Source organism: Gymnodraco acuticeps, unplaced genomic scaffold, assembly GCF_902827175.1.
Source record: "Gymnodraco acuticeps unplaced genomic scaffold, fGymAcu1.1, whole genome shotgun sequence".
NCBI lineage: Eukaryota > Metazoa > Chordata > Actinopteri > Perciformes > Bathydraconidae > Gymnodraco > Gymnodraco acuticeps.
Window position 1 is genome coordinate 1,879,406 of NW_022990016.1, and position 143,202 is coordinate 2,022,607.

General features: G+C 41.8%; 9 protein-coding genes and 2 non-coding genes across 25 annotated transcripts in view; 6 read left to right on the plus strand and 5 right to left on the minus strand.

The window, feature by feature from the left end:
* Window positions 1-2,718: 2,718 nt before the first annotated feature.
* cep97 (centrosomal protein 97) lies at window positions 2,719-9,009 on the minus strand. The gene is made up of 11 exons (XM_034213672.1): window positions 8,884-9,009; window positions 7,966-8,108; window positions 7,666-7,824; window positions 6,393-6,494; window positions 6,161-6,274; window positions 5,901-6,067; window positions 5,621-5,785; window positions 5,271-5,449; window positions 4,151-4,793; window positions 3,935-4,010; window positions 2,719-3,782 (listed from the first exon to the last, which is right to left on the minus strand). Exons 1-11 carry the CDS (start codon window positions 8,918-8,920, stop codon window positions 3,303-3,305), a joined length of 2,265 nt encoding a protein of 754 aa, XP_034069563.1. The 5' UTR covers window positions 8,921-9,009; the 3' UTR covers window positions 2,719-3,302.
* A 330-nt stretch (window positions 9,010-9,339) lies between these two features.
* On the plus strand, window positions 9,340-13,528 carry rpl24 (ribosomal protein L24). The gene is made up of 6 exons (XM_034213827.1): window positions 9,340-9,534; window positions 9,661-9,736; window positions 11,391-11,501; window positions 12,285-12,421; window positions 13,145-13,208; window positions 13,403-13,528. Exons 1-6 carry the CDS (start codon window positions 9,530-9,532, stop codon window positions 13,481-13,483), a joined length of 474 nt encoding a protein of 157 aa, XP_034069718.1. The 5' UTR covers window positions 9,340-9,529; the 3' UTR covers window positions 13,484-13,528.
* On the plus strand, window positions 10,224-10,404 carry LOC117544626. The gene has a single exon (XR_004568711.1). It is a non-coding gene; the product is annotated as a small nucleolar RNA SNORA23 (small nucleolar RNA).
* On the plus strand, window positions 11,746-11,926 carry LOC117544627. The gene has a single exon (XR_004568712.1). It is a non-coding gene; the product is annotated as a small nucleolar RNA SNORA23 (small nucleolar RNA).
* A 7,307-nt stretch (window positions 13,529-20,835) lies between the features above and the next one.
* dcaf6 (ddb1 and cul4 associated factor 6) lies at window positions 20,836-69,195 on the plus strand. Of its 9 annotated transcripts, none has more exons than XM_034213700.1 (21): window positions 20,836-20,879; window positions 37,530-37,591; window positions 41,786-41,878; window positions 42,400-42,585; window positions 46,813-46,926; window positions 47,913-48,048; window positions 48,499-48,710; window positions 50,320-50,413; window positions 51,383-51,502; window positions 52,066-52,362; window positions 52,619-52,825; window positions 55,564-55,623; window positions 57,050-57,290; window positions 58,034-58,143; window positions 59,113-59,431; window positions 61,013-61,054; window positions 64,814-64,952; window positions 65,888-66,044; window positions 66,578-66,666; window positions 68,493-68,598; window positions 68,711-69,195. In XM_034213700.1, exons 4-21 carry the CDS (start codon window positions 42,454-42,456, stop codon window positions 68,767-68,769), a joined length of 2,634 nt encoding a protein of 877 aa, XP_034069591.1. In that variant the 5' UTR covers window positions 20,836-20,879; window positions 37,530-37,591; window positions 41,786-41,878; window positions 42,400-42,453; the 3' UTR covers window positions 68,770-69,195. The 9 variants fall into 9 exon arrangements, with proteins under 9 accessions (XP_034069591.1, XP_034069583.1, XP_034069585.1 ...); XM_034213692.1 differs by lacking the exon at window positions 20,836-20,879 and adding an exon at window positions 31,540-31,962; XM_034213694.1 differs by lacking the exon at window positions 20,836-20,879 and adding an exon at window positions 31,540-31,962 and having other exon boundaries at window positions 52,240-52,362.
* mpc2b (mitochondrial pyruvate carrier 2b) lies at window positions 21,302-27,937 on the minus strand. The gene is made up of 5 exons (XM_034213701.1): window positions 27,563-27,937; window positions 24,949-24,989; window positions 24,568-24,652; window positions 23,983-24,094; window positions 21,302-22,391 (listed from the first exon to the last, which is right to left on the minus strand). Exons 1-5 carry the CDS (start codon window positions 27,654-27,656, stop codon window positions 22,310-22,312), a joined length of 414 nt encoding a protein of 137 aa, XP_034069592.1. The 5' UTR covers window positions 27,657-27,937; the 3' UTR covers window positions 21,302-22,309.
* A 1,528-nt stretch (window positions 69,196-70,723) lies between the features above and the next one.
* gpr161 (G protein-coupled receptor 161) lies at window positions 70,724-79,174 on the minus strand. Its single transcript, XM_034213762.1, has 6 exons — window positions 78,940-79,174; window positions 77,316-77,703; window positions 75,199-75,920; window positions 74,823-74,930; window positions 73,922-74,047; window positions 70,724-72,307 (listed from the first exon to the last, which is right to left on the minus strand). The coding sequence occupies exons 2-6, from the start codon at window positions 77,657-77,659 to the stop codon at window positions 72,030-72,032; spliced, it is 1,578 nt and encodes a 525-aa protein (XP_034069653.1). The 5' UTR covers window positions 77,660-77,703; window positions 78,940-79,174; the 3' UTR covers window positions 70,724-72,029.
* A 798-nt stretch (window positions 79,175-79,972) lies between these two features.
* Window positions 79,973-85,179, minus strand: otc (ornithine carbamoyltransferase). Its single transcript, XM_034213764.1, has 10 exons — window positions 85,097-85,179; window positions 84,829-84,967; window positions 84,631-84,712; window positions 83,492-83,579; window positions 82,633-82,786; window positions 82,139-82,261; window positions 81,889-81,942; window positions 81,657-81,806; window positions 80,831-80,968; window positions 79,973-80,705 (listed from the first exon to the last, which is right to left on the minus strand). The coding sequence occupies exons 1-10, from the start codon at window positions 85,177-85,179 to the stop codon at window positions 80,646-80,648; spliced, it is 1,071 nt and encodes a 356-aa protein (XP_034069655.1). The 3' UTR covers window positions 79,973-80,645.
* A 29,983-nt stretch (window positions 85,180-115,162) lies between these two features.
* LOC117544564 (uncharacterized protein KIAA2012) lies at window positions 115,163-128,783 on the plus strand. The gene is made up of 20 exons (XM_034213722.1): window positions 115,163-115,288; window positions 115,537-115,668; window positions 116,287-116,427; window positions 116,855-117,077; window positions 117,316-117,443; window positions 117,559-117,748; window positions 119,720-119,887; window positions 120,302-120,409; window positions 120,775-120,849; window positions 122,811-122,878; window positions 123,072-123,152; window positions 123,215-123,375; window positions 123,682-123,804; window positions 123,900-124,089; window positions 124,336-124,480; window positions 124,804-125,165; window positions 126,619-126,824; window positions 126,921-127,093; window positions 128,020-128,239; window positions 128,397-128,783. Exons 1-20 carry the CDS (start codon window positions 115,175-115,177, stop codon window positions 128,566-128,568), a joined length of 3,180 nt encoding a protein of 1,059 aa, XP_034069613.1. The 5' UTR covers window positions 115,163-115,174; the 3' UTR covers window positions 128,569-128,783.
* A 505-nt stretch (window positions 128,784-129,288) lies between these two features.
* On the plus strand, window positions 129,289-137,986 carry si:ch211-67e16.4. 7 transcript variants are annotated; one of them, XM_034213815.1, is made up of 11 exons: window positions 129,289-129,335; window positions 129,454-129,560; window positions 130,909-131,369; window positions 131,453-131,605; window positions 132,006-132,220; window positions 132,850-132,972; window positions 133,762-133,834; window positions 134,877-135,082; window positions 135,540-135,629; window positions 136,104-136,182; window positions 136,708-137,986. In XM_034213815.1, exons 3-11 carry the CDS (start codon window positions 130,937-130,939, stop codon window positions 136,938-136,940), a joined length of 1,605 nt encoding a protein of 534 aa, XP_034069706.1. In that variant the 5' UTR covers window positions 129,289-129,335; window positions 129,454-129,560; window positions 130,909-130,936; the 3' UTR covers window positions 136,941-137,986. The 7 variants fall into 7 exon arrangements, with proteins under 7 accessions (XP_034069706.1, XP_034069704.1, XP_034069703.1 ...); XM_034213813.1 differs by having other exon boundaries at window positions 129,290-129,335; window positions 130,883-131,369; XM_034213812.1 differs by having other exon boundaries at window positions 129,306-129,560; window positions 130,883-131,369.
* Window positions 137,987-138,919: 933 nt separating this feature from the next.
* The window catches only part of fer1l6 (fer-1 like family member 6), a 46,876-nt gene continuing 42,593 nt past the window's right edge, over window positions 138,920-143,202 (minus strand). Inside the window, 7 exon segments of the mRNA XM_034213723.1 lie at window positions 138,920-139,292; window positions 140,409-140,509; window positions 140,919-141,076; window positions 141,827-141,947; window positions 142,047-142,167; window positions 142,602-142,700; window positions 142,806-142,894. Coding sequence (XP_034069614.1) covers window positions 139,112-139,292; window positions 140,409-140,509; window positions 140,919-141,076; window positions 141,827-141,947; window positions 142,047-142,167; window positions 142,602-142,700; window positions 142,806-142,894 — 870 coding nt within the window. The 3' untranslated portion in view covers window positions 138,920-139,111.

The window sequence follows — 143,202 nt, forward strand, 5'->3', positions numbered from 1 at the left end:
AACACAACACATCTAGGTATGTAAATTGTAAAGCATTAAAACATGGTTTTACTAACAGTTTTCAGTATGTTGTTACTTCGGCATTATTATTATTATTATTTTGAAACGTGTATTACTATTAAATCACGGTCAAATAGGTTAATTTTGACATAGTCGTTTCCACCACAGTATTTACATGGAGAAGATAAGCCCCGCCCCCTCTCCAGCACGTTCTGTTTGAATGACAGGAGTAAACAGCTGACAGCCGCTGTGAAACTCCAGCGGTTAGAGCGATGAGAATGTCCGTTCGGCACCTCATGACGCATCTACTGAGTACCGGGCGGCTGTATATATATATATGGATGTATAATAAGAACGGCGGGAGAGTGTTGAGTACTGGCACGGTGCATGAGTACCGGAGTACCGCCAGCATGCCGGTACTGAGCAAGAAGTGCCGGTGTTGCAGTATAACGTGAGTCATGACAACTGGTGACATTCTATTATTTTCGTCATAGGAATCCGGGGCGTGTACATTGAGGACCCATTGTTGACTTACCATGTCGATCGCCTCGTTTGTCGTTTACGTTCATCTTTTGCTATATCTGCCTTCCTAAGATCACTTTGATGCACATTCAGTACTCGTATGTGAGGTTGTGGGTGAGAGGTGGATATCGTGACGCTTACAGGGAGGTATCGAACATTACAAAGTAGGTGCCTGTTCAAAATATTGCAAACTTGAATAAATCATTTAAATTATATATTTGTGTCCGACTTTCATTTGTACATCGTTATTAATGTGATCTATAGTAGCTTTGATAGCTGTCCATACCTTCAGACAGCCTAAAAGTAAAACACAAGTCGTTTATTCACAGCCCGAACGCTCATCGACATGACTGGATCACTCATGACAAGTTGTGATCAGCTCCGATTAAATTGTGATATAAATGCTGTAGCTATTCTCCAGGGAGCCCGTTTTTTTAATGAAATACCTGTATCCCTCTCATCACAACAAGACTCTACACTGTGCAGGAAAAACAATTACATACATGAAAATAACCTTGATGCATGGGAATGAATCACACAAACTATCTTCCGTGGCTATACTGATGTCACAGTAACGGTCAACCACAGAAACGTAAGTCTAGCGGGACACAAGTTGAATACATATAAAACATTTGTACATCGTTCTTAATGTGATGTATAGTAGCTTTGATAGCTGTCCATACCTTCAGACAGCCTCAAAGTAAAACACAAGTTGTTTATTCACAGCCCGAAAGCAGCATGTAATTGTTTTTCCTGCACAGTGTAGAGTCTTGTTGTGATGAGAGGGATACAGGTATTTCATTAAAAAAACGTGCTCCCTGGAGAATAGCTACAGCATTTATATCACAATTTATTCGGAGCTGATCACAACCTGTCATGAGTGATCCAGTCATGTCGATGAGCGTTCGGGCTGTGAATAAACGACTTGTGTTTTACTTTTAGGCTGTCTGAAGGTATGGACAGCTATCAAAGCTACTATAGATCACATTAATAACGATGTACAAATGAAAGTCGGACACAAATATATAATTTAAATGATTTATTCAAGTTTGCAATATTTTGAACAGGCATCCACACAGTCACCTACTTTGTAATGTTCGATACCTCCCTGTAAGCGTCACGATATCCACCTCTCACCCACAACCTCACATACGAGTACTGAATGTGCATCAAAGTGATCTTAGGAAGGCAGATATAGCAAAAGATGAACGTAAACGACAAACGAGGCGATCGACATGGTAAGTCAACAATGGGTCCTCAATGTACACGCCCCCGATTCCTATGACGAAAATAATAGAATGTCGCCAGTTGTCATGACTCACGTTATACTGCAACACCGGTACTCCATGGGTCAGAACCAGAAGTGCCGGTACTGCGTACCGGTGAGTACCGGCCCAATTCCAGCACTGCTTGCTACAAATGTAAATATGAAAAGGTTCAACAACGCACGCACACATAATCTCGGCTCGCGCAGCACGCCGCTCACAGGCATAGATTGCGCAATAATGTATTGCGCGCCTTGGAGGTGCAGTGCAGGCATATTGTCATTCAAGAGATTCGTAGTTCTTTTGGAAAACATGCTTTTCTTTTGGCCTATTTACCTCGTTAACGTAAATAATACTCATTACATTGACACATGCATTATTTTTGATTAAAATAATGGTTGTTAGTAATGTATTAGCGACCCCCGCAGATGTATGTATTCACTGCGTCCGTGGGAGCTCAGACCATAGACAGGCTCAGACCCCTTGGTAGTGTACTCAATACAACGTGGAGCCAGTTTATCACCATTGGCCATTTTATACTTTACACTTCAGAGATAAATATTGCTATTTTAACTTCACTACGTTAGATAAGAGCTTCTGGTTTTTCAAGTTAGGATTTGAAATGCAAAAAATATGATCAGATTATAAATATGATCCATAGTTTGATTAAACTACCAAAAGCATGGGATGTATTGTGAATTGATTAATTAAGGGTCCACCTTTTACAGTTTTATAGCTACATTGAGATAAATTATTTGAATACTTCAAACACACATTCAATCAGGCTATACAAACACCTACCAAAATAATCCAAAAATTATAATGTGCTGTGACAAAAAAAGGTTGTTGTCCATGAATGAGTGTCAATATACCTTCTTTACAGAAATAAAGGTTGTCATTTCAACATAATATTATAACCAAAGAACAAATATTGGAAAATAATTATTGCAGCTTTATTACATTTTTTTTAAAGACGCTACAACATTCTGAGGTGATCTTAAGTGATAAAAACTGTTAACCCTGGATGTGATAATAAATAGTATGCTTGTTGTTTATGGGTAGTATATAGCTTTGTGCACTACATTCCACAATTCCTAAGCCGAGCACAGAGTGGATATTTAGAAAGGAAACAGGATATGCTGTGCCTGATATTTAAGTCAGAAGAGGTAGAAACCTACTGTGTTTCATCCTAAAATGATTGCTTTGAAGCTACTAATATGCTCCTAACCTACATCACAATAGTTGCCTTTACACAGGGAGGAAAATGTTAAATATCATAACAAAGTGAAGTATAAAAACAAGTGAGTTACATTCACAGTAAGTTGTTGTTTTCAAGCCTATCCTCGGATCAGTCTTGATGAACAAAGGAAACTAAGTGCACCGTTATATGAGATTTGGGTCAGTTATCAAGATAAGTGCAGGGACAAAGTCTCAAGAGGGAGCAATGCATCTCGAGTTTGCAATCAGTGCCAAATGAGTCAGTAGTAGTGTACAGTGTTTGTTAGGTGAAGACCCTCAGACAGTTTCCTTCAGACATTTTACTACTGATTTGTTGTCTGCAGCCTCCTGGGGGGGGGACTGTGCTGTTTTGCTGGGTGATGCTGGTGAGGAGGGCTGTGGGGTTTCTGTTCTATCACTGATGCCCTCCTCAGCCTCCTCCTCCCTCTGCTGCACCGACGAGAGGTACTGCTCCAGCAGGCTGCAGTCTGCGCTGTCCACACCACCGCTACAAACAGAGCTCAGTGCTCGCACCGTCTTCAGAGAGACTGCTGTCCCGCTGCTCAGGAAGCTGTCCTCCTGCGCTGCCAGCTGATCACTCGTTGACTGGAAGCCGGAGTCTGGGAACGAGGCCCCTGTGCTGGGTGGGATGGCCGTGCTGGATGCAACAGGCGGGACACACAGTCCAGGAGCTGAGATGTGAGCGGGGGTGATGGCCTGACTGATGCTGGACAGCTGCTGCTCCACAGACTGCTTCCACTGCTGCATGGACTGGAGCTAAAGGGGAAACACAGGGACAGTGTTAAACTAACTAAACATGTACTAAGTTCAATCATTTATTTGAAACATGATAAAACTACATTAAATCATTAACATAGCCGTTTAAGCAAGACCGGTAGCAAAATTTAAAATGACTTTAAACCACTGACTTGTTTCCACAGGAACTTGACAGCTTCCTCCTGAACCAGCCTTTGTAAGCGCTCTTCTTCATACTGCTGCTGCACTCTGCAAACAAATAACATTGTTACCTTTAAGTAGCCTTCAAGAAGTGAATATGTATTTATATATAATAAACACAATCATGGGCAGTACTTGTTAAACCATCTCCTGCCATAAGATAATAACAATGCTGGTCAGTCGCTTACCCGTCTAACTTTCCAGACAGGGAGACGATGTGGTCTTGCATCCTGCGCAGGCGGATTTCATTACGCACCTCCCTGGCCATGGGGTGATAACAGCGAGTGTGCTGTCCCCTCCACCATGACTGGATTTTAACTGCTGCTTCCGTCACATTTGATTTATTGGCACAAATACCGACTTCTTCCTGCTCTGTGTTTTCTTTTGTCTCTGCTCTACCAAAGTCAAAGGATGTTTCCAGATTATTTTGTGGTGTGCTTACTCTGACCCCCAGTGATCCACATGTAGTGGCTGCACCAGATATAAGTTCCCCTTCAAGGCCGCTCTCTTGCACATCCACTGGGGGGGCCTGATGTGTCTTGTTTGTGTTGTGCTTTTTGGGCTGTGCTGGCCACTTTGGAGCAAGGGAGTCCAGTTCAAATGTCTGTGTCTCGTCCTCGCTGTCAGAGTGGGTTGTTTGTGGCTCCACATCAGATGTGAATGGGAGAAAGGTGGACTCAGAGGAAAGCATGCTGCTGTTGAGTTTCTCCTCATCTGTCTGCACATCCTCTAAGTAGATGTGCTCCTCTTTGGGCCTTGGGCTGCGAACTACAGGCAATGATTGGTGTGAAGAATCACAGCTCATCCAGGTGTTAAACTGCACCACTGGCTCTGTTCAAAAGAAGACGTACCATCAGTTAAAACTCATGCAGAAAGTTTTACATCACAATTATTTGTAAAGAAGAACGATAAAAAAAAAAGAAGCAAGCTTCAGACATTCATCAAACCAATGGACGGACAAATACCGCATTTCCATTGCATGATTTGACATGTGTCTATTTTTTAGTTGTCCATTAGCAAACGTTGTAGATAGCACCTGGTGCTTTTTTAAGTACAACCATGGTGCACTCTCACTAGCACCTCACTGAAAGTCCTACAAAAAACAGCCGTTTTCAAATAGCCACGCTACCTTCAAAAACTCGAAAACAGATTTAGCTGGTTAAAGGATTAATGTCAGTTTTATGTGGCGTTGCTATGACAATCAGCTGAGAATCATGTCTACACTAAGGGTGTTCTCTCCACTGTGGAAAAGGGAGTAAAGTCTAGTCCTAAAACGCTGTAAAAACACTGCGACATAAGCCCTCTCACCTGTCTCCAAGACTGATGGCGCAGCAGCTGGTGCCGGTGCATCGATCTGTTTCACCTCTCTGGCTCCCCCCTGTGGGACGGGATGTGAAGGACTGTGCCTCTCCACGTCTAGCTGAGTTGGACGAGGAAGGCTAGAGCAGCCTCCTCGGGTCTCCTCCATCAGCTGCCTTTGGTGAAACCTGAGAGGCAGAGGAAATGTTAAAGCAAACATGAGGTCATTGTAAGTAAATAGGTTCTATTAACAATGATGTATGGCAGGGTTTTTGTGACCCTAAAGTAAGGATTTTCTTCTCTGTGCAGTTTTTGTAGCTTTATATCGTGAAGCAGTAATGCCCTTTATAGATTTATACCTCTGCTTACTGAGGATCTTCTCCAGTTTGGCGTCTTCTGCCGTCTCCAGTGCCGGTGATGATGTCAGAGGGCAAACAGTGGCCAGGTATTGAACCAGCTGAACATGCTGACCTGGTCGATATGAACGTCCTTTTCCCTGACTGTAGAGCCACTCTGCTTTGAGACTGTAATCATGACATGTATACACCATAAGTAAGAGATTCAAATGTCAGTATACAGTACCCCTGTGTTCATCTTGTCTTCAACAGGCATATTGTAACAACAAAGGATTGTACACACCCTTCTTTCTGTGACACCACATAGCCATCCAGGACCTTCAGGCTCAGACACCAACTCATAACATATGGCCGATAATCAAAACCCGGCAATGATGGGGTTGCCATGACACAAGGGTTGCTCATAATGGAAAGCTGCTCCAGTTCATGGAGAGGTGCAAGGTACGATGCCTATGGAAAAATCAAAGAAAAGTCGGTAAGGGATAATTCGCTTCTATATCATTTAAAAGGAGATTAGTGCTGAACATGTAAGAGAACAATTACTTCGTTAAGATCCCTTATCTCATTTTCTGCCAGCGAAAGAATGGATAATTGGGCAGGTAGATGAACGGGCACAGTCCGTAGTGTTGTAATGCTGTTTCCATGGAGTAATAGTGTCTGCAAAATGGACAGGAAATGTATCAAAGAATACATTTGTTTTCAGAAAAGAATAGCACTGATCTGTGATTTAGTTTGTTTAATGCTCACTTTTAAACTCAGAGACCCCAGCGCTCACCTTTAATGCCACCAGTTTAGTCACATCACCAATGGTAGATATGTTATTGTCAGACAGATCCAGATGTTGAAGAGAAACACAGTTGTTGAGTTGCTCAATGACCTGTGTAAAAGGGTGTACAGTCAGTTCAAATATGTAATAACTAGGGATGCACCGAATATTCGGCCACCGAAAATTATCGGCCGAAAATGGTTAAAAAGGCCCTTTCGGCCGAAGCACCGAAAAAATATCACCGAATGTCAGAACAGGCTTACGTTGGTAACCTAACGTTGTGATGACGTAATAAAGACGCGGCGACCATGCTCGCGGCTGGCTCACAGGGGGGGGAACATTGACCTTTGTCATCGAGATTGCCCTGAGCCTTTAACAAATCGTATTAAATAATCTGATGACAGACTGTAAACAGAATAGCTGAAATTTTAACAAAATAAATAACTCAGTTTCCTCTAATCATTAACCCATGTTTGTATCATGTAGTTAACTCCGTGTGTTGCTGCTAGCATACATAACACCTGACGTGGAAACGTTACTCGTGATGGAGCTACAGAGCTGCTAGAAAGACAGTCGAACCCGGTACATTCCTCCGTCTGCATGCGGTGCACTTTTGCTAAATGTTTAGACAAATTGCTCGTGCTTACATGCTAAACTCTTATTGCACTTATGGTAACAAGTATTCTCCACATCGAGACGGGTAAAGTTTAACCACACCTCGGAGCGCGTTCTCTCCGCCATCTCCGCAGTGTGCTCCGCTGCATGTAGCAGCTGCGTGTGTGTAAACTGCCCCGCCCCCTCGCACACAGACGGGGGAGAGAGATCTCGTCTGATCGAAAATACATCATAGACGCATTTGTTGTCTTTGCATATTAGAAACGAGTTGGCGACACTAAGACTGCGATATAATGTTTTTTAGCAATAATACATGACATATATAAATGTACTGTATGCATTCAAAAGTGCTGAATAAATGTTTTATGGACCCATAATAGTGATTATTATTTAAGTTAAGTTTTGCCATAATCATGTCTATTTCCATAATCAGAACAACATTGGTAAAAAATGTATACATTATATATATATATATTAATCATTTTCGGCCTTTCGGCATTCGGTTTTCGGCCAACTGTTTCCTATTTTCGGTATCGGTTTCGGCCAAGAATTTCCCATTCGGTGCACCCCTAGTAATAACCCATAAGCTGAAACTAATTGTTCGATCTATGAAATGACATTATTGTGAATACATTAGATGCAGTATCTATCACTCGGTCTCACTCACCTTAATATTGTTCCCAGACAGGTTTAGCCATTTAAGGTTTGGCATGTCTCTTAGCCCCTCGATATATCCAATACTGTTATTTGGAAGATTGAGGACTGTCAACTCTGTTAGCCGAGACACACCCATCATTCTCACCAGGCGATTACTGGCTACAGATAGCTAAAGGGGAAAATAAAAATATGTTACAAAAGGCATTCTATCAAAAACATTTACTTATATTTATCCACCGAGTCATCAGTAAGTTCACTTTAAGCTTGTAAATGAAGATAGTAAAACCAAGCAAAGGGTTTTAAAGTGTACCTGCTGAAGGCCAGGACTCTTTTCCAGATAGTCCAGTTTCATTATTTGGTTACGGTCCAGGATGAGAGTGTGAGTGTCCTCGGAGCAGATTAAATCAGGATCCAGCTTTTGCATACCGCGTGCTGAAAGATCCACCACAGGTCCTTGTAGGAGCAAATAAGGTGGAGATTAGACATACTGAGACACCACAACAACTTTTATTTTGCTAATCCCTTTTGGCTACAAAACACACAGCATTACATTCAGATTAGACTCCACTTTCCTTCTTCGGAGTGCAGGTACTTGAGCATCCAAATGCTGTGGAGATGCATGTTAGCTAAGATAACTTGTGTTTAGTTTCTATTTTATTTTGTTGTTAATTCATGTGCAATGCCTTGTTTAGAAGCTAACAAAACAGCTTCCCAAATTGGGAGAAACAAAGTAAATCTCATCAAATCTAATATACAGTATGTACAGTAAACAATTGCAGCAGTTACAGCAGGTAGTTCAAGTAAAAGTATAAACTATATAGTGCAGAATGTAAGTACGAGCAATACAAACAGTAGACATTTTAGAATGACAAGTATGGCAAAGATAAGTCATTATTTCGTCTTTCACTATTTAGCTAACGTTACCTAGACAACTTGCAGAACATTAGCACAACACAGTGAGTTAGCCTGATATTATTGCTTTGTTAATCTTTCCTACAAGATTATATGTAAATCTGTCAATAGAGGATTGACACATGCTGTTTTGATCAGCAGCATCAGATACAACGTTAGTAACGTTAGCTTACTGCAGTGCAGGAATCTGTGGAGATACATGCTAGCTAAGCTAACGTTGGGTTGCTAATAATAAACCTTCTCACAAGGGCTAGCGTTACACACAAAAAATAACCATCGCTTTTTGTCTGGCGAAACCAATAACATAGCCACTTACCAGCATTTGTGTCGATTTGTAAATCTGATACCCCCATCCTGTCGCATCAGGCAACACCGAATGTTATCTAAAAACTATACCAGCTACTACAGTCTGGTGTGAAAGACAAGAGGCGTCTGTCGCTTGTCAAACGGTTCAAACCAAGGAGGTTAGGGGAATTGTAGTCCAGACAAGACACATCGCTCGTTTGGAGTGTGGGCTCTGTCGCTTGAGAAGACTACACACATCGTCATTTCCTACCGCCAACAAGGTAGTATCGAACACAGAAAAAATAATAACTATTATGACCAAAAACGCCCACGAATTGATGGTGGATATTTAATTGAATGTACATTTAATATTTTTCTAAAATAGAATAAATTAATCAAACGAGAAATCTCAACCGCTAGGCAACCGTCAGATTGTGACGTAATCCCTGCGTAAACCGTGTGATGATTAGCTAACGTATTCATTTTATTTATTTTTTAAGTAGAAAGCAAATCATTATCAACATGTGTATATAATGTATTCATTATGAACGACACGTCAACTGACTAAAATAAATATTTACCGTTTATTAGTTCATAAATACCAATTCTCATTCTTTCCAATTCCGTTTCCGTCGCCGTCATCTTTCTTTCCGGTTTTGTGCCCTCTCGTAGCCATCATGAAGTGAGTGTACAGAATACTATCAAATGCCATCTCAACGTTTAAATAAACGTTATAACGCTTTTATATACATTATGCCTTACGGTGTACCCTTTTCTTTTAGTGATGCCTTGTATTTCTTGTTTTCAGGGTCGAGTTGTGCAGTTTCAGCGGGTATAAAATATATCCTGGCCATGGCCGCCGATACGCCAGGATAGATGGAAAGGTACGTTAACCATTCAACACGAAACCGGTTTCTAGCTGCCTTGCCATAGATACGGTGTGAAGTAAAATTCGTCGCATTCGAACTTTTATTTTTGCTGTCTTTGTCGCCCAATATGAGAGTTTATAACCTAGCAACACTGCCTGGAGTATAGTAGGCCCAGTCGGCTACATTGAGTGCTATGAAACATGCTAGCTTTAGCTGCTAGCGTTAACTGATGGCGCTACAGCATAGTAACATAACAATGTACTAATTCTGTTAATGTGCCGCTTTTTTGTCGGTCTGAGGCGGCTGTGTTGTTATTGTGTTCATTCAGAACAGTTGTAGAGCTTGGAAATGTTGATAACATAAGACAGTGTCATACATTTCCTTGCTATCCAACCTGTCACTACTTGCATGTTGTATGCAACACAGGGATTTTAATTTGGCTTTACAAAACCATATTGATTGATCTGATGAGCAGTCTCATTTACTCGTCAGTTTGGCTGAGGGTGAACGGTGTGCACGGTGTCGATCTGTGTCATGTGCTGTTGCCTGACTGCGTTTTGCAGGCTGGGCAGCAGTGCTCACTCCACACCTGCAGCCATAGAGCAACAGGAGGTCATAGTACTGGTCCTTGACGTCTTAAATGACATTTCTCCATTGGCCAGCCTCCAAATTCTCCTACACGCTACATCATTCTCAACTCAGACTGTATTATGTGCCGTCTGATTCAATGGCACATTGGGTCTCTACAACGTGCTTAGACGTATGTTAAATGCAATTCCAACCTTTTAAAATTCTAGTCTAAACATGCAAGTGTTGGACACTTTCTCATTGCCTTGAGGATCTGAAGCAACTCCTAACTACCTTAGCCATCAAAAAGAAATACAAACTATCTGCAAAGAGGTAGACTGCAGTTTATGATCAGAAAGTTTTGTGGTTTGTGCCCAATATGCAAGTTTATAACCTAGCAACAGTGCCTGGAGTAGGCCCAGTCAGCTACATTGAGTGCTATGAAACATGCTAACATAACAATGTACTAATTCTATTAATGTGCTGCTTTTTTGTAGGTCTGACACTGCTGTGTTGTGTTCATTCAGAACAGTTGTAGAGCTTGGAAATGTTAACTTAAAACAGTGTCATATATTGCCTTGCTATCCAACCTGTCACTATGGTATCAGTATGTTAAGTGAATTGCAGCACTATGTACTATACACCCAGGAAATTATTATATCATGTTCTCAAAGCATCTTTCATACAAGAAATGCACTTCTTAGTGCTTGACAAAAAGGAAATGGCATGCACAGCATGCTTCATATGAATATAATATACAATTGACCTTTAAACTGTATGAGAGTGCCAACATTAAATAATATTTATGATCAGAAATCCTTTATTAGTGGGGAATTCTTATACATACATAATTGCTATAAATGAGTTGATGTGCTCTCAAAGCAGCCTCCACTAAAATGACTGGCATGTGTGCTACTTTCTACCAACAATCCTTTCACAATGTCAAATGTTGTAGATGTTAATGTTTGATCTGTGATTAGTGCTTTGAAAGGATGATCCATGTCTGAAATCTCACTTCATTGCACATTCTAAAGTAAACCTGTCTATAGGGATTTATAAACTGGTGGTCTAAAAATGTTACTTTTGTTCCTGTTCTCGTTAGGTGTTTCAGTTTCTGAATGGCAAATGTGAGGCTGCGTTCCTGGCCAAGAGGAATCCCAGACAGATCAACTGGACTGTGCTGTACAGACGCAAGCACAAGAAGGGCCAGTCTGTAAGTAACAGGCTTCACTGTTTCCAGTACCTGGTGGGATTTAAAGCTCTAATGCTGCACTGTTGGATGAACAAGTTATAGTCTGGTGCAGATATTTGGCTGGTTACTTATTCTTTTATCAGTTTCAAAAGGCACTACTTGCATGTCCTCATGTTGTGTAACACATAGGGATTTTAATTTGGCTTTACAAAACCATATTGATTGATCTGATGATCAGTCTCATTTACTCGTCAGTTTGGCTGAGGGTGAACGGTGTGCACGGTGTCGATCTGTGTCATGTGCTGTTGCCTGACTGCGTTTTGCAGGCTGGGCAGCAGTGCTCACTCCACACCTGCAGCCATAGAGCAACAGGAGGTCATAGTACTGGTCCTTGACGTCTTAAATGACATTTCTCCATTGGCCAGCCTCCAAATTCTCCTACACGCTACATCATTCTCAACTCAGACTGTATTATGTGCCGTCTGATTCAATGACACATTGGGTCTCTACAACGTGCTTAGACGTATGTTAAATGACGCTACTTTGAAAAATAGTGAATTCCAACATTTAAAAGTATAGTCTAGACATGCAAGTGTTGGTAACTTTCTGCAAAGTCTGCAGTTTATGATCAGAACGTTTCGTGGTTCAGTTCACAGCTTTTGCCTCCATCGGGTAGCAGGTTTACTGATTCAACGCAGCATGTTTTATGTAAACTACTCGTTATGTAGGGTCCTTTTTAGGTGGTTCAGTGAACAGAAGTAGGGCATGTTGGTAATGTTGGTTTTTGTCATAATGTGTTAACAGGAAGAGATCGCAAAGAAGCGTACCCGTCGTGCAGTGAAGTTCCAGAGGGCCATCACTGGGGCCTCCCTGGCCGAGATCATGGCCAAGAGGAACCAGAAGCCAGAGGTCCGCAAGGCCCAGAGGGAGCAGGCCATCAGGTGAGGACACAAACATGCTTTTATCTAAGATGAATGCAGTTTCTTGGTTGCTCTTGAATCAGGCTGAATAACTTAAACATGAAGGGTTCATCACTTTAGCAGGACAGATATCACAAAGTTATAATTGTGGAATTTGAGTCAACTTTTGTCGGCCATCTCGTGGTAATCTGTCCCTGCTAGCCCTGCAAACAGCTGTCATTTTGCAACCTTTTAAAGGACACTTTATGCTAAGAACCTCACATTATATAAATTCTGAAGAGGTCAGTTAAACTCTGTAGGTTGTAGCATTTAAATTGATTAATGTCATCAATCTTTCAAGTGGATGAGGGAAAAAAAGAATTGCTCTTAGAATGTGTTTTTATTTTTTAAGAAACAATATTGGCTCTTTGTTTTGTTTTGTTGGTTATTTCTGTAGCATTACTTAAAGCACATTTTGTTTTAGCTTGAAACGCTCTTCTGGAATCACTTGTCAATTAAGTACAATGGTGTCTAGGAAATTACCAGCATCAAAACCTGACAACAAAAACATCTCTGCCTTATTTTGGAACTATTGACAGAACTTGTTTGTTTTCGACAATGCGTTGTTATTGCTGTGATTGGATTTCTCTAGTTGGATCTATTTTCAGCAATCTTGTCAAATATTAAGATTACATGATGACAGAAGATGGTATGCAAATATTCTCCTTGTTCAGTTTGGCTGATTGTTTCTCTTGTTTCTATCAGGGCTGCCAAGGAGGTGAAGAAGGCAAAGGCAGCAACAAAGAAGCCTGCTGCCGCCAGTGCAAAGGTAAGATCTGAAGCCATACAGATAGAGCTGTTTTTAGTTGTATCCCTTCATCAATAAATGTTGGATGCTATGTTTCAAAGTTATGAATCACAGAGTTAAGATATTGTTTGCCTGCTCCCTAGTATTCACTTGATTATTGAGCAACCTTATGTTTTATGAGGATTTGTAACTATTTTCTGTATTTCTTTCTGTAGTCGGCTGCCAAGACTGCACAGAAGCCCAAGGTCGCCAAGACGATGAAGATCAACGCACCCCGTGTCGGTGGAAAACGCTAAACCCGTTTAATTTGCGTTGTGAATAAAACATTTTTGTTTAACCAACATATTTGTGATTTTTCTTTTATCAAAAATCCTGGCTTTACCTATGAGACAATTGTGAAATTAAAAGTTGTAATGTTAAACACCAAAGTATGTACAGGACAGATCTCAGAACAGAATTTTCCTTTCTTGCTAAACGTAGTCTTGGGGAAGAAAATCATGACATGTATAGGGACAAAGGGGTTATGAGGTCATCAAGCTCCACCGAACCTTAATCTGCCTATTTTAATCCAATAATGATCCCTCTGCTGTATGCCGGTATCAAACCACTGAATTCAACTGATGCTTAAGAGTCCCCAAGCGACTACAATTTTACATATACTGTAATTGGGAAGACCAGAAAATTCTTAAAGCAATAAGTTTGTCATTTAGCGAAGATTTAGATCAGGGGTGGGGAACCTTTTTTTTCTCAAGGGCCATTTCAATTTTTACAATATCCTCAGAGGGCCGTACAAATTATTGACCTCTGCTTAAAAAAACTAAAATCACAGCCCATTCATTTCATTCTGTGCAAAGAAAAAGCAACCTCTTAATCCAGATATCTCACCATGACTCATGCATGCACGGTGTGGCGTGACCACCAAAACAGAAAGATGCATACAAGATGTGTGCAAATGTATTTAGTTTCCTATCCATGTGGACATGATTTAAGTGAGGGGGGGGGGGGGGGGGCCCTAACCTCCTCTAGGGGGGTCCGGGAGACATGCTCCCCCGGGAAGATTTGTTTTTAAATGTTGACGTTAAAAGCATCAATCTGGTGCACTTTGAGAGCAACATGAAGAGATCTATGGATACATCTCTCAACACCCATATGAAACAGAACTGGAAGCAGATTTATTTTTCCTTATGAATATTTGGCAAATTACTCTCCTTTCAAACTTTATTCTTCTTTATTAATAACAACTTTTTTTTACTGTCATAGTATTTTATACCTGTTTACTTTATTCTCTTATTTTTTGATAACTATAATGATCATATAAAGATGTGCCTCTACCTCACTGGTTGTAGAAAAAGCTTCTTATATTCGTTAGCATAGCTAGCTAACCAGATGCTAATAACAACAAAGTTATTGACTGTATGGTCAGAATGACAGATGATCAGATCGCCACTGGGCTTTCAACTAAAGACACTGACACGCAGAAACTGCGGCATGTGTACGGCTCCTTATCGGTACTGCAATTTCTGAAGTGCCGGAGTGGCGTTCTGGTGCTCTCCGTCAGAACTGCACCCCTGTCAGACGAGACGGGTCGAGACATATACCACGTTAGGCTCGTGTTGTGTTCAAGGACCCTGACCATGGCCAGGAAAAACAGGTACTCACTTGTTTAATTTTTTGCGGACTAGATTTCTTACATTTTTTTCTTTTTTGCGTGTGTTTATAAATTACCTCGAGGGCCGTACCAAATTGTCTCGCGGGCCGTATGCGGCCCGGAGGTTCCCCACCCCTGATTTAGATGTATGCGGTACTTTAGCTGCTGGGAATAATCTACATCAGGGGTGGGGAACCTCCGGCCCCCGGGCCGCATACGGCCCACGAGACCTTCGCTACGGCCCTCGAGGTAATTTATAAACACACGCAAAAAAGAAAAAAAATTAAAGAAATCGAGACCGCAAAAAAATTAAACAAGCGAGTGCCTGTTTTTCCTGGCCAAGGTCAGGGTCCTTGAACACATCATGAGCCTAACGTGTCATCACCATCACGTGGTATATGTCTCGTCTGACAGGGGTGCAGTTCTGAAGGAGAGCACCAGAACCAAGCCCCCAGGAAGTGCGCCGGACTCAGATGAAAATATTCGTGCTGGCCAAACGGCGGTACTACACTTCCGTTTGGTTGCCAGGCCCGGAAACACTTTTTCCCATTGATTTACATGGGGAAAGAGTGGTCTGTAACTCGTTGGATAATTTTTAACTAAATAAACTACCCAGTATGAACACTTGTATAGCCCTTATTAAAAACATCCGTTCCTCAAGTTGTAAAACATTTGCTAATAACGTTATTCTGAGAGTTATTTCCCTCTGCATTATGAACGCGCATCTAATCCACGGGACCGCGCCGCCCGGCACGTTCATGTTACGTGTCCCGACCAATCAGAGCACACTGTGCTCATAGGAAGGGTGGGGCTGGAGCTATTGGAGCTCCAACGAGCCGTTAAAGGCAGAGAGTGAAATTCAGTGAATACACGTAGTTTACAGAGATGCTGTATGAGGAACCAATGTGAGTTGCGTTTATCTTTACCCATGGATGCACAATGGGAACGGATCCATATCGTCTTACTGCCATCCCACGGAGCTGTAATAATGGATATATTGCACATGTTTGCTGTAATTCATTGTCATACTACATGGGCTGTATGATTAAATCTTGTACCGTAAATGTTGTATTAAATAGAGTTAATATTACCGACATTATTAACGTCCCTGTAGCTTCGTATTGCACTGGGAAGCGTATTGCACTGTATATAAATATATATATATATATATATATACAGTGCAGTAATAATTTCATGCTAAATGAGGCTCTTGTGGTGACCACCTATTAATACACTGGGACATAATTCATACATGGAACTACAGTTGGGGCTATTGTTTCCACACGGACATATATGTGTTGTTATCTATATATGTTGTGTGCCCTCCTGGCTCTTTCTCTTGTCGTCCCGGGCTGCGACCCAACAACATCTACATTTCTGCTGCTCATTAAAGCAAGCTTTGTACCTCCATTGCACCGCCTCCGACTCCCTATCTCTCGGCACTACATTGGTGACCCTGACAGCGTCTTGGGAAGTTTCCGAGACGGACCCGAACACGGCAAAGGAAACTCAGGTTTCTTTCTCGAAATGCCGGGGATTTTTTGGAGTCGACCGTGGCTGCTACAGGCACGCGGACGGAGGCTCGGTGCGCGCCTCGCCGAATGGCTGGGGATGTTGCTCGCCATTCCCGCATCTGCCTTCCGACTACAGAGGGGACGATGCACGACCTGCTGGGTAGGGATGAACCCGATTGCTGCCTCGTGGGGTTTCTTCGGGGCGTGCGGCTGCACGTCCCAGCTGCGCTAGCTAACGACAACTAGCAGCTAACCACGTTGGCTAACTACGGCTAGCTACCGATGGCTGCCAGCTAACGGCAACAGCTAACGGCTATCTACCCTTTTGAGTTTTTGTTTTTTTTCTGGTGCCGGAGAGGAGGTTCGACCAGCCGGTTGACCTCATGTGGACACTCACATTTTTCACCACCTCCACGGCGGTTCCAGACGCCACTCACGTTTTCATCGACGCCTGGGTGGTGCACTCCTGGACCCCGTCTCGCCTCGACGGTTTTGGACGTCGCCCATGCTGCCATCGGCCCGTGGGTGGCGCGCTCCGGAGCCTGTCTGGCCTCTCCTGCCTTCCGGGGATATCCAGATGCCACTCACGTTCATCGGCGCCTGGGTGGCGCACTCCTGGACCCCCTCTCGACTCGACAGTTCCGGACGTCGCCCATGCTCCATCGGCCCATGGGTGGCGCGCTCCGGGACCCTGTCTGGCCTCTCCTGCTTCCCGGGGATGCCTCGACATCTGCTGAGGACTTCATGCCCGCCGCCGCGGCACGTCTGCCTGCGGCCGGGTTGCTCTCCTGCTTCCCGGGGATGCCTCGACGCCTGCCGAGGACTTCGTGCCCGCCGCCGTTGCACGTCTGCCTGCGGCCGGGTTGCGCTCCTTCCTCCCGGGGGGACTGCTCCTCTCTTCCGGGGATACCTCGACGCCTGCCGAGGGCTTCGTGCCCACCGCTGTTGTGCGTCTGCCTGCGGCCGGGTTGCGCTCTTTCCTGCTGGGTTCTCCGCGACACCTACTGCGGCCCCCGGTGTGGGTGCCCTCGCCCTCGTTAGGGCCCCTGCCCTCTCCTGCGGCCCCCTTTCGTGGCCCGTTCCATGGCCCGGTCCTCACCTGCGGCCCCACCCTCCTCGGCCCCTGTGGTGCTTCCTCCACGGACGCGAGGATTTTTTTGCCATGTTTGAATTCTGGGGGGGGCTTGTGTGGTGACCACCTATTAATACACTGGGACATAATTCATACATGGAACTACAGTTGGGGCTATTGTTTCCACACGGACATATATGTGTTGTTATCTATATATGTTGTGTGCCCTCCTGGCTCTTTCTCTTGTCGTCCCGGGCTGCGACCCAACAACATCTACATTTCTGCTGCTCATTAAAGCAAGCTTTGTACCTCCATTGCACCGCCTCCGACTCCCTATCTCTCGGCACTACACTCTATTGGATATCACTAGATCATTACTAGCTAGCCGCTAGCTGCTAACTGCCGCCTCGTTCATATCAAATCCATGATAACAACATCCATTACCATGCTGTCATGAACGCGCGGAGCTGTTACGTGTACGCAAATTGACGTGCTTGATGTGAACGAGCATTTTGGTTAAAGTGGCGCGTGCTCTATGAGTGCACATACGGGTACTTCTCAGGCATGCCGGGTAATCTGTGACGTTTCACTCTCTCAAAAGTTGGGCCATTTTATCATCATGCGCTAATGAGCAGCTCTCATAGGAATGAATGAGGCCCCGCCTCCCACGCTGTATCCAGTTCTTATTGTACATCCATGACCAGAACGCGGCTCTGTATGGAGTCAGATTTGGGTCAATATTCTAGCACGTAAAACAAGCTACTCACGAGCGGAAAATGTGCTTTTACACGCGCATAAAAAGACCCTCGCGCGCAGATTAAACCCCCGCGAGCGGCTCTGCGCCCGCGAGCGGCTCTGCGCTCGCTCGCGAGAGAGACAGCCCTCTTGCTTGCTCGCGGGTGTGTCAGCCTCGCGGAGTCTGTCTACGCGCGCTTGAAAAGTTTCTGGCACTTTGGGGCGGAGCCACTGGACTTTGATTGACAGCTGCCAGGAAACCCGGGGTTGCCAGGTTTGATAAATGCCTGAACTACCAAGAGCCGAGCAGTGACGGCAGCAAAATCTAGGTGCGTACAGCAAACAGTAGCTAGCAGTTTTCGACGGACACAGCCCACTGAAAAATATATTGTTTTATATCAAATTAATGTATATTACATTCCATTACATTGCATTTAGCTGACGCTTGTATCCAAAGCGACTTACAATAAGTACATTCGACCAGGAAGACACAACCTTGAAGAAAACAGAATCATATATATATATATATATATTAGCTGTACACTTTACGAATATAATAGTTTTTTATGGACAACTTTACCATTCAATCTCGTCCAACTGATTTTGCTGCCGTCACTGCTCGGCTCTTGGCAGTTCAGGCATTTATCAAACCTGGCAACCCCGGGTTTCCTGCCAGCTGTCAATCAAAGATGAGCAGCAGAGGGCGACAACGTTTCATATTATCTGACATTAGCTGTAAACTGCTCTGAAAGCACTGGGGCTGTAATAAAGGTTAATGGTTTACACTAGAAATAATCTCATGATCCGTAGCTAGAGACGCACATGTGTTTAAAGCCTTTCGCCTGAACAGTTACACCAGTGGCGATGTATATTTTTAGGGCTTCAAATGTTTAGATCAAAATCTGTTTCGAAAAATCACAATCGGGGCACATCTACAAAATGCATGTTTTTGTTTTAAGTCAACCAAAAAGATAAAAGTGACATTTAAGATTTGCCTATACTTTTAACAAAACATAGTTTATGGAGGTTTTCTATCAATTGTAAGTGGGTTTGTGAGATTTAAAAATGGTGGCCACGAGATAATCAAATGATTCATCTTAATGGCTACAATTCTAGACAAACTATTCACAAGCACCTTGCAACTGATACATTTGTTGCTAGTCCCTGTTTTTTAAAATTATTTAAACACGATATAGGCTACTATAGATTAGAATATTTTAGTTTGACTGACATTTTAAAACTACCACTATCCACTTGCCTTCAGAAACTGCGATGGCTCTTAGTTTTTCTTTTAAAGACAAACAATTGATAATCATGAAAGTAAGCAGATTTATCAATAATTAAAAGATTCATAGCTGCATCTCTAATGAAGACATGTTTTACTAGACACCCCAGGTGAATAGGGTAAACTTAAAGACATCAGCTAGACATTTCTCCAGTTAATTACTTACAATAAGGCAATTGTTTGTTGTATTACAAGTTTTCTGAAATAACATGTTTAAATATGCAAATGATCCATTATCTCATTAAATATGCGCCTATTTTAACACATTTCAGGAACCGAAATCTGAACTTTGGATAAAGCCAGGTTCAAAATTCTCATTTCATTTTGTAGTCATATTAGTATCTAAGGCTTTTACAGAAGGGATATTGGATATCTCTTTTTATCACTCCATAAATCAGAAAATACCATCAACAGCCCTAAAATATCAATTTTCGCCATGTTTTTAGGTATAAAATGTTATATAATTCAGGCTATGAACGATATATGAACAAACCCTTCTGTACAAGCCTTCATAATATTGATAGGAATATAACTGGAAGGTTTGGTGTATGTACGTGCTACTGAAGTTGACATTTCGAACTCAGAGTAGGAGAAAAAACTCATTTTGAGAAAACGACCTTTAAAGATTGCTGTGAGGCGCTAGCTAAACCCTCCTGTTCTTTGGATGACAGTTTGCGCATCGACGCACTCCGTGAAGGTATTTCATGTTTGGGGTCATTTGTTTTTTGTATAACCTTGCTTCGTGCAAGTGACAATTGTTGTCGTCTTCTCTGTGAACGTTTTTTTCGCCGTTCTTTTGCCATTTTGAGATTCAATTTCTAGCGGAAAGCTAACCAGGAAGTGTTTTAGCACACCACGTGACGCATCTGAACGAATCACGTTGTCAGAAATTGACACCAGCCAATGAGATTTCGTTTCTTGGTTTAAGACCCCTTTGTACTTTCACGATTGTTTGCTGATACAAAGGAAATGACCATATTTGGATCTGATGAGATTGTGCAGGAGAGACACAGCTTTCCAACGATACCTCTGATTACATGGGGCAAACAGCGGTCGCGGTACTTTATGTTACGTTAGAAATTAGAATGCTAACTTTTGGTGAATTTAGGAGATATCTACAGACGCAAATAGACAAACTATTCTTTCACACAGTGACGTCACGAGCTACCCACAATGCAACGCGCGCCATATATATATAAATACGCCATTTTCCTGGAGGTGCTAATATAAACAGCTAGCTAACGTGGCCAGGCAGAGCGCACTAGGTTTTTTTTCTGAATTAACGACCGAAGAAATCGCTGCATGTCTTCAGATTACATCTCTGGATTTGAGGGGTGTGCTCTAGTTCGTTACCAGCGTAAACTAGAGCTGTGTGGGTTGTCCGATTGCCCTTCGGTCGATTTTGGCAGCATCTACGTCTATCTTCTGGAAACACCAGGTGAATACCTCACTTGTCACAATAATATTATCATGCCAATGCATATATGTGGTATTTTAGAGTTGACTATATTGATTAAGGCAATATATTCAGCTTGCACCTTGCGTGAAATGGCGGATACCGGAAGTACGGTGTCGCCCTCGGCCCAAAACCTGTATGTGTGTGTAAAAGAATAGTAAAAATAAACACTTAAATGTGTGTTTTGTGCGTTTTCCTTCCAAAAGCCTGAAAGAAAACATGTTATGGAATCAAAATAGCACAAAATTGACCAGTGCATGAAAAACGATGCTTTTGCCTGTCGTGTCTCGCCTTACCTGTAAATTAAATTAACTTCCATGTGCTAGGTTGACCTTTAGATCAACTAATCTTTAAAGCTCTTCCCACTTTGGCTTCAGTCACAATATGTACAAGATGTGAATACGGCAGGTGTTAAAGAGGCTTTATTAGAAGGAAACAGTATGACCGACCGTCAAAGTGCCATTTGTTCAAACAGTCAGCAGATACAGACATATTTTAAAATGATGACACCAGTTATTGCTCAAATATTCAGGGGATTACAATTTATAATTTTAACTATAGTAGAAACGTGTCAAATAAAACACTATAGTTAAAAACTATATATATATAACACCTTGTTCTGATAATAAAGAGCCGTTAGCATTTCAGTGGTGCTATTCGACTCTGTAACAATCAATAAAAAGTTGCACAGGTTTAATATGTGGCATTGGTTCAAGCAGTCCTGTAAATAATCAGAAAATAACAGCAATCTCTCTATACAGCTAGAGATATTTGTTTTCATAAAGTGATTAATAAATAATGATTTGCTCACACAGATTAAAAGCCATTAAAATGGAAGGAATCATTACATGGTAATCAAAATTGACCTAATAATCACTGAGGTACAGATGCAACAACTGCAATCGAATTATAAATAAGTAAATGGAGAGGTTACTGTGATTAATCTTTAATTTTATTTGGAGAACACATCCCTTTAAACTACATTCAACACAAACCCTAAGAGTTACATTTTTGGGGAAATGAATGCATGCGGTACTGATTGCTACTCGTAAAAAAATGATGTTAAAAATTAAAAAACTTCTCAAGTAGTGCACGAGACATAAAGCATGAACTTAAATTCAAGAATGTACAATCATAAGTTGTTTAACAAGTGGGTAACTTGTGCGTTAATGACCACATTTCTTGAGTGTGTGTTGACTACAGTTAAAAAAAAAATGTCTGTCTCTTGTTTGTTTTTTTACAACCTGAGGAAATTTGAAACTTGAGGAAAAGTGGACATTTCCAACAGGGAGGACAGACGTCATGTGGTATAAGGAGGGTTATGGCAGGGTGTTAACACGGGACGATGTGGAGATGATGGAGGGGAGTGAAGTCCCCTGAAGGAAGCGCAGCGTGGCATCAGGATGAAGCTCTCAGAACTCCAGAGCCTCCAGGGCCTCTTGCGCCTTTTCCTCCTCTGCCTTCTTATCCTCTGCCTTCTTATCCTGGTTGAACCTATGAGGAAACAAATGACAAAGTAGAAGTTGTGAGAAAATAAAGTGCGTTTGTTTGTTAACCAGCTAAAAACTAAGCGAGAGAACCATTTAAAACCGTTTCTCTCAGCATTCTGTTTCCATAGCAACTCACAGTGCCTGTAACCGTGTTAGTGTGACAGTTAAACATCACAGACTTTGGGCTCATAGGTCACATGGTTGCTAGAGTTTAGCCACAGACAATGGTGGATTGTGTCATTACAGTCAGCTACAATATCATTACAAGTAATAATAAAAGCTTTTTGGGGTTCTCCCTTTCCTGTAGTTTGTTTTAGGGCTGCTCGATTATGGCAAAAATCATAATCACGATTATTTTTGGTCAATAATTGATATCACGATTATTCATTGACTTTGAAAAGATCCTTTTATTGAACTTTAAAACAAATAATAATTTGAACAGTATCTTTTTAACTTTTGATTACCCTGAACGTAAAATTCAACTGAAAAACCAATGCAAAAATAAATAAAATAAATGATACATTTAAATAAATAATATCAAAATAATAAATAACAATAAACAAGATCAACAAATAATTTGGAGCGCACTTCCACAAGCTACTAAACATATATAAATATGATAAATAAATACAAATCAGACTAAAATAAATTAGATCAAATATGTTGTAGTGCACTGTCACAACCTAGCAAAGCAAAAATAATCTTTCAATTTCGATGATGTTGTTTTCGTAAATGTGGCAGGCCAAAATCGTATTTGCGATTAAATTACGATTAATTGCACAGCCCTAGTTTGTTTATAGGTTTCTGTGCATGTCAATGGTCTGCAAAGGCTACAATCCCTGTGTTCCTCCACAGGGAGTTTCTCTCTGCCTGAGACACCTCCATTGGACTCCTTTGTTTACTTTAGTAAAATAGTGAAATCACTATGTAACACTTGCGCTTCTATTGGCTAGCGCTCCAACACATTATAGGCTAAGGAGAGGGACGTCTCTAAGCGGTTGACCAATCACAACAGAGCCGGCCAGCTAACCAATCAGAGCAGACTGGGCTCTGGTTTCAGACAGAGGGTGAAAAAAGGTACTGCAGCACAGGCAGTATGAGAAAAATAAAGAGCTTTTTGAACATTAAAGCATGGAGACATGTCCCAGTAGAGGTGCAAAATACAAATATGAACCTAAAAATTAGCATATCTCCTCTTTAGGATTAATATTATAGTATTTATTTTATATTCAATGTTTTATCTTTGGCTTGTGCATTGCTCTCCAGGACTTTTAATTTGGTTTGAGGTAATGATTTCATAGCCAGCATTCAACATGATTTCTACTCTTTATGGAAAATGTTTCTTCTCATTCCCCCTCAGGAGTTCAGTTAATTGTTGACGTAGAAACAAAGCACACATGACAGCTAGTGTATGTTATACCTTTACTACTGAATCAGCTGCAGTGCACCGAAACATGAACTTGTGGCCATGTTTTATAATCAGCAATAGGCAAGGAATTGATTGACCACTAGTGCTACTGTGCGCTTATCACGTATTGATCATTAGATTGGTATTACCCGAGATAAGGTCACTTTAAATTAAGCACAACACAAACCTCCAGATCCGGTAGAGCTGGGAGGATCCTGCGGCACCGAGGAAGAAGTTGACACAAAACAGGTTCCAGTTCTTCGGGGTGATCACCAGCGAGTATCTGGACCAGATCAGGCCTGGTGGAGGGACAGGGGAGTGAAGGTTATGCACACCACTGATGGAAACAGTCTGTGTGTTGGCAAAACAGTGACAGATAAGAGTTTAAAGAGACACATTGCAACAGCAGAAGCATCACACAACCTTTAGCACAGATTGATCACATTCTCTGAACACTGAACTGATCATTTTGATAAATGACAGAATTCACAGCTCGTATTCGAAAAACCTATTTATATGATTGACTTTAAATTAACGTACACATTACCAGGACCATGATGTCTGTAAGGTATATACTTTACTTAGAATATAAAAACAGGACAGATTAAATTCATTTGAATCTTGAAATGCTGATTTCATGCTGCTACCTTTTCCCTGGATCACACTATCTCTTTTTTAAACAATGGATGTTGCACACTGAGACACTGCACACGAAGAGGCTTAATGGTTATGTCTCCATGTGTAGTTCATAATAAAAGCGATGTATTGTTACCTGTGGCTGTCAGCACACCAGACTGGGAGAGACTGAGTTTGTCTGCTGGCCGTCTCATATCAGCCATACCAGCTCCAACCAGACCCTGCAGAGGAAAGAGAACATGTTGTATGTATTCACTGTATGTTAACATATTATTTGATAAGACTATATATTACACAACGATGGTGTGTTTGGTGCTTGACCCCAATTGAGTTGGGATATAAATAGCAGCACAGGAGAGCAGAAACACACATGTCTGCAGCACAAACGTATGAGGATTTCCTTCTGAACGGTTTACTTTATACGATCATCTTCAGGCCCCTGAAAGTATTCAAGTACCAGAACATAACGCATAGTTTGAACTAATGCACAAATATAACTTGTGATTAATGCACTTACCCATTTAAACATTGGAGCCCAGAAAAAGACCGTCTTTGGACCTGAAATACAAACAAAGCAAGATGGAAACGTGACATTTGGGCCACAGTGGATGTTGAATTATTTGGTGGGATTTCACAGTTAAACTTTCTCCTGGAGTTTGGGGTCAAGCCAGAGTGTCAGATACACGATGGCATTGTTTTTGGAACCACCTGAACTAGGTGTATTTTGCTTTACAACAATAAGCAATTCCAAACAAACCTGATATTCAACACAGCAAGAAACCTAATGCAATATTGGCTTTAGGACAGCAACATATTGCAATAAAACAACACATCATATCAGGTGGATACCATACCAGGACATATTAATAAACAATATGGAAGGTCATGTATGTAATAAAACAGAAACCTGCAGGTCCGCTGCAACTCTGACTACTTTTAAATCCAGGCTGAAGACTTTTCTTTTTGTCGCTGCTTTTAATTGAACTATTCATATCTTAGACTGCACTGTAACTTTTATCCATGTATTTTTTCTTTTAATGTTTATTTTATTAGCTTTTCTTTTTAATGACTGATTTTAAATGCCATTTTCTTAATCTCTTTCATTTTTTGTAAAGCACTTTGAATTGCCTTGTGTTGAAAAGTGCTATATAAATAAACTTGCCTTGCCTTGCCTAATAAGCGTTGATGTACAAATAATATAGTAAGAGTTAAGGGACACTTCCTCCTTAGTGTAGTTATCCTCCTACCAGGTTTCCAAACTTGTGATATCACTACTTCTAATATTAGGTTTTTTTTTATTTTTTTAAACTAACCATCTGTGTGAGACTCGCATAAAGTAAATGAACTTATGAAAGGTCAAATTCACAGGACCATAAAGAGCTGCAGGTCTGGACTCTGCCATGATCTGCCCTCATATTCATGCTGCAGGCTAAACACAAAGTTGGACAACTTGTGTCTGTAAATCATCACAGAGGGGGGAGGGGGAGGAGGGGTTCGGTCACCGCCCCTTCATACCTGCTCTGAAAACTGTCCTTGACAACGAGTTCTGCAGCAGCCTCACAGACCCAACAGAGAGCAGTCTGTCCCTGTGACGCACAGACTGATTTCTTAATCTCTGTAGTTAAGGTCAGGTTTTAACAGATCTGAATGTGTGTGCAAGTACAACACGTTCAATGTGTTATATATTCCTATCCAAACATAATGAAGTCTAATGCAACGAATCCCACTTCCATGAAGGTTGTAGTGTTTAGTTCAGGCTGATATAGGGCAGAGTGACTGTGGTGCGGTTTAATTGTTTTGCATTATACTGAGAGGTGTTTTACTGTGTTAAGTTTGACCTAGTTGACAAGCTTCAAGGATTATTACAGGGTTTCTGTATTATAACTCTTTTAACTGTTCCTTCAATGTGCAATGTTATATAATGAAACTAACACGCAGTATCATGATTAGATGTAGAACAATAAGTGTATTAAGCCAGTGATTTATTTGGTAAACATTTTTACAATACAAAGAAATCTAATCAAGCAATAATCATTTCATTCAGCTTTTTAAATGTGAATATTAGCTGCTTTTCTCTCTGGTAGTTCGTGTGTTATGTGACCGAAGAAAGCCTGTGCACACATTGATACTATATCATTTTATAATATGCTAATATGTGACTTTACACACCACTGTGATTCCTTGTATTTTGTACATTTTATTTGGTTTTTGTATTCAATCGCTTTTGTATCGTTTAGTCTATTTTAGTTTTGTGAACCAGGGTTAGGGTTATTGATTTGCTTGATCTATTAATGCATACTCTGCTGCTGCGAAACCACTTGTTCCCTCTAGGGCTCAATAAAGGCTCTACTCTTATCTTAATAATTGGAAGCTGCAGCACAGTTATAGTTAATGATATCTTTAGTATGAACATAAGATAAGATTCAACTGTTTAATAATTACTTCATCATCATGAGACGAGACTATAAACAGTGATTGTCAATGTGTTGGGTCATCTACTTTAGTTATTCTGATGACAATAACATGCAAGTGGCTCAAATGTAAGTAGATTTTTGTATATTTTTTAAGCATTTAAAATGGTTTATTTCTTCCTGTTTTTGGTGGCTCACTACAATCAACCATACCATTTAAATAAAGATAACTCAAAACAACGTTTAAATTAAATACAAATAAATAAAATATGGGGTTAAATTAAGAAATGTCGCCTCTTGAACACGGAATTGAGCTAGTTATATTTTAAATGTACAAAAGTAGAAACACTGTTATCATAACGTTTAAAATAAGTTATATGTGTACACTGCATCTGTTGTTTGGCACAATATATAATCCTAAAAGACCTTCCAACATGTATTAGCACCCTTACATAAGATCCATTATACTGTGTTGTGGTACCTCCGAAATACACAACTTAATACCACAATAAACTTCATACTTTTCCTGTCATAAACCCAGCTGTTGTTCACAGACTGAGCTGCTCTCCCATCAAAACAATGACCTCAATACAGTCTAACATCAGGTACAAGCAGAGCTGATGTTAGATGAAGGATTATGGAGATGCGTACATACAATCACATATCCCCACACAGACCCAGTCCTCTAACCAAATAGCCGGATAATAAACTCTACATTACCTGCTGGGTGGTTGTACAGGTGTCTCAGGTTTGGGGGCAGAATGTGCTCGATCTTGTCCAAAATCCGGTGATAGGAAGCTCTCAGTGCAGCCATGACAGTATTGGGAAACTGACAGAAGCTAGCTCGCTAAAGAGGTGAGGAAGCTAAGGATCTTTCTAAAAGCCACAGACTTTTTCAAATAAAAGTATTCCTTTGTTTACTTGGAGGATGGTGTCCAGTAAATTGATAGCAGGAAGCTTGAAGGATATGAATGGATGATGCTGTCCTACTGTCGACCTTCCCTCGGAAACACTGTGAGCATGTTAGCGCCGCTAGCTTCTGTCTGACCGACGAGGTGACTTTCTGCACCGTGCAACCTACCAACCTCGTGAGGGGCGGGGCTACATGTTTCCTCTATCTTCATTGGTCGGTCCGGTCAGAACCCCGGTATGATTGGTTTAGAAAGGATGGCTACTTTTCCTGCACGGCGTAGCTCGACTGGGTGGATGTGAATCAACACGTTAATAATAATAATAATAATAATATATTAATTTTATATAGCGCTTTTCTGGACCCAAAGACGCTTTAAACAAGTAATTAAGTAGACAAATAAAATAGTGTAGTCGGTTCAGGTTTGCAAAAGCCCTCAACAACACATAACATTCATTCTCAAAGTTATAGTCACAGACCCCACTGCGATGAATAGTTTTTTTTATTAATAATAGTTTACAATTTCTTTTTTACTTTAACATTTCTAGAATATCATATTATCTAACAAAACACTTACCCTATGTAGAGTATTCGCATTTGGTCTCTTTGGTCCTTCTGCAGACACCGTACCGGATGTAGGAGTAGTGTGGTGATAACTACCAGAGAGGCTTCTCAATACTCAAATTTCCCCTCCTCGACTCCTCGGTCCTCGGTCCTCGGTCCTCCGGTAGTGACCCGGAAATGAATTTCAGCGCGCCATTTTGAAGGACGTCTCATTTCTCTAAATGCACACCGAGGAACGAGCATCGATGAGCTATAACCGAGGATACACTGATGGTTCCTCCACGGCTCCTCCGCGGATGCATTTCCGGGAACGGTGGAGGCGTGACGCACGGCCGGACTTATCTCAGCCAATGACAGCTCTGCATGCATCCTCTGGATATTATTTTAGAAACTGCTTTCATCGCGTTGCGATGTTTACAGTGAGAACAGCTGTGAGGTCCATGCAGAAAGCAGAGCAGTGTACAATATCACTCAGTATAACAGGCCTACATTACTCTCTTTATTTGCTGTAGTACAAAGAGTTGATATTTTTGTAAGACCATTTAGTGCGTCACATAATAAAATACACAACGGCTGTAGCCTGATTATGCTTTAGGAGCTGTAAGTGTGTGTTGTAGGCAGTGTGTATGTGTGTGTGTGTGTGTGTGTGTGTGGTACAGTATGTAGGTGTGTGTTGTACAGTGCGTAGATGCGGCGGACAGACGGGTCTCAGTTGGTTTGGTGTCCTCTGCTTACTTTTAATTTAATTTAATTTCAAATCTTTATTTATACCTCTCTTAAAGAGCACCTTCGGGGGAGAGCATTGCAAAACTGGCCCCGGTAATGGTACAAATCTCAACCTGTCGTTCAATGGACAGCTTCCCCCCCCCATCTATGTATATACTCGCATTTTAGACTCTGTTACTAACTGTATATCTGTAGACTTGGTATGTCTTAAATGTCTGGTTAGGATGTATTAGAACGAAATCTAAAATGAAAATTGTAAATAAGCAATCTGTATGTAAAAAACCACCTGTATGTAAATTGTAAATAAGCCATCTGTATGTCAAATATGTCTTAAATGACATGATGAATTGGAAATGGGGGACCCTGATGTAAACAAGACGAAAGTCTTTCTCTGGTCTGCATCCCCTTAACAATTGTATGTTTTGAGCTGTACTGTACTGTACCCAATATACAAGCTGTTAATAAACTTTTCAATCAATCAATCAATCATACAGATAAATCCCATTGAGATCATTGATCTCTTTTTCAAGGGAGACCTGCTCAAGTAGTTCCACATGAAACATAAAAACATAAATAGAACAACAAAAGGACATCATACAGCATCATTTACATAATTATCCACATAAACAGGTACCAATAGCTTCCGATTGAGTAGCATCCAACCGAGCTTTAAAAACATTTAGTGGCACCAGATTGTTCAGTTTCCATTTAATTTGCAGACTATTCCAAGACAGAGGAGCTGCGCATCGAAAAGCTGTCTTCCCTAAGACAGTCCTAGCAGTTGGCACATTTAATAAAACTACAGCATGCGATCTCAGGCAGTAGCCACTTACAATGTTCCGTGAGATCAGGGAGCAGATATAAGATGGAAGTTTCCCAAACATGGCTTTGTATGTTAGGGAAACTTCCATCTTATATCTGCTCCCTGATCTCACTGAAAATTGTAAGTGGCTTATTATTATTACAAGTTAATACTTGTAAATACAACTTTTGGCCCGTAATTTCAATTCCCCATTTCAGCGACCAAAGAGAGGGTGGGATATATCCAGTCTCTGATTGTGTTACGTTATTATGAGAGTGCTGAGCTCTCATACTTTAAATTGTATATATTTATATAAATATATTTGTGTGTGTGTCCGCATCTGTGCCTGTTATTGTCTCATTATACGGTATAGATGAGAGTAACACCTACGTCACTTCCAGGCAAAAATTACGGCCCCGCCCACTTTTGGGGGAAAACAACTGAATGGCGGTCAATACAAATTCTGAAGTTTTTGCCAATCCGATCAAATTTTTTGGAAAACCGTGGATTTTTGGATCTTCAAAGAGCCCGATTACGATGGCCAGTCAGGCAAACAATTACATTCGATCATTGGTAATGACAATCGGTCTTGATATATGGTTAAATTAAAATCAGTAGGCGAGGCTGTAATTTCTCCAGCTGTTACTCTCATGAGCGAGGCGGAACATAATAGTTTTATCATGCCAAAAAGCTGCTGTGTCGTTTATTGCACCTCAAACATTAAAAATAATCAAGAGTTCAGTGTTTCTGTACTTCCTCTAAGAAGAAAGGACAGTAACAGAAGAGCTCTGTGGCTTCAGGCTTGATCGCCGTTCAAATGACAGCGTTGTTTCCCCCAAAAGTGGGCGGGGCCGTAAAGTGACGTCGATGTTACTCTCATCTATGAAAATCGATAGCCTACTGCTATATGTAACCATATATCGAGCCCGATCGTCGATTTCTAATGGCTTAATGCAATTGTTTGCCTGTCTGGCCATTGGAATCGGGCTCTTTGATGATCCAAAAATCTCCGGTTTTCTTAAATTTCTGATCGGATTGGCAAAAACTTCAGAATTTGTATTGACCGCCGTTCAACTGACAGCGTTGTTTCCCCCCAAAAGTGGGCGGAGCCGTTATTTTTGCCCGGAAGTGACGCATTTGTTACTCTCATCTATACTATGTGCATGCCTTTTTTTTAATTATCTAATAGTGTGTTCTTTCATCTCTATCTATACTGCTGTGACAATGTAAATTAAGGAATTCTGATTATTCTAAAAGGCTACAAAAATGGGATTAAAGTAAAGGGTCTGTCATAGTCATAATACAATTTATAAAAACTAGTAGTGTAACAAATATAAATACAGATAGTGTAAACAAAAGTGAAGTGATGCTTTCATCAATAAAGAACTAAAACATAGTTTTTGCATTTTGTTTTGCATAACATGTGTGCACTATACACCTTTGTGTCAATACACCTGATTAGGTCTTTTGTACTTTTACTTAAGGCTGACATTTTGACCCAGGACTTTTTACTTCTTGGACTGTCCTATCCTTTTAATGCTTTTCAATAATAAGGCTAATGATTTGTGTTATTTTTTTCTTCAAAAATGCTTCATGCTTTAACACTTTCTGAGCTTTTCCTGATTACACTCCGCCCTCGTCAGCTTTCCTGCTTTCTAAAACGAGCGCTCCCACTCTCTCGGTCAAACCCTGCAGTTTATCGCGATGTTTGGACACAGCTGACCGCTGCCTGCTAGAAGAAATCAAACCACCAGGCTAGGCTAGCAGGACAGACAGTTAGCGGCGCAGAGAGCAGCGGGCAGCGGATGTAAACTCAGGGGGAACCGCGGAGACAACACAACGACCGGGGCTAGACCTCCAGTGATGCGGACGTTGAGTGTCGTCTCACCGCAAGCTAACGTTAGCTTTGTCCCGACACACAGGGACTGATATCTGTGGCAAAGACGACAGATAACACGGCGACATCAACAGGAACGGGTTAGCTTAGTTTCAATGTTATTGTTAATTAAACCCCACATATTATGGTCACGATGTCCTACTCTGGAAACCTGGTTTGGGATGTAAATAAACGTTTAATTGGATACAACGAGCCCAACATCATCAGGAGCAACTATTTAGGTAAGAAACAAAAACACTTTGATGCTAACGTAGAAGAGACGACAAGAAAAACATGTGTTTATTTTTAACATTGTGTGAGGCAGGTATAGCTCCACTAAATCACACGCACTGACAGCTAGACCCAACATGACTATGATTATATGTAATAACATAAAAGCTGCTAAATTACTGCTTCTGCAATGTGTAAACACAGCAGGGCATTTAATTGATCCATGTTGAAGCGGAGATGTGCGAGTCTACAGCTAAAGCACTGGAAAGACGGGGGTACATATTCTCTACAATCCTCAATGGTCCTTAGGTAATATGTATATAAACATCCCATTTCTCTTCTCTGTATTCTATTGTTCTGTAGCGTTGACGCATTTTCCATAGCTGGTGTACAGCAAAGTCGATCTGCAACGACGTATCGATTGACAGATAAATAATGGCGAAGTATTTTTAAACAAATAATACATATGTTTTAATGATATAACATTATGTTCAAACCCCTTTAAATAATGTCATGCGTTCCTCTGTTGTTTGTTTAGCATTACAAACTGAATGGGTACTCACACCTGGGTGTTTACATTTTCACCTTTTTTTCTGACATTTTATGGACGATTAATCGAGAAAATAATCGGTCGATTAATCGAGAAAATAATCGGTCGATTAATCGAGAAAATAATCGGACGATTAATCGAAAATGTAAATACTCAGTAGTTGCAGCCCTAAATGTAGTCTGAATGCGATCTAATGTCAAGGTTGTAGTGAAAGGACTATAAATATAGGATTACATTTGATATTTAATCCTTTGTCACCTCTCTTTTTATGAGCTACAGCAAAACCTAAAAAATATCCCTTTATTCAGATAGTCCATTGTTTTGCACAATTGCACGGATTCCATGGATGATGAACATCAGAGTAGTTCTGACTTATCAATAAATTGGTTGACAGAAACATTATCATCCACTATTTTGATTCTTTAATTCTTATTTATGTAACTCATTATTGTAATTTGTATACATTTATTCATTTTTCTTATTATATTAAACTACATTTCTCTGGGTTTTGGACTGACAAAATAACATTTGAAGGCATCACTTTGGACTTGCTTGCTTTTAAAAAAAATGTTTCTGACATTTTGAGTTGGATATGATCAAATCGGCACGCAACATATATGTACCCTTGAAGCGGATACGTGATAGTCTAAAGCAGTAGAGACATAGGATTACACATTATGCTCTAATCCTTAATAGTGCAGCTTTTCATGAAGTATTAGCTACATCAAAATGATATTATCTCCTCATTCAGACACTCCATTGTTTTGCTCATGAATGCAGTTGTATTCTTTTTAATTTATGAGAAATTGCTCTCAGGCTTTTGTAAATATTCATTACATTACATGTCATTTGTTAGACGCTTTTATCCAAAGCGACTTACATACATTCAGTACTGTGGCCAATCCCCACAGGAGCAATTTGGGGTGAAGTGTCTCAGGGACACAACGACATGCTGACTTCAGCGGGACTCGAACATGCTACCCCCTGATTCAAAGTTCAGTGCACTACCCACTGAGCCACAGCCTCCCATATTCACTTCTCAAGTCTGAAGTATTGTCTTCTTTTTTTGTGTGAACAAAGAACATTGATATTGAGTAATTGATTAAAAAAAATTGTCGATTATTTTCATTGCTGTTATAATTTAATGACAATTAGATTATTCGAAGCAAGTAAAGTAATATGGAGTAAAGATAATGTAATATTATACAGAATATCAGGCCACTATATCAAAACACTACTGACTGTTTACTTGTTTATTAAAATAGAATATTTCCACATTGAATAGACGAAGGCGGTTGCGTCTCTTGACAAGCGTAATAGATCAACTATAAATAGTACTGGATCGACTCCATACCTATTTATTAAAAAAAATATTGATATATCTTGTTACGACACTGCAGTGTTTATAAGTGTCTCAAGTGGGCCTGTCACAGTAATTACATTATCGACTTATCGTACAATATATGGACTCAACCTCGATCGTCATTCTGACCTCCTTTCTGCGTTGCATTGATTATATAAATCCCCAACACTTTAGTTACCAAGTGTCCTCTCATTATCGTGCTATTGCACAGACCTGCTACATGTCTGTAAACAGAGCCCTACACTCCAAGTTATTTATTTTGTTCAGTTGTGTAGTTTTTTTATTAATGTTATTTTCTTCATATTTAGGAATGACTTTTTTCCAATTACAATGTCTGAATATTTTGAAGAATTATAAATTATATGCTTTTTGAAAAAGTGTACTTGCATTATTATGTTACTATTAAATCAGTGGAATACAATGGTCTTAAAGGGACCCTCTTGTACTTTGTGGGGTTTTACCTTTTCCTGTTGTGTCTTCGTTAGGTTTGTGTGCATATAAATGGACTTCTGTAACAAAGTGACATCACTATGTAAAGCTCGCGCACCAATCACAACAGAGCCGGCCAGCTAACCAATCAGAGCAGACTGGGCTCTGGTTTCAGACAGAGGGTGAAAAGAGGTGCTGCAGCACAGGCAGTATGAGAAAAATAAAGAGCTTTTTGAACATTAAAGCACGGAGACATGTCACAGAAGAGCACAAAACATAAATATGAACCCAAATATTCATTCATGTTTTGAACTTAACAAAGTAAAAACGATTAAACTCAATAGTCTGAGTTTACTTGCAGTGATAGGCCTCATTAGTGAGCTTTTTCGGATGTCTATCTGTGTGTTGGTTGGTTGTGAGAGAACAACCTGAGAATACAACATGACCACGGTGTACACGGAGGACAAATCCACTGGCACAGCGAGACGGAGAGGTTCATTGTCTGCAATGTGGCATGTCAAAGAGTCGGCACCTGACAGGGGTTGACTGTAGACTTATAAGCCTGTAGAGGTGGGGCAGGTGCCACTGAGGTTTAGTCAGGGCTGCATTTAGCTTGAAGGAGATATGGTTCGAGCTGTTGTGTTATGGGTAGAGGAAACATGCTGTGATGTATGGTGTGGAGCTCTTGTAGGGTATATTTAGCTTCCTATAGGGGGGATGGGGGCAGCGAATAGAGGTGTACGTCGAATTCCAAGGACACTTCTGGGAGGTCATAGGAAATCGTCCAGAGCTTTCTCTGATCTTAAAGGAATATTAAGAAGTTTAGAAGTGGGGATGTATGAAGTAATTATCCAGTTAGTGTATTACTGACCGTGTATTGGGGTCTGTTCACCCCCAGTTTGGAAACCACAAAGACTTTGGGCATGGAGGCGAAGCAATGTACTGCGATGGGTCTAAGGCAGTAGCATCATCTATTTAACCACCCATTTAAACACCCTCCTGAAAAGTCAACATCAGTTTAAGTGTATTCCATAGAATATGTCCTCTGCTTTACCGTCAGATATCCTGGGAACGTATCTGTCCATGCTCTTGTCAAAGCCACCAGACTTCATTGAGAAAAACATAAATGATGACCTTGCAGAACACACAAGTTGTTGGTTTCACCGCTGCCATGATCTATTCGTTTGTTTGATTTTGTATCATGTTGTTGTCTTTTAACGGTCAGTTTGACTTTACAAAAGTAACACAATAACTCGGACTAACTAACCGATTGAAGCAGCGGTAAACCAGCAACTTCAATGTTCTGCAGATCGAAATGACTGTCTTTGTCAGTGGAGTCTGGTGGCTTTAAAGAGAGCAAAGATACTAGCTTCAGCTCCCCGGAAAGGTCTGTTTGAAATATGTTTCTTTTGATATGTGTCAGCTTTTGTTCTTATTCTCATGTCTGATGCTTTAAACTGTGGGCGTGCCAGCCACCATGTTCTCTCTGTTCCCATGTCTAACAGGCCAAACACCATCGTCACTTTGAGGTACAATTAGTGCTGAAAAAACATGTCATCGTGTCCATTAGCTCTTGTTCAAATGAATGCTGTAGCCTGTAGTGTCTCCTTTACACAAATGCAGGCTTGTCTAATTCCTTCAGCCATAATGAAACCTGTCGGTGCAAGTCAAAGCTCCCGACCGGATATTCAGCTGCTGTCGTATGTTTAAAAATGGGAAAACAACGTTCCCACTTTGTATGAAGGTAGCTATTATGTGCACGACATCTCAGGCTGGCTGTTTCCCTTACATAACATTTACAATTAACACTTGAAATAATGAATGCACGCAAACTCATATTTTTGTACCTCTTTATTTGAGGTACAATTAAACTGTTCTTTTTCAAAATGCACCAAACACTGACAGAGAGGAAGATCCTTTGATGATGAATCAATATGAGACGCAACTAAATCAGCAGCAGATGTCGGTCACAACAGCAACTTTAAAATGCTACTTACAAATGAATTGAACAAAGAGGCAGGTGTGTTCTTTATTTAAATCAATTCATCTTTTTTTCATCCACAAGTAGTTTTCATTTTTAGCCGCTAAGAGCCACTCCTCCGTGGTCCCATTGTGCATTGCATTGTGGGAGAATAGTGTCAACAGCCCACTCAAATATGAATTTTTATTTATTTTGCACACTGCCTGTTTTCAGTACACTGAATTATGTCTCTTTTAGAACAACAAACAATGACACACAACCTGTAGAGTTATTGCATAACGTAGATGTTGTACACGACTCGTGAAACTTGAATACGCAAAGGATGAAAATGAAAGGAAAGACGTGAAAGAAATATGACTCGACACACGGTACATCGTCTCATCATGAAGCTGCTTTTTAGAAACTCAAAGTGTACATTGTTTTCCTGCTGCTAACTCCAAGCAGATCTGACTTTCTTCTTCTGCTTAGGCCTACAGCTGTCAACTGTTCAAACTGTGATCACCAGTTCAATACATTTGACAAATTCGACTTGGTTTATATACTTATTTGAACATGTATGTATTTATTTATTTTTTTGTAAAAAATGTTCCCACTTTTTTCTTTCTTATAGGATATGTACATTTCCTTCAATCGGTTAACCCTTTTTTTGGGGGTCGAATATTGGAATAATATACATTTGCTTTCAAATTCCCATCCCTAGTATGTACATAGATTAACAAATGAATTGGTATTTACCTTTAAGTGCAAGAAGGATCATTTATTAAGGCGTTTGAGGAAATAACAATTTAGAGGAATTACAATTAACAATAAGTAAAAGTAATCTATATATTACACATATATATATATGCATATATTACAACGATCATGTGAACAAATATATATATATATTGAAAAAAATTATAAAAATTATTTTTAAATATATATATTTTTAATATAAATAAATATATATTATTATTATTATTTAAATGACCCCCCCGTCCCACTATCTGCGCCCCTGGTATGTTCACATGATCTGCAAGAGCTGCTATGCATAATCAATTCATTGCTAAAGTACTTATTAATGCAAAAAAACCACTTAATTTCCTTAAAATACAGAGATATCCTGGTTCATTGTAAACTAAGTACTTTACATATATTGTGCAATATAATAGAATTGAGTTGACATGATTGGATGAATCTAGCATAGGGCTGTCTTTGAATATGAGAAGAAATAAAGAAACATGTCATTTTACATTGTTTTTTTCTCTGTCCACAGGTAGAAAAGAATTTGTCCAGAGACTTAAGCTTGAAGGGACACTGAATGTTCACGATGGCTGTGTAAGTACCCCACATTTTCATATGTTTTTAATTTTCATTGCTTTCATCCTTAATGACTTGTTTCCATTAAACTCATCAGCACGTCTGTGGACAACACAGGATTTAAAGCTTTTGTCTTTGGGCTGCACAATTCATTACAATTTGGTCAAAATCTTAAAACACAGAAGTGAGATATCTAAATCGCAGGAAGCGCAATATTTGGTAAAAAGCAAAATACCTGAAAACATCTGAATGGACTATGTTGTAGAGAAGTAGGATAAAGAAAAATTACAATTATCTCTAATATCGCAAATCATATGCCAATTGCTAAATTAGTCAAATCTAGATATTTCTCCAGAATCCTGCAGCCGTATTTTCAACGATTCTTTGTGGAGAAACTCAGTTTAACACATCAGTTTTTAAAATGGTAGGGTTGTTGACTTAGAGCAGGGGTGTCAAACTCATGGCCCCGGGGCCTTATCCGGCCCGCGACTTCATTTTATGTGGCCCGCAAGAATATAATACGTTTATTATACGGTTACATGCCACTTTACAGAAGCACGTTGCCCAAAAACTACATGTCCCACAATGCATTTCCTTTTGTGACATGCACACCGAAGAGACTTGCAATTATTTGCCCTAGACTTATTCTTTCAAACGTAGTTAATTACGAAGTTATTACCCTATCCAATAATAACCCAATGCAGAGGCAATAATATAATATAATATAATATAATACATTATTTTATATATATTATGTATTTATATATGTATATTTATATAGTTACAACCGGCCCTTTGAGTGCAACCATAATGCTAATGTGGCCCGCGATGAAATTGAGTTTGACACCCCTGACTCAGAGTTTCTTTGGTGAGGAGAGCCCTACACATTACAACACTTTTCCACGTTAAGTTTGTGAAGTGTCTGACAGAGAGCGGCTGAGAAACCTGAAACCTCAGAAATCACACATGGTGTCGCAGTATCAGCCTCAACGTCTCCAAAACACCACAACCACAGGAGAGCTCCTTTAATACCTGCCTTCTGTTAACAACAACCACCACAGTGAAAAGGATATGAGGAACAGTTTCATTGCATGTTATAAATAAATGAGTGTATTCTACTTGTGTATTGGCAAGCTGAAATATACTATACCGGAAATGTTCCGCCCCTTTGCAACCCTAGTAACCATTAGCCAATCACCAACCAAGGTAACTCAAAGAAAAAAAAACATGCGCTGTTGTCCCAAGAAAAAAAGTGCAGAAGGAAACATCCATGTAAACTCAGTGTGCTGCTCTGTGATGCTAAGCCAGATACTTGGCATCTCATCTTGGGTGCAAGGTCATCAATGTTTGGGCTCAGGCTCTGAGCTGAGGAGATCCTCAGGATTGAATGAAGGTGTGCGTGCAATATACCGGCGGGCCAGATCTAATTGTTATTAGAAATGATCCTGCGGGCCGAAATTAAATCCACCACGGGCCTGATTTGGCCCCCGGGCCTTGAGTTTGACACATGTGACCTAAAGTAACAGACAGAGAATCAGCACTTTGGAAACAGGGCTGAAACAGAGGGGATTATGGGATGCTGCAATGATCTGTTTGGTGTTTGGAGCCAAACACTTCAGAGACATGTTTTGTATATATCTGAGACCTATAATATATTGATGAAAAACAGTATAATAGGGGACCTTTAAATATTGTATTTTCAAACTTTCAATTTCTTATACAAAGAACACCAGCCAGATAGATAACAGGAACCTCTCGTACAAATAAATGCCCACACATTTCTTTCGGCTGTCGTGACACTAGCCATGTTCAGCTGTCATACATTTTCTGTTGTGCTCACGATAAACTGCTCTCTGATAAACTGCCTCCGCTCAGTAAGTGGACGCTCTGAGTGTTTACCGGATATACCAGGCTTTCTTTGGACGCCTCCAACATGTCAGCTGTGGGCTGAAGGGCAAGAGAGAGCTGCACCAAACATTACAAAATCAGTGAAAACAAGGAAGTATTAGTTGCAAAATAAAACCTGCCTGCGATGTGCGGTTAATTTACAGCTGACTCAGGTGAAGAATATACATTTTAGGGTAGTTAGAATATAACAGATGTGTCTGAATATGGTAAGGACTTCTGTTTTTTATACATTGTACCTTACGTTTGTGGAAGGCATCAGTCAGTCTCTGTGAGGGGGATTTGTGGTTCTTTTGAATGAAACTTAACATGTTCACATCATTTTGGAGCATTATTATCTGTGTACAAACATTTATATTTAGATACTTTTGACCCATTCCTCGATATTGTGTAGATTGCAATTTTGGTGTTTTGACAAGATATGAGACACAATGAGAATTTTGCTGAATAATCGACACTTGATATTGAAAATATTGTTTAATTAGACAGCTTCTTTATTGGGAAACCATTGAGGCGCTATATCACAGGAAAGGCATGTTCAGGTGTTTTTTAAATGTCCTGCCAATATTCCCCTTGCGTCTCACTTGTCTCGCACTCTCTGTTTTAAAGGGGCCCTATTAGACTCATTTTCAGGTTCTTACGGGCTTCTACCATTTACATCAGAATCAGAATCCCTTTATTAGTCCCACAGAGGGGAAATGAACATTGTTACAGCAGAAAAGAGCCAAAGACAGCTTAATGTTACCTAATCATGCATAAAAATAAATAAATAAATGTACTAAAGATTAAAAAAAAAAAATTATAATAAAATAAGTTACACATTTGACATGCTCAAATATCTATTTAACACACTCTACAGCACATGTGTCAAACCCAAATCAGGCCCGTGGTAGATTTAATTTCAGCCCGCAGGATAATTTCTAATTACTATTAGATCTGGCCCGCCGGTATATTGCACGCACACCTTCACTCCATCCTGAGGGTTTCCTCCGCTCAGAGCCTGAGCCCAAACATTGATGAACTTGCACCCGAGATGAGATGCCAAGTATCTGGCTTGAACTATATCACAGAGCAGCAAACTGAGTTTAATGGATGTTTCCTTTTTGCACTTGTGTAAAAAAATAATGTAATCATAACAAATGACTCCGTAAAAGCTGCAGATAGAGCCATAAGAAATGAATGCAACTGATTATTTAATGTTTAATGTTGTTTTTATAGGCAATATATTAAGCTTCGTTAGTTCCAGGTTTAATATGTGCACTAAGTTCATTTCAATAAGTTCTGCAATAAACATTGAACCAGTCCGGCCCTCGACTAGTACCCATTTTTTTATTTTGGCCCAGTGTGTATTTGAGTTTGACCCCCCTGGTCTACAGGAAAGGGAAGAGCATAAAAGGGCCGTTTAACTATAACGAGGCACCTATGATGACACAAGACACTCAGACATGTGTTAAAACAAAGCTCAATGATACCTTTCATCAAATGAGACACACAAGACAGATTCAACTCCGCCCTTTACTCCCAATCTAAAATCCTTTCACTTCAGAGGATCAGAATCGATCGAAACGTGTTTTTAAAATGTATTGCAAGAGCGAGCCCTGGGTTCAGATTGCAGGGTGTGGCGGAGGAGGGGTGTCATTTCACTGATTGCAGCAGAGTGATTCTGGAAATGAAGAGCAACACAGTGCTGATGAAACTCTTGAGCAGGTGGTGATGAAATATTGATCCACAGCGGGACGGCAAGCCGTGGCCTCAATGCTGTTAAACTCTCCTTTAAATTCATGGATGGATAAGGATTAGGTCAAATGTGCGACCGTGATTTCATTTAGTTGAATGTTAATGAACTTGTAAATCAATGTAATTTAGTCACAAAGAAATTAGACCCTCTACTCATCATTTGGAGTTTTTCCTTCCTTCATAATCATCTTATGACGTTCTTACATTCCCTAAATCCTTTATTTGTCATGCAACGGGGACATTTACATTATTACAACAGCAGATAGTGCGGGTAAAGTGCAGATTCTTTTAATAAATTGCTAAGTATGCGCACGTTATTAATAACACAATAAGTACAAAAACTAAAAAGAATAGCACATAAGTACTCCATGGTGAAAAGTATCAGTATATTTGTTTTTAAGAAAAGTGACCATGTTGAAGTAAGAGCTAGCTGGTGCTGTAAATACAAATACACCAATACAATTGTTTCATTTCCTGTCTGTAGAATGTTTCTTTATAAACACATCCTTTCGGCGCTAATTTAAAATGCAAAGTAGATATCTCATTGGGAGTTCTTGTGTCTCTCTGCAGGTCAACACTATATCCTGGAGCGACACGGGTGAATATCTCTTGTCGGGGTCAGACGACACCTTTTTGGTTATCTCCAACCCGTACAACAAGAAGGTGAGTCGTGATCAATACAATGCAGATACGATAAGATAAGATAAGATAAGATAAGATAGTACTTTATTGATCCCAATTTGGGAAATGTTTGTGTTGCAGCAGCGTAAGAAGACAAGGCAATGTACAATACAAATTCAAAGACTAAAAATAATCAAGAAAGTAGAAAATATACATGTTGAATTTAACAAGGTATTATATATACAAATACAAATATATACATACATATATGGCAGAAGGAATATTAATATTAAAAGACAAGAAATAAACAAGAAAGTAGAAAATATACATGTTGAATTAACAAGATATAAAGCAAGGTATTATATATACATAAGTATGTGACAGATGGAATATTAAATATCAAACTGAATATATAAAAGTACAGTGTGATTTTATTCCAAGAGAAACTTTGGAGCAGAAACCACATTTCTGTTCAAGTTATTTGCACCCAAAATGTGTTTTACTTTCTCGCGTTCATCAGAAGATTAAGCAGTAAACCAGCCTCCTCTGTTGGTCTTCCTCAGGTCAAGAAGTCCATACGCTCCGGCCACCGGGCGAATATCTTCAGCGCGAAGTTCATGCCCCACACCAACGACCAGGAGATCATCTCCTGCTCTGGAGACGGCGTCATCTACTACACCAACACGGAGAAGAGTCCCGAGCACAACAGACAGTGTCAGTTCACCTGCCACTACGGGACAGCTTATGAGGTACTATTACTACTATTTAGTGTTAATTAAACCGGCCCCGTCCATAAAAAACAATACTGTCAATAAAGGAAGAATGACGGATGCCAGATTTAGCTATTAGCTTATTTCAATTTGCAATCTCTTGGCAGGTACAAACTTAAAAATCAACAACAAATAAAGCCATACATAGTCTAGGATCATCCCATTTAAATACCAGCAAATGTACAAGTAGCCTACTATTAAAAGTCATTAAAAAATCTTCTAAGTCTGGTTGCTCGATAACAATTTTACAACATGGGACAAAGAGTAGAAGTCTGCACATTTTATTTCAGCTTAACGGCTATTCAAATGTGTTGTTGATGAAAGCAAATGCAAAGGCTGTCCTCTTTAGTGGAGGACTCAGCAATATATTTAAGCAATAGCTCACGACAGGCCGTGGTATATGCTCATTATATCACAGCTAAGGGGCGTGGTTCGGCCCGACGCGAACCAAGTGTGGCAATATGAAAGAAAAATACACACTCTAATTTAAATAGTTTTTATTAGTAAATAATGATGTTCAAAATAAAATAGTCCCTCCGTTGCCTTCTGCACGAAACATAGTGCGAGGTGGTTGCTATGCAACAACACAAACAGCTAGCGAACATATTAGACAGAGAGCGTTGATCCATTATTTGGCTCTTTATTTACATTCATTTGTATGTTGCCGTTTAATATGCACCCACTGAAAAACTGTCCAGCACCAGTAGCATGGCTTACGAGCAGAGATGGGGTCGTTACTAAAAAAAAAGTAATATATTACATATTACATATTACTTTAAAAAAAAAAGGAATATATTACACTACTTCGTTACTCTCTACATAAAGTAACTCGTTACTTTACTCGTTACTTTACTCGTTACTTTACTCGTTACTTTACTCGCAGGGCCGGCCCGCCCCTCCCTACAGGCAGATCACGCAGACTGCGGCGCACCTACAGTGTACGCGCCACAGTTTTGCCTCTGCGAGACTCCACTTGCACCCCCAATTACTATTGCATTAAGGAAGACATAACACAAGTCTTTCTTTTGATATGCTCTAAAATAGGCTACCAGCCACACAACAAGCTAACAGTCTGTGAAACGTCAAGACACTAATTAATTAAACCAGTTCAAGACGCATTATTCTTATCATTCTTTATGAGCGCATAACGGTAAGGTATCTAATTACTTATGTATTTAGTATTCCATAACTTAGTATCAGAGATGGTCAAACTAAAGTGGTAGAGACACGGCAGAATTCCTACAATGAAGCGGGGCATTGAACTGTTCACCCGTGAGAGGGCGATCAACAAAAGAGAGCGAGCGGCCATGTTTATGCAGCACTGCACGTGGAGATGTGGTCTCGCAAATCGCGCAGATTACATAGGCCTACATGTATATAAACCTGCGGCGGAAACCCCTCTTGTCTGTCAGTGAGTGTGATTATTTTATAGAAGTAACGCGTGTCGGGGCAATGTTAGTAACTGTAGTGTGATTACTAATGTGATTATAAAAGTAACGCGTTACACTACTCCGTTACCGCCAAAAGTAATATTATTACACCCAACTCTGCTTACGAGGTTACTTGTATAGGTTGAGGTTGTTCTGGCTGTTGCTTGGCGTGGTGAGAATATTGCTCCACTTTCTCCGGTCCCCGAGATTTGGCTGCCAGTAGCTCTGGAGAGAGCTTTCGCACCTGTGGCCACTGACGGAGCGTCCACACAGCAGCGTGCGTTGACGCTTGGAGGTGGGCGTATCTGAAGCTTGGGGATTTTTTGCGAGCAACACGACCAACAACCAATCACATGAATCTCCCGCCCCCGACATACAAAGCAATAGCAATGTTAAAACGAAGTAAACTGGATATAAAATCCCCAAACAGGCGAAAAGCTACCAGTTTCACCCACTGTCTCTGCCACCTCCCTCCATGCCTCGCTCCTCCGGTTTGTATCCCGGTAGATGAACAGAGACTGATCATACAGCACCGGGTGATTCACTACCGCTACAATGAATTTCCCCTCAATTTTTTTGAATATGAGGAAATGACCTGCGTAGTCTCTCCCAGCATACACGCGGTTTGATTGGCTATGCGATTGTACTGGCAGATTTGAATAAACGGGATTTCATTGGCTGACGCCTCCGTCGAGGCGTCAAAAGTTGAACATTGCTCAACTTTTGACGCAAGCTACGCCAGCAACGCCAGCAACGCTCCACGTCGCTTCCCAAAATGCATTTCGGCTAAAAGTGACGTCACCCCATTCAAAGTGAATGGGCAGAAGCGTTGGAAGCTTCAACGCACGCCGCTGCGGCCCGTCCACACAGCAGCTTTTGGCGATTTGTCCACCGCTTCCAGCGCGTCTCCGCCCATTGACTTTGAATGGGGATGACGTCACTTTCCCTCGCTTGTCGCCGAACTGCATTGTGGGGGGGCGAGGCGAAGATTTCCAGGATGTTCAGGATTCCAAAGTTGAACAATGTTCAACTTTTGAGGCTGAGCTGGAAGCGACAGCCAATCAGATCCGTTTATGCAAATCTGACAGTTCAAGCGCTAGCCAATCAAACCGCGTGCAAGCTGGGAGAACCAGACCCGCAGTTCATTTCTATATTCCACAAAAATGGAGGAGAACTTAGTTATTGCGGTAGCAAATCACCCGGTTCTTTATGACCAGTCCCTATTTACTTACTGGGATACAAACCGGAGGAACCAGGCATGGGGGGAGGTGGCAGAGGCAGTGGGTGAAACTGGTAGGTTTTCGCTTGTTTGGGGATTTTATATCCAGTTTACTTCGTTGCTAGTTTACTTCGTTGCTAGTTTACTTCGTTGCTAGCAAGCATAGACAGTATCATTAGCCAGCATGGAATGTAGCATAAAATAGCACCATAAACATTAATCTCATAAATGTTCAAAATGTTAAAAAAATAAATGTTCATCATAGCCCTTCCTATTTGACAATAGTGTAGATTAGAAGAACCGGGTTTTTTTGCTTTGTATGTCGGGGCCGGGATATTCATGTGATTGGTTGTTGGTCGCGAAATCCCCAAGCTGTCAGACACGCCCAGCTCCAGGATTTTCAAGATTTGGTCAAAGCTGCTGTGTGGACACACCGTAAAACGGTCATCATCTCTCTGCTTTGTTTCAAGACCCGCATCAGAAAGCTTTTGAATGATGGTACTTTTCCAGTTGGTCTACCTGCTCTTCACGTAGCTCTGCATGTCGTCGTTTATGTGCTTTTTTTTTCTGGAGATAGGCACTGCTCAATCCACTCCTCCATAGTAAGAAGACCACCCCGGAGTCGAAGTTAATCTTAAATGTTTCCATCTTATGCTTTGTAAGTTTGTTTCGTAACGGAAGAAATGTAAATATATTTATAAAACTGACAAGTCAAATCAAGCAATCTGATTGGTCGATAGTGTTTTTGCGGACCTCTTTGATTACAGATTTGAAAACATCGTTGCTTGCTTTAAAAGTAGCACAATTCATGATGTCAAACCTTGGAAAGTATCTAGATATCCCTGCCCTAATGCCAAAGGAACTGCACACTGAATATGTTTTGCCGTTTGATGTCTATGTCTGGACCGCTGCGTAAAAAGGAGGGTTTCTGCCCCGTTACTTCTCCGCTGCTTTCTTGTTCCAGTTTGAAAGCATTTGCTTTTCAGCCCAACGGTATACTGTTTTTCTCAGACGCGGAGGGATACTGACTTGTTGTGAAAAGTAACTTACAATTCTACCCGTGGTATACGCTCAGTATATCACGGCTAAGAACCAATCAGATTGCTTGATTTGACTTGTCCGTTTTATAATAATAATTTATATATAGAAATTAGCGATATGAGACAATGTGTGGTCTTAGATTTCGCGATATGGAAGTGTTGTCTTTTGCTAGTTATAAGGGCTGCTTTACGGTACGAACCTTTTTCTGAATTTACCAGACAAGTAGATTTTTGTGCTTTTACCCACTTAGTATAAATCCTCATTACTGCTGATTATTTACCAAAACGTTCCGTGTGTTAATATTTTGTTATAACTTCAGAAGTCAACCCTGCAATATCGTTGTCAATGTATTGGGTCAAACATATTGTGATTTTTGATCCAAACCGCCGAGCCTTTCCTCAGACTGTGCTCATTCGCTCTTAGTGGAGCTGTTCAAATCTGTGCAAACGGAGCACAAACATCTTTCTCTCGTGGTTTCCGTCTCCTAACCTCAGCTTCCTCTCTTCTCTCTGTCAGATTATGACGGTACCAAATGACCCCTACACGTTCCTGTCGTGTGGGGAGGACGGCACGGTGCGATGGTTTGACCTCCGCACCAAGACCAGCTGTACAAAAGAAGACTGCAAAGATGTACGATGACAACTGTGATGATTTTCTCCTTTCAGCCTGTGATCTATTATACATGTACTCTGAGGGTGGGGGTCTTCGTGGTGGTGAGGGGGGCAGTCGTGGTGATTTCTATCATGTTGAAAAACTGGCACTTTATGGGTGAAAATGCCCCGTCTTTCGAGGGTTGCTGTCCCTGACCTGTATATCTTAAATAATTAAAAGTATATTGGAGTGTTTAACGCATTTTCAATAAATAGGTGTTATTTAAGATGTAATTGGCTTTCTTCTCCTTTGGCTGATGAAGTTAGGAACAATTAAGTATTGATGATCTCCACATTCTTTTGATATAAGAGTTTATTTTCGGCGCAGCTCTCTTTAAAAAAAAATTCCGTATCTGAAGCATGTCCAATGTCTGTGTGTGTCTTCTCGTATTTCGTGTTTGGGATTCGTGCTCGTGACCTTAAGACTGTCAGAAGTTTTACCAGACTCAGTTACACCCCCCTCTTAATTACCCTACAACATGTTAATGTAACAAGTGGACATCTACTGTCATTGAAATTATTCTTTAAATAATTGATCACTTAGATGGAACTCTTACATTTGGTAAAGTATGAGGAAACACTTTGCCGCTGACTTGTTCTATTAGATTCCGTTTGTGAAAAAACTGGCATACTATGTCCGACAATTTCCCTTTTTCCCCACGAGTTACTGACGCTGGTGTAATGAATTTTTTTCATTATTGTTTTAAATAAAATGTATTAAAAAATATCCAATCTTTATACAACCACAATGAAAAAACAACAATGACTTTTTCCCCCTTTTTTGTAAGATGATAATTTCAAACTATGACGACAGACATGTGAAGCTTCATTTTAAAATAGTGTAAAAAGTCATTTGGTACAGAATAGGAAATACTGACTCTTAAAATACCTCTTGCTGCTGACTTTGTCAATCGCTCATTGACCATCATGTACTACCCTTCCTCATTGTTTTTGCTCTGACTTCAGGACATTCTGATAAACTGTCGCCGGGCAGCGACCTCTATATCCATCTCTCCTCTGGTGCCGTACTACCTGGCCGTCGGCTGCTCCGACAGCTCGGTGCGGATCTACGACAGACGCATGCTGGGAACCAGAGCCACAGGTACGCCGGCACACATCTGTCTTTATATTCATGTTGATGTAGTAGATTCACATGACTTGATTTTTACCAAGAGCATTCAAAAGTGACAATGGAACCACAAACTAGAACTATTTGTGTCACGATGGAGAAAGTGGACTGATTTCGTAAACCTCATAGGCCATATTTTATTTTTACAAACGTATGATTTAACTGTGACGTCCTGATCACTCCCTAATGTTCGTACTTTTTACTGTTTTAATTTTATCTTTGTGTAAAAAAAGAAAAAGGCATTTCGGACAGACAAACTTAAGATGTACAATTACTACGTCTTGAAAAAACACCGTGTAATTGTTTGCTGCCAAATGTCAATAAAAAATATATTACAAAAAATAAAATAACGATAGTTTCAAAATTTGGGTTTTTGGCAAGTTTGATTATCTGAGGTTAACAGGGATTTTCTTTCGTCCTCAGGTAACTACATGGGCCGGGGGACGACGGGGATGTGTGTGAGGTTCGTCCCCGCTCACCTGTCCAACAAGTCGTGCCGCGTGACGTCTCTCTGCTACAGCGCGGACGGCCAGGAGGTGCTGGTCAGCTACTCCTCCGATTACATCTACCTGTTCGACCCCAAAGACGACCAGGCCCGAGAGCTGAAGGGCCCATCTGAGGAGAGGAGGGAGGAGGTGAGCCATGGAGTCAGGCTCCTCATATTACACCAGTCTCTGCTGTACATGTACATACAGTACAGAGACTTATACCATAATCAACATGGAGATGCAAACTCAAAACAGCGAGCTTCCTGCAAGTACATTTCAATAACCCTTACCATTTTAAGCACTACATTCTAATAAGATTTTCTTTCGTTCGGTGGAAACAAACTTTTGTCCTGGTATCAATGGAGAGCTCCTTCCACCATTTTGAAACCAGTTTAACAAACGGGCATCTTTTTTGTTGGGGGATTTCTGGTTTTAGTAACGATAGTGGCGCAGGACAGTGATATGTCTTTGGGTCAGTATATTCAGCACTTTCAATTCATTTAAATGTATTGGATGGGTTGCAACAAATAAAAAAGATATGCTCCAAAGCAGCATGTTTAAATAAAAAATAAATAAAACTGTTATGGAGCTTGATAAATAGAATGATATTTTTCATTATTGATTTATCTGTTGTTTATTTTGTTTCAGCTATAAATCATTTGGTCTATTGGTGTCACAAAGTACATACCAGTTTCTCTCTCGTTGTGTTGCTCAAAAACTCAAAGATATTCATTTAAGTTTTATACAAAACAGAGAAAAAGCAGGAAATCTTCCTATTTTTCTCTGCTTTATATATATCATCTTTATTGGGCAGTTTAAAGCATTTAGTTGCAAGACTGTAGGCTTTTCCTTTTTTTGTTGACACTGTTTTCTAATAGTCTGGCACCCACGGTTTGCATCTAATTATTCCTTTTAGTTGTAGATGTACCAAAGGAAATAAACAGAAACAGAAAGTGTGGCCATCAAAGCCGTCCAGGTAAACAGTGAAAGTGTGTTAACCCCAACACACCAAGAGATGATAACTGATGCACTGAGAGGAGAGGAAAACACTGTGATGTAGGAAGAAAAGGCTAAATGGATTATTGATTAGAACTGTTTTCTTCTTCAGTGTTTTTCTTAAATGTATCTGGGTCATCTTGTCTGTTTGGGTGAGCATTTTGAAAAAGTGTTTACTGGTGGTGGCGTGTGTCTGAATGTGCTGGATCATGGTGCCAGTGTTTCAAAGCCTCGTGCTGAGTTCAGCTGTGTCGGGATGCAACCGCCACACACATTCCTTTCCAAATACAGCCACCGACGTAGGCAGTGTTCCTCTATCCTCCAAAATAGTTCAGGCTGAGTGGGCCAAGCAGAGGCTCATTACCTCCCCCCCCTCCTCTCTCTTTCTCTTTCCTTCACCTGTAGCCTGGTTTCTTAAGGGCCCTCTGCTCTCTGATTTATCCCACTATCTCTGCCCTGCTCTGCTCCTTTCACCGCCTCTAGCCCATAACCAGACCTGATGACATTTCCTAAAGTAAAGCAGTTGATAGTCCCTGCACTAAGACCCCCCTTTTCTATTTCTGGCTCTCGGCCTGTTGCCCTGCAAAGAGCGCCAGGCGACTGGAAAATGGAGGCAACCTCTGCCAGGAGGGGGCACTTTAAAAAAGGACGCTGACAGAGACGAGCAGTGTTTTGCTTTGGCAGCGGAGCTATTTTTGACCATGCCTTGACTGACAAACTGCTAATCTTTCTGTGTGTGTGTGTGTGTGTGTGTCCACAGCTGAGACAGCCTCCAGTGAAGCGCCTCCGCCTGCGGGGGGACTGGTCTGACACTGGACCCCGCGCTCGCCCTGAGAGCGAGAGGGAGAGAGACGGTAAGACGGACACAGCAACTGACACAGAGCTCAGGTTACAGATCCGGCCTCTGAGACTTTCCCAACGCCCCTCCTCACTTAGATATTCACATTTTCTTGCAAGGTTGCAAATTTGGAGCGTAAACGTTTTTTTCATTCACATTTATTCAGCTGTGCCTAACTGCAGCATTTCAGCTTACACATGAAAGCAGTTGCTCGTGATACCCCCACCAATATTTAGGTGGCTCCTTTAAACACATCCATGTCTGTGTTCCACTGCGATGCTGATGTCACAATGACTATATATCACAAAACATAGCCCTCTTCTACTTGGAAGAAACCCAAACAAACCTGGAAGACACCAAAGACAGCTCAGAACAAATAAAATATGTTTGATGAATGGATTGTTGTTTTTCAAAGGGTTTTTAAATGGATTCTTTAATTTAAAAAAATACCAAAACAGAAGAAAAATACGATTTTCTTACTAAGATTATCAGGGTGTCCGCGGGGTCTTAAAAAGTATTAAAAGTTGATCAATCAATTTAGCGAAAATTAAGGCCATTTTCCAAGGTATTACATTTTGTAGCTTGTTTTCAATAAATATATGAATGGTCCAAAGAGGTTGTATTCTACAGTCTGCCTGAATGTTCATTGCGTAGGTGTGTAGTGTGATTCTGTGTAGTTTATTCATGGCAGGTCTTACATTTGACTTCAGGGTTCCTGCATATACCCTGATTTGGCACAAACACCTTACTTTCACTATTTCCCCTAATTAATCACTTGTTGAAATGTTTTAATTTCCAAAGCATGAGGCTCGTCAACTAATCATTATGTGCCAAAATTAAATGTCCCCTTTCTTTTCCAAGGCCTATAAGAAACACCAGTCCCTATGAACTATGTCAATCAAATATGATGGCACATATCCGCCTCTGTCATGTTTGTTTTAATACGTCCAGCAGCTGTTAACCTTTTTATCCTTCACTATCACAGGGGAGCAGAGCCCGAACGTGTCTCTGATGCAGAGGATGTCGGACATGTTGTCTCGGTGGTTTGAGGAGGCCAGCGAGGCTCAGAGCAGCCGAGGAACTCGACCGCAGACACGTCCCAGAGGTGAGACGAGAGTCCACACACAGCCAATCAGACACATCAGGAGTCCTGGAATTACCCCTGTGTGGATGTCTGTTTATGTTGGGTTTTGTTTATTTAAAGGGAAATATATTGCTTTCTTTATGCAGTCTGCAAACAAACTCCGAGTTTTCAAACAAATGCAATATATATTTTGCAGATTAAATGAAGGTAATTTGGCTGTTGGCATCTTTTCAACATACTTTAATGTGATAAATATTGTATAATCTATTTCTAGGTGTTAGTTTACAAGCAAGAGAAAAAAGTTTTAAATTATAATGTTGGCTAACACTGGTGCCTTTACTGTATAGTAATAATTCATCAAAGTGCATTGTTACTGAATAAATAATACCCAGTCAGTTGAGTTTTCCATTTTTTTAGATAAAGACTCAAATTCAGTTACCTTATTTCCATATATGTGTCAGCAACACAAATGCTGGTGATAGATATTCATAATTGACCATGTAGTCGGGTTTTAAAATGTGAGATTTTAATCAAAACATCATAAAAAATTCATAAATGAATCCTGATCATTCCTCTTGTTTCAGTGGCCGCTGTGCGTCCAGGGGGGGCGTCGAGTGTTCCTGCTCTGCCTGCTCCGGCGGCCAATCAGGAGGCCAGCGCTCCAGAGAGGCCTGCAGAGCCAACCCCCCTGGAGGAGCCAGCCGGACCTGCAGCCGCCGCCACAGCCATCCCTAAATCCACCTCCTCTTCATCCTCAGGGTCATCATCAACAGTCACAGCACCTCCTCCGTCCACCTCCTCTTCAGTGGAGAGCTCAGTCCCTTCCTCCTCTTCCTCGCCCGACACCACCGGGACCCCCACGCCCACCCCCGCTCTCTCAGGTAAGAGAGCAGCTACACACCTTCTGCTACACAAAAATTCACATTTGTCTCTTCAGCTCAGTTCATCCTCAGACCATCGCCCCTGTGAGTAGCTGTGTGTGTTTGTTGGAGCGACTCCAGTCAAGCAGCCCCCCCACCTTTACTTCCACATCCTGTTTTCCTTTTCCTTGTTTATTTTCTGTTTCCCTGACATCCTCCCCCTCCTCCTTAAATCATGCATTCCCTCTCCCTCTCTCTTCCTCTGCCTCTTCGTCAGAGTACGGTCCTCGTCGGCTGCCCATAAGTTTAGTGTGTAGGCGTTTGCAGAGGTTACTCCGGCTGGCCGACCCCCCAGGAATGGGTCCGCGAGCCGCCCGTGCTTCTTCTCCATCTGCCTCTTCCTCCTCTCCTTCCACCTCAGCCCCTGAGAGACAGTCACAAAGGGCTGCTTCATCTTCTGCTGCTGAGATGCAACCCCTCACAGGTTACCCTCCCCTCTGTGTAGGACAGGCAGTCATGTTTGTTTGTAGAGGTTACAGGAAGACCCCGCCTTGCTAGAACTGACCACTAATCTCACATTGATCCTCTTTCCATTCCCCCAAAATAATGCACCTTGTACTTATTAACCCCGAGTCGCCCTCTGCTGTTTGTTCAGCCCCTCACTCACTAATGCCGTCACTCCATCGCTCCTCTCTCGTTGCTTGAGTTTTCACCCGAGTGGCACCAGCTTCTGCTTTTGGCATCCTCATAGCTCATGTGGTTGTTCACACGTGTTTTAATGATGCATACTGATCGCACTCAAGCTTGGGATTCACATTCAGATTCAGATTCAACTTTATTGTCATTACATAGTACATGTACCAGTGACGAAATGTAAGTTTAGGCATCTGACCAGAAGTGCAAAATAGCAGTGCAGGAGTCTACATAATGAGAATAATTATACATGGAATTTTGTATTAATAGAATAATTATAAATATAAAGCCCTATATATAAAATATATAAATATAAAGCCCTTTTCTATCTACTGTTCCTGGTTAAATGATGGCGTTATGTTATTTACATGACAAATATGTTTCCTGTGGCTTAAAGGTGGGGTAGGTAATTCACTTCAGAAACACTTTTGTTATATTCCATGGAATGCTCTTAACATCCCGATATCAATGAATACATGAAATGCTTTGACAAAAAATACATAACAAAATGTCATCTCTGGAAGCCGTGGCGCTGTAAAAAGCACGACCAATCATCTGAGCCGGCCCGGCTAAAGTAACTGGATGGCCTACCTGCCTGTCAGCCTTCAATCTGTGCACACACTTATCTCGTGCCCTCATTGGTCATGTGCGCGTTCGTGTGTGTTGGAGGAGGGGCTCTGTGAGGAAGTCTGAAGGAGGAGGCAGATTTTTGTCGGCTGCTTATTTTCAAATTCTAGCGCACTCGAGCTGGTTTCTCCATTCTTACCTACCCCACCTTTAACTTAGAGTCTCAACAGAAGCAGCCACACAACTCTTCTGGTGCAAAGATAACTTATTTTGGAAGTAAGTTGAAGACTTTCTAATGTCTGACAGTGCACAAGCATATAAGGACAATATATGACTTTACTATTATCAGATGCTGTGTGTAGAGCATGTTTTGCTGGATACTCATTTATGAATCCATGCAGTCCAAATAATATTGTGGTTGAAAGATAAAGGAGAGAAAGACAGAGAAAGGTCTTGTTGAAAGTCATAACAAATACTTTTAGCTTACACTGTCAACTTTGAAATGTAAAAGTAGCACATTTACATTTGAACAGAATGGTTTATTGAATAGATTTTGTTAAACTAAAGATAATAATGCATTTATTATAGTGCTCTTTATGCGAACAAGTGCATTTAATATCTCTGAGCCTTTATGTTAAAGGGAAGATATTTAATCAAGAGACATGTTAGAGGGTTTGTCCTGGTTAGACTTCCTTTTCTTTTCCCTTCACTATATCTGTAAAGCGTCTTTGAGCACCTGTAAAAGCGCTAACAAATTAAATCTATTATTATTATTTAAGGGACTCTTTAAGGGATTTAAAACTGCAGTCACATTCACCAACAAGCTGCATGTATGACATTTGAAATGTGTTATATCTTATATGACACCAAAAAGTCATTCTAAATTTTAAAGGGCAATTGCTTGCATTGGTAGTGTTACTATAGAGAGGCGAAGTCCCTCCCCTTCCGGGGGACCTCCATGGGACCTTATTTCAGAAAAAGTATGTAATGAAGTCAATGGCAAACGGGATTGAAAGAATTACACATATGATGTTTGTCAATTCAAAAGATAATTTTGCAAGTCAAAACATATAAAAAATGTGTCGTAAAACTGTGAAGTAACACATTTTTGTGTGAAACCGCTCAATGAACTAGATGTCCCATCTCGCACCACACACCAAGATGGCCGTCACGTTGGCACATCTCACTCCTTTCTTTCAAAAATCACTCCAAGTCTAGGCACGTTGAGAGCTGCACATGCACACAAGGGGAGTTAGTCGGTTCCGTGAGAGCCAGCATGCGGGACCGGGATTCTGGGATTTGTAGTCTTTCTAGTTGCGTATTTTTCATAGTCTTATATTTCAACAGTTTTACAACAAACTGACTTTTTTGACATGGAAATGCTTTTTTAAGATTGAGAAACATCATATGTGTAATTCGTGGCACAATTCAAACGGGATCGAAAGATAATCTTTCTCTCTCCATTGACTTCAATACATAATTTTTCCGAAATAAGGTCCCATGGGTCGGAAGTAGATGGGCGGGACTTCGCCTCTCTATTAGGCTATACTTAATGAAAATGCAGGCTTTTGATTGGCTGTCACTTCTCTAACTAAATTCATAACAAATAAAAACACATTGGACAGATAAGGATTGTTTTGAGGTTTCAAAAGGCAAACAAAATGTAATTATAATGTTTGTGAGCTTGATGCGTATGAAACCATTGCAGGAAATAACGTTTTTTTAAGCACTACATGTAGTAAGCATGTTTGAACTTGTCATGTTTTACTAATCTCTGAGACTCATTTTGCTCATAGAGTGGATGTGAAATGATCAGATGAACCTTTGGCTGATTTTACAGCTTGGCCTTGCACCGTTTTTACTTCTTTAACATGACTGACGTTTTTAACCCTCCTGCGTGACGACTGTGTGAAGTCCTCAGCCTCTGTGTCCGATGTTTAGTGGGTTTCATTTGTGTTCCAGATTCCCCCTCGTCTGTGGTAAACAAACAGCTGGGATCCATGACTCTTGACGAACAGCAGGGTGCGTCCTCCCCCCCCCCGCCCCTGCCTCTCGCTTTGTCTTCCTCACCCGCTCCTCATACACACAAACACTTTCTCTCAACCCTCTGCAGTCTGTCCTCTCTGTGTCTTCATGCTTCTAGTTTCTCTGTCCACATCTTTACCTTCCCATTGTTCCCATTTCAAGTCTCAAGGCTTTTATTGTCATGTGTGCATAGTAGGGCTGCTCAATTAATCGTATTTTTAAAATTATTATTATTATCTGCCCAGACACATGTTGACACGTCTCTATCTGACCAGAGTAACTGTGACTTGGACTGAAGGATATAATATAGCAACACAAATAGTCATTAAAGTCTCAGTAAATTAATAATGATAATCTCTTTTTTGTTGTTTAATCAAGCAATATCATTTTGTATCAATATTGAATTATTAACATTGATCAGGTACGCATTGTGCAGGTGGAGTAACACACTTCTTTACGTATGCGTTAGGGGTTAATTCACCCAAATGTCCAACTAAAATTCATATATGAAACACATGTTATCCCATGTTTTAAATAAATCTGTTTATTGATTTTTATTTTCATTAAACAAGGCTGAATAAAAAACTGTACTTATAAAACTGCAGCAAACAATTACATAATAAACTAGTTTTCAATGTATGATAAAAAGTGTTAGGGGCATATTTTTAAGAAAGTGCCGCATGCCAATGTAATACCTCTGATTTCTTTCATTAGTATTTCACCAACGCTCAACAAAATAACTATTTACAGTTTTACAATATTATTATTATCAAAATGTGTGTGTGTGTGTTGTGTGTAAACAACTGGCATGTGATGCGTTTATTAATTTGAAGATTGATTTTCTTTTGATGAACTAAGTGGATAATTGACTAATCATTGCATCTAGTTTGTTATACTAGTCCTACTTTCTACTTGAGGCTTAAAGTTGACATGTTGTAAACCTCATCATGTATCATGCTCTCGTTGTTCCTCTTGATAACAAACAAATGTTGCTGTGATGGATTTTAAAGGGAACTGCTTAAAAATCAGTTATAATAATAATGATGATTTTAATTAGAGCGCTTTTACAGCTGCTCAAAGCGCCTTACAATTACATATTACACATATTACACATGTAAATGTCAATACTGTGGACATTACCCACAGGAGCAAATGCGGGTAGAGTGTCTTGCCCGAGGACACAACGGCCTGACGCAGCGGGTTTCGAACCAGTTGTCCTCCTTATCACCTTAAAAATCCAGCGGCTGTGTCCCGATGTGTTTGTGGCGTGTTGCTGAAAGTCACCACAGTGTGTCCACTTTTTAGTCCGCTGCATGTTTGTGTTTGGAAATGATGCAGCGGTGTATGTTTTCAGTGTGCCTTTAAACACAAATGAATGCTGTGAAAAACCTTGTTGCTTGTATCGCCTGTGTTTCTCTCTCAGGAGCAACAGAAGCTGCAGGTTCGCCTCCTGATCAACCTGTTTCTGCACCGGTTAACGCTCCCACTACCTCCACCACCTCCACAACCTCCTCCTCCATCACCTCCTCCTCCATCACCTCCTCTTCCACCTCCACCCTGAGCAGCACAAGTCGGCCCAGCGCAGCAGAGCCCGTCCTCAGCCTGCACTACAGCTCCGAGGGAACCACCACCAGCACCATTAAGCTGGACTTCACTGATGAGTGGTGAGGGGTCGCATCGTTTCTTATTCTCCCCTTTAACACATTTATTGTGTGCTTTATTTGACGATACGATACGATAATACTTTAATGGTCAGATCAAGTCTGAAATTTGACTAGCATCACAGCAGCTCCATGTGTAACAACACATGAACAACAAGCATTTAACGGCACAACAGCCTTCTCCATCGCTGCCCCCACCCTCTGGAACTCCCTTCCACAACACATCAGAGACTGCACCGACCCCCCCTCTTTCAAAACACACCTCTTCAGACTGGCTTTTAATTTGTGGATTATGTTGTGTTACCGTTTTAATATTTTTAATTCTATTTGATCTCGTTTTGTCACCACTGTAAAGCATCTTTGAAATGAAATGTATTATTATTAATCACTGAGAGAAAACCTGTTCAAAGACCCTTTAGCGTGCATTAGATCTGGGATCAGCTCTGTGTTTACCGTGAGGATTGACTGGTGCACAAAGGATGCTTCAGTCTGACTTTATTGAATTGTCATGGAAGTTTATTCATTTTAGCACTAAATTATCATTTCTGAACAAATGTTTATGTTGTTACCGTAGTAGCTCCTTCTTCCTGAAACATATCATAATGGGCCCTCTAGAGCCAGAGTGGTCAAACTGCAGGAATGAGTTGATATCTGATGTTCTCTTATTGCCACTTCCTACTGAGGAAGAAGTAAGAAAACACCGTGGCTTGAGATCCTCTTTGTAACTGTTTGTATCTCCCTCACAGGAGCAGTAGCACATCGAGCTCTATGGGCAGCGGGGGTCCCAAAAGATCTGAATCTGTTCCTGCAGTGAACCGAGAGGGTCTGTCCACGGAGAGCTCAGCCTCAGAGCAAAGTGAGTCCTTATATTCATGTATAAATATTACAAGCATTCAACAACTTGTATTCAAAGTCCTACTTGCAGTTGCCCTTTAAATGTTGCACATCTCTTTTAAAAAGTGTCACTTTCCCTTTCAAAATGTTTGATACTGCACACAGTCATTTCCAATCCAACTTTATCTATAGCCCATTTAAAAACAACAGAGTTGACCAAAGTGCTGTACATTAATACATATATATAAAAGCAGCATATATAGCGACTGTGGCTGCGAGGAAATGCGGTCGTCGTTCAACCAGAAGGTTGTGGGTTCGATCCCAGCCCGTGCAGCCAACATGTCGATGTATCCTTGGGCAAGATACTTAACCCTGAGTTGCTCCTGATGGCATGGCCAACGGTGTGAATGTTAGGTCCTAGAGTAACATACACTGCTCTGTATGAATGGGTGAACGACATGTAGCATGTAAAGCGCTTTGAGGGGTCGTAAAGACTGGATAAAGCGCTATATAAGTACAGTCCATTTACCATTTACATTTAGGCAAAAAGAAACTAATGTAAAAGCACGAGACAATAAAACCATACTTATAGCCACAGACTGAAAACCCTCGAACATGATGTAAAAACATTTAAAAACACAAAGAAATAGAAAACCCCAATTTAGAAAACACAGACGTCTTTGTCATATTCTTAATGTAAACATTTATTTGTATCTAAGAATATTTAGAAAGTCGTTTTTTTCAATACTTCTATATTTACTCCTAGATTACAATGTAATTCATATGCATTTGTTTGCATGTAGAGTAAAGGCTCTACAACTGCATTTTGTGGCGAAACCCTGTGTTTAAAAATGCAATTCATCTAAAGGTATATTTGTATACTCTATGATACACTCCAGCTAAATCCTTGTAGGTGTAGCTGTTACGTGCCGTGTTGTGTTTGTGTGTGTCTGTGTACTTGGCATTAAACTTCATTCTGGTTGTATTTCAGCTCCCTCTCTGTCCTCGGGGCAGCAGAGTGTCGCGGCCGCCTCCTCCTCTGAGCCTCCGAGCGGGGCCTCCTGCTCCGGGGCCCAGGCTGCTGCTGCTGGATCCTCTCAGGGGGAAACCGTGGCTCCTTCAGGGGCGGAGAGGAGTCCGCCTGTGGGCACGGAGGACAGGACGGGGGGCTGCAGGAGAGCGGAGCCCCGAGGGGAGGAGGGGGGCGAGGAGGGCCAGAGTCAGGCGGCACGGCCGCACCAGGACTCTGACGACAGCGACGACGACCCCATCCTCATCCCGTCCACCAGGTTCAGGGGTCAGGGCCAGAGGTACGCCGCAACAATCTGTCTATAGAGTGGTGCAGGGATGAGGTTTTTCTGTAGGCTGACTCGGAAGTTTGCATATCCTTTCGCCTACTTGTCTATCATCCTTTTTTTATAACTAATGCTGTTGATATATTGTGATTTTAAGGGTGTCTATTACCATCTGGCCAACAGCTGGAAATTAGCAATGTTGGCTAAAGCTGCCTCATTTACTGTTTTTTGTGACAGTTGATCAATGGGGACGGTCCACGACACTATAAACAAATAAACTATCGCCCGACAAAAAGACAATGGGATTTTTCCTTTGGATAATGTAATTCTGCAGGGAGCAATAGAATAGAATATAATCTATCTGTATTGTCATCATACAAAGTACAACGATATTTCTTTGGCAACTCTCACTGCAGTAAAAAATAGACACAATAAATAAATAAGAGTAAAGGTAAAAGCAGAGGTGGTAGCGATGACAGTGCAACGAGATCAATGTCAATGTGCATATTTACACTTAGTCTAAATGTATATTAGTAAAAGATGATTATGATGCATTTTATTTATATAGCGCTTTTCATAACTCAAAGACGCTTTACAGTATGAGGGAGGGTAGACAAACAAGGACTGGCAAACAAGTAAGTAAAAAATAAAAAGGCAGTCAAGAGGAAGTTGATTGAGAGGGGGGGGGGCTTATGGGTAGACAGAGTTGAAAAGATGTGTTTAGAGGCGGGACTGAAAGACTGTGAGGGACTCAGAGTCACGGAGATCTTGGGGGAGGGAATTCCAGAGCCTAGGAGCTGCCACTGAGAAGGCTCTGTCCCCAAAGCTGCAGAGTGGATGTGGGAATGGATAGGAGTCCGGCTGCGGTGGATCTGAGGGACTGTGGGGGTTGATAAGGAGTGAGAAGGTGTGTGAGATAAGGGGGGGCCAGATGGTGGAGCGCTTTGTAAGTGAGGGCCAGAATTTTGTAGTTGATGCGATGGGAGACAGGAAGCCAGTGGAGGTCTTTGAGGACTGGGGTGATGTGATAAGTATTGAAAGAGCCATAAGTATTTCTAAAATAGTAGTTGTTGCAGTCTTTGAGAGGTGGAGTTGTGATAATCTCAATATATTAACAGCACTTTATAATAATTGAAGCATAAATGCAATCAACCAGAAGTCAAATTTAACCATAAAAGAACTACATCACGGTCGCATGACGACTCGTCACCGTGGCTAAGCTAACGGTGGCTAATGGTCAGCATGATGACGTTTAGTAGTCTTATTGTCACTTGTTCGCAACCTTTTTACAACACATGGCTTCAGACAATCATTCGCGTGTTATTTCATGTGTTTTTATTCCGAGAACAAAACGGAAAAATCTTGTAAAATCGTATTTCAAGAATCTAACCAAAAACTCATTCGGACTGTTCAAGACGGCTAAAAAGACGTGCTAAAATGCTAACTTATACCCGGGTTTTAAGACTCATTCCTGCACCACTCTATTCACTGACAACAAGAAAATGTACTTTTGAATTCACGTTATTAACTCATTGCTTTTGTTTAATTTAGAAGGTGGGTATTCTGATTATTTTGTGATGCCTTCTACTAATATAGATTAAATTCCAGAGGATCTGCAGTAGGAGATAGGATGATCAGGTAAAGTGTTTGCACTAAAAGCATCTAACCTGTCAGGTGTGTCACATGCAGCAGAGCTTAAAATCTCAACAGCACAACATGATGAAGATAAAGGGGATTTGTCTTGGTTTGGTCCTTTCACTCACGAAAAACTAACACACAGAGTGATGTGCATGTGAGTACTGACACACCAACCCAGTCTCACGGCATTTCGTGTTCACCAACATGATTTTTAATCTATTGATTCGTGTTCACCAACACGATTTGCCCCTTTTTTTCGTGTTGCACAGCACGATTTTAAAAGCAATGTATTTCTACTGCCTGCAGCACGTCTTTTTCTCCGGTCGGGTCGAGGAAGACCGGAAGCTGTGTGGTTCATAAAAACATGTTCTTATTCAATATCAAGCCACAGTTATTGCTTTTATTTGAAATCGTATAATTTCGGACTTTTGTTGCCGTCTGTGAGGAAAATAAATGGGGCTCAGAGCCTCAGGATACTGAAATCTGTATTTTTTAAATCTTTTTTTCCTTCTAATTTGTTATTCTTCTCAAAATAACACACTGTTATTTAATCACCAATAACACACAATTATCCTTGCTTTTATTTATTGGTTTAATTCCATAATCTCTTTTTTTTTTTTGGCGTCAGTCAGGAACTGAATTTCAAAATAAAAATAACCGGAAACAGACGTAGGCATTTCGAGCGATTACCCAAGATCCTCAGCTATGGTTTTAAGCTCGCTTATTGGATGTTTTAGCCGCAATGCATGCTGGGATTTGGTGTTTATATGATATGAAATCCGGAAAACATTTTAAAAGAATAAAATAATACTTAATTCCGAGTGCTCTTGCTTTTCTCTTTGAAAGTCATCACATAACGGCATTGTAATACACGGTTCGGCTGCATTAAATATTACAGATCTGCCGTAGTTCTTTATTTATAGAGCCCTGATGAGAAGACCTTTGGAAAAACTGAGAAAATGCCGCCGAAACTGAATACTTGACGTGGATCATAAATATATTCAACAATTAAACAACATCTTCAATTTCTCTTCACACAATACGTCTCCTTGCAGTATCAACACTAATTCGGCTGACTTTTACATTTGATCTAATTCACAGATAGGTTATATTTACTAACGGTGCACAGCTGATATAAAAGGACTGTAGTTTTTAAAGATATTACTGATTTTCTTTGAATGTAAGAATGTAAATACTGAGTCTGAAATAGTATAGCAATATGCTGTAAAATTATGTGAAAGCATGAATAAAACTACACATCTTCAGATGTTGTACATACGGTGTCCTACACTAATAATACAAAGTTATTATGGCTGTGTGTACCTTGTGTGCACCGCCTAGTGGTTAAAGCACGTTATTCAATTATTGTGTTTTATTTGATTAAAAAAATATTAAGAGTACATACTTTCATAGGGGGAAAGTATAATATAGAATATAAAAAATCAAGAAGATACTATAAGTGATCTCTACAATAAAACAGTTTAGTGCAGAATGTACAAAGATATTAATAGGAGGAGGTGCAACACAGAAAAACGAATTAACCTTTATTTAAACATTAAATAACAGATTAAGGTCTTCTTTTAAATAAGAAAAAAACTTTGGGGGTATCTATCTACAGATAAATATTAAGCCTGACAAAGTACTTAACGTCTAATATATTGCTTTCCTGCAATGTTAACTATGTTGAAGCACTTATTTTAACTGATATTATACATATGAATTATACTCTTATGTATGTAGATAGAATAAGAAATGTGCAGAATATGACAGTTTAATGGTGGAGGTACACACATATTGATAGATGTCTTGTAATGCACTGTTGAGGAACCTGTGACCCAAGTGTTTAATTCATTGCATAACTACACCGTAGTTGTGTATATGATATGTCAATACACCTTTGAAAATCTAGAAAGGGATGTGCAAAATAGCCATAATATACAGTCTTTAATTAACTATTAGAAGAGAATAACGAGTAATGAATATACTTTATTACTCGTTTCCATTCATGTCAATTGCAGATACATGTTTAGTCTTCTCAAGCACCAACTATCAAATATCTCTCCTGATTGTTGGCACTTGACAATCACCTTACCTGAATTTTACTCAGGTGTAACTAAAGTCTGATTTAAGGGTTGTTTATATTTCACATCATTAATCAGAATCTGCAAAGTAACTCAAATAAGTGTAGTGGAGTAAAAATACCAGGTTAACCTCTGAATTGTAGTGGAGTAGAATTACAAAGTATCAATGAGCTGTCATGTGGGTATATATTAATGCTGCGCATTATGGACACAAGCGATTTTCACCCATTTATTAATGATATGTTTTACATTTGATAACACCAATGTGTTTAATACTGGCAACTTCTAATTGTGGGAACAACGAAAACGTTCAGTAGAGACGTCCCATAGAACATTTTGCGAAACACAATAGCCAGCATGTGTAGTTCTGGGGGGGCGTTCGATTCCAGTTTTGGATAGTCTGGCGTGGTTTCGTTCCATTTCACACAGCTGTTTGACGCTCTGCGTAACCTTACGGGACTGTAGTCCTAAACGATAGCTGGGGATTATGGGTAGTGTAGTGTCTTCGGCCATCCTAAACTCAGAAATGTTCACAATCGCAATGATGCTCGAAATGTCCCTTATAGGCCTACGTCTGTTTCCGGTTATTTTTATTTTGAAATTCAGTTCCTGACGGACGCCAAAAAAGCCCGAGATTATGGAATTAAACCAATAAATAAAAGCAAGGATAATTGTGTGTTATTGGTGAGTAAATAACAGTGTGTTATTTTGAAAAGAATATCGAATTAGAAGGAAACAAATATTTAAAAATACAGATTTCCGTATCCTGAGGCTCTGAGCCCCATTTATTTTCCTCACAGACGGCAACAAAAGTCCGAAATTATACGATTTAAAATAAAAGCAATAACTGTGGCTTGATATTGAGTAAGAACATGTTTTTATGAACCACACAGCTTCCGGTCTTCCACGACCCGACCGGAGAAAAAGACGTGCTGCAGGCACGAAACACATTACCAGTAGAAATACATTGCTTTTAAAATCGTGCTGTGCAACACGAAAAAAAGGGGCAAATCGTGTTGGTGAACACGAATCAATAGATTAAAAATCGTGTTGGTGAACACGAAATGCCGTGAGACTGGGTTGGACACACACATGAGTAGCAGCATCACTGCAGCATTTTGAAGATTGTTTCATAAAGAGCGTTGGAATAAGAAGCATGATGGCAAGATCTGAACAAATGTAAAGGTTTGATTTCCTCAGAGGAGCGTTTTTTAAACTAATAATGACCCAGAATTGGTGACTACTTTCATGTAGTTCATGGAGAAGGCTTTGCACCACAACATTAAAGGTGGGGTAGGTCATTCCCGATAGCAATGAATTCATTAAATGCTTTGACAATAAATACATAAATTATACATACTTGTGTGCTGGAGGAGGGGCTCTGTAAGGACGTCTGAAGGAAGGGGCAGATTTTTTCCGGTTGTCTACTTTCAAATTCTAGCGCACTCGAGCTGCTTTCTCCATTCTCACCTACCCTACCTTTAAGAGCCTAATTCAGTCATCATGTGTTCTGCCTTGAAAGTGTCTGCTTCCTGGCTTGGGGTTTGTACATTTTCTATAATCAAATAAGTAAGTATCAACGCATGGGGCTCGTAATCATAAGAGACCGCATGTGTTCCTGTGTTTTTGTTTTTCTGGAAACATCATTATCACATGCTGTTTTTCTTGTGTTTCCCAGACGCTCAGCAGCCGCTCGTATCCAGGAGCTTTTCCGCAGGAGGAAAGAACGACGGGAGATGGAGGAGAGCGAGACCCAGAATATCAGGAGACCCTCGGTCAAGCAGGTCTACAAAGGCCACCGCAACTCCAGGACAATGGTACTGCTTTGACCTCGCATTCAGTCCTGTGTGTGGGTTAACGCTGAGGTCAGGAGACTCTAAGCTTAGCATGGACAGGAAACAGGGAAACGGCTAGTCTCAATCCGTCCAAAAAAACAACAAGCTCTATGTTTTTGGGTTGTCTGACGGCCTTAAAATAATTTCTTGAATTAACTTGATTTGTTTGTTTTTTGCCATATCTCAAGAATGAATATGACAATTGTACACAAACACAAATGTAAACGAACAAAAGGACAGTTTATATTACTTTACATTTATAAACAACAGCTGGGCTGAATGGCTCCCTTGAGGACAGTTTGTTTGTGTTTTAATGGGACTTTAGTGAATCAGAACTAACTCCTTTAAAGGTCACCTATTGAGCAAAATCCACTTCTTCACGTCTCTTCTACATCAACATGTGTCCCCTCTGCGGAAAGAGACTGAAAGTTTCAGGAACAAAGATTCTCTCTTTTTGTCCTGATCCATTTATATAAAAACCTGTCTGAAAATGAGCGGATCAGATTTTGGCCACTTTATGATGTCATAACGTTTGTTTGGCTTGTGTAACCATTAGCCAATCAGCAACCAAGGTAACCCCCCCCCCCCCCCCCCCCCCCCCCCCCCCCCCTTATCACCTGAATCTCCTTCTAGAGCACCATTGTGTTCTTTTTAACCAAATGTCTCTCAGAGGGGCGTGGGGAGGGGCTCCTTATTTTCATCTAAAGTAACAGACAGAGAATCAGCACTTTTGAAACAGGGCTGAAACAGAGGGGATTATGGGTAATGCTGCAATGATCTGTTTGGTGTTTGGAGCCAGAGACATGTTTTATATATATCTGAGACCTATAATATATTGATGAAAAACAGTATAATAGGGACATTTGAAACACCAGAGTGACACAATAATGCAAACAAATATTTTCTGTGTGGTCCAGATAAAGGAGTCTTGTTTTTGGGGCGACAACTTTGTGATGAGCGGCTCAGACTGCGGCCACATCTTCATCTGGGACCGACACACAGGGGAGCACCTCATGCTGCTGGAGGCCGACAACCACGTGGTGAACTGCCTGCAGCCGCACCCCTACGACCCCAGTGAGTCCACCCGCACCCCCACTCAAAAACAGAATCTGAACACTTCATTGATCCTGCCAGGGAATTGGGTTTTGTAACAGCTGCTCCATCTAATTCAGATTAAGGCGATGAGGGCTGCAAACATAATTACTTAAACCCATTTCTAAAACATGGGATTTTTATGTATATTTTTTATTACATTACATTTGATTTACTCTCATTTTGTGAAGGCACTTTGTAACTCTGCTTGAAACATGCTATATACAAGATTATCATTATTATCATTGTTTTAGAATAAAATCAAATAATAAACATAAGAAGGTCAAACATGTGCACATTATAAAACAATAATAAAAAGGTGAGCATTTCATATTACAATCTATACAGTGGTGTAGTAGTATTGGGAATTATTGAGTTATTTATTCGTATTTATTATTGATCAAAATGTCGATGTAATACAGAAATGATCCTAAGTGACATGAGTATTGAACGCTGTTTGAAGACTATCCCACGGGGAGTTTAAGTGTGTAACGGTGATTCTCCGTGTGTTTCAGTTCTGGCTTCTTCGGGGATTGACTACGATATCAAGATTTGGTCGCCACGGGAGCAGGCGGCGTCTTTCAACAGAATCCTCGCTAATGAGGTATGACCGTGGATCGATTGTTTAATGCTGATCTGCTCATAAACAATATTATATATTCCCTCGTGTTCAAAAAGAGAGGATTTCAAATAGTTAAGCGACATAATGGAAGTTTTATTTATTTTTATTTAACCTTTATTTAACCAGATAAAAACATTGAGATAAAATCTAATTTGCAATGCTGACCTGGCCAAGAAGGCAGCAACGTTACACATAACACAAACATATAAAATACAGAGAACATAACCAAGAAAACAAAAGACGAAAAAGCAGTCACTACATTGTGCACACTAGGACAGTAAGAAAGGTGCTACTAATTACTGCGAGAGCAGCTGGTGGTAAGGACTTCAGACAACTTCAATTTAAAAACATGCTATTGAGACAAGTGCCGTCAGTTTGAGGCGTGATTGAAGGTCATTCCAAAACCAAGGACCATAATGAAAAAGACTCCTTTTTCCAGCCTCAGTCCGCACAGCAGGAAGTGTACATTTATGTCGGTTAAGGTGTGCTTTTTCTACCCTATTAAATCCTGTTGCACTTTTGTAACCTACAAGTGCAACAAACCATATATAACATGTTCATTTGTGACCTTATTAACATGTTATTTATGGTTTAAGTTGCCGATAAATGGATTGTGTTCCTGTTTCAATTGCTGGTGTCACCTAATGGCCCGTCCACACAGCGGCGTGCGTTGAAGCTTCCAACGCTTCTGCCCATTCACTTTGAATGGGGTGACGTCACTTTTAGCCGAACTGCATTTTGGGAAGCGACGTGGAGCGTTGCTGGCGTTGCTCGCTTCAAAAGTTGAGCAATGTTCAACTTTTGACGCCTCGACGGAGGCGTCAGCCAATCGAATCATATGCCAGTACAAGCTCTAGCCAATCAAACCGCGTGCTTGTGTGTCTGGGGCGGGAGATTCATGTTGTTGGTCGAGTGTCAGACACGCCCGCCGGCAAGCGTCAACACACGCTGAGTCCTGAAACTGACTACAGAGAGACGAAGTCCCTCCCTTTCCGGGGACCTCCATGGGACCTTATTTCCGAAAAATTATGTATTGAAGTCAATGGAGAGAGAAAGATTATCTTTCGATCCCGTTTGAATTGTGCCACGAATTACACATATGATGTTTGTCAATCCTAAAAAATTATTTCCATGTCAAAAAGTCACAGTTTGTCGTAAAACTGTTGAAATATAAGACTATGAAAAATACGCAACTAGAAAGACTACAAATCCCAGAATCCCGGTCCCGCATGCTGGCTCTCACGGAACCGACTAACTCCCCTTGTGTGTGTGCAGCTCTCAACGTGCCCAGACTTGGAGTGATTTTCACCTCTTTTAATACTTTCCGCCTCATTCTGAAAGAAAGAAGTGAAATGTTCGAACGTGACGGCCGTCTGGGTGTGTGGTGCGAGACGGGACATGTAGTTCATTGAGCGGTTTCACACAAAAATGTGTTACTTCACAGTTTTACGACGCATTTACATTTTGTTGACTTGCAAAACTATCTTTTAAATTGACAAACATCATATGTGTAATTTGTGGCACAATTCAAACGGGATCGAAAGATAATCTTTCTCTCTCCATTGACTTCAATACATACTTTTTCCGAAATAAGGTCCCATGGAGCTCCCCCGGAAAGGGAGGGACTTCGCCTCTCTATGAACAGAGTTAATTACAGGGTTTTATATCTTATACATGAGGTGGATTTGAGCTGATGTTTGGAGTTTTTTGTTCAGATGAGGGTACTTTGTCTTTTTAAACCTTCCTCCCGTTTGTCAGATTATTCACATTCCCTCTGTCTTTTTAATTTCTCCTATTTTTTTCTATAGGTAATCACTCGAAATGAGCTGATGCTAGAGGAAACCAGGAACACAATCACAGTCCCGGCTTCTTTCATGCTCCGAATGTTGGCCTCCCTTAATCACATCAGATCAGGTACAAACACACTCTCTCACATTTATTTCATCGTGCAAATGGTTTAAGTATTCTCACCAATTAATGTCGTTTCCTGTCCCCTTCTTTGAAATCTTGCTTTGTTTGTCTTCAGATCGACTAGAAGGGGATCGCTCCGAGGGTTCGGGACAGGAGAATGAGGAAGAGCAGTAGCCTGCGGGCATTTTAAACTGAAAGAAAAAAACTATTTCTTCTTGCTGTATAGCACATGAAAAAAAAACCCCTGAGATTTGTACAAGTATAGTGTAGAATACTTCCTTTTGAAAACTAGTGTAATTTCTAGGCCCCCTTGTGTTTTTTTTATGACTTTCTTACTGATGTTTCTGTATGAGGATAATCTACATCTGTGTGAATGCAAGAGGCAAAGGACGTCAGTATATATATATATTAAGTGTGAGAATAATGGCGGCTGGAGTGCAAGGATGTTAAGTGCAATATTATTTTGTTGAGAAAGTGAGCTTTGATCAGTGTTAACGTGTGACATTTTGAATTTGTAGCGCAAAGCTAAGAATTGTTGATGTGCTGCTCCGGCAGTTACGCATGTAAACAAGGACTTTAAGTAAAAATATACTTGGAGAATGCTTTCATTTTATTGTTGAAGAGAAAGAAAAAGAAGCCGTGGTTCTTCTCCCTGAAGGGGACATGTTAATACATTATAATCTTTTATAGAATTTGGAGAATAAAATAAAACCATGGCATCTCAAAGATGTCTGGAAGATATAAGTTTAAGACGACTGTGAAAAAACAACAACAACATGAGCGACATTAGACAGCAAAGAGCATCTTTTATTCTTCAGATACGACTGTTGGTCATTATTAGAGCCGTACCAAATACTTTCAAGCTTTGACGGCTGAGCAGCTCATAGGAAAGAACGAGACCCCGCCTCCGACGCTGTATCCAGTTCTTATTGTACATCCATGGGAAAAACAGGCACTCGCTTGTTTAATTATTTTGCGGTCTAGATTTCTTAAACATTTTTTGAAGTGAGAAGTTGTCCGTCAGTCTGTGTGTCGGACCCCCCACCCTCTCTCTTTTCCTCCGTACCCAAATCTCTAAAAACGGGGCTACAACGGAGCTGATCCAGATTTGATAGACACGCCAACGGAGCCCCGCCTGAAATTCAAGGTGTTTTTAATTAAAATATATATATATATATATAGCACCAAATTGCAACTGAAGTAATCTATCTACGGTCACTTTTCACATTGAACATGTGCTATTTTATTAAATAAACTAAACGCCTATGTTATTTATCCAATGTATGTGCATGTTTCAGTGTCCACTGCTTTGCGTATTCACATTCTCCCTCCGCTCTGTTTCTGAAGGGCGGCGCTACATTTAAATGTATCAATGAAAGGAAGAAGTGTAGGCTACATGATAAGAAGGGAATACAGTACAGTGTAACACTGTACTGTATTACTTTTTAATGTACAAATACTTTGTTACTGTACGATATCAATAACAATAATCCACAGCTCCTCTCTCTGCTCCAGAGGACAACAAAAATTCAAAAAAATAAATAAAAATTCGGGTACCCGAGCAGTACCCTGCCAAGGCAGTAAACCTAGGGGAAACACTGGACATGATTACATTACATGTTAGACGCTTTTATCCAAAGCGACTTACATACTCAATACTGTGGGCAATCCCCACAGGAGCAGTTTGGGGTGAAGTGTCTCAGGGACACAACGCGCCACACTCCTCCCTGAGGCCACATGATGGATGACCTTTAATGAGTGACAGCCCCAGTTTGTTAAATATTGCAGGCGAGTGTTGTTTTGGTCGCTGTTGTAAAATTCCTCTTCACAGCAACACAAACAAAACATATAATAATGGTTCAGACAATTTTCTGTAAAAAAGTTTTAATATAAGAATTTTGATACAAAACTTTGATGCACATATTTGTTTTAATACTTACTGTATAGTGAAAATCAAAAGGTTACATCACTTCTCAGGTGTATAGTACCGTTCAAATATAATACAAAGATACGAGGTAAGACTGAAGCGCTCCTTACAAATGGAGGATATCTGAGGTACACCACATGTACCAACTAATATGAACTAAGACACATTGTGAAGATTAAGACCAGTTTCTCAGACATTTCATTTTGATTTAAAAGATAAACAGGGATTTATTTCTGATATGGTCCGTGTATGCTTCTCAATAAGCATAATATAATGAAATGTGGGACTTTGCTTGTGCATTAATATAACAGTCTTTTCTAAATGATTACATCTGATTGTTACCTAATGTCCTGTTCACTACATCACAGCTCGGGCCCTACCTCGGGCAGTGAGCCAAAACGACTGAACACACAGTAATAATTGCCTTTACTGGTTGAGTGGTTTCTATGAGAACAAGCACACGCTGCATGTTCAAGTGCAATAACTTAACAAATAATCATGAAATGCCAGGACTTTCTAATTATACTCACTGCAGATACCATCAGGCCTGAGCAACACATACACACTTTTTCACGGTTGAGGTTTTCTTATAAGGAATTCAAATACACAGTTTACCTTTAAACATGCATTTCCTATACACATTAACTCCTATCAGGGTCAAGATTGGGATGTTGTCCTAGCATCCATTGGGGTAGAAGTTAAAATAGCCCCTGGAAAGACTTCAGTCAACATCTACAGGCAGCTTTGTTTACAATCCACGCTATGAAGCCTTTTTCCCACCCGACTTTTAGACTCATCGTTGGAAAAGCTCAGGGGTTCCTCATTTTGAACAATGTCCTAGTAAGCCACGAGAATGTGTGACAATGAACCAATGTTTACGATCATTAGGGCTGTTCCGGATATTCGGTTGTTGTTGCTATGGAAACAACGTGACGGAGATTAACGGAGATCTACATATAAAGACGGAGAAAGTAAACGGTTAGGTGTTAGCACCCCCCGAAGAGGCACAAGCTCTTACGTTGATATTGGAGATTTCAATAAATTCAATTAAAAAAATAATACGAATAACGAAATTGAAACCCGAATAGTACTCCAACGAACGAATATTCGGATACAGCCCTTACGATCACAAACATATCATTATTATTTTTTGTGTGTATTTCATATTGACGCTGCAAATTGTGTGGCAGCAGACGACAAATAAGAATAATAGAAAAGTACGCTGGATTTTAGACTTCACTAGAAACATAGAATAAAGATCACTACAGCAATCGGATCATTACGGTTACAGTAGTAAAAGGCTTCCTATTTGATTACATGAATCATAACAAAGCTTGCAAAGACACTGCTGGTGTGTAATTGGTCCAGCGTAGTGGAATGAATACCGTGCTCTTCACTAATCATTTCAAGTATTGAGTACCCATATGTAGAGAGATCAGACTTCATCAAATGCACCACAGCTCGCAGTCTATAAACGTGTTTAAACAAATGTACAGACCTGCTGTGTTCAGGCCAGTTTTTCCTCCATGTCCTGCTCTTCTTCATCTCTGTCATCTTTAACGATCCCTTCGTCGATACTTTCCAGCCTTAGTCTCTGACCGTCCAGGTATCTGGGTCTCGGTGCTGCCCTAGTCGTAAACAGTCCCCCCGGTAAAGGCAGACCCTCGCCGAACATGGTGAGCTTAGCGTCGCTCTCTATGGCCATCGCCAAACATGATGCGAAGTTGTCGAGAGATTCGTGTTCCTGTGTGTGGATTTGAACTGAGGATGTGTTGTTGTTTTCAGCTGAGGAGAAAAATGCAGAAACCATTACACAAATGGTACAGTCAACAGTGTTTTGTAACTTTCTGACCATAACGTAACGTTTCAACCGGAAAAGCAATTCAGGCTCTCGCCCACTAACAGGATTTTTAACAATTTGTTTGTTTAATCTGTAAAACACTGTTTTGTAGGCTATATCTGTGCAGCGCAACAATATCTCATATTCAGCCTTTCAACAAACCTTGTGCTTTCTGCGATTTAAATATTGCACTAGGTCATATTGGAATTACGATAACATTTCGCTAAATGTGGAAGAGCCAAAAACTGCTGTTCATTGAATGGCTACAAAAGAGTAATTCCTCCAAAAATGGCCAACATGAAAATTAGGGATGCTCCGATCGCCGACCCGATCGAGTGGGCGGGGCCTATGGGGATCTTCCATTTAAAGTGATGTTTAAAACTCAGTTAATGCTCATTCACTGGCGCTTCCACAAACAACAACCAACACAATTATTACATTCAAATGATGTGCATTATTCAAATTTACATTAACTTTGGATAATAACACGGGAGAGATTAGTGGAAGCGCTCTCTCCCCCTCTCTCTCCTGACAGCATCTCATGCAGCTCACTGATGCAGTAATGAGTGACACGACAGTGCAGAATAAACATATTTATAACTAGTTTAGTTTGTTCCAGAGGGAGATAAAATAGCTAAGTGCGTAAGGTCTAACTCTTAGTGTGTTTCGCTCCGCTCACCGGTCCGTCACAGCGGGTGGAGCTGCAGGATTTCTGCTTCACATACGTTGCATACCGCTATTTTATTGTCATTTTTGGACACCTTAAAATACTGCCAGACCGGTGAAGCCATTTTGGCGAGCTTGTTTTGACGCGCACAGAGAAAAGTGTCATGTATTTTACGTCATGCGATCGGCTCTCGCGATCGGCATCCCTAATGAAAACTACACAAGAGGTGAATTTGAATGAAGCTCAGCGCAAGTTCTTTCAGGAAGACTCGTTCCCACGCTCTCATTCACAATTCTCACTCACTCGCCTTTTTTCTCAATAAGCAAAGGCGCAACTTACCCCAGCTAAACCAATCGGTTGCGTCTCATCCCCACAGCCAATCACAGCACACCCGGCAAACGTTTAATTCTGCTCTTTCTCTCCCCTGCCAGCATCGTTCAGGAGAATTGATGCAACCCTCCTCCACCTCCAGTTATTTCAGATCCAAGGCAGGATAGCCCAGAAGAACCCTCATCACTCCGGATTTTTATTTCCCTTTAGTACTCACCACCACCAGTGTCTAGACCCCGGGGGGTTTCTCTTTCTAGTCGGCTTCTCCTCCCCCTTCATCACAGTATGATGGGGTCTAATCTCCAAAACGCTATTGTGCATACGGCAATAAAGATGTTATCAACTACAAACTAAGTCTCTCCTGATTGAACTATAGCTCACTCGTTTACATTTGATCAAGGTGTAAAGTTATGCATTATTTGGGTCATGCTTGCTTTGAGTGACAGATGTGTTAGACTGCTGCCTGCTCTACTGCGGGACATGGTCTCGTCCTGTATTTTTTTTAAGTGTAAAAACCCTCAATAAGTATGAAGTCAACTCCATTCCCCAAAATTAGGGATACCTTTGGCCTGCTCCACTTGGTCTTCAAAAGTGACGGAGCTCCTCCTCTTCCCGGACGGATTGCAGGGGTTCTGTAGTTGGGAGGACCCGTCTGTGGAGAAGTTATCCAGCAGCATCACGTCTGTACCTGCAGGGAATCATCACGGACACAAACAAGGTGAACAGAGAGGGTTAATTAAAAGATCAATTGAAGGGAAAAGCTGCATAAGTATAGCGGCAAAAACTCCCTACGAGTTGCTCTTTGCTTGTTCCATGTAAGAGTCCGTAGTCATTTATAGTCCAGTGTTTAATAAAGACGACAAACAAACACTAGACCACACGGTCAACAGAAAGTCAGAGCAATTCACCCTCTTCCTACGTCATGTCCCAAAACCGGCATCCAACAGGTGACCTAAATACCAATAAACCACACCCACGTGACCAGTGATGAACAATAAGAATTAAACGTGATACAAACAGAAATGAAGATAATAATAGAAATAATAAGCAATGGCAAAACAAGCATTTTGGCTCCTACGATAAGTACAAACCATCTTAATAAAAAGTCACACAAATGAGTTTGGTGATGTGTCTTTGTATTTCCACATGACATTACTTGCCACCCTTAGCTAAAAACATGAGCTGTGAAACAGGAATGTGAGGCGCCCTGTACCAAAGCTTTGGGAGGATGACGCAATAGAGTTTTGAAAATCATGTTTACGCGTGCAAGTCCCATAGTGTCAGGGAGGATGCAACTTTTGATATTACAACCACTGGCTAGCTGTTATCCAAATATAAATGAATGCAACAATGATTGAGGACCAAACAGGATTAAGCATTAAATATAAATCTAGACAACAGGATATTGTAGTTCAGAAATAATTAATTGGACACAGTGTTTTTTTTCTGTGCGTTAAACTTACATGAGTCCTGAGTGTAACTGAAGCCGGTGTCCCCCGTGCTGCTCCCCGGGGCCAGGAGATGCCCTCCGCCCGCAAGCATGGCTGTCAGGTGGGGCGACATACCCAAATCTGAAAGGAACACAAGCAAGATTTTAAACAAGCTGTACAAAAGCATACAATACATTTATTCTATCCCTCTTTGCACATAAATCCACCCGTCCACTATCGTGTATCTGTTTACAGTTCACAGACAACCTTGAATGTACATTACAGGTCGTTTTTTGTATATTTGTTAAGCCTGTGTGTTGTCCTTGATGTTTGCCTTACTAAACATCGTTATTTTGGTCTGTGATTTTGTCATCGATCAATAAAATGAATTATTGCATGACAAACCCACCTGTTATTCTGTTGGAGATGCTAAAGAGGCGGGACGTTCTATGCCGCGTAGCGAATGACTCCCTGTAGTAGCGATCTCCAAAACACATCCCCAGCAGCTCCTTCCTCACCGTTTTATTCCACAGACCGTAGATGAGCGGGTGGCACACTGCGCTGCAGAAAGAGAGCCACGCTACCAAAGTCTCCAGTCCCTGAGAAACACTCCCTTGTCCCCAAATAGCCTCCGTACACACCACCCCAACATATGGCCCCCATGATATAAAGAAGGTGCCGATGACTACTAAGATGGTGACAAAGGCCTTGCACTGACTCCCTGCATACACCAGGCTCCGCCGGCTCCCATTAGAAGAAGTCGAGGTGCTTGAGTTTTTTCGTCCATTCTTCTGAGCTCCATTGGAGCCGTCGTTGGTCACAACAACCGTCCCACAGTGTACTTTCCTGGCTTTCATGCGTGCAACACGGAAGATTACACCGTAACAGGCCAGCATGATGAATAAGGGGGGAAGGATGCACCAGGTGACCCAGAAGGCCGTGTAGCTGGGCTCTTTGTGCCAAGAAGCAACGCAGGTCCACTTGTAGCAGTCAAACTCGAAGGAGGACCACCCAAACAGAGGAGGCAGGCAGCCCACCAGGGAGTGTAGCCACACGTATGCGATGACGACGACTGCCCGGTTTCCTGTGATCTTCATGGGGTAGATCATTGGGTAAAGCACAGCATAGTACCTGTTTGGATAAAAGAGGATCACCTTTAGGAGAGGAAACCAAAGGAGCCTTTTGGTACAAATGACACAGAGGCTGCTCAGAAATCGATGTGTGATTAATGGCGCATTTCCACTACAGCGCGGTTTAAGCGTGCCCGGCCTGTTTTTGGTTGCGTTTCCACTAGGCGTAGTTCCGGCTAGCGGGTACTTTTTCACACTTTTCTGGCTCTCCAAAATCGAGGTTCTTTCGGGGCCAACAACCGGGCTGAGTATGCTTAACTAGTGAGAGAATCGCTGGCAACTACAACAAAATGAACATATTTGACCGTGATTTAATTGTAATACACGTTTCAAAATGATGCCGAAGTAACAACATACTGATACCGGTTAGTAAAAACCATGAATTAATGTTTGACAAGTCTGCAGACAGACGAAAAACCTTTTAAAATGTGTGTTTTCTGAATAGAGATCGGCTAAGCTAACGCAGTATATGCTCCGACTGTCCAAACTCACAACAACGGCCTATACAGACATAAATAAACCAGCGACTGTATTCGCCATGACACAGACAGTCTGTGGTTTGTACTTGTTTAACTTTTGTCTAGTTTCTGAACAGATATGAGGAGCTGTGAGCTCTGAGTGCTAACAGCTAACAGCTGATGTTGGTTTTGTGTTTCACATTGAAGATGACGTCACGGCTCCGCCTACACTGCGTTACTATAGTTATACTACCCCAGTTCCTAAACTGTAATGGAAACGCAGCATAAAGTGAGCCTGGCCTAGCGAGGCCTAACGAGGCCTAGCCATACCGTACTAAGCCGAGCGAGGCCCTGCAGTGGAAAAGCGCCATTAGAAGCTAAAAGCTGCAACACCACCCCAGACCTCTGTAAAGTATAATGTTAATAGCTACATGCACAGCAGAAAAGGAGGTTTTGCAGGTGAACAAATGCATGCACTGTTAACACAAATTCCTCAAGGTGACCTAGGTACTTAGGAAAGCAGTGGGAACAGTAAGGACTGGAGTGTGTGCCTAACAGTAGATCTTTACTAAGGATACCAGGAATAAGAATATAATTTAACCAGAGTGGTATTCAATTTCAATCCCAGACAACTGGAAGTGCATCTAACAGTAACCAACTATTGAAAATATATGTATGTCTTTCACTTTTGAGTGAAATGGGGGGAACAAGTAAAAAGAGGCCCATTGGACATTGTCAAATCTCTTCTTTAGGGGAACCAATGATTTAATATAACATAGCTCTGAACTAGCCAAATGTAACGTACACCATAATAATACTAGGCCTGATATACAGTATATTGTAAACTCTAGATCTAGTTACTTAGATGTACCTCGTATTGCTAAACCAACAGAACATTAAATGTAATATTACCTATGAATTTAATTTCCAGCACTAACCTGTCAATGGCAATAGCTCCGAGGGTGAGCATACTGGCCGAGCTGATGAGTAAGTACAGCAGGGCAGTGAAGTTACACCACACCACCCCAAACACCCACTCCTTCTTTGCCGAGCTCACTGCCACGAATGGCAGCACCAGCATGGACAGCAACAGGTTGGACAGGGTCAGGCTGAACACAAACTTGTTGCTGGGTGTGAGCAGATAAGGCCTGCGATAGAGGGTCGCTACGATCATGAAGTTCCCCAGGCCAGCGAGAAGTGTGATGGTCACGATGGAGACGGACTCCAGGGCAGCCAGACCCTCCCCATGCCCCACCGAGGTACAGTTCCTACTGTTGTTCATGGTGACAGGCTGGGCCACCACACAGGTGAAGGGACGGTTGGAGACTGCAAGTGAAAGGACGTGGATAGGACGAAATCATCAAAAAGTATTGAAATTTGATTGTTAAAGAGCCATACCGTCCTACCGTTGGCTGCCAAAAATGTTTGTAACGTTAAGTACATTTCATCAATACAGTGCCAAACAGAATTGAGATACTTGTTCTAGTATTTTACTCAACTACATTTCAAAGGGAAACATTATCCAGATACATTTTACTACACTACATTTATCTGACTGCTGTTGTAACTTTGCAGTTTTGTAAGGATTCAAGGATAATTTACAAAACAAATCATAGGTTTATAAGGAAAACAAAAAACACTTAATTAAATATAGCAATGCAACTAACTACGTTGGTCAAAATCCTAAGTAATACAACAATAGTGCTATATGCGTTATTATTATTATTTATTTCATCATTTGGTAAATTGCTGAATAAACGTTAGGTACTATTGACACCTTTATTTACTTCTGGGTGGGTTTACTCTGAATTTAAATTCATTTCTATCCTTTTTTTTCTGATTATGTGTTAGAGGTTAACTAGGCTAACTAGTAAGTGTCAATAAATATAACATTAGCTCAGCAAAAGGGCAATTTCTAACAATTAAATAAATAATATAGCAATGACAGGAGAAAATAACGTTTGTAACTGTTAACATTTCAATGCAGGACGAAAAATGTGTGGTTTTACATAGTTGTTGCTATTTTTAAATAAATGAAGGATCTGGATAGCAGTACTGCTCCTAGTTTAAAATTGTATCATCCTCCGGGACGATAAGCACAGGATGAAAACGTGAACCTCACCCATTATTTACAAGCTGAAACTAAAATCAAACGGCTGGAGGCTAAACAAAAGAATACACGTTATTAAACCGCCTGTGAATTAGTTTCAGTTATTGCTTAGCAACGTACCGCAAATGGAAGTGCGTTTGAATTCGAACCAACGGTCAGATTTCCAACGTTAGTTATTTAATAGTGTTTTCAGCATAAAGGCAAATGTGTGTGCAAATCTCTCACCATGGCGTTAACTTTTTAGAGAGTTAAAAGTAAGATACAAATGAAGTTTAACCTACAAGTTAGCAACAGTTGAGGTTACTGTATAGCTCAATGTTGCTGACAAATGTGGACTTTGTAAAAGTGTAAACAGTCAGTAGTAACGCCTATAGCTAAAACAACCACCGTTAGTTAGCCTAGGTTAGCTGAAACTTTCTCCCATTGTCCCCCCGAAACACAGCGCTCTTTACCTGCTCTGGTTTGGCGCTGTTGCTCCACATTGTGTCCTACTCAAAGACAAACCGTCCATCCTACTGGTCCAATTTCAAAGTATTACTCAGTAATAGCGTGCTGAGTGTGAATAATGTCCGAAAAGCCCCCTCGACATTGTGAAGTTTGATCACGTTTGTCCTCAATCACAGACGGCCAGCTGCAGCAATGGCGTCCTCCTCCTCCTCAGACTCCCCTCTCAGACTCCTTCACTGTGTGGGTGGTCCACACTCAGAATGTTCTTGTTTTCATATTATAGCAAAGTACTCAGATCTTGTACTTAGGTAAAGTAGAAGTACCAGAGTGTAGGAATACTCTGTTACAAGTAAGTACAATTATTATTAGCATCAAAAAATATACTTAATGTACAAAGTAAAAGTACTCATTATGCAGTTCGGCCAATTTCAGAATATGATATTGTATGTTTTGATTATAAATATTGATGCATTAAACGAAAGTGTCATCAAAGCTGACTGAAATTAATGTCATCATTAATCCAAATCTTTACAACACTGTCAACGTGTGTTACTCCTTGTGCTTTTGCATAAATTATGCTGATTTGTAATAATCATGACACTGCGTTGAAAACTTAAAAGTAGTTTGATCCTGTTCCGATCATACATGTACTGTAGGCATTGTAGTCATGTTAACAAAAATCTATCAACGCATTTGTATTTATTGTAATGACAGGCTGCTGATGTTTATGAATGAGCTGGCCGGACCACCCACGTGGATCAAAGACTCGTGCGTACACATCAACAACACGTCAGCATGTCGACTTACGTTATCCAATCAGAGAGCAGAGTCGTTACAGACTGCTTCCATTGGACGGCGCGCTCTGTCTAAAAAGTACAACCTTTACAGGAGGTAGACAAAATAAAATACACGTGGAAATAAACATAAATATGCCAAGTAGTTCGTTAAAGGTGGTCTCTAGCACTTTCATAGAAATATGCTGTAAAATATAACAGTCAAATAGTGTTAATAGCTCTGTAATACCAACAAATAACGCGGTTTTCATGGTTTAACATTTATTTTATGTGTGCACTTACAAGCCAGAGCATTTGAATATGGAACCATTGTAGTTTAGCATATAATTATCTTTCTGTTGATCTCAATAATGAAAAATAAAAACTACAACTTGATTATTTAGTATCATTTGTACTTTGTCAACAACTCTTTACACATAACTAAACATTGGCATTTTAAAAGGGAAGCCCATTATGTGAAAGGCCCATAAGTATACATTCAGAAAAGTAATATTCAACCAAGGGCGAGGGGCATTAACCTTAACACAATGTTCACTAAGGGAATTTATTATACCTGTGCTTTTGTCCATTTTAAACACTGAATGGTAAAATATGAATTACTTTTAAAACCAAATACACAAGCTAGTTTCAATTGTTTACAAATAGATTTTATTGTAACCCATTAAAAACTGTGTGGTATACTTAATAGGCTAAAATTAAACAAAAGCAGTGGTGTGGTCAATGGTAGCGTGGCATTAATTTATACATATATTTGGTTCAGGCACACAACCTATGTGCATTTCCTCAAAAAATAACAAAACAACACTTATTTTTATAGCTGCTACATAAAGCATGTGTGGAGACTGCGAGGGAATGCGTTACATGTCACGTTCAGGCTGATTGCCATCATGTGTGAAATTACACCGTATGACCTGACGTTAAAACTTTTGCATGGGGATCTGTGGAGTGTAGTCGGTCAGAAGAGAAACCATCAGACCCTGAAAGAGAAGACAGTTGTGACGATATATATAATAGACAGATAATCAAACTTGAAGAACAGACTATACTGACAGGATCAAATGAAACCCATAGTAATAGTAATAATAATAATCAGGTTTCTCACCATAATTGTCCACTTTCTATTCTCTGACTCGGGGAAGACGAGGGAGCGGGATGAGTAGAATACTTCATCATCCACCTCCTCCATTTTCCGGGGGAGACAGTGCAGGAAGGTCCAGTCTGGTTTGGCCACACTTCCTGTCTGTAGAGGTCCAGTGCAAACATAGAGTAAAGACACATTTCACCTGTTTGCTTCTATGCAAATATTTACTTGCCAGACACAAATCCAGTCACTCTTATTGACTAAAATACGACTGTAATAGTTTTCAGAAAATGATACCATCAATAATATAATCAGGTTTTACAGGCATTGTTATATCATACTATATTTAGACTTAGGGCACATGGGAATGATGGGTCTTACTCCTATGAGGAACTTGAAATTGCTCTACTATTTACTCTACCATTTACTTGCACTATATTTTTCTGTTTATCTGTGTTATTGTGTTGCTCTGTTGGAGGAGCCTGTGACCTAAGATTTTCATCAGCATAACTACACTGTAGCTATGTTCGTATGACAAAATAAAGGACCTTGAACCTCCTTTGCAAAGTAGTACATATTATTATTGACCAACATAATTACTGTAATCACAAATGTAATCATGTCCTGTACACACATTTTAGTCAAAGCTTGCTTGCTGATTGATAAGCCAGATGAAGTATGTATTGAGGACTTTACCGCACAAACAATTTGCTAAATGCTTTGTGTACAGTCAGTAGCATGTTTTTTGATGTTAGGTAGTGCTTACAGCTGTCAAAAGGGAGCCATTTTAGAACAGGCACAGATATAAAAATGGCCAAATACATCTTAATATGACTATATCCTTCACCTGCATTGTAATCTGGTAACCCTTAAAGTCCTTGAGCCTCTTTTTCTTCTCCTCCTCCTGTCCCATGCTGACCCAGGTGTCGGTGACCAACACATTACTGCCGTGGGCGGCCTCCATCGGGTCAGAGGTCAGGACAAGCTGGGTCCCATGCTGAGACAACGGCAAGTAATGTAAGTCATTTTACAAAAGGTCTGTTAATAATAATTATGACAATTAAAGTAGGAAACCTCACCTCTTTGGAGAGCCTTTGTGCCTCTTGAATAACACTCCTCTCAGGCTCATACCCCTGGGGATAAATATACAGTTTTAGCTTTAGCGGTGGTTGGGCCGTTTTAGCAAAAATATGTTTTTTGACGTATATCACCAAGAAGCTTTACATTTTGATTTCCTGTTCACTACTGATTTCATTTCGATGTCAGTTTATGATAATGGTGGAAGTGCAGTACAATTAGAGGTAAACTGTACAATAAAACAATGCAAACCTTTGGTGTAGCAATTTTAAGATTAACTCCTAATTTAGCTGCAGTCATCATGAAAGAGTGGAGCACGTTGTTCCCATCGCCAATCCAGCTCACTGTTAGTCCACGAAGGGACCCATAGTGCTCCTGGAAGAGAATTAGTGGTATTTAGAAATCACTATGTCATTAACATTTACTGGAAGAAAACGCTAACTTTTCAAATGACTCAAAAAGGAAAGCAGAAATAAAAATATGAATGTATCTTTCATAAAACAAGTATAATGTCAATTGAGGATCTTTCAATAAACCCCCAGGGTCTTTATACTATTTGGCCTCTTTCTGGTAAGGTTTGGTATGGCATGGTTCTGTTTAATGGGGCCCTATTGGGCTTTTCCCTTTCCTGTAGTATGTTATACAGGTTTTTATGCATGTAAATGGTCTGCAAATGCAAAAAGCTTAACGTTCCCTCCAGAGGGAGTTTCTCTCTCTAAATGCAGTATGTGTAGGAGTTGCAGTGCCTGTAAAGTGAGGAAGTCAGCCAGAATCTGGATCGGGTGGTAGAGGTCAGACAGGCCGTTAATGATGGGGATGGACGCCTCCTTATCCAGCTCCTCCAGTGTGGAATGGCTGTACACTCGTGCCAAGACAATATCACAGAGTCCCGAGAGAACCCTGTGGAAAGAGTTTAGGAATCACAAAGGCATGCATGTACCCAGCGTGCTGTGATTAATATAGAGAGCCACAAACACTCCTATTTCGCTAAAGTAATGAGCCACAGCAGTGGAAACATAACATGACTGTAACCACCTTGAAGACTCACAAGCATTCAACTATGTGAAGTTACACTGAAACACACAATGCTATTTAGGATTTCTCTTATACAAAGATCAATATGTAGTGTGCATAAACCTACAAGTTACTGATTAATGCCATTCTGAGAAAATAGGCTTCGACCAATGCCTGTGCACACAAGGCTGATTCATTTTTTAATACAGTATTTCACTGAGCCAACACCAGAAGGGCCACTACACTAACATTGTTTATTTACTTTTTATCATGTATGTTTACAATTGTTTTGTGTATCTCAGAAACAAAGAGATGCTGCTTTCTGTGGATAAATGCTGTTGTTAAGGGCACAAAAAAATAATAATATTTATAATACATTTTTATTTAGGTTCAGCATTATTGATATTCTGAAACCGTTATATTTCATCAGATAACGACAATATGCATAGGTCATCAGCTATCATGCGCTCTAAATATCGACATTGGCCATTTAACACCCATATTAGTCGACCACTACAACCCACATCAAACCACTGACTGATATTACTTTCATTTTATTTCCAGAAAAGCAAACATAGATGTAAGACTTACCTAGCTGTGTCGGTGCCACTCTCATTCACTCCCAGGTGGATGTCCTGAGAGGTGAGGAAACAGGGGTGCCCACCCAGCAAAGCAAAACCTGTAATGATATTAAGACAACATCAATATCCTTAATGGTCAACGGAATAGACAAGACTATAATAAGTATGAACAATTCCCCAACATTTGCCATGTTTCATTAGAACATTGACATTTTCAGAACAAATTACAAATCAAACAATTTGTGTCAAAGTGAAGGTTTTTTAAACATGCACACAAATTTGGTTTATTTAATGATTTCAACTCCAGTTTAAGGGTGGGGCTAGTAGTGGGTGATGGTTATTTAATAATAATAATAATAATAATAATAATGCATTTTATTTATGGGCGCCTTTCAAAGCTCTCAAGGACACCTTACAGAGCATAATTAAAAACAATCAACAAAGAAGAGCACACAGTAATACACATATTTGACACAAGACCGCATGTTCGGTTCCTATATTACATTTCCATGTCTGCTGTGCACGCTAAAACAATTCTGTGTTTATTTTGTTGTCTTGCTTATAACACAATAAAAGTATACTTGAGAAAAGAGTGCAACCTCATGGGTTGAATGGCAGCAGACAAGGGTTGAAATAGTTGCATACTGTTTTGTTCCTGGGATGCACTGAAAATAACTTTTCAGCAGTTCTTTTGTGTCCATACACAAGTGACTTACACCGTTCAACACACGGATGACTGGTCTCAGCCCTGCTCAGTGTCAGAAGTTACATTTCTGTTAGATTGTTCTCAATAATTCTATTTAATGATTGAGTGTTATAGGTTATGTTGATCGTTATAGTAGGTCATATTATATCCACCATTATCAATATTTGTCTCGCATGTACCTTATATTTAAGTTGATGTGTCACGATCATGTTTGTCATTAACCATTTTCCTTTAACCTTTCATTCAAAATAAAGGAAAAATCCCAATTGTAGACGTTAATGTATCTTTCAGGTTAGACGTGCACTGTAAATTGAGGCCCTTTCAATAAACCAGATCCTTGTTTTCAGTAAAAAAAACACTAAACATTTTCTAGTGTTAATGTAACACTTGAAAACTGCTCAGTGTCTTTATACCACCTTTTGTGATATGTAAAAACAGGACACCTGTTTCTGTGGACATTCTCGTTCTGGTGCTTCTCTTTTCAAATATCATGGCAATCGACTTTCCTTGCAGGAGAGGAAGATACTGAAATAGAAATGACAGAAACCTTCCTTAAAACGAAGCATCCTGAGGCTGCAGTAAAACTGAAGACACTCAACAAATAGACACTGCAGTTTACATTATAGACTGATGTTAGCTACCTGTTTTTCATGCTTGATCCGATGTTTCAGATCCCCTGAAACCCACAGCAGCCTCCTGATTTCATCTGAGCTGAAGTCTTTCAGAGTCAGGCAGCTGCGACCTTTTAAATTCACTGAACCAAGGGATGCAGCTCCAATGCTGAGAACGTACCACAACGAGGAAATAACGCATGCATTATCATTTTTACTAACAACTCTCAAATTGCTGACAAAGTTTTGCTGTTATGCTTTTTTTTAAATTTAAATAAAGATATCCGGAGCGTCTTACCTAAACCCTCGTGTAGAACAGTCTTGGAGAGTTTTCAAACATTTAAAAGCGACGGTGTTCACGGAGAACAGTTTAGCAGACATTGCAACTCAAGGAAAGCACAGGGAAAGCGTGGGAGTATGCCTATGTGGCGAAGTCACGCCCATCTACTTCCGGTCCATGGGACCTTATTTCGGAAAAATAATAGAGGCTTCTCAATACTCAAATTTCCCCTCCTCGACTCCCATCCTCGGTTCCCCTCCTCGAGACTTAGACCCGCCCACAGGAGATGCGAGCGGAGGACCGAGGAGGGGAACCGAGGAGAGAGGAGGGGAAGCAGCAGACGTTTAAAGAAATGAGAACTACTCTCCTCTGAGCGGTCATTTTAAAGCGACGTCCGTTCATTATTACGTGGCAACAGCTGCATCAGCTGTCGAGTGTTTTGTCATAGCGCTGTATCTCTGTTAGATCAGCTGAACATTGTTCCCCCACATATTTACTTTGAATTCATTGAGAGTGCGCTATAATGAGACAATAACAGGCTACAGATGCGGACACACACACACAAATATATTTATATAAATATATACAATTTAAAGTATGAGAGCACTCTCATAATAACGTAACACAATCAGAGACTGGATATATCCCCCCCTCTCTCTGGTCGCTGAAATGGGGAATTGAAATTACGGGCCAAAAATTACAAGTAGGCCTATTAAAAGTAAGCAGAGGACACCAAACCAACTGAGACCCGTCTGTCCGCCGCATTTACGCACTGTACAACACACACCTACACACTGTACAACACACACCTACACACTGTACCACACACACCTACAGCTCCTAAAGCATAAGCCGTTGTGTATTTTATTATGTGAAGCAATGGTCTTAGAAAAATATCGACTCTTTGTTTGTAGATATCTACTAAACTAAAGCAAATAAAGAGAGTAGGCCTGTTATACTGAGTGATATATATTATACACACTGCTCTGCTTTCTGCACGGACCTTACAGCTGTTCTCACTGGAAACATCGCGACGCGATGAAAGCAGTTTCTAAAATAATATCCAGGGGATGCATGCATAGCTGTCATTGGCTGAGATAAGTCACCGTTCCCGGAAATGCATCCGTGGAGGAGCCGTGGAGGAACCATCAGTGTATCCTCGGTTATAGCTCCTCCAGAGAGCCTCCTCGACGCTCGATGCTCGGTCCTCGGTGTGCATTTAGAGAAATGAGACGTCCTTCAAAATGGCGCGCTGAAATTCATTTCCGGGTCACTACCGGAGGACCGAGGAGTCGAGCAGTCGAGGAGGGGAAATTTGAGTATTGAGAAGCCTCTAAAGTATTGAAGTCAATGGAGAGAGAAAACTTATCTTTCGATCCCGTTTGAATTGTGCCATGAATTACACATAGGCCTATGATGTTTGTCAATCTTAAAAAATAATTTCCATGTCAAAAAAGTCACAGTTTGTCGTAAAACTGTTGAAATATCAGACTATGAAAAATACGCAACTAGAAAGATTACAAATCCCAGAGTCGCGTAAGTGATGTCACAATTGTTTTTCTCCACTAAGAGATAGCTCAAATCAGCGCCATATAGATATAATCTATCTATATGGCGCTGGTTAAGATAAGATAACTTTAACAAGATGCCTGTGTGCTTAGTACCAGGTTGTTATCATACCAGCAATGTGTCTTGCTCGTTCTTTTGCTTCCCGTCTGATGAAAGGACCAGGAGTGGCTGGATCAAGTTAGCTACCTAGCTAGTAGCTAGCACGTTAGTTAGCATTACAGCCTTGTCATTTGTATTAGCCTTAATATGAAGTAACATTAAGTAACCCAAAAATGTTAAACAGTAAGAGTAGTAGTCATATTTCGTGAACCCTTTAGGAAGAGTACTGTCACCGGTGTGATCATTCTATAATACACAAATTAAGCCCGGGGGAGAAATGCTAACGCTAGCATCGGCGATCGCCGATCTTTTCTACTTCATGCTATCTCAGGGATGCAAACTCATCAGGTATGAAAAAGGTGACAAGGATCCGACCCCACGGAATATCGGCTTTAAAATTAAGAATAACAGAGGATTTTAGCAGTCAGAACAACTAAAGCAGCAGTGTTAATAATAACAGAAACGCTAAAGAGTCACATCTAATAGAAATATATAAACGCATTTATTTTAATTGTGTAGCAGTCAGTTTATAATTTTGGCAGCACTGTTGAGCATTTTGAAAATGTATTTTCATGCCTCTGTGCAAGGCTTAGTCTTTCTATCTTTATAGCCAGTGGTGTAAAGTAACTACTGTGGTGACACGTTATTGGACATAATTCACCTTGCTTATTGTGTTGCCACACGGACCCTTTAGTGGGGAACACCTGTAGCTTTAGCTGCCATTCCTGCTAGCTCATCAGGCAGAGCAGTGCATGTGTTAACCTCTCTGAAAGTAATGGATAATAAAGATTGGAACTCCATTCTTAATACACCGCCTCCGACTCTCTTTTCACGGCACTACACTGGTGACCCTGACTTTTCCGAGAAAGTTTCCGGAAAATTAACGAACATGGCTGAGCGCGATGTTTTCATAAAGCTGCTGGAATTCTGGGAGCACACCGCGGAGGCATGGTTCGCACACGTGGAGGCACATTTCGCCTGCCGACAGGTCCGTGACGGGGACCTAAAATACTACCATGTGGTAGCAGCGCTGGGGAGCTCCACGTCGTCCAGGTTGGTGGGATTCATCGCAGCCCCCCCACATCATGGCAAATATGAGGCGATTAAGGCCCTTCTCCTTAAGACATTTAGCTTATCTGCTAAGGAGAGGGCCCGCCAGATACTTGACATTCAAGGCCTAGGAGACAGCAAGCCATCCCAGCTAATGGAGAAAATGCTAAATCTGCTAGGGGGGAAGATCCCCGTATTTTATTCACGGAGATTTTTCCTGCGTCACTTGCCTCCCCGGGTACAGACGGCGCTGGCCAACACGCCTGTCACGGAGCCCCGTGCTTTGGCTGAGGAAGCGGATCGTTTTTTCCTGGCTACGCAACAGCCCGGGGCAGAGGCGTTAGCCGCGACGCTCAGCGGCCCACCGGCAGTCAAGAAAGCGTGGCGGAGGCCGGACACGGCTGTGGCTAGCCGGCGTGGAGACGCCGGAGAGTGCGTTTACCACGCACGTTTCGGGACAAGGGCGAAGAGATGCATCGCTCCGTGCAGCTACAAACCCCCGGGAAACGGAGGGGCCGGCGCTCAGTAGTGGCTCTGAGCGTCGGCGGCACGTGCAGGCTCCTCTTCGTCAGCGACAGCGTTTCGGGGAGCCTGTTTCTGTGTGACACGGGCGCTCAACGGAGCGTAGTTCCAGCGTCGAGTGAAGACGTCGCCCGTGGGGGGCACGGACCACGATTGACGACGGCTAACGGCAGTCCCATTCGCACGTACGGCGTGAGGCCTATGTGTTTGTGCATCGGAGGACAGCGTTTCAGCTAGGATTTTGTGACAGCGGACATTTCTTTTCCCCTCCTCGGAGCGGATTTTTTGTGTGCTCATGGACTCTTAGTGGACGTTAAGAATAGGCGTTTGGTTGATGCCTTAACGTTTTCTTCCCTCGTGTGCACACTTGATAGCTGTCAGGCTCGCTGTCAGGTGCAGACACGTTTCTCAGACTGTTGGCCGAGTTTCCAGACCTGTCGCTACCCACCTTCTCTGCGCTTACCACTAAGCATGGCGTGGAACACCACGTCACTACCGGAGGGCCTCCTGTCTACGCCAGGGCCCGGCGGTTGAACCCTTCTAAGCTGGCTGTAGCGAGGGCGGAGTTCGCAACCATGGAGCGCCTGGGCATTGTCCGCCGCTCCGACAGTCCTTGGGCTTCCCCCTGCACGTCGTTCCCAAATCGAACGGCGGGTTCCGCCCGTGCGGGGATTACCGCCGACTCAACGACGCCACTACGCCTGACCGCTATCCGGTGCCGCACATTCAGGACTTTTCGGCGCATCTGGCCGGTACGGGGGTGTTTTCCAAGGTGGACCTGGTGCGTGGATACCACCAGGTGCCCATGCACCCCCTGGACATTCCCAGACAGCAGTGATAACGCCTTTTGGACTTTTTGAGTTCCTGCGGATGCCTTTTGGACTCAAGAATGCCGCTCAGACGTTCCAGCGCCTGATGGATTCGGTGCTGCGGGACCTGCCGTTTGTGTTTTGTTTACCTCGACGACATACTCGTCGCCAGCGCTTCAGTGCAGGAGCACCTGTCCCACCTCCGAGCCCTTTTCACACGGCTCAACGAACACGGATTAATCATCAATCCTGCAAAGTGCCAGTTCGGGGTGTCGGACATCGATTTCCTGGGGCACCGCGTCACCAAGGGCGGTGCGACACCTCTGCCAGCGAAGGTGGAGGCTGTTGCGGAGTTTTCCTCGCCCGCTCACAGCCCGGTCGCTCCGTGAGTCTCTGGGGATGGTGACTTTCTACCACCGTTTCATCGCCCGGGCCGCACACATCATTGCGGCCGTGTATGAAGGCTTTGAAAGGCAAGACCCCCGTCCAGGAGATCGACTGGACAGCAGAGGCGGACGGCGCTTTTGCTGAGGTCAAGGACCGCGTTGGCTCAGGCGGCTTTGCTGGCACACCCATCATCTACGGCTCCCATCTCCATCACCACGGACGCGTCAGACTACGCGGTCGGCCGCAGTGCACGAGCAGTGGGTGGAGGGCGCTTGGCAGCCGCTCGCCTTTTTCAGCCGCCAGCTGACGCCTAGAGAACGCAAATACAGCGCCTTTGACCGGGAGCTCCTCGGACTTTATTTGGCCGTGCGGCACTTCCGTTTCATGCTGGAAGGCCGTGAATTTACGGCGTTTGTCGACCACAAGCCGCTCACTTTGCCATGTCAAAAGTGGCGGAGCCTTGGTCGGCACGTCAGCAGCGGCAGCTGTCCTACATATCGGAGTTCACTACGGACATTAAGCACGTGGCTGGCAAGTCGAACCTGGTTGCTGATTGCCTCTCCAGGGTCGTCATCGGTGCCGTCCAGTTGGGCCTGGACTATACCTCGCATGGCGGCAGACCAGGTCACAGATCCCGGCGTCAGGCCCTGAAGGTGGAGAGCGCGGGGCTGCGCTTGGAGGACGTGGTGTTCGGCGACGCGGGCATTACTCTCCTGTGTGACGTCTCTACGGGCCTGGCGCGGCCTGTCGTCCCTGCCAGCTGGAGGCGTCCTGTGTTCGAGGCTGTGCACGGCCTGTCACACCCCGGCGTTAAACCTTCGGTCCGTTTGGTAGCGGCGAAGTTCGTTTGGCAAGGACTGAAAAGGGACGTGAGGACTTGGGCCAGGGAGTGCGTGGCTTGTCAACGCGCTATAGGTGCACCGCCACACGAAGGCCCCGTTGGAGCGTTTCCTGGTGCCTGAGAGGAGGTTTGATCACGTCAACATTGACCTGGTTGGTCCGTTGCCTTCCTCTCAGGGGTTTTCCTACCTCCTCACCATGGTGGACAGGACGACCCCGTTGGCCGGAGGCGGTTCCGCTCGTTTCGACATCAGCCGCAGACGTTGCCCGGGCCTTCATTGCAACGTGGGTGTGTCGTTTTGGCACCCCGTCAGACATTTCCTCAGACAGGGGCTCTCAGTTCACGTCCGAGCTCTGGAACGCTGTGGCAGGCGGTTTGGGGGTTAAGCTGCACAGGACTACCGCTTACCACCCTCAGGTCTCTGCGAGCGCTTTCATCGCTCCATGAAGGCGGCCCTCAAGGCCGGCCTTACGGACGGTAACTGGGTCGACAAGCTGCCCTGGGTGATGCTGGGCCTGAGGACCGCACCTAAGGAAGATCTGCAGTGTTCTACAGCGGAGATGGTCTACGGTCAGCCGCTGAGAGTTCCGGGGGATTTCCTCCCAAATGCATCGGCTCCCTGGTCGGCGTCGGCCCAGCGGGTTTTCCTGCGTGACGCCGCTGAGGCCTTTGTTCCGATCCCTACTACTCAGCACGGTACTCAGGTGTCCCAGGTTCCCGCAGAGCTCCGCTCGGCGGAGCACGTGTTCATCCGGCACGATGCGCACAGAGGCCCCCTGCAGCCCCCTTATGATGGGCCTTTCCGGGTCTTGGAGCACGGGGACAAGCACCTGGTGGTCGACCTGGGTGGCAAGGCCGAGCACGTCTCGGTGGACCGGGTGAAGGCTGCTCACCTGGACTTGGACCAGCCTGTGGTGCTGGCTCGACCTCCGCGACGGGGCCGCCCCCCGGCCTCGTCCCCTGTCACGGATTTAAGACCTGTTGTTCCGGTCCCTCCCCTTCCGGGGGCCGCACAGGCGGGAGTCACTTTTCCGACTCCCGTGCTCAGGAGTCGTGGGGGTCGGCGTGTCGTTCCTCCCCGCCATGCTGATTTTGTTTATGTGTGAATTCTGGGGGGGCTTGTGTGGTGACACGTTATTGGACATAATTCACCTTGCTTATTGTGTTGCCACACGGACCCTTTAGTGGGGAACACCTGTAGCTTTAGCTGCCATTCCTGCTAGCTCATCAGGCAGAGCAGTGCATGTGTTAACCTCTCTGAAAGTAATGGATAATAAAGATTGGAACTCCATTCTTAATACACCGCCTCCGACTCTCTTTTCACGGCACTACACTACGTTCATAAACTCAAGTACTATACTTGGGTACAATTTTGAGATACTTGTACTTTATTTAAGTATTTCAATGTTTTGCTACTTTGTTCTTCTTCTCCTCTACAGTTCAGAGGTACATGGTGTACCTTTACGCCACTACATGTATTTAATACATGTAGTTACTTTACAGATGTGGATTATTGATGTGAAATATAATCAAGTGTTAAATCAGACTTTAGTTCCACCTGGAGTAAATTCACAAGCTACCCTGCAGTATACAAAGTCATTCAGACTAGCTGCTCCTTTACCAGCTTTGAGAACACTTTCATGATCAATCATTATAAAACATATCATATATATTATTCTGAAATGGACCAATCTGCACAATGACTACTTTTACTGTCGCTACTTTCACTATATGTTGATGATAATACTTTTATACTTTTACTTGAGGAAATGTTTTAATGCAGGACTTTTACTGCAACAGAGTATTCCTACACTCTGGTACTTCTACTTTTACTCAAGTACAAGACCTGAGTACTTCTACTTTTACTCAAGTACAAGATCTGAGTACTTCTACTTTTACTGTCGCTACTTTAACTATATTTTGATGATAATACTTTTGTACTTTTATTTGAGGAACATTTTGATTGCAGGATTGTTCCTACACTCTGGTACTTCTACTTTGACTCAAACCTGAGTACTTATACTTTTACTCAAGTACAATATTTGAGTATTTATACTTTTACTAAAGTACAAGATCTGAGTACTTCTACTTTGACTCAAGAACAAGATCTGAGTACTTCTACTTGTAATCAAGTACAAGATCTGAGTGCTTCTACTTTTACTCAAGTACAAGATCTGAGTACTTCTACTTTTACTCTAGTACAATATCTGAGTACTTATACTTTTACTCAAGCACAAGATCTGAGTGCTTCTACTTTTACTCTAGTACAAGATCTATATACTTATAGCACCTCTGTTTATAGCCTATGAAAAAAACTATTATAAAACGAAGGCTAAAGCTAACGTTAGGAGATAGTGACAATGTATGCTAGTTAGCCAGCTCAACGATAATATTGCGACAGAAACACTTTTCAGTGCACATCACGCTCTGCCGCTCCGACAGGGAGCTCTGCTCTGAACACCTGAACGGCCCGTTCTAACAGCTGTTCACCAGCGGTCCAGTCTGTGCCACAGTGACTCCGGACCACACAGTTAATATTAACGAACGCACCCGTAGGTAATGTAGCTGCTGAAGCTAGACCATCATCGCGGTCGCAGATTACTCTCTGGCCGTTTCTCAATCGCGAGGAAACTGGCTTCCAAGCCAATATTTCAAGGATACTACGTCATCGAGTGCCGCCGAAGGACTGTTCCAATCTCCAGCATACTTGGAATTCCACCGAGGCCGTGTCCATGCTTTGGGGGTAATTTCGAGGCTGCACATGGGTAGACTTTGCGTCCCTCAAATCCCCACAATGCTTTGCACACGGACCAATTTCCCCAAAGCGGAAAATGTAAGGCGGGGCCTCTCATATGACGCACACCTGCACACTTGCTAGCCTGTTCCACTCTTCGTTTTCCAAATGCCAGGAAGGATTCTTGCCTAGCTTCTGAAGGAAGTGACTCGGAAGACATGTGCTACCAAGCAAGCATCCTCGCGATTGAGAAACGGCCACAGTCCTAAAGGGCTTGTTGGAGCTCCTGCCCCCCCCCCCCCCCCCCCCTCCCTGTGAGCCCAGTGGCCGTCTGCGAGACAACGAGACACAGCGAAACCCAGTGCGAAACACAAACACACACGCAGCTGGCTGGGAGTTTGTGTGTGTGCCCAGGCTGAGTTCCTTGGTGTCTCGCTGACCCCACACCAGTGAGCCAGCTCACAGTGTACCGCTCCTCGCAGCAGCGAGCCTCGCAACGTCCCGCCGAGTGTGTGTGTGTGAGGAAGTCCGCGGATTGGTCCAAACTTAACGGCTCCGCGGAAATGGACCAATCTGCGGAGCCGTTACGCTACGTCACCATCCATCCATCCATCCATCTTCTCCCGCTTATCCGTGGTCGGGTCGCGGGGGTAGCAGTTCCAGCAGAGAGCCCCAAACTTTCTTTTCCCTGGCCACATCAACCAACTCTGACTGGGGGATCCCAAGGCGCTCCCAGGCCAGCGAAGAGATATAATCCCTCCATTTGGTCCTAGGTCTACCCCTTGGTCTCTTCCCAGCTGGACGTGCCTGGAACACCTCCCTAGGGAGGCGCCCAGGTGGCATCCTACCTAGGTGCCCGAACCACCTCAACTGGCTCCTTTCGACGCGAAGGAGGAGCGGTTCAACTCCGAGTCCCTCCCGGATGACTGAACTTCTCACCTTATCCCTAAGGGAGACACCAGCCACCCTGCGGAGAAAACACATCTCGGCTGCTTGTATCCGCAATCTCGTTCTTTCGGTCATGACCCATCCTTCATGACCATAGGTGAGGATAGGAACGAAAATGGCCCGGAAGACAGAGAGCTTTGCCTTCTGGCTCAGCTCCCTTTTCGTCACAACGGTGCGGTAAAGCGACTGCAGTACCGCTCCCGCTGCTCCGATTCTCCGGCCCATCTCACGCTTCATTGTTCCCTCACTCGAGAACAAGACCCCGAGATACTTGAATTCCTTCACTTGGGGTAAGGACTCATTCCCTACTTGGAGTGGACAGTCCATCGGTTTCCTGCTGAGAACCATGGCCTCAGATTTGGAGGTGCTGATCCTCATCCCAGCCGCTTCACACTCGGTTGCGAACCGATCCAGTGAGTGCTGAAGGTCGCAGACCGATGAAGCCATTAGAACCACATCATCTGCAAAAAGCAGTGGTGCAATCCTTAGTCCACCGAACTGCAGACCCCCTCCCCCACGACTACGCCTCGAAATCCGATCCATGTATATTACAAACAGGATTGGTGACAAAGCGCAGCCCTGGCAGAGGACAACCCTCACCGGAAATGGGTCCGACTTACTGCTGAGGACCCGTACACAGCTCTCGCTTTGGGAGTACAGAGATTGGATGGCCCTGAGTAGAGATCCCCTCACCCCATACTCCCGCAGCACCCTCCCACAGTAACTCCCTGGGAACTAGGTCATACGCCTTCTCCAAGTCTACAAAACACATGTAGACCGGATAAGCGTACTCCCAGGCCCCCTCCAGGATCCTTGCGAGAGTAAAAAGCTGATCCGTCGTTCCACGACCAGGACGGAATCCGCATTGTTCCTCCTCAATCTGAGGTTCGACAATCGGCCTGACCCTCCTTTCGAGTACCTTAGAGTAAACTTTCCTGGGGAGGCTGAGTAGTGTGATGCCTCTGTAATTGGCACACACCCTCTGATCCCCCTTTTTGAAAAGGGGAACCACCACCCCGGTCTGCCACTCCTTCGGTACTGTTTCCGACTTCCATGCAACGTTGATGAGACGTGTCAACCATGACAGTCCCTCAACACCCAGAGCCTTCAGCATTTCTGGGCGGATCTCATCCACCCCCGGGGCTTTGCCACTGTGGAGTTGTTTGACGATCTCAGTGACCTTCCCCCCGGGAGATTGGTGTTGATCCCCCGTCATACTCCAGCTCTGCCTCTGACATAGAGGGCGGAGTTGTCGGGTTCAGGAGTTCCTCAAAGTGTTCCTTCCAACGCCCTAACACTCCATCAGTTGAGGTCAACAACGTCCCATCCTTACTGTACACAGCTTGGATGGTCCCCTGCTTCCCCCTCCTGAGGTGTCGGACAGTTTTCCAGAACAACTTTGGTGCCGCCCGAAAGTCCTTTTCCATGTCTTCTCTGAACTTCTCCCACACCCGCTGCTTTGCCTCGGGCCACGGCTGAAAACGCCCCTTTGCGCGTTTGGAGTAATGAAGCTGATTTAATGCAGGTGTGCGGCAGTCCCAATCCAGCATTGGGCCTTGCCTGTTGTCGGAGAGGATCAGACTGCACCGGAGCTCTACCATGGTGATCGCACAGATGATTTTGGTTTGTGTCTGTTTAACACTAGTCCAGATCAACAACGCAGCAAGCCACAGGTACAAACACAGAGGTTTGGCCGGCCAGGACGAGCTTTCTGACGGCAACGAGCAGCACTTTGAGGCGGCTGCACCAGACGAGAACGAACGAAGCTTCCACGCGCCGGCTTGGCATTTTCTTGAAGGTAAAAGCCTGCTCTTTACGGGTTTTAGGCCCATGCAACCTGAATCAGCTGCTTGAACAAACAAGCCTGAAGCGCAATATGGCGCTCGATTGTTGGTAGCCTACATCAGTGGTTCTCAAACTTCTTTCAATAATGTAGGCTACCCCATTTGAAAATTAAATTCAGCCAAGTACCCCCTGATCAGCGCAAAAACGATTTATTAAGGAACAAATGCCTATAGAGGTACAGTGCTGCACCATCACTGTCTGATTTATTAAAACAACAACATTGTAACTGAGAAACACTTAGGCCTACATGATAGGCCTACATTTACAATGTTTACAATCCATCACTAAATTCATGGCAAAAACCAATTTTAACATCATGCAATAACACTAAGACGACATTACTTGCATTGAACTGATCTTTTTAATACGTTGTGCTTACAATTTAGTGAGAAACATGGGCTTCACTGAGAATCTTTGTCATTCTCGGTGACAAACTGCAGGTATTACACTTCGCGTTTTGAAATATGTGTAACTCTGTTAATATAAAACCCACACTGCTCAAACTTCGTTACTTTTCCTAAAATTGGCTTATCTATGTATGTATTTTGTGGCGTGGGAAATGAAGAGAAACAAAAAAAGAAATGTTTTAACATTTTAAAGTAAAATGCTTCAATCTGGTGCACTTTGAGCGCCCAATTACCTGATATAGGGGGTACAGCAGTGGCTTCCTCCGTGGTGTCCTCCCATGAACTCCATTCTTGTTCAGTGTTTTACGTATCGTAGATTCGTCAACAGAGATGTTAGCATGTGCCAGAGATTTCTTTAAGTCTCTAGCTGACACTAGGATTCTTCTTCACCTCATTGAGCATTCTGCGCTGTGCTCTTGCAGTCATCTTTACAGGACGGCCACTCCTAGGGAGAGCAGCAACAGTGCTGAACTTTCTTCATTTATAGACAATTTGTCTTCGTGAACTGATGAACATCAAGGCTTTTAGAGATACTTTTGTAACCCTTTCCAGCTTTATGCAAGTCAACAATTCTTAATCGTAGGTCTTCTGAGAGCTCTTTTGTGCGAGGCATGGTTCACATCTGGCAATGCTTCTTAAGAATAGCAAATTCAAAACTGGTGTGTATTTTTTATAGGGCAGGGCAGCTTTAACCAACACCTCCAATCTCGTCTCATTGATTGGACTCCAGGTTGGCTGACTCCTGACTCCAATTAGCTCTTGAAGAAGTCTTTAGCCTAGGGGTTCACATTTTTCCACCCTGCACTGTGAATGTTTACATGGTGTGTTCAATAAAAACATGAAAACATATAATTGTTTGTGTGGTATTAGTTTAAGCAGACTGTGTTTGTCTATTGTTGTGACTTAGATGAAGATCAGAACACATTTTATGACCAACTTATGCAGAAATCCAGGTAATTCCAAAGGGTTCACATACTTTTTCTTGCAACTGTATATTACCTATGTCAATAAGTTTCTGTTTTTGTAGTGTATTTGTCTTTTGTAGAGATTTTTCATTTAATCTTTATATACAAAATCTCACCTAGGGCAGCAAATTGTCTAGAACCGGCCCTGGTACTAGGCCTCAAGAGCCTTTCTTGTGCTGGCAGACTCATAGAAGCAAATTGGCAGGGCGCACTTCGCACGCACTAAAAAATTCTATGCGCTCCGCGCTCACATTATGCTGGGCCCACGTGCCTTAGCACCGCTGCTATGACTCCATCCTAGGGGAAACACTGCATTTGTATTATATTTGTCTATTATATCTATTTCCATATTATTTACACAGTTTTACAAGGTCAGGGTAATTTGATTTAACATTTTTGTTCATTGGACAATTGGGGTAAGATGGTAGAACACTGCAACTGATTCCCTTTCATTTAATAGAATTATCATGCTTCGATATTTGACCTGTCAGCATAGTTAGCCTGTCATTTTAAACCTATTAATACGTTGACCAGTATTTGATGTAAAGGGTAATTTTAGAAAAGAATAATGGCTTAATGCTAAAATGACAAATGCATTTCATGTTTCCATCATGACTCTTTGGATACACTTTGTTCACTTGGAACTTCCAAGTAGTATTTGGCTACTCAACCATCTCTAACCTGGACATGGCCTACTGTTGTATGGTATGTAAGGGAAAAAGTCCAAAGTGAACTTTGAGGGTGCAAATGGGCAGATTCTGTTAACTTTGAACAAAGCCCGGGCAACTGTGACTATTGATCTTATTGAAATATTTGCAAGAAAAGGAATAACTTCATTTCAAACTTAAATTTTTTAACCTCTGTAATGACTTTCCATTTAAAAAATATGTGTTGTCTTTGCAGGAAGTGGAAAAAGTCCAGATACCTCAGATTTCAACCAGCCACAGTATCGCTGCATTAATGGAACACTTTACCTGCGCTTTTCACTCATCAGATACACAAATCTGCATCTGGAAGGTGCGTTGGATTCACCAATAAAATATTTTGTGCCAATGACAGTTTTTATCAAAAGCCTAATTATGAACATTCTTTTTCCTTATTTTTGTTGTTGTTAGATGGTGCAGGGTTGTTGCTGCGGCCCGACAGGTGTCACAGTTCCATTAATAGGTGGTGGTTGCTGGGGAAGCGTCCCTACACTGGCTGTTACACAGCATCACAGGTAAAATGTTATTTATTTTTAAATGTATTGTTTTTGTTGCCAAGTAGACTTAATTGTCTCTAAATCAATGAGTCCTTGCATGTATTATGGTTGTGTTATTCCTTTCACTTAACCAGCATCTGCAAGAGTGAGCAGTATGTTGTTGATTAAAGGGGTCTTGCCCCTATTATTTCCAGCCATTTACAGAAATAATATGTAAAGTACAAATTGTGCAATCTGGAATTGCTTCTAAATTTGGAGCTGTTGACCGAAATTATCCAGTATATTTAATTCAATTATTGTTGTATGTGACTTTGGCATGTTATTCAGACATAGGTCAAATGGTGAACCTCCAACACATTTCTGTTATAATGTGCATGTATGTAAGGGGCTAATGTTAAAGGTCATGACCAGGCTTGGATTTTTGTCATTTTAAGGGCAAGGCCATTTGGCCTTTGGTGTCACACATTTTTTTAAGGGCGCAAAGGCCACATGCCAATTGAGGGAAACATTTGGATTTGGAGCTTACAAATAAATAACTTCACTTTCTGATGAAAACACGAATGACATGGAAAACAGATCACTTTTTTAATATCAATAATGTCAAACATTATATCATCATATAGGCCTATGCCTCCTTAGTATTACCGTATATAAAATGAAATACTCTACTTTGAATAATTAGTGTTTGGTATTTTTTCCATCTACTACTTCTCCCATTCACAAATCCGAAATCAAATCAAAAAATCAAAAATTCTATTAATATGTAACAAATATATTCCAGAGCAGAAGAAACAGCCTTCAAGGGTCAAACTCTGCACATACATCATTCAGCAGTGTACTTTGAAATGCAAAAGTGTGTGTGTGTGTGTGTGTGTGAGTCTCTGTAATCAGCTCCTCATATCTGTTCAGAAACTAGACAATATATATATATGTGCTGAAGGCACAGGCGGTGGTTTTGGGACTACGAGTGTGGAAGGGTTGGGGACGGTGGAAGCACCTCGGCCGCTGCTGTCCCGCTCTCTGCCCAGTGGGAAGAATCCTGTGTCTGTCCTGATGGAGTACGGCCAGCGCAGCAAGAGCCCCATCGAGTTCATCATCACCGGGCAGGCCGGCCCACCCCACAACCCAATGTACTGACCCCCTCCCCCTCCTCTGTGTCCATCCGTTTGGATTATCTTCTATCCAACACTTCAGTACTGTAGTCAGCTGACAAACACACAACACTGTCTCTGTCTACTGTGTCACCAGCAAAAGGTCACCAGCAGGAGAAACATCATTCCTGTGCTATGAGTTCCCCTGATCCCGAACTCGCACTTCCCGCAATGGCTGAGCAGAAAGAGCAAATTCTGCAGTACCTCCTCACTGTAGAGGAGGTAACGGCCTGTCCACACTACAGCTTCGACAGCTTCAAAAGTGGTTTCCAACGCTTCTGCCCATTCACTTTGAATGGGGTGACGTCACTTTTTGCCGAACTGCATTGTGGGAAGCAGAGCGGAGCTTTCCTGGCGTTTCAGGCTGCAAAAGTTGAGCAATGTTCAACTTTTGAAGCTTCTGAAGCTTTCGGTGGAAGCGTCAGCCAATCAAATCATATGCCAGTACAAGCTCCAGCCAATCAAACCGCTGCTTTTGTGTCAGGGGCGGGAGATTCATGTGATTGGTTGTTGGTCGGGCTTCAGACACGCCGAGCTCCAAGCTTTTTTTGAAGCTGTAGTGTGGACGGGCCGTAACTGCTCTGGTCATATCCAAAACCAGATATGTTTGACCTGTGGGGCTTTGAAGATATTCCTGTAGAACTATACGTTGGGATAGACGTAACAGAGACAACCTCCACATGTACGGCTCCGACTACAGCCCCTCCCACTACCGCCCCGCCGACTACAGCCCCTTCGACGACCGCGGCTCCCACTACAGTCCCTCCAACTACAGCCCCTCCGAGGACCGCGCCTCCGACTTATACCGCTACCGCCCCGCCGGCTACAGCTCCTCCTCCGACCGCGGCACCCACTACAGCCCCTCCCACTACAGCCCCTCCCACTACAGCCCCTCCCACTACAGCCCCTCCAATGTCCGTGGCTCCGACTTCAGTCCCTCCCACTACCACCCCGCCGGCTACAGCCCCTCCGACTACCGCGGCACCCACTACAGCCCCTCCCATTACAGCCCCGACGACTACCGCCCCGACTTCAGCGGCTCCGACTTCAGCGGCTCCGACTTCAGCCCCTCCCACTACCACTCCGCCGGCGACAGCTCCTCCTCCTCCTCCGACCGCGGCACCCACTACAGCCCCTCCCACTACCGCGGCTCCGACTACAACCCTTCCGACGACCGCGGCTCCGACTTCGGCTCCGACTTCAGCCCCTCCCACTACAGCCCCGCCGGCTACAGCTCCTCCGACGACCGCGGCACCCACTACAGCCCCTCCCACTACAGCCCCTCCGACTACAGCCCCTCCCCCTCCTCTGTGTCCATCCGTTTGGATTATCTTCTATCCAACACTTCAGTACTGTAGTCAGTTGACAAACACACAACACTGTCTCTGTCTACTGTGTCACCAGCAAAAGGTCACCAGCAAGAGAAACTACAGAAACTACAGCCCCTCCGATGACAGCCGCTCCCACGACAGCGGCACCCACTACAGCTGCCCCCACGACAGCGGCACCCACTACAGCCACCCCGACGACAGCGGCCCCCACGACAGCGGCCCCCACGACAGCGGCCCCCACGACAGCCGCCCCCACGACAGCCACCTCGACGATAGCGGCCCCCACGACAGCCCCTCCCTCATCCCCGGTCCCCTGAACCTCATGCATAAATGTAATTCAATTGAGACTATTGTTTTTCTATTTATAAATTCCTTCCATGAAAAATGCACTTTCCATTATTTTCACCCAATGGGTGTTTTCCAGTGTAAACAGCACAGAAGGAAGAAATTCGCTTTAATTGAATGGAAACCAGGAATAATTGCAGTTAATGCAGAAGACTATGGGCTCATGGCACTAAAAAATAAGTTTAAACATACATTTTTAAATGAATAGTGTCTACACACTCTGGACTTAATTATCTCAAAGGGTCTGAATATCTCTAAGTTTGTGGTGACTGATGTTGCACTCTCTGACCATTCCTGTGTTTTTTTTTTTTGAGAGCTCTATTTCTGTTCACAATTTTTTTCAAAAAGAGGTAACCACAAAGCGATATTGAACTGAAAATACTAGGGAAATGTTTACTCAGAATTTTTCTTCCACACTTGCCCCTGCTAACATCTCAGTAAATGAGCTAGTAGATCATTTTAATTCAAAAATTAAAAATGTTATAGATGCCATTGCTCCAACTAAGGTAAAGGAAGTGTCTGGCAAGAAAATATCTCCATGGAGAAAGGCCATGACCGTGAAAACAGAAAAAAGAGAATGTCGAAAAGCTGAACGCAGGTGGCGAAAAACAAATCTCCAGGTTCACTTTGAAATCTATAAAGAGAGACTTGGCCTTTATAATTTGGAATTGAAAAATGCACGACAGTCTTTCTTCTCTGACATCATTACCAAAAACAAAAACACCGTCGACAGACTAACTAACCCCCCAGTGTCAGTAGCCTCTGAATTTCTATCCACCCGGGCGTGCAATGAATTTGCCTCCTTCTTCACTGACAAAATTCAGAAAATCAGACAAGCAGTCAGTGCCTCTGCATCAGGAACAGCAAATGTGTTGTCTCTGTGTCCACTTAACATCAATTCAAACACCATGACACAATTCCATCAGATTAATGATAAAAACCTAGAGGACATTATTCAACTTCTGAAATCCTCCTCCTGCTGCCTTGATATTATTCCAACAGGATTTTTCAAAGATGTTTTGCCTTGCCTGGCCTCAGATCTACTTCATATAGTAAACAAATCTCTTCACTCAGGTATTTTTCCACAGGCCCTGAAAACTGCAGTCATTAAACTGCTCTTAAAAAAGAATAATCTAGATGCTTCAGTAATGAACAATTACAGGCCCATATCAAACCTCCCATTTCTAGGTAAAATCATTGAAAAAGTTGTTTTTTCAACAGTTGAGTAATTTCTTGCATTTAAATAACTGTTTTGATGTGTTCCAGTCAGGCTTTCGTCCAAACCACAGCACTGAGACTGCTCTTGTAAAGGTCTTTAATGACATCCACTTAAACACAGACAGTGGCAGAACTTCAGTGTTAGTATTATTAGATCTCAGTGCTGCGTTTGACACTGTTGACCACAACATATTACTAGACCGACTGGAGAACTGGGTGGGACTTTCGGAAACAGTTCTAAATTGGTTTGAATCCTACTTAAAGGACAGAAACAACTTTGTTTCTATAGGTAAATACACATCTGAGTTGACAAATATGACATGTGGGGTTCCTCAAGGCTCCATCTTGGGGCCTCTTCTCTTTAACGTCTACATGCTACCACTGGCTCAGATAATGAAAAACGACAAAATAAGTTACCATAGCTATGCAGATGACACACACATTTACGTAACAATTTCACCAGGAGACTATGCTCCAATTCAAACACTGAGTAAGTGCATTGAACAAATCAATGACTGGATGTGTCAGAACTTTCTCCAATTAAACAAAGATAAAACTGAGGTAATGGTTTTTGGAGCCAAGGCAGAACGTATAAAAGTTAGCGCTGAGCTTCAGTCTGTAATGTTCAAAACAACAGATAAAGCCAGAAATCTAGGTGTAGTCATGGACTCTGACCTGAGTTTTAACAGTCACATTAAAACAGTTACTAAATCAGCCTACTATCACCTAAAGAATATATCTAGGATTAAAAGACTAATGTCACAGCAGGATTTGGAAAAACTTGTCCATGCTTTTATCTTCAGTAGACTCGACTACTGTAATGGTGTCTTCACAGGTCTCACTAAAAAATCTATTAGAAAGCTGCAGCTGATTCAGAACGCTGCTGCTCGAGTCCTCACTAACACTAAGAAAGTGGATCACATCACTCCTGTTCTGAAGTCTTTACACTGGCTTCCTGTGTGTCAAAGAATAGATTTCAAAATACTGCTGCTGGTTTATAAAGCACTGAATGGTTTAGGCCCAAAATACATTTCTGACCTCCTGCTAAATTATGAACCATCCAGATCTCTCAGGTCTTCAGGGACTGGTCAGCTTTCTGTCCCCAGAGTCAGAACTAAACATGGAGAAGCAGCGTTCAGTTATTATGCTCCAAATATCTGGAACAAACTCCCAGAAACCTGCAGGTCCGCTGCAACTCTGACTACTTTTAAATCCAGGCTGAAGACTTTTCTTTTTGTCGCTGCTTTTAATTGAACTATTACTGCACTGTAACTTTTATCCATATATTTTTTCTTTTAATGTTTATTTGATTAGCTTTTATTTTTAATGACTGATTTTAAATGCCATTTTCTTAATGTCTTTCATTTTTTGTAAAGCACTTTGAATTGCCTTGTGTTGAAAAGTGCCTTGCCTTGCCTTGCCTTGCCTTACTCTTTAACGTGAATGATATTCTAATAATACTGGAACGGTATGTGTATTCTTTTTTTTAATTGATTATGTAGCAGGGACAATGCACATCAATATACACTTAAAACAATCAAATGTGTCTAGCGTAAATATGCCAGATTTAGCTTTGAGCTATTTGCCCCTGTTGAACATGACAGAGACTATCTGAGAATTATTATTATTTTGTTGTTATTATTTGTTTTTTTGTACTTTGTTATAATTATTAATTTGAGTAAGAAAAAAAAAAAGGAAAAAAGAGAATATATATATATATTATTGTTGTATGTTTTTGTTTCTGACATGTTCAATAAACTGACAAAAAAAAAAAATCTGCAGTCCCTCACATAAAACATTTAAGAAAATGACATTAAAACAAACATAGCAAAAACAAATAAATTATATGCAAAAAGTGCAAAAGAGCAAGAGCAGCATATACAAGTATTTATCACATGGGAATACAATATAGCAGCAACGACATATAAAGTGCAAGAGGAGATACATAAAGTGCGAGAGAAGATACCCCTGTATTAAAGTGCATTTAGCAGTGATTGCACGGATGGATGTTTGTTTCTCAACCATTATTTGAGTTGACCTTTGACAATCCCGTATTTGTTATCTCAGTTGGGAGGCTATTCCAGAGTGAGCTGCCTTTGAATGGAAAGGACATTTTGTCCAAAAGTGGTCCGTCTGCTGTGGATTTCACAGCAGAGATTGCGTTAACCGAATATTTTCCGTCTATGACGGATTTTTTTAACAATTATGGAAAAATCTGAAAGCAGTCCGTAATTTTGACAGATTAGAACAAACTCGTAACAGCGCCAAAGTGTCCCCGCAGCGAGGCTCCGGTGTTATGCCGTGTTATACATGCCCTCCAAAAAGAAAATTATACCGTTTCCAAACCTAACTTTGCCGTACAAATCATTGAAATGTCTGAGTTTTGGCTTTACGCTGTGCGCGCTTCCTATGGAAGCAAATAAGAGACGGAAGTATTTGAATTTGATCAGACACTGAATTTATAGCATTGAAAAATATTATTTGGAAATTCATGTGTTAGGATCTGTCTGTGTTGTAGTTTTGTATGTCTGGTTATGGGTATTTTCATCCTTGTATATTGTCTGGTCCTTCTTCCTGTGTTTTTCCTCCCGTCGTTAGTTTCCCTGGTGTGTCTAGTTTTCTGATTGTTTTCACCTGTGGCCCTTGTGTTTCTCCTCCCCTGCCCGGCTGTGTCTCGTCTTGTGATTACCCCTTCCTGTATTTAGTCTCTTCCTGTGTTCAGTGTCGGTTCGTCTTGTGTTGTGAGTAAACTGCGGTGAGTGTTCTGTTCTGGCTCTGAATATTGTAGCCTTGAAATAAAGGAATTACTTAAATCTGCATTTGGGTCCTGCTTCCTGCACACCGTAACATCATGTATCTGAATTTTTTTTTGCTCCGAATTGACCAATTCAAGTTAAGGTAGGACATGTCTTCCAAGCCACTTCCTTCAGAAGCAAGGCAAGAATCTTTCCTAGCCTCAGAAAACGAAGAATGGTGGAACAGGTGAGCAAGTGTGAGAGGCCTCACCTCACCTTACATTTTCCGCCACAGATTTGGGGAAATTGGTCCGTGCGCAAAGCATTGTGGGGATTTTAAGACCGCGGCATCTACACATGTGCACCCTCGAAATTTCTTGCTACGAAGTACGCCGGGCTCGGTAGAATTCCAAGTATGCTGGACATTGGAACAGTCCTTCGGCGGCACTCGATGACGTAGTATGCTTGAAATAGTGGCTCTGGAGCAGCTTTACTCGACATTGAGAAACGACCCGGGCCGTTTCTCAATGTCGAGTAAACCTGCGGCCCCTGACTCTCTGCTAGCTACGTTAGCTCCATTAGCTCCGTGATGCTACAGGTGCTCTGCCTGCTCAGCTCACCCGGAGAACACTACTTGAACTCGGCCGTGTTGGTGCCTGGTGGAGTACTTGTCATGTAAATATCGTTAGAACAGACCATCTATGAAAGCAGTTTCTTCGGTAAGTCGAACCCGCGTACTTTATTTATGTTTATGTTATGTTTTTATTAAGTCGCTGCGTGAGTTCCTGGGGATGGTGACTTTCTACCACCATTTCATCGCCCGGGCCACCCACATTATGCGGCCGCTGTATGAGGCTTTGAAGGGTACGGCCCCCATCCAGGCGATCGACTGGACGGCGGAAGCTGAGTCTGCTTTTACGGAGGTCAAGACCGCGTTGACTCAGGCAGCCCTGTTGGCGCACCCATCGTCCACGGCTCCCATCTCCATTACCACAGACGCATCGGACTACGCCGTTGGTGCGGTGCACGAGCAGTGGGTGGAGGGCACTTGGCAGACACTCGCCTTTTTCAGCCGTCAGCTGACGCCCAGGGAACGCAGGTACAGCGCTTTTGACCGAGAACTCCTTGGACTCTGGCTGTCCGTGCGGCACTTCCGTTTTTTGCTGGAGGGCCGTGAATTTACGGCGTTTGTCGACCACATGCCACTCACGTTCGCCATGTCAAAAGTGGCAGAGCCTTGGTCTGCACGTCAGCAGCGGCAGCTGTCTTACATCTCGGAGTTCACCACAGACATTAAGCACGTGGCTGGCTAATCGAACCTGGTCGCAGATTGCCTCTCCAGGGTCGTCATCGGAGCCGTCCAGTTGGGCCTGGACTATACCCGCATAGCGGCGGACCAGGTCACAGACCCCGGCGTCCAGACCCTGAAGGAGGAGGGCGTGGGGCTGCGCTTGGAGGACGTGGTATTCGCCGACGTGGGCGTGACTCTCCTGTGTGACGTCTCCACGGGCCTGCCGCGGCCAGGCGTTCCTGCCAGTTGGAGGCGCTCCGTGTTTGAGGCAGTGCACGACCTGTCACACCCCGGCGGTAAGCCTTCGGTGCGCTTGATGGCCGTGGAGTTCGTATGGCGGGGGCTGAAAAAGGACTTGAGGACTTGGGCTGGTGAGTGCGTGGCTTGGCCCCTTTAGAGCGTTTCCTTGTGCCTGAGAGGAGGTTTGACCACGTCAACATCAACCTGGTTCGTCCATTACCCTCCTCTCAGGGCTTTTCCTGCCTCCTCACCATGGTGGACAGGACGACCCGTTGGCCGGAGGCAGTCCCTCTCGTGTCAACATCGGCAGCTGACATCGCCCGGGCTTTCATTGCGACGTGGATGTGTCGGTTTGGCACCCCGTCAGACATTGCCTCGGACCGGGGTTCACAGTTCACGTCCGAGCTCTGGAACGCCGTGGCGAGTGGTTTGGGGGTTAAGCTTCACAGGACTACCGCTTACCACCCTCAGGCTAACGGCCTATGTGAACGGTTCCATCGCTCCATGAAGGCGGCCCTCAAGGCCTGCCTGACGGACGGTAATTGGGTCGACAAGCTGCCTTGGGTGATGCTGGGCCTGAGGACCGCGCCTAAGGAGGATCTGCAGTGCTCCACGGCCGAGATGGTTTACGGTCAGCCGCTGAGGGTTCCGGGGGATTTCCTCCCATCGGCTCCCTGGTCGGCGACGGCCCAGCAGGCTTTACTGCAGGACGCTGCTGAGGCCTTTGCTCCGATCCCCACTGCTCGGCACGGAACTCAGGTGTTCCCGTGGAGCTCCGCTCGGCGGGGCATGTGTTCATCCGACACAACGCGCACAGAGGCCCCCTGCAGCCCCCTTACGATGGGCCTTTCCGGGTCTTGGAACACGGGGACAAGCACTTGGTGGTCAACCTGGGTGGCAGAGCCGAGCACGTCTCGGTGGACCGGGTGAAGGCTGCTCACCTGGACCGGGTGAAGGCTGCTCACCTGGACTTGGACCAGCCGGTGGTGCTGGCTCAACCTCCGCGACGGGGCCACCCCCCGGCCTCTACCCCTGTCACAGAATTGGGGCCTGCGGTTCCGGTCCCATCTCTTCCAGCGGCCGCCCCATCAGAGGTCGCCTCCCCGGCTCCCGTTCTTTGGAGTCGGGGTGGTTGGCTTGTCGTTCATCCCCGCCGCACAGACTTTGTGTATGAGTGAATTCTGAGGGGGCTTGTGTGGTGACAGTTACGGGACATAATTCAATGTCATATAGTGTGTGTTGCAACCCGGACCGGTTAGTGAGGGTACCGGGGTTTGGGGTTATTCATGCTAGCTGGTTACACAGAGCAGCACATGTACTCACGTCTTCTGGATTAATGAATAATAAAGTGTGGAAATCCATTCTGAATGCACAGCCTCTGACTCCCGTTCATCGGCTCTACAATGTATTGATTTAAATTGACATGCATCCGCTAAGAAAAATAGTCCGTTGTTACTGTTTGAACTAACGTAGCAACGGCAGGAACTGCTTCGATAGCGTTTTTGATTACAGATTTGAAAACATTCTCGCTTGCTTTAAAAGTAGCACAATTAATGATGTCAAACCTTGGGAAGTATCTAGATATCCCTGCCCTAATGCCAAAGTAACTGGCAACTGAATATGTGTCACCGTTTGATGTCTATGTCTGGACCGCTGCGTAAAAAGGAGGGTTTCTGCCCCATTGCTTCTCTTCTTACTTCTATAAGAATAAAACACGGAGGATGGAGATCTCTTTTTCTCCCCCTCTTCTGACAGCCCATCAGCTGATCTCAAAGCACGCTCCCCTCTCCTGCAGGGGCGCGTAGTCAGCTGCAGCTCACAGAATCAGCCCCCTGCAAAAACAGCGCTGGAAAGAGCAAATAGAGCGAAATGAGGCATGGCTAAAATGCAGGATCTGTTTGGTATTTTGAAAAAAAAATTATATTTATGTACTTTATATAGGTACAATATATTGTTCAAATATAGCATGATATGTCCCCTTTAAGGCACATATTATGAGTGAGAACTGCGACCCTTTGTCTCTACATATTGACTGTAAAAAACATGTTAAAGTGATTCTTGCAGTGAGACAACCGAAAATAGCAAGCTTCTACAGTTGCACTAAGTTTTGATAACAGTTAAATATTATTTTGATAATACATTTATTTTGATGACTTTAGAACGGTTTATTCATAACCTGATTATCTTTGGATTACACTGTTGTATTTAAAAAAATATTAAAATAATTATATCTATAGCCCCTGAACAAACAAACACACCTATATCTTAAATAACACACTTGCTCTGCAATAATATGTTTTATGTTTCTTGATATTTCTGTTAGGAAAGGACAGGCCTGAGAGACAGGACTGCTTCACCATTTTCTCTTTCTCTGAGGGTCCAGAAGAACATCCAAGAGGGAAAGGAAAAGCTGTTGTTAGGAGATTTAAGAGCAGTACAGCACATTCACTAAGAGACACTTATATTGTAACACAAAGACCTGCACACTGAATAGTTTTGTAGACTAACAGGAACTTAATTTTTGTGTTGTGTTTTACATTGCACTTCAGAGAAAGTGTGATTATTGTCAGGCCTATAAAGTTGGCAAATAAAAGAGTCAGCTGATCAAATGCACCTATTTCCACATATACCATCGATCAGCTGACTATTTCTATTTGCCTCACCTTATGAGCTTCACAACACTTGAGCCTTTTACCGCAGAGTTTGCAACGTCACAAATAAATGGTGCCAATCTTCAGTCAGATGTGAATGTGTAATGTAACTTTCAGTAACAATAATGGACAAAAGGAGTGCAAATACAATTTATTGAAATATGAACTAAAAGTTATCAAGGATGAACCATCACAATTTTTTTAAATAAAAACAAAATAATAAACATAAGTTGCACTAAATGTTAACCTGTTAATTGATTAAGTACACACTTTTTGTCAAATAAAGTGACAGACTAGGCCTGTGCAGGTGGCAACAGCTATGCGGCTAAGTTCTGTAGGTGCAGCTGGTGCAGGTCTTCCTCCATCAGACCTGGTCCTCCTTGCAGGGAAGGTCCTCTCCGGCCAAACCAACAGACAGGACATCATAAAGCTGAGGTTTCTCCCCAAAGTCTCTAATCATCTATACTGTGTGTGGGGGAAACTTCTGTGTAGCAATGCAGGAGGAGTCACAGACTCAAAGGAGACACGGGGAGAGCTGGAGCTTTGGTGGCAAACACTGATGGGTTTATTTGGAACTTCGGCCGGAGAATTCACAAAACGAGTCTGAGAGTCAGAGGTTCTGACTTCACGGTAGAGTATATGTATTTAGCTAGTTCAGAGAGAATAATCAACATTGTGCATAACAAGATAGAATCATAATAATAATACATTTTATTTGTAGGCGCCTTTCATGACACCCAAGGACACCGTACGATTTGTTAAAAAAAGAAAACGCTAATAGGCAACAGAACATGATAAAAACACAAACAGGAAATCATGGAGGAGACAGTCAAGTGCACACAAATTAAACGTATAATGGGGAGCACTACAGTGAGTAAGCAGATTTGAACAGGTGGGTTTTTAATTGGGATTTGAATATGGTGATTGTGTCTGACTGTCGGATGTGCGGGGGGAGGGAGTTCCAGAGTCTGGGAGCAGTACAGCTAAAAGCCCGAGCACCCATGGTGACGAGGCGTGGGGTGGGGACGGTCAGCAGACCAGCAGAGGAGGAGCGGAGGGAGCGAGAGGGGGTGTACTCTTGAAGGTCAGCCAGATATGGGGGGGGGGGGGGGGGTTCAGGTTATGTAGGGCTTTGTAAGTGAGCAGTAGGTTTTTGAAATTGATACGGGATTGAACAGGGAGCCAGTGGAGTTGGATGAGGATGGGGGAGATGTGTTCGGAGGCCTTGGTGCCGGTGATGATCCGGGCTGCAGAGTTCTGTATGATTTGTAGTTTATTGATGAGCTTGGTGGGAATGACTGAGAGGATGGCGTTACAGTAGTCGATGCGGGACGTGACAAATGCATTGACCAGGACTTCAGTGTTTGATTGAGAAAGGGATGGGCGGAGTCTGGAGATGTTGCGTATGTGGAAGAAGGCAGTCCAGGTGATGTTATTTATGTGAGGTGAAAATGAGAGGGTGCTGTCCAGGATGACACCAAGGTTCTTAACTTGGCCAGAGAAGGGGATGGAGTAGCCATCAATGATGAGGTTGGAGGCAGGGGAGGATCAATCAATCAATGTTTATTTATATAGCCCAATATCACAAATGTTACATTTGTCTCAGTGGACTTCACAGTTTGTACAGAATATCAGTATGACAATACGACACCCTCTGTCCTTAGACCCTCACATCGTACAAGGAAAAACTTCCTGAGAAAACCCACAGTTTAAAGGGGAAAATGGGTATCATCAGCGTAACAGTGGAAATGGACATTAGGATGACGGAGGATAGTGCCAAGGGGGAGTATGTAGATAATAAACAGGAGTGGACCCAATACTGACCCCTGAGGAACACCATGTGAGACTGTAGAGCAGCTTGACCGGTGGGTGCTGAGACGCTAACACAAGAGAGTGCTAACACCTCTATCAGCTGACGCCAACAGGCAGGAACAGGGAGACAAAACACTGAGAGCACAGCAGCCAAGGTTACAGGTGTGTGCTCAGTCAGTACAGTATGAACTGATAAACTGGGTCAAAGTTATGGGCCTTGGAAAATATTTCCCCAACACTGTGAATATGGGAGGGGAAGAAATGGTGTAATAAATGCTTTGGACAATAAGAAATATAAAGTTAACTGTTGAATTGCTTAGTTTTTTTAGATTTACAATGCTATTACTAATATCTCATATCTGAGGGTTTAGTAAAAAACAAAAGAAAGAAGAGGCACCCTAAAATAAAGATTGGTCTGGTGTTGGTGTTGTAATGTGTTGATTTTGTCTTTTGAATTGTTTGTCTAAAGTCAAGTAGCTACTGTATAAACTGGTACTTATAGTTTTAATTATACAGTCTGGTTATAATGTTTGGAGGAGGCATCACAGGTAAGAGCACCAGATTGATTTGTGTGTATTTCTTTATCTACTATATCTTGAGTCATTGTCAGTCATTATTGTATTGTCACTACAATATCTTGAATATTTTAGTTTTTACATCACTACATTTATCTAACAGCTTTAACATCGTAAAGGTGTCACTTCGGACTCTGGGTAATTATGACAGCATGTCCTACTATTTTGAGAGTTTTAACAAACTAGACCTTCATCTATGAATGTAGAAAATTACTGGGTAACTGGAGCGAGTTATTTATGGAGGGGCACATTTAATTTAGGACAAAAGCCATGTCAGTAGAGGTAGATGTCAAGAATTTGTAAAAAGTCTGTAATGCTAACTTTTTGCTCTGATAGATGCTTTTAAATACCATGAACTTAGTATCATCTTATTATGAATTTATATTTGAGGTTGCATTTTTTCAGAATTTTTAATAACAAAGGATACTTGGTGAGAAAACAGAAGACCCCCACTACTTAGTTTGTAGTGATATCAAAGTCACCAGATAAGTTGAGTGCAGAACTGCAAAGAAAGCATTGTAATTTAGTGTCAAAACTAACTTCTAAAATGTTTCCAGGATTTTGGCATTGAAATTATTTATGTTGACTCTAATGGAAAACTGCACAGTACAAGAACGTGTACTACACGTTCTTTTCCTTTTTTTAAATGTTCTGCTCCTGGAAATAATCTGTTAAATGGGTAGTACACTACTTTTTCATTTCATTTAATTTCAAACCTTTATTTAATCAGATTGGTCCCATTGAGATCATAGATCTCTTTTTCAAGGGAGACCTGCAGCATATAGGTTCCACATGAAACATAAAACAATAAAGCACATCATACATTATATTTACACTTGTATCCAAAGTGACCAGCATTAAAATGTAGGTTGGGCCCAGAGGCCCCCAACAAATGTATTGGCTTCACCTAATCTTTGCTAAAATGTAAGTGTGAAGCTGTTTAATGAATTTGATTCACTCACTTCAAATCTTATTAAGCCCAATATTATATATTGATTGTTCTTGGGATTTATGTCTATATAAGTGCCTCTAGAACAGCGGTTCCCAACCTTTTTCAACTCAAGGCCCACTTAAGAATCTAAAAAATGTTCGCGGTCAAATCAGAATATGTGACACGTTGTAAATCCAGTAGAACCGACCGCTGTCAAGGACTGTAATGACTGTTGCTAAGGAGGATCGAGAAAGAGAAAGGAAAGGAGGTTCAAATAAAAAATAATCTAAGGGCGACTGTGGCTGCGAGGGAATGCAGTCGTCGTTCAACCAGAAGGTTGTGGGTTCGATCCCAGCCCGTGCAGCCAACATGTCGATGTATCCTTGGGCAAGATGCTTAACCCTGAGTTGCTCCCGATGGCATGGCCAACGGTGTGTGAATGTTAGGTCCTAGAGCAAGTGGTACTGCTCTGTATGAATGGGTGAATGACATGTAGTATGTAAAAGCGCTTTGAGGGGTCGTAAATACTGGATAAAGCGTTATATAAGTACAGTCCATTTATCTTAATAATGAGAATGTTTCCAAACAAATCATAATGTTTTGCAAATTATTTGGCGGCCCACTTGCAATGCCTTTGCGGGCCCACAGGTTGGGAACCGCTGCTCTAGAACTTTATTCAAACATTAGGCTTCCATGTTAGGCCAAGAAACATAAAAGTTGAATGCCCATTAGTTTGACCTTCTGCTGCAGAAGAACATGACAGGTAAACCTGTGAGAAACCCGTCACCTCTGGTGACTTGTAGAGCAACACATGTGATTGTGAAGCTGCCTGGTGAAACAAAACTGAAGAAGGTGAAAGAGCTTGGTAAGTAGCAGGATGGGAGCATGCATGAACCCAATTTGAGTCAGGTGATAAATCCACTCCTAAACATTCATTCAGACCCTTTTTTTTAAATCATAATGTGAAGCATCATGTTGAGATCTCTGAATGATCCAGATCCTGCCCCAAGTTCATGCCCCTCTGGCGGGTCCTTTGCGCACCCATCCTGCAGTTCTTTTTTCCTCCTTCTCTGACCCATCTCACAGTTCCTTTTCACGCCTAGAGCACCTGGAGCAATTCCCTTTCCCACCCCTCCAGCAGTTCCTCCCGCCTCATCCTGCCGTTCCTTTACACCCTGTCCGACAGGAAAATTATGATCTATCTGATTCTCACCTATATTTTGTTTTTGTGCTCTGTGTGTGTGTGGCGCCACGGCAACAGAACACTAAGTACCGACTCTACAACCTAGCAACAGGAATCAATCACACACACAGGGCAGTCTTCACAAGGAGACAGGTATGTCCAATGTTTTGTCTTTTAATGCCCATGTATGCTTTAAAACATGCAAAAAATCTAAAAGATATGACGAGGATCTGATAAACTAAATATAGGGTGCATACCATTTTTATTTCCAAGGCATTTTTGAGTAAATGTACTTTTTGTTATATTCACTGTTAGTCGGATCGAGAACTAGTTAAACTAAAAGCTTGACTATTTATGACTTTCACTGAAAGTTTGCATCTTCTGTTTTTATATGGAGTTATTGCATTAAAGGCACTGTTATTCCTTTTTATAGTACAGTATGGTTAGACAGAGATACAGACAGAGATAATGAATTGTGCTCCACAATGACTTAACATGCACTGGTTTCAATAGCTAAATATAATTTCTATTTGATTTTTTGTATTATAGTGACCTTGCAGTATTCAATTTTTATAACAAGATAATATAATATTTATTATTTATTCTATAATACCGCATCAATTAAATTCCAGATAAATGTAAGTGTTTCTAACTGTGCACTTACATTTATCTAGAATTTAATTAAATGGTCAAAATGCATGCATTTTTCTCGTTCTTATGGTTACAGTAACCTGAAGCCGTACCGAGAACACGTTGGTTAACAAGAAGCAGGGTAAACCTGAACCGGTTGCCAGGCTCTCACAGTACCAACACACACTTCAACAATATTCAACCCAATTCACTCATACCCACAGGCAAATAAAAGTTGTGAATTTAACTGCATTCAAAAAACCAACACAGACAAGAAAAGGTGTATATGACCAAATCAAGTGGGTTTACCTGATGTACTAGAACCATCATTCTAATGATTTAGATTTCTAATCTTGGAATTTATTGATAACGGCATGTGGCGCAGTGGGTTGTGCGTATGTGTTTGGATGTTGGTGTTTGGATCAGGGGGTCACAGGTTCAAACCCCACTGCAGTCAGCATGTCGTTGTGTCCCTGGGCAAGACTCTTCACCCCAAATTGCTCCTGTGGGGATTGTCCACGGTATTGAGTATGTAAGTCGCTTTGGATAAAAGCGTCTACATGTAATGTAATAACCGGATTATTTCCTGTCCTCCTTGACCCCTCCATCCTCCAGGAAGATAAGACATGATGAAGGATTTCTCTCTGTCCCTGCTTAGTCGTGGGTGTGGGCGATTAGTCTCGTCAAACGGAAACACAGGGAGGCATGATGGTCGGCTGGACGTCTGCTTCACACCACAGGTGCTCCCACACTTGCAAATGCTTTAATAGCCTTCCAATGTTGGAGGACACATTATTATAATATACCCAAGTTGTATGTTGGTCAATTCGTTTTTTTTTTTTTTACTGGTTTAGTATTTATGTTATGAAATGTATTTCCATTATGCCTTCTCTCATGGCAAGCTTTCAATCAAGCAGACATTCATTAATCAATCAGTCCATCATTCCATTCATCATATATTCGATATTTTGAATCAATCGACCAACAGGATTACTTTATCTGGAAGTCCCGGGACTCTCTTCTGCGGTTGTCCAACAGCGGCCGCCAGATTGTGAATGAAGAGTCAGCCCTTCCAAAGACTTACAGCACCCGTCGGGGCCAACTTCAACTCTATTCCCAGGTATTTGTGTGTGTGTGTGTCTATCCAAGTAACTAAGTTTGGCCCTAATGTAACAAGGGATATTGGTAATGCAATGGCTGTAGAACAAGGACAATCAGTGTTTTCCCTGTATAAACCTCACTTTCAAGATGCATTTATCTCTGCCACCAAGTCTCTGTCTGTAATTAGAATTTGTGGAGTATTTTAAAGGGGGCTTTTTGTCTCCCACAACGCACTGTGATCTATGATCACTGCAAACCATACCAAAATGCATTGGGGATTTCTATCACCCAGCGTCCAACACAGTTATCAGCAGCAATGTTGTCAAATCAACCAAACAAACCTCTTTTACAAATATTAGTGATTCATTACTTGTCCCTCCAAAGTGCAATGTCTTCACTTTTTTATAAAGTGTTTGACGAAAAGGTACGTCAGCATTACTTATGGGTGGTCCACAATTTTCCTAATTAACGGCTCAATCAAGTACAGTGTCAAGTATTTGTTTTATTTTGCTTATGTGCTCATTAAATAGTTGATTACACTGAAGTATCTATATAGTGAGTGGGGCGTTGTGAATGTGTGTGTAAAGCCCAAGGGTTTGTTTTTTTGTTTATTTTTGTAATGACCTTCTGTCAACAGGACTTGGTTACCATCGAAACCAGCGCAGTGACCAGAGATGGAAAGCAGAAAGTTGTACAGCGATACACTCGACAAGACAAGTCGCAGTTGAGCACCCTCAAGGAATTAACTGCAGCCATTTTGAGTTACAGCAACACCCAGGTATAAGGAAAACTCCTCTAGGAATATGTGCATTTATCATGTGTATATATACTGTATATGTGTGTGTGTGTAATAGCCTACCCATAAATGTATACATGTTGTATAATGTACTGTATGCCTAATGTTCAAGATTTTGTCTGTAGACAATTCAGACTTGAATTATAAATAGAAAAATAATAACCTAATGACACATAAATTATATTTTGGTAAACTAAATTCATTTATGAATATTATTTATATTAACATTGAAGTACTTTAAACTGTAAAGTAAGAAAGAGGTTGGTCATACACCCAACTTTTCAGCTCTACATAGCTTTACAGCCTGTTTTAGCTCATTGTTTTTTAATGAATTGTTTTGTTCCTCCCTAGCATTCTCATTAACCTTGTTAACAGCACTAGCTAACACTAATGTTTTTCTTCCCTCCAGTACACCTCCTCCAGACTCGGTCCACTTTTCCTTCCTCCTCTTCATCATCGCCCTCTTGCTCCAGACCTTCATCATCCCATTCCTCCGCCTCTTTGCACGACACAAGTGCAGCCAAGTCCAGAGTTGCTTGGACAGTTTAACCCTGAGTGGCTTCCTGCAGAGGGAATAACTGAATTCCTGGGGAACCAACCTGAAGGTAAAAGAGGGATGGATGGACATATAGGTTGATGCAAACGTATATAGGTGGATAAATCCAAATTAGAAAATAGGTTTTATAGCATGTTGGTATGAGCCAGGGAAATTATTAAATGACTGATGCACTTGGTCTTTTAATTTCAATAAGTGGCAAAGCAAGACTTGAAAACAAAAACCACACAGGAGCTTCACTGCACAAAGTTAACTTTACCAAATCAATTGTAAAACAAACAGAAACTTCTCCGCAGTTAAAGAGGAGAGGCAAGGTATCAAAAAAACGGTCCGGTTGGATCTGTTCCTCCAGATACCCTGCAGAGACAAGACTTCACAGGTGCAACCCCAGGCCTGGGTTAACGTTTCAGCCATGACCCCCGAAGAACTAGAAGAACCTCAGGTGCATGCTAATGACTGAAGTATTTTTCAATGCTCCTTTATCTTTGGGAATGTGTGTGAAATGTTGTAATGTTATGTTTAACCTATTGGCCAAATGTCTTTTCCACACACCGCAGACTTATCTAGACATGAGTCGGCAGCATACTGGAAGTTCACAGCACAGTACAGGAGGGGAGCGCCATCATTCAAACATGAACTGGGTCCATGATATGGCAGATGATCCAGGCTCCATTCAAGACAGTCTCAAGACTCATGATGAAGGCAACTATGAAAGATCGATAAGGGGGAGCAGACATGGCAGGATAGGTGTGTGTGTGTGTGTGTGTGTGTGTGTGTGTGTGTGTGTGTGTGTGTGTGTGTGTGCGTGGCCTAGCATTACTATACTTGTGGGGACCTAAATCTGTTTACACAGTCACGTGTGGGGACTCGCCGCCCTTATGGGGACAAATTGGAGGTCCCCATGAGGGGTATCATTAATTTTAGGGTGAAGACTTGGTTAGGTTTAGGATTAGGGTTAGGGTAAGGGTTAGGGTTAGGGTTAGGGTAAGGGTTAGGCATGTGTTGGTTATGGTTAAGGTTAGGATAAGTCTTCATGTAAGTCAATGTAATGTCCCCTGAAGTGATGTATACATGGTATGTGTGTGTGCGTGTGTGTGTGTGTGTGTGTGTGTGTGTGGTAAAGATTTGCAGAGACCTTAATTATCTGCATCTGTTCAACAAACATACTCATCTTTCGCTTTATCTGTAATGGGATAGATATGAAAGAGGATAAGGGCCACATGTGAATATTTGTTTTTAGATCTGAAGTGTTTTTTTCTTGATTTCACACAAAAAAACTTTTGGTTGTTTCCCAAATACATTTTCAAATGTGTCCCTAATCCTCTTCTGTAGATAGAAGACCAAGATTTGGCGTGGTTTACGCAAGAAATGGTGTAACATCGGGAAACTTTTTTTTTTTAAAAACCTAGATATTCATTCAAAGCATAAGTTTAATTTAATTTAGGCATATAATGAATTAAGAAATATATTTCAACCTCCTCATACTGTACTTTGAATTTCTAAAAAATGTTTATTTCCTGACTGCTCTCTAGTCAGGAAGCATTTAACAAACCTTTACATGATACAACTCCTCTGCAGTCGATGTAGATGAGGCTCTTTTTATTTCAACACACAGGCCTGCTTCCTCCTCTGACAGTGGGACAATCAGCTAGCCATCGACCCTGCTTGGAGAACACAGCCAGGGTAAGACTGTTCAGAGTCTTCAGCTTTAGGACTAAACATAAGCATACTAAACATTTATCCACATTATAATATAACAGCAGTATCTCAGTGCTCACCCACATCCCACTTATAAATAACATTTTATTGAGGAACTGAGAAAACAGTGCATGTCTGACAAACCATTTGAATCCCTTTTTTCAACACAGACATCTTCATCCTTATTGGATTAAAATCCTTATTTTTTCAAATTTGCTTTAAAATTCCAAATATTTGGTTCTCGAACACAACACATGCATTTTTCACTATCATCTTTAAAACTCGACATAGTCTCAACATATGAAAAAAAATGACAGAAACTGCTGCAATTTACGTCAATATTTCTTTGTAAAAACAAAACATGGACGAATGCCTCAAAAATAGAAATGAATTCATTTTTAATTCAAGTGAACTTTGATTGGCAGTTAATTGCTTACTTTCTTAAAACATAATTTCTTTGTTATTGGAATTACTTCACTACATTCTCTCTTTATATTTTATTAAAATAACAGTAAAATGAAACAGTAAAATACTTTTTACTAGAAAACTACACATTATTATTATTATGATATATTCCCAACCCCGGGCAATCAATATTTGTTTTTAATTGACTGCAATCCTAATTTCTGTCATTGCCATGACATGAGAGGATATGAGAGCAATAATTCCAAATCTCAGACCGATCTAAATGTAATGTTTCAGCCGAAATGGGAGGGCGCCAGGACTGATGAACACCACACTGCACACTGCCTTCCTCCCATAGCAGAAAGTCGCACCGTGAAAATACTCCATCAGCAGCCTCGGTTCCTCCCGCTGCTGTTTCCTGAAAAGGAGGGTAACAAAGACACATTCTTTTTCTCATCTGGACCATATATCTAGTATCTATTAAAACATATCCAGGCCTTGGAACAACCAGCATCTCAGGTTGTGGTAGGGGGACATGGGAAAATATTTGTTATTGTCTGCAAATGTTCAAAATGTTCTTTGTGTCTTCTTTTACATCGTGGGTTCTCCTTTTAGACCCTCCTCCTCCTCCAGTAGCAGGTAGTATTGCAGGACGGAAAGGCCCAGGCAAGCAGAGCTCTTTGGCCTTCTTACAGAACCGAAAGCTTGACCTCCAGAATCCCTGTACATCGAGGGATCCTAGCAGAGGCGTGGTTAGGGGTATTCTGCCTCTAGAGCTGAGAGGTATGGAGAGCTTTATGGGCCCTACTATGTTTTTTTGGGTTTTCCCTTTCCTGTAGTGTGTTATACGTTTTATGCATGCAAAAGATTCAAGAGGGAGTCCCCCCCCCTGCCTGAAACTCCTTTGTTTACTTCCATATTCATCCTTCTATGAAATTTGGGTGATTTAAGATTACTTTCTGCATCCAAGCTGAAATGTGGAAGTTTACCTACAATGGAATGATTTGGAAAACGGACAAGAACCCGGTCTCTCCAAGAATATACTGTTTTAATTGCATGTAGGGTTATTAAACTTAACAGACTAGTTACCCATACCTTTTGACATATAAATACAATAATCCAAGTTGCAAAAGATACAGTTATGCTACCATTCATCTGTCAAAGGGTGTATTTTTCAGAGTTAAAATGTATTGTCAGATTTGCAGAACGGCAAACCTGTTGGCAGCCTGATCTTGGGTCCTGATGGGGAGATCATTCAACTCTCGCTGTACAATGACAACCAAGACCATGACACTCAGGAGCAAGGTAAGCCCTCATGTGAAAATTCTATCTTCATATCTAAAATCTGCACATCTGGAGGAGAGATTCATAGATTATAGCAAAGCAAACTTGAGCCCCGCACATTCTCCTAAACCTCGCCCTCTTTTTAAGCTGCAAGATTTGCCATCTCTCACTTTGCCTCGCTAATGCTTTTGCTGCCCTGCTTCTATAGTGCTGCTGATTTTCTGCCCCACCACCACCCAAGCATCTGTGAGCTCTAGGGGCAGTTATTGAATCATCACTCCACAATATGTCAAACATATTTGCGGGGAGGCCAGTGCCTAGACACAACACTCAAAACGAATTGCTGAGTTGTCTGATTTAATTAATAACAATTATTTTTGTCTCAGCTCTCCAGGTTTTATCTGCAGAAGGAGAGAAGTTACCCTTGTTCATTGTGCTGCAGGCTGAAAAGACACATACAGGTGCACACACACATGCACTGTGATTTTTAAGTTAGAGGAGCATGTTCGGTAAGCAATGCTCTTTGATGCTGTTAAGGCGAAAACTTCTTTACGTGTTGGCGTTGTAACCATGGGGTTTGAACAAGCTATGTTGGTTTTTATATGAAACAGACTCTGTCCATACATTACAGTATATTTCATTACATGGTGAGCCTTTTATCCAAAGCAACTCACATCCACTTCAAAACCGTAGACATGCCTACGAGAGCAATTTGGGCATCAGTATCTTGCACAAGGACACGAGGGGTGTTTCTCAATGTCGACTAAAGCTGCTCCAGAGCCACTATTTCAAGCATACTACGTCATCGAGTGCCGCCGAAGGACTGTTCCAATGTCCAGCATACTTGGAATTCTACCGAGCCCGGCGTACTTCGTAGCGAGACATTTCGAGGCTGCACATGTGTAGACTCCGCGGTCTTAAAATCCCCACAATGCTTTGCGCACGGGTCAATTTCCCCAAATCTGTGGCGGAAAATGTAAGGCGGGGCCTCTCATATGACGCACACCTGCACACTTGCTCGCCTGTTCCACTCTTTGTTTTCCGAATGCCAGGAAGTGTTCTTGCCTCGTTTCTGAAGCATGTGACTCGGAAGACATGTGCTACCAAGCAAGCGTACTCGACATTGAGAAACACCCAGGGTGTTTCGCAATGTCGAGGAAGGCTGCTCCAGAGCCACTATTTCAAGCATACTACGTCATCGAGTGCTGCCGAAGGACTGTTCCAATGTCCAGCATACTTGGAATTCTACCGAGGCCGGCGTACTTCGTAGCGAGAAATTTCGAGGCTGCACATGTGTAGACTCCGTGGTCTTAAAATCCCCACAATGCTTTGCGCACGGACCAATTTCCAAATCTTTGCCAGAAATCGCGCTCCATTTAAGGCGGGGCCTCGCATATGACGCACACCTGCTCCACAATTCTTCATTTTCCGAGGCTAGGAAGGATTCTTGCCTCGCTTCTGAAGCAAGTGACTTGGAAGACATGTGCTACCAAGCAAGCGTCCTCGACATTGAGAAACACCCACAGTGTGTTAAACTGTTAACCCCCTGATTTGCCGTTCTGCCCACTAAAACCTCTGAGCCACAGCCCCCATACCTCTGTGTGAGTCTTTGTGGTTTGCTTTCGTAACTTTAGAACGGTTTATGCCATTAAGGTACTGGGATTGGCTTCTAGTCTACATCATAACATAGATTTGCGATGGCTTGAGCAAATGCCCACATAGCTTGCAACCTTTTTGTTCCAGGTTTGGATGTCATGGTCTTATAACAATTATAGTTGAATAATTCCTTATACCTTGTACCTGTAACTGCAATTTTCTAACACCTTCACTTAATGTTTCTTACTGTCTATAAATGTCTTCTTTCTTAGAGACAAAAGATGCTTTTACAGTACCATTTTCATTGTGGCTACACTGTCAAGACACCTGTACTCTGTGTTGGGGAAATATTTTCCTAGACCCATACCTTTGACCCAGTTTGTCTGTTTGTCCTCCCCTCAATGAGCACAACCTTGGGTGCTGTGCTCTCAGTGTTTTGTCTCCCTGTCCCTGCCTGTTGGCGTCAGCTGATAGAGGTGTTATAGTGCTTTGTCTTGTCATGTTAATTATTCTCTCAGAACCAGCTAAATACATGGGTCGTGGTGGGTAGAGTTCTTCAGAATTCGTTAGGCATCCGCTGTATCAACTCGTGGCGCACGACATGTCGTGTGAATTCTCCGGCCGAAGCTCCAAATAAACCATCAGTGTTTGCCATCAAAGTTCCTGCTCTCCTCGTGTCTCTCTGAGTCCTGTCTCCATTGCTTCGGAAGGTTCCATCACACTCGGCCAAACTCGTCTGCTTGTGTTTGCGTAGTTTTGCTGTCATGACTTCAACATGACAGAATCCAACCCTGTCTGTGTTTGTCCCCTATCTCATCCTTTGCAGGTGGAGAGTTAGAGCCAAACACAGATGTTCCTGATGGTGACATTCAGCACCATCAAGCCATACACAAGGTCAATGAATGACTACAATGCAAATGTTTAATAGGATTTCGGATTGCATGCTCACCTATATGATTCAGATCTTTTTTCTGTAGGTACTATACAAAGAAAGACAAACAATAATCCAAGATTTGAATTCAGTATATAGACATTGAGCATACATAATATATCGCACTATTTATTTTGTATTATCTTCTTCCACCAGCTTGTAGAATTTCACACATTGACCGAGATCAATGCATGCTCACCCAGCAGCCAGAAAGACCCAGGTAAAACTGCTGTTTCAGTTTATTATTATCTAAAATGTGTATTTATCTTGAACCAAACTTCTTGTTTGCTGGTCCAGAGGCTGTGACGGAGACAAAAACAAAGACTTCAGAGGCAGTGGCATGGACAAAAGTGATTAAAAACCACATTACCATACCTCCACTGAAGGAGCAGGTGGGGAAGGAGGAGCCAAGAGCAGGCAACACCGAGCAGGGCAGCATCCATGGATCACATCAACCAGGGTAAGTGTATATAACATTCAGATCTCCTCAGTAGGAGATCGGATTTGGAACACCAAGATTTCTAGTTTCATTATTAGTTTCAATGGTCAGCAATAAAGATGAGTGTTGAGTCTCAGTCTTTCTCCTTTTGCAATCTTCATTTTTAAAAGTTGCGATTCATCATTATACTTTAAAAAAAGTTAATGTCTTTTAAATAACATACAATATGCATGTGAAGAGTAATCATATTTGAGATGGTACCTGCAAGCTTATAACCATCTGACACTTGAAAATTGTTGCTAAAATGGAAATGTGAAACAAATGAAGTTTGCGTGGAGAAGCTAGCAAGCAGAACATCAACCCAAATGAAGCAACAACAGAGCTCACTGGGGACAAAAGGAGGACGAATACTAAGATGAAGGACGCTGGGGAAGGCGCAGCAACAACAAGGTGAACTGGGAAATCTCAGAAATGACCCTGATTAAAACATAGCAGACACTTAGCAATGAGTAACAAGCTGTACAAACGTTCACCATTTCATTAAGGAAAAGGGAGATGAAACCAGGGAAAAGTGAACCATCAGATGGACAGAAGGCATCGAGGGCGAGGACGGAAGGAGGATGGGAGAGGCAAAAGACGAAAAGTGATGCTGAATCAATAAGGAGGCGGACAGAGGAGGAGAGGACTAACAGAGAAGAGGCAGACACTCAGCGCCATTCTGCTCTACCGTCTGTAGTGAGTACTACAGTAATTGACTGGTTTCCACAGATGTGTGTACTCTGCAATGCTGTGAGGTAGCTGTGGCTGCTGCTTCCATCAGTTTGAGGAGAGCATATCAATCCTGCAGAGAAAGATGGGCTTTTAAGAACATTCTCTAAGTCACTGAAACAAAGATGTGCCTCAAAGCTTTCTATAGTATGTCAAATGTGTTAAATACACAGCGAACACATACAAATGAAATGAGATATCATTTGTCCTCAGAGGATGCCAGACAAAGGAGGAGGGAGAGGAGAAGAGAAGACGAATGAGAAGAAAAAAGAGCGAGGAGAAGTGGCGAGACAAAAGGACGAGTCTGCCGTAAGGAGGAAGAGGAGAGGGAGGCTGAAAGACAAAGAGTTGGCTGCTGGTAAGACACTGCAGAAATTCAGGAATGAGACGACTTTTGTTATGAAATGCTACCAAAGTGAATCATGAAAGTGAAGAGAAGTAATGACATAAAGAATTGTTATCACATCATCAAAACATCTGCAACATGTATTGCAGAAATGCATATTGTTTTGGAGCAGAGAAATAGCCTAAACCCTGATTTTAATGTTCTTAGGTCAAAAGACGTCATCTAGAAAACATTTGTGATATGAAATGACTGTAGTTGTCTCTGTAGAAGTGGTAAGACACCCAGCGTTATTTAGATAAGTGGCATCTCTTTTAATTAATTTAATTTCTCTGAAGAAATCAATGAGGAGCCCATGAAGAAAGAGGAGGAAATAAACCAGAACATTAAAAAGGCTTCTCACCTAAAATCGACCGAGAGGCCGTCTGCAACACAAAGACACAATAACAAAACCCATTTAGAGGAAGAAAAAGAACATGTTAACATCAACGCTGACAAACACAGCCAATCAGAGAGCTCGCTCAGGTCCGCTGCATCCCCGTTCAGCCCGAAGAGCCTGAAGAGGTCTTCTGCCTCTTTCTGTGAGGGTGTGGAGCATGCCAGTGCTACGGGTCTCGCTCCATCACGTGGCTGCTTGTCTTCATGTTCAACCGTCATGATAACAGAGGAAGAGTTGATGCTGAACCCGATAAAGCAAGAGGTTGGTACATTACATAACACTTCATTTAATCCAAAGCGCAACAGATGCAATAAATCATCATAAAACTCAGAAACATGCAGGTAGCATAGGTTTTCAAATAACTATATGAGTCATTCTACAGGAAAGGTGGAATCTGGGTGATACAAATCTGCTGAAATATATTCCTTCTAAAAACATCTAAAACCTGTTAAATAGCAATAACTAACTCTTAACTTGATGAATCCACAACAAGTAGAGCTTAAAATATTTTTTATTATTTGTATACATTATACAAAGCTTATTTATATAGGAACGTCACTGGTGTTACGTGTTACCAGGAAGAAGAGTAACACCAGTGACGGTAACACCAGCGACGGTAACACCACCAGTGACAATTTGGAGAAAACACTACCATTTTAACAAAATGGCTGCCATCTGTCAGACCAAATGTGGCTTCAGTCAATATCAAAATCGTTTAACTCTTCAATACAATACATTTTCCCATTCAAATGTTCACCCCTAGGGCTATGCAATGAGTAACACTAATGACAGACTTGAAAGACGCACGTAAAATTTGAAGATAAAATTACACCTTTAACAAACAAAGTAAGAAGTATCTGACTTATGTCTTTGTCCACTGCACTGTCTCAAATGATCTCTTGTTACAGGAGGCACTTCAGAGACAGTACATTATTTCAAAAATAAAAGCGTTTTGTGTAGCAGTAACACCAATGACGTCATTTTGGGTGACTGACATTTATTGGACGTCACATTATTAATAATTATTATTATTATTTATTTTTTACCATTTCAGTGTTATATTTAATGTATGTAATGTTATGTAAATATGAATGAGATTTATTTATTGAAAAAAATATATTTTAAATGCAAACTATAGGCTCCACTTCCATGTATGATCAAAGTGACAAGGCAGTTCCTTGAACTTGGCATTTGAAATAAATTGCAATTTATGTATACATTTTTTTTTTTTTAGTACCATTGCAAAGACAATCTCTATGTATTCAACATATATAATGAATGTGAGTATTCGGTCAACGTAATGTATTTTGGTGTCTGCAAAAGTAAGTGACAGCACTTCCACCTTTTCTGTAGAATGACCCACAAACCATTGTATTGCGGTTGTTTTTGTTTCACATATGTAGAATAAAGAGTCCTTTTTCATGTGTTTCACTGACATGTTGTTAATCTTTCAAATGCCTCCTGAATGACAGTTTATCAGAAAACGACCACATGATATTAGGTACTGCTGTAATACAGAGTTCTCATTACTTACAATTACCCTTATTTGACTCTTTTTAAGGCATTTCCCCATCATGTATGTTTGCTAGACACCTAATAATTGAACACAAAAACGACGTGTGTGTGTATGTGTGTGTGTGTGTGTGTGTGTGTGTGTGTGTGTGTGTGTGTGTGTGTGTGTGTGTGTGTGTGTGTGTGTGTGTGTGTGTGTTAGTCCTCCAGGCCTAGAAATGGCCTGGAGGAGGAAGAGGTAGCAGCTGTGCGTCTTGCCAAGCGAGCGGAGAGACGGAGGCAGGATGTGGAGAGGAAAAGGAGGGAGCGGGAGGAAGAGGAGTTAAAACAGCAGAAGAAGGAGGAGACAGAGGAGAGGATGAAGAGTGAGCTGGAAAAAGAGAGGAGGAAGAGGGCTGAAGAGCTCAGGTCCTACTATTTTTCTTCAAACAATATTAAAGTGTCCATATAAACATTGAAACCGACAGAACGGCCAATTAATGAATAGTCAATGTCCATCTCCAGACTGAGGAAGCTGGCAGAGGAGGAAGAGAGGAGGAAGCACGAGGAAGAGGAGCAGGAGCGAGTGAAACGGGAACAAGCACAACGAGAAAGAGAGAAGAGGAGGCAGGAGGAGAGGAGGCGGCAGATGGAGCGACTTCAGAGGATGAGAGAGGAGGAGGAACAGAGGAGGAAAGGTGAGAGGAGGAGAAAAGCAATGAGAAGGAAGTAAGAACAAGCGAACAAACGAATTATCATGAAATGCAAAATCAAAAATGACCAAAAGTGCTTCACGTGATCTGCTCTAATGAAACCCTGTAATGTTAACATGCTAGCTAATCAGTTTATGCTTACAAAGCCCAAGCGTTAAAACTAACATTGACTCACTACATCATTTGTTGTGTTACATGAAGCCTCAGAAACAGTCCTTCAACAACGCTTTGCATGCAACCCGGTATCACGGCAAGACATGAACATGTGACGATTTACCATGCTGGGAGACGTGAAGATGTCACGATTTCGTCCCTTCAAACGTGACAGTTACACGGTATTGTTAACATGGCCCAACCAGTGGAGAAATACCCGGAAATGCCAAGCAAATGCTACCCCGACGGTCGGTTGTTATTGTCAATATTAATATAATAATGATTTATTTTGTAATAGTCACACTCGATTTCGCCAATTTCTAGTTGCCCCAGCTGGTCGACACCTCTTTTAGCAGAAACAAAGGCTACATTAATGTATTAAATATATGTTAATCCATGCGTGTGGATGGTGTGGAATTAACGGACGTGACGTTGTGCGATTGAGTTGCTAGGCAACAGCTTCGGTTCATGTTAATTTACAAACTCTTCAACTAGAACCGTAGTTATATTAAAACACATTTTAGAAGGCCTCACAAAATACTTTAATGTAAATTAAAATTAAAATTGTCTACTTTCAACTTGGTCTACTTTCAAAGAAAATGTATTTTTCATAAAGACATTTCCACCAACAAGGTTCCTGCAGCATCAGGTCGGCATCTTAGCGGATGGTGAAGGGCTAATTGAACTTTGAATTGCCACATATGAAATACACGACTGGTAGCAATCTAATTTCCTGAAAACTATTTGATCCTCTCCAGATGAGCTCGAGCGTCTGCGCCTGGAGGAGGAGAGGCAGCAGGAAGAGGAGAGGAAGAAGCTTCTGGAGATGGAAGAGAGTGAGAGGATAGAGTACCTCTGCAGGAAGGAGCAGGAGGAGGAGAGCAGGAGAAACGAAGACGAGCAGCGTAAAAGGAGAGAGGAGGAGGCCACCTTACAGGCCGCAGTGGAAGCAAGGCTGCAGGCAGAGCAACTTGCAAGGTACGCTACGTTTCTGTCTCATCAGCCTTTATTTTATATTATAAATCCATACACATTCAGATGCTTCAAACCCATAACACGTTGTATTCTGTTCTCGTATCATGACATTAAATGATTGTCCAGCTCTGTGTCTCTTTCTCGTTCTGTCTTCCTGCAGAGAGATGGCGCTGTTGCAGCAGCAGTTGGCCGTTCAAAGGCGTCTGTTGTTGGAGGCTGGAGGTCTGGAGAAAACGCAGGGTATATCTAGACCGTGGATCTACTCTTACTTCACTTTGTTACAGTTACTGGGTGTAAATCCAACTACAGCTGAGACCATAACCCCTGACTGATTTTAACCTCTATTTGAGATCACTCCTTAAATGGTTCAATGATTATGAGAATTCAAGTTAATAGAGGACATCAACAGATGGGGGTCAGGCATCTCCGAATCCACAAATCAATAATGCTTTAAAGAAAATACCATTGCCCATTTGTCAAAGACAATACCTGATTTCCTCTTTTGATATTTTCTATGTTTCTATAAAATAAAAGGATTTTAAATATTGCGGCTGTCCTTGTTGTATGCATGTCTGATAATTTACAATTCAAGACCAGGTCAAACTTTTGACAGATTTAGGATAAAACTGAATCTCAGTACAGGAATAAAAGCCCTGATTGTTTTCTATGAAAGCTTTTAAACACAGAGCAACACAAGGGTTTGTAGAATATAGACATTTTATTTTATTTAGTTTTTCTCTTACCTTGATTTATCATATTTTAAATGTGGCTTTTAATTTGGGTTAATCTGAGTGGTATCACCGTTCATGTTTTATGGTTTTGTGATCAACTCTTTCTGTTGTTTTTCATAACTTGTTTTCAATCATGTTCCTCAATCTCTATTTTTATTCGTTGTTATTTCATGTATCTTGTCTTGCTCTGTAAAGCACTTTGGGCTGAATCTTGCATGAAAGTAACTATGTAAATAAAGTATTATTATTATTATTACAACTACATACTCTTTACCGTAGGTGGCGGTATGAATCTTAAGTTACGCCAACCACCCTGACATTGAAACCAACGAAGAAGATTCACCCGGAAACACTTGGCCGTTGTTATGGTAAAACAACACAGCTGTTGAGAAGTATTTTCACATTTTCGTTCAAAGAAGCAGTCTTTTGATAATAAAACTCAATGCAATGAAAACATAAAAGTGATCAATGTTTTTGAATCGACAGCTACTGTTACAAAGACTGTGAGAAGCCAACGATCTGTTAAAGGCTTTTTTTAGCCAGTTAGCAATCAGCTAACAGGCTAAGCTGTTTATCACCAACAACAATAAAAGGTAAGTACAATGTTTTTATCTTTCATCCTAATGTGTATATACAACAGTCTACATAGTCTGACAATTTTCAACTAGAGTTTCTAATATGGGAGATTACTATAAAGGTTACTAATGTATCCATAGCAACTTTACAAGTCGGAGGTCCAAGATGGTTCTGTGACGTAATTTATCACCGGTTTAAAGACCTGCATTCATATAAACAGAGGTGGAAGAAGTACTCAGATCTTGTACTTAAGTACAAGTAGAAGTACCAGAGTGGAGGAATACTCTTTTACAATCCAAATCATGCAATCCAAATGTTACTCAAGTAAAAGTAGAAAAGTACTATTATTACATCAGAATATACCTGAAGTAACAAAAGTAAAACTACTCATTATGCAGATTGGCCCATTTCAGAATAATATATATTATATGTTTTGATATATATATAGTTATTGATGCAATAATGTGTTTATCACAGCTGGTAAAGGTGCAGCTAGTTTTAATTACTTTGTTTGCTGCAGGGTAGCTTGTGGATTTACTCCAGGTGTACCTAAAGTCTTATTTAAGTGTTGATTAAAGTACACTATTGACCTTTGAATGTCCCCTTTAAACTGTGGGGTTTTCTCCGGAAGTTTTTCCTTGTACGATGTGAGGGTCTAAGGACAGAGGGTGTCGTTTTCTCATACTGATATTCTGCACAAACTGTGCTGTTGTATTTGCTGTAAAGTGTCTTTACTGTAGGCTATTTTTTATTATATGTACAGCACTTTGGCTCGACCAAAAATCGTTTAAAAATGTGCTATAGAAATAAAACTTGATTTTATTTTAAGTGGGGTATAGGGTAAGTACAAAGTAACACATCATTTAAATACTCAAGTAAAGTACAGGTCCCTACAAATTGTACTTAAGTACAGTACTTGTAAATGTACTTAGCTAAAAAATCAGTAATTCACAATAAAAAAAAAGCCAAAATGACCTACACGGGGCAGTCCTAGTAATTTCATGGAGTTTGATCGTAGTGTTTTTCTGTCTGTCTGACATGTCATAATTAGTTGTTTGTTTTCCTAGTTAGCTCCGTTCAGCAGGAAGGAACATGCACATATTCAAATGCCTGTCACTGCAGAGCTGTCTACTCGATATAATGTTATTTGGCATTCCTGCACGACAATAATGCATCTTTAACAAAAACTTGGGACTACATTTTTTGTTTATTTCTCTGTATGCCATTTTTGTATTCTCTTGCTATCTAGACTGTTGGATTAGGTGACATTGTTGTAGATTAGACAACAAGTTCAATAATCAAACTGCACCTTTTAATTGCAATGCATTTGTGGATGCAGGTAACATTTTGATGAACATTCTCCAGCCACTCTTTGGTCAGAGGTCTTTTCAAAATGGACGTCAGCATTGCCGTGTCGCTGATTCGAGGCCAGATGCGTGCCGTGGTTGAGCGAGCAGTGAACGGAGCGGTGGAGACGGTGTTGGCTGAGATGCTAAAAGTGGTGGGAGTCAAATTTGAGGAGCTCAAAGGCCATGTGGCGCTGATGCAGAGGGACGTTGCGTCATTGCAAAGGGAAAAAGCCCAAAAAGAGAAAGAGAATGAAAACATCCGAGCCAAGCTGCGGTATACCGAGCTAAAGCTAAAATACTACAGGCAAGGAGTGGAGGAGGAGCTGGAGCAACGAGTTTCTGCCTCCACTCTGGGCCGCATTCACCCGTCCATGTACCTTCAAGCACAGAGAGGTGGTGCGGGTGTTTCCTCCACTGAGATTTCTCCATCATGCTCAATAACGAACCCCGAGGGACCACTGTCAACAAGCAATCAAGGTAATGGCCATGGAGATGACTGATACATATTTGGCCCCCTCCACTGCAATGGGTCTTACTCCTTTCTGTGTGTGTGCTTCCAGAATGCAGCTCCCCACACAGCACAAGCAGGCGTGCAATCGGAGCGCTTTGTCATTCAGATGTGGGAGATCTGAGCTCTGACACGTCTGACCTGCTGCCGCCAGTCTCACTCTCTTTGAACACTCCAACAGAATCTAGTCAGGACAGCAGCACAGGTACAGAGCCAGTGAGTGTGTGTGTGTTTGTGTGTGAGTGTGAGTGTGATACTGCTGCCTTCTTTTCTACATGTTGTTCCCTTCAAACTTAATTTGGAAAAATATAAATGATATCTGTTGATGTAAAAAGTAGGTATTATCCTATATACTTTTATTATTGTATCTTTTAAAAGTTAAATACTGGATTTGAGAAAATCGAGTATTAGTCAGAATACACACTGAATGGAGAATAGGAAACCAAAAGGAATCAGAATCAGAAACGGGTTTATTACCAGGTAGGTTCACACGTACGAGGAATTTGACTTGGTGTCGAGCGAGAATCAGAATCAGTTGCATATGGACTGATAACATATCATTGTTGTTGCCGTGTATCTCTGAACAAAATACTGTGTTTGTGCAGTGTTCTTTCCTGTAGAGCGACACGTAGCTCACAGCCAGGATCAGGAGAACGACTGCAAGTGGACCGTCACTCTGCAGCCACACTCAGAGGGAGGGGACGCTCACCTGGTTCCTCCTCCTGTCCAGGCTCTGGAGCAGCAGTCAGCCGCTGGCTCACCCTCCCCTCATGTTTCCACCCAGGCCGATAGCTCCACTCTGCACTCCTCTGCTTCACAAGTAACCACACACTTCCAGACTTCATCCTATTGGTTTTGCATAAGCAGTACTGTTTGTCATAAATACACCCCCGTGCTGAAGTGGCCAACCTGCATCATGCCCTGACCTTTTACAGAAGGAGCAAGGATTAGCTCTCTATAAAGTTAAACAGGAACAATTACAAAAACATTACTAATAATATATCAACAAAAGCATGAATTAATTGATTAACCATCATGTGTCATTGTTTTGTAATGTTTCTTTACAACTTATTAGAAAAACCTTTATTGATTGGGACACTTTGGTTGTTGCAGCAGCATAACAACTGAAATGTAAACGGATAAATAGAGAAATACAAAAGTCTTAGCTGGTTTATTGACTATAATAGCTTATAATAACAACTTAGGGGTGTTGTTGGACACACTGCTGATACAACGGTTACTAGATATACCTCAAGAGGTGTAATACTAGTAGGAGCATATCATATCATTTATAAGAAAAGTAATTTAGTATAAAGCAAAATAAGTAAATCAGTCCAAAGGAGATGGAGATAATTGCGACATTAAGTGTGCCAGAAAAAACGACTGGCGGTATTACACTGTTTTCTTATCGTAGTCCTAAAGTCCTTGTTGTTTCTTGGTGTAATGCAGGTGAAGCAGGAGGAGGAGGAGGAGGAGATCTGCATAAAGGAGGAGCCAGAGGAAGAGCAGGATGTGATGGCCGAGCTTCTGCTGGACTGCCAGCTGCAGCAGGGTCCTCTTCCAGAGTCAGAGGTGAGGCGAGAGCCGAATATTCAATCTGACAGAACAAGGTCAGCACCTGAGTTCTTTTGAGAGTGTTTTCCCCAAATTGTTAAGAAGATATATATTTTTTTAAGAACCTTTTAAAAATAATAACTCTCTACATAAGTTAGTTTTGGACTTTTTTGTTTTTGCCTCTGATAGTTTCAACTGTCAATCAAGCACAGATCTCACAGTGATGAAGTCGCATCATTGTCATTTCCCCCCTCAGTGGGTGTGGACCAGTGCTTCTCAAAGTGTGGTCCGCGGACCACTGGTGGTCCGTGAGCGCCCCCTAGTGGTCCGTGAGTATATTGGTAACATTTCACATTTGAAATAAATAAATACATTTAAGTTTTCCGCACTCTCGCGGGAATATCTCCGCAATGGAACGAGCTTAAGTTTAACTTTCTATTGCATGATAAAGCCCAGGGCAACACCTTCGTCACACATGTTGCCACTTGTTTGTACCATTTCCAGGCGATTTATAATCTGTTCTAGAAAAACGATGTGTTTTGGGATATTTGTGGAGTTAGGTGGTCCGCGAGTGTTTTTTTATTGGTTAAGTGGTCCATGGTATGAAAAAGTTTGAGAAACACTGGTGTAGACAATGGACCAGAGTGCTTTGCAGCCCTTGCACGGTTTTTCTTTAGAAATAGAGTATCAAAGTTAAATAATTAAGATCCCTAATTGTACATACAAATGTTGATAATGCACTGAATATCACAGGCTATTTAAAAGGGTCTCTTGAAAGAAATTAATGTTTTTTTTCACTTCCTCCAGACTCAAAGGTCAGGACTTCCAGAAAGTCAGAGAAATAACTCTGCAGCCTACAGCTCAGCAGGACCATGCACTGGTGAGTACATCTGTGTATGAGAGTGAGCAGATGCTTCTGACACTGCTTGGCTAGTTTAAAAAAAAAAAAAATGCTCTCTCTTGATGATGTTTCCCTACTTGACTCCCCCTGGCCAAACAAAGCAGTATTGATCACTTGTATAAAAACAAGATGCCATTGATATTAGGGATGGGAACGATTAATCGAATATTCGAAATTATTCAGGTATTCGAATATGAGTTATTAATTTTTTTCATTATTTTTTTTTGTTGGGAGGAATGCCTAAGTTGATTACATATTATCAAATTGAATAATTTGAATGATTTAACAGTTCATGAGCGTGCTCCCCCGCCCCCTGTCAACACTCGCGACACATGGCCAGCCTAAACAACAATAAGCGCTGCTTGGCAACCGTGTGTGGCGGCAAAGTACATAGTCATTTTGACAGGAGAGATTTAGTTTTGCCGGTATTCAACATATTTTACCAGTCATAGTCCGGTAATTATTTACACTCTAAGAAGAGTCCTACACAACAGACATGGCGTCAAAAAGGAGTGTGGAAATATTTCTACCAGGTTAGTGAGTGCGGTGTAGAGGTCAAACTATGCCAAATTAAACTTATATACATGCTATACCTTGCCATACCCGCAACCTCCGTTCCAGCTGAAAGGGTCTTCTCTACAGCTGGGCTGATTGTGAATCCCGCACATGAAAGCTGTAGGCCTATAGCTGTCAAACTGTGATCACCAGTTCAATACATTTGACTAATTTGACTTGGTTGCTACACTTATTTGAACATGTATGTATTTATTTCCAAAAGTTATTGAAAATATATTTTTGGAATTTTTTTTTTTACCCAATTTTTTTTTATATAGGATATGTACATTTCGGTTAACCGGTTAACCATTTTTTTGGGGGGGTCGAATATTCGAATATACATTTGCTTTCAAATTCCCATCCCTAATTGATATATAAATCAGCTACATGATGTATTGATCTGCATCTCATTTAATCTATATGTTTAAAAATCACTGCAAACCTCTCTCTGTGTGTTTGCTCTCAGATCTGATGCCTCAGCCTTTGAGCTCCCTGCAGTCCATGGGTTATTCACCATCAGGTCTCCCATATCGCCAGGCGGTACGGCCATGGACTAAAGACCTCAGTCTTTACGAAGATTTCAAGCTGCGCAGGAATGAGCTCCGCAAGCGAAGCATCAACAGACGCAGAGAGCTGGAGAAGACGCTGCCTCAGCCGATGCTTGCAGACCTGGTTAGTTGACCTGACCCTGTCCTTACAGACGCACGCACACACTCACACTGCTGAACAGCTTGGTATCTCCTGCCTCGATTGGGTACAGTCAGATGTCATCATACCAATAGTCTTCCATGCTTTTAGGTTATTGAACGTCCTATTTACAGATATATGTAAAGGTTTGTTTTGTACATGGTGAACCAAAGGCTGTATCATGTTTCAGCAAGACTGAGAATTCAACAAGAGTAATAAAAAAAAATGCTCGTCATAAGCTTAGCCTTACAATGTATGCAGAATTAAAAAGGAGCAGGTTTCAGTGGACAATAATGCTTAATAAGACAAGCTGAGATAAACAGGCTACATCTTTGTGACATATATACACTTTTAAAGATAGTGGAGTATAAAGTGCCATTTTCTATCAAAGTGTCTTCTTACATTTCTCCATATTGAATGGAAAATATATTTTGTTCTGTTGAAGGTACGCGAGCGCAGAGAGAAGACCAGACTGAGAGTGGCCAGATGGAGAGCGAAAAGGAAACTCCAGGCCTGTGTTAACCAGGCTCCGGTCAGTAATGACTACTTTATCACAGAAAGGAGTGCATGATGTAAAACAAAGTCTCTGACTCAAGTGTTCTACTTAATTATTAATTATCTCTAGGAAACGTTTGCCAAACTTGTCTTTCAGGTGCATGAAAATGATTTATTTCTGTTTTTAAATGAGGCCTTCAGGGATACTTTTAGTGATTTTCTCTGTGTTAGAGAAGCTAATGAAATCACACCACTTATCTTCAGTGCTGTCAGTGACCACACTCAAGCTAGGAAGTGATACCGCCACTAACACTTGAGCAGCAGATCCTGCTTGAGACTTAAAGGTCAATCCATTAATTAACTGCACGGTATCTGCTACACGGTTTAGTTTTGAATAATTAAGAAGTCTGCTATCTACAGACCCCACTACTACCCACAAGTATCATTTACATACAATAACCTTCCTTCCCAATAAGACGAAGCCTGTCGTTTTGGTCTTTCTCATTCTTAGGCTCCTGATGGCGCTGCAGGTCTTTGTCAAACTGGTTTCCCTATCAGCAGCCAGCATCAGCAGCTCAGAGTGACCTGCGGTAAGATGCGCCCCAGTGGTCAAATGCCAGTGTCATCCCTCAGTAACACAGTTTTGAGTTCCTGCTTTCAAAGTCTTGCGCAAAGTGTTTATAATAATAAATAAGAATAATAACATTTTCGCGTCATCCAGAGTACATTTATCTGACTTGGATGTGTGACACCTATGTCTTTGCAGGTGTATTTCTCCCAAGGGAGTGCTTAGGGAAATTCAGGTATAAGAATAACATCGACAATAAGAGTGAAACAAATACAATTATGTATACTTAAAAATAACAACAATAATAACAGTTCAAACATGAAGTAAATGAGTTCAAATATATAAGTGAATATAATTATAAACATGCATACATATACATCTAAAGTTGTTTTTAAAGAGTGGTTAATGAGAAAGCTGTAAGCAGCATTATCACAAGCCCAGCTTTCAGCCCAATTCAAACAGGATTAGTTCATATTGTTTTTGAAGTGAAGGCCAGAAAACACGTCTGCAATTTTTAAACTAATAAATTGCCATCTTTATGTTTTAGCTGCCACCTCCAGCAGTCAGCAGAGACAGATGCTTCAGTCCAACAACTTCCTCAACATGTCGAAGCTGCATGCGGCAAACAGCATCCCCTTCACTCCCTCCTCCTGCTCCTCCTCTCCCCTCCTCAGAGGCCCCAACATGGCCCCACATCAACACACTGTGACATTTTCCTACCCCCAGGTCAGCTTACTGCAGCAGAGCATCTCTCTGACAGACACGGATATCTTGCAGTGAGATCAGAGGTTTTTACGAATGTATTTGTCAAATATGTCATGTTTGTTGTTCAGGAAAGGTCAATCAGACTCTTAATCATTGAGACTTTTGTTGTAGTTTTCTTACCTTTCCATCACAAAACAGAAGCCTGCACACTAAAACTTCAATAACAAAAAAACAAGAGCATCTTATATGGATTACCTTTTAAATCAGTTCAACATAACAACCAGTCTTGTGTACAAGCTTATCCCTGTTTGATTTTAAAACACATTTTAAAACCGTATGTAAAAAACATCCCATATACAGGAAATGATTTCAAATGTGTATATATGTAAAAACCTCATCTTGAGCTTTCCTGTACATGCTTAGTGCTTATTTATTTTAAAATGAAAGGTTTGTTGGGTACATGGATAATGCAACATGAATAATATATGATTTTGTTTATTTAAATGCATGTTACTGTCTTTTAAAAGTCTAGACCAGCGGTTCCCAACCTTTTTCAACTCAGGGCCCACTTAAGTTAAGAATCTAAAAATGTTTCGCGGCCAACATTCAACCATAAACAATACGGAGGCTAAATGAAGTTCTGATTGGTCGATTCAGAACATGTGACACGTTGTTAATCCAGTAGTTCAGACCGCTGTGAAGGACTGTAATGACCGTTGCTAAGGAGGATCAAGAAAGAAAAAGAAAAGAGGTTCAAATAATAAAAAAAAAAATCTTAATAATGAAATGTTTCCACACAAATCATAATGTTTTGCAAATTATTTGGCGGCCCACTTGCAATGCCTTCGCGGACCACTAGGGGGCCGCGGCCCACAGGTTGGGAACCGCTGGTCTAGACAAGAAAGGGGTTTCCAGTGTGATGGTAAATGTACTTTTTGCACTTTGTTTTGGAGTTGAAGTGTGTAATACACAAAGAAATTGCCGGAAAAGTATTGCAAAGACTTGAGGCTGCTAATAAGAATACAATATTTTGTAGTTTGTCTAAAATAAACTGAAGATTGGCAATCACCAGATCAAAATGAGAAGCCTGTGTTCAGTAACATTAAAGGCAGCTAAAAGAAGCTCTGTGTTGAACTCTTATTTTGACAAAGCCACACTCCTCCTTAATATAACACATGTAGATAAGTTTGGAGTACAGGTTTTTATCTTTGCACATCACTAAGATACGTTGAAAGAGCTTTTTGGCTAATCACCCCCCTCTTCATATTGGTTGTAAAGCACTTTTGTACGTCGACTACATTGTAAAAGATGTAAGATAAAAGACATGATTCTCATTGTGTGTGAAAGTGCTTCAGGTCAGCGCAAGTTCAACCAGGAAGACCTTCTTTTCTCATTCATTTACTATTTCCATGTTACTACTCTCTCTCCTCTCAATAAGTGATCGGGGGCGTCACTCCCCAGCTTAACCAATCACTTCGCTCTATTCTCACAAGCCTATCATAGCGCTCCGCTAAACCTTTTAAATCTGCTCCCCCCCCCTGTCAGCTGTCATTTCAGGTGACTCGATGCAACCCTCCTCCACCCCTTTTCACCTCCTGTCCCTCTGAATCCAGGGTCAAGCTAAGCCCCTCCTCTTCAGACCGGACCTAACCATCCATTCACCACCACCAGTGTCTAGACCCCGGGGGGTTTCATCGGATCGGTTCTCCCCTCCCGAATGATACTCCTGCACAACGGGGCCTAATCGCCAAAACTCCATTACATTCATTTGTGTATTCCTGGCAATAAATATGTATTCTTACATCAAAACCGTCTCTCCTGATTGAAATTGAGTTGATAACCATTAAACCCTAGGAAGACGATGAAGGCCCTAACATACGTCGTGTTAGCAATGTATTGAGACTTCAAAAACTCAATATTCCATGTTTTTGTTTTACAATTTCCATTTAAAGATATCTAGTTCGTCTGTCGAATCTTAAAAAATATCTACATAGCCTTAGCCCAAAGTCTAATTGTTCCTACTGAAGTCAAGACAAATCCAAATGAAAAGGGACTGACCATGTATATCCTTATTTTTATTATATATGTTTTTAAAGATGGGCACTTAACCAGGTTTGTCCCTTTAAAACTTGGTATATAAGACTTTGTAGAAGCTGCCCAAGTTTTTCTTGGGCTGTCATGAGAGGAAGGCGGAGTTGCATCGTCTAAAAGTCATCCATTATTTTAAAATAAGATGTTAGCGTGTGTTATCCATTGACTATCCTCTGAGAAATGGCTGATGGCAGTGTGTAGAACAGCAGGGCGAGGAACAGCATGACGATGAGCAGCACCAAGGCGATGATGATGTACTTCTTGTAGCTCCGCCACACCAAGTGGAAGAAACACTTGAAAGGATTGACGAACCACGAGAAGGAGGTGTCAGGACGACTGGGGGCAGGGAGAGGAGGAGGGAGAATTTGAGTTTGAATTATTACTACACTTTAAAGTATTTAGTTTGAACAGCTTTATTAAATGTTGGACAGTTTTTCTATTCTTGAATGAAAAAGCATCCACAAGAATAACTGATTTTTAAAAACTTACTTCGAATAAAATGTGTAAAGAAATGGATAATTCTCATTGTTAAGATGTCGAGATGTCATACAAAGTAAGTGTGTATGTAAAACAAGTCAAGTTTAATGTCGACATAGTATAGTATGACTTTCTTTAAAAAAACGTTTGATAAACTATGACTTTTTTTCGGTTCAAGTGTACCTGTATAGTGTGTACTACATAGAGAGTATATACTGTATGGTTATTTTTGATACACAGAGAGCAACCAGGCCCATCTTGTCCCCTTTATGTTGGCAGCTTCACTCCAAACATGTGCAGAGGTTAACAATATTTCCCAGATCAAAGGTATTATTAATGGACTCATGAGAAGGGCATATTTTCAGATTCATCACAGTTTTAGTGTTAAAGGTCCCCTACTGTCTTTCATCAATAGGTCCCAGATATGTACAAAACATGTCTCTGAAGTGTTGGGCTCCAAACACCAAACAGATCATTACCCATAATCCCTTCTGTTTCAGCCCTGTTTCAAAAGTGCTGATTCTCTGTCTGTTACTTTAGATGAAAAATAAGGAGCCCCTCCCCACGCCCCTCTGAGAGAGATTTGGTTAAAAAGAACACAATGGTGCTCTAGGAGGAGATTCAGGTGATAAGGGGTAAGCCAAAAAAAATGGTTATGACATCCTAAATCTGATCAGCTCATTTTCAGACAGGTTTTTATATAAATGGATCAGGACAAAAAGAGAGGGGGTCTTTGTTCCTGACACTTTCAGAATCTTTTTACACAGAGGAGGGGACACATGTTGATGCATAAAACATGTGATTTTGCACAATAGGTGACCTTTAACTTATTGTTTTGAACCTCCTTTTAACACATTTACTCTGTGTGTTCTCTCAAGCTACTACCTCTGAAATCCACTGTTAAAGCAACACAAACCTTCAGAGAAAGAACACACAAACAAACCAGATTAGATTTGTCTTTAGAGAGACTCTTACTTTGGTTTTGGAAGCGGCTCCGGCTCCTTGCGTGCTTTGCCAACTGGATTTTTTTCAGCCTCCTCCCCTGTCACAAGATGGAACTCTGCCTCCACTTTTCCCTGATGGATTAAGAGCACATAACTCTATTAATTCAACGTTTTCACAACTGTGAGTCAAAGTTGTAGTCTGGGAACTTTTGGGCACATCTAGTGTGTACATCTAGCGTTGTCACTGTAGTATATAACTCATTTCAAATGTTTTGACACACTACAGTATTTTTTCATTATATCTTCCACAAAATATACTATGACATTTTTTGAGTTTGATAACATTTTGACGGTTATCACTACAACATCATGGTACTCATACTTCACATCGGAACGTACTTGAAACAGCAAAAGTAAGTGCACAATTACGCACATTGAGACACAGCATTGTTTTGTGCAGTGTGTGTGTGTGTGTGTGTGTGTGTGTGTGTGTGTGTGTGTGTGTGTGTGTGTGTGTGTGTGTGTGTGTGTGTGTACGTACCGTTAGCTCTCCAGCTTTGGTGAAGGGCCACCAACCTCTCGATCTCTTCTGCTGGAAGATGGAGATTCTGTCTGTCCCGTCCGTCAACATGTCCACTTTACACGACTTTGCAGTCTTTGTCCCTCGAGGGAAACCATGCAGGTCCAACTCCAACGTGCCTACTCGATAGAGGCAAAGCACTTTATCGGTCAAACATGGTTGCACATTTTCTGCTCTGTTGCAAGGATGGAAAGCATTCATTTATTCCTGTGAGTGATCATTAATCACAATGGATACCAACATGATAGCAAAACTAAAAGTATATAGAAAATAGAAAAACATTTAAAGGGGAATACAAATTAAGGGGAAATTACAAGAAGAGTTAAGAAGAACAGATATTCTCCGTTTTTATCAATTCCAGCTATTTTATTTGTGTTGCGAGGGTCTGATCAGGAAAGAGGACATTTGACCAGGTTTAATTGAAAGGGACTATCCTTTAGGGTTGAAGACAGCTGTTCCAGGTTTGTTTGGTCTTTTTAATGGATGAGCCAGTGGTAATTGATCATTTGCAGTGGAGTATAATGTGTTTTTTGGAAATAGCTTATATTATAAGAGTTTGGCGATGAGAGAGGAGGCAAGACAAGGTTATATTGCACCTTTCAACACAAGGCAATTCAAGGTGCTTTATAAAAATGAAAGACATTGAGACAAAGGCATTTAAAAACAGGAGAAAATAATGGATATATTATTATTATGTCCACACACACACACACACACACACACACACACACACACACACACACACACACACACACACACACACACACACACACACACACACACACACACACACACACACACACACATACACACACACACACACACACACACACACACACACACACACACACACACACACACACACACACCTAGGAAGTCGTCAGAAGACAGCGTCTCGAAGTCCCAAACCTGCAGACTGAGGATGGCAGGAAGCTTCTGCTCTGTTTTGTCCAGAGAGAAAATGTGCTCTCTCTTCCTCACCACTACTGTCTGTGAAGAGGTATGTGTTATTCATTTCATATTTTTTGCAGGTCCTACTTTGTTTCAGCAGGGATCATGAGGTGTGACCGTCAGTGTATTTGCCAGTACCTTCTCAGCAGGCAGGTAAAGGAAGGGAAACACAAAGCGCCAGTTGAAGTTTCCCTCTCCGGTCAGAGAGTTGTAGTGGACGTCCGTCTCCTGTCGGTCGGCCTCTAAACCTTTCAACCAGCTACAGTGAAACAAAGACAGCAGCAGTGTTTACATAGATATTCAGTCTTAATTTGAAATTGAGGAATAAGTAGGCTAATGTTTGTACGAGAAAATATGCATTGTGCTAATTATGAGTTTGGCAGATGTCTGCTTTTGTAACATAGAGTGATCACATATCTTTTTAATAAGATCTGCGGTTAACAGACATTTATGATACTTACACAATTTGTTCTGCAGGCTAATCTCCACATATTAACACTACTTTTATGATTTTTTAAAAGCAAAAATGCATTCGCCAGGAGTAAAAGCTCATTTTAGGCCATAATTGAACTACATCACGGGTGGTTGCAGGGGACGAGATAAGCGAACTGGGGGTCGTAAAAATGCTAACTCATCTCCGGGTTTCAGGACTGATTCCTGCACCACCCTATACAGAAAAAGAGCTGGAGTTACCCCTTGACGTAGATATCACTGGACTGTTGACCCGTCAGGAAGTTGCTATCCTCCAGAATCACATCTTCTGTGTTCCAGATGATGATACGCAGCTCGTACCTGTACACAACGCATTGGGGTTCAACATGTCATTTTAGAAACAAGCATTGTTTTATTGCCTCTTTTAAAGAATGGCCTGCAGCAGTTTAGAGAGACAGCTCTCACCCTTTTGGTTTTCGCGGTGAAATGTCCACTGAAGGTCCAGGGTGAGGTGAGTCCATGGGAAACATATCTACCCACATCCGGACCTGACCCTACACACACACACACACACACACACACACACACACACACACACACACACACACACACACACACACACACACACACACACACACACACACACACACCACACACACACCACACACACACACACACACACACACACACACACACACACACACACACACACACACACACCACACACACACACAGTAGAATATTCAAACAGTTTCTGATGCAGATACATCTAAATACTCCTCAACATCAGTCTGTCTCACACTATTGCACTCAACCCAAAATAAGTAGCACTCTACTAAGTGTAGTTCTAGATTGGCTCCAT

Bases quoted from the DNA above. Each gene is read 5' to 3' on its own strand.
- cep97 (XM_034213672.1), bottom strand. From the start codon at position 8,920: ATGGGGGTATCAGATTTACAAATCGACACAAATGCTG. The intron at 6,495-7,665 runs GTGAGTGAGACC...CCTTTTACACAG, and splicing joins TGTCTGGGAACAATATTAAG to GTCATTGAGCAACTCAACAA. The intron at 4,794-5,270 runs GTGAGAGGGCTT...TCTTTTGAACAG, and splicing joins GCCATCAGTCTTGGAGACAG to AGCCAGTGGTGCAGTTTAAC.
- rpl24 (XM_034213827.1), top strand. The intron at 9,737-11,390 runs GTACGTTAACCA...TGTTCTCGTTAG, and splicing joins ACGCCAGGATAGATGGAAAG to GTGTTTCAGTTTCTGAATGG. The intron at 12,422-13,144 runs GTGAGGACACAA...TGTTTCTATCAG, and splicing joins CAGAGGGAGCAGGCCATCAG to GGCTGCCAAGGAGGTGAAGA.
- mpc2b (XM_034213701.1), bottom strand. From the start codon at position 27,656: ATGGCTGCACTGAGAGCTTCCTATCACCGGATTTTGGACAAGATCGAG. The intron at 24,990-27,562 runs GTAATGTAGAGT...TTTGTATTTCAG, and splicing joins CCTGTACAACCACCCAGCAG to GTCCAAAGACGGTCTTTTTC. The intron at 24,095-24,567 runs GTAACAATACAT...TCCCTCCACCAG, and splicing joins TGGTGTGCTGACAGCCACAG to GCCTGATCTGGTCCAGATAC.
- dcaf6 (XM_034213692.1), top strand. From the start codon at position 31,866: ATGGTCACGATGTCCTACTCTGGAAACCTGGTTTGGGATGTAAATAAA. The intron at 37,592-41,785 runs GTAAGTACCCCA...GTCTCTCTGCAG, and splicing joins TGAATGTTCACGATGGCTGT to GTCAACACTATATCCTGGAG. The intron at 48,711-50,319 runs GTGAGCCATGGA...GTGTGTCCACAG, and splicing joins CTGAGGAGAGGAGGGAGGAG to CTGAGACAGCCTCCAGTGAA.
- gpr161 (XM_034213762.1), bottom strand. From the start codon at position 77,659: ATGAACAACAGTAGGAACTGTACCTCGGTGGGGCATGGGGAGGGTCTG. The intron at 75,921-77,315 runs GTTAGTGCTGGA...TTATCCAAACAG, and splicing joins GGAGCTATTGCCATTGACAG to GTACTATGCTGTGCTTTACC. The intron at 72,308-73,921 runs GTATCCCTAATT...TTTTCTCCTCAG, and splicing joins CCAAGTGGAGCAGGCCAAAG to CTGAAAACAACAACACATCC.
- otc (XM_034213764.1), bottom strand. From the start codon at position 85,179: ATGTCTGCTAAACTGTTCTCCGTGAACACCGTCGCTTTTAAATGTTTG. The intron at 84,713-84,828 runs GTAGCTAACATC...TTTCTATTTCAG, and splicing joins GGATCAAGCATGAAAAACAG to TATCTTCCTCTCCTGCAAGG. The intron at 80,706-80,830 runs GTGAGAAACCTG...CTTCTCTTTCAG, and splicing joins ATAGAAAGTGGACAATTATG to GGTCTGATGGTTTCTCTTCT.
- LOC117544564 (XM_034213722.1), top strand. From the start codon at position 115,175: ATGATGAAGGATTTCTCTCTGTCCCTGCTTAGTCGTGGGTGTGGGCGA. The intron at 117,749-119,719 runs GTGTGTGTGTGT...TTCTCCTTTTAG, and splicing joins GAGCAGACATGGCAGGATAG to ACCCTCCTCCTCCTCCAGTA. The intron at 122,879-123,071 runs GTCAATGAATGA...TTCTTCCACCAG, and splicing joins ACCATCAAGCCATACACAAG to CTTGTAGAATTTCACACATT.
- si:ch211-67e16.4 (XM_034213815.1), top strand. From the start codon at position 130,937: ATGGACGTCAGCATTGCCGTGTCGCTGATTCGAGGCCAGATGCGTGCC. The intron at 131,370-131,452 runs GTAATGGCCATG...GTGTGCTTCCAG, and splicing joins ACTGTCAACAAGCAATCAAG to AATGCAGCTCCCCACACAGC. The intron at 132,221-132,849 runs GTAACCACACAC...GGTGTAATGCAG, and splicing joins TGCACTCCTCTGCTTCACAA to GTGAAGCAGGAGGAGGAGGA.